Source organism: Capricornis sumatraensis, chromosome 1, assembly GCF_032405125.1.
Source record: "Capricornis sumatraensis isolate serow.1 chromosome 1, serow.2, whole genome shotgun sequence".
In the NCBI taxonomy this organism is placed as follows: domain Eukaryota; kingdom Metazoa; phylum Chordata; class Mammalia; order Artiodactyla; family Bovidae; genus Capricornis; species Capricornis sumatraensis.
The window spans coordinates 85,831,767-85,975,945 of record NC_091069.1 but is presented as its reverse complement, the minus strand read 5'-3'; the positions used below and the strand labels follow the sequence as shown (position 1 = coordinate 85,975,945).

General features: G+C 40.8%; 2 protein-coding genes and 1 pseudogene across 2 annotated transcripts; 2 read left to right on the top strand and 1 right to left on the bottom strand.

Moving 5' to 3' along the window:
- The first annotated feature begins 25,014 nt into the window (after positions 1-25,014).
- On the top strand, positions 25,015-89,547 carry RMDN2 (regulator of microtubule dynamics 2). The gene is made up of 11 exons (XM_068975529.1): positions 25,015-25,300; positions 30,348-30,815; positions 47,881-48,055; positions 49,792-49,894; positions 51,962-52,022; positions 58,302-58,377; positions 60,617-60,694; positions 69,623-69,721; positions 76,592-76,645; positions 76,730-76,810; positions 89,274-89,547. Exons 2-11 carry the CDS (start codon positions 30,364-30,366, stop codon positions 89,325-89,327), a joined length of 1,233 nt encoding a protein of 410 aa, XP_068831630.1. The 5' UTR covers positions 25,015-25,300; positions 30,348-30,363; the 3' UTR covers positions 89,328-89,547.
- LOC138090816 (large ribosomal subunit protein eL27-like) lies at positions 32,183-33,137 on the top strand (annotated as a pseudogene).
- Positions 89,548-132,982: 43,435 nt separating the features above from the next.
- Positions 132,983-137,425, bottom strand: CYP1B1 (cytochrome P450 family 1 subfamily B member 1). Its single transcript, XM_068987720.1, has 2 exons — positions 136,395-137,425; positions 132,983-133,571 (listed from the first exon to the last, which is right to left on the bottom strand). The coding sequence occupies exons 1-2, from the start codon at positions 137,423-137,425 to the stop codon at positions 132,983-132,985; spliced, it is 1,620 nt and encodes a 539-aa protein (XP_068843821.1).
- Positions 137,426-144,179: the final 6,754 nt, after the last annotated feature.

Below are 144,179 nucleotides of genomic sequence, written 5' to 3'. Positions count from 1 at the left end.
GAACATTGAGCTTTAAGCCAACTTTTTCACTCTCCTCTTTCACTTTCATCAAGAGGCTTTTTAGTTCCTCTTCACTTTCTGCCATAAGGGTGGTGTCATCTGCATATCTGAGTTTATTGATATTTCTCCCAACAATCTTGATTCCATATTGTTCTTCATCCAGCCCAGCATTTCACATAATGTACTCTGCATAGAAGTTAAATAAGCAGGGTGAGAATATATAGCCTTGATGTACTCCTTTCCCAATTTGGAACCAGTCTGTTGTTCCATGTCCAGTTCTAACTGTTGCTTCCTGACATGAATACAGATTTCTCAAGAGGCAGGTCAGGTGGTCTGGTATTCCCATCTCTTTCAGAATTATCCACAGTTTGTTGTGATCCACACAGTCAAAGGCTTTGGCATAGTCAATAAAGCAGATGTTTTTCTGGAGCTCTCTTGCTTTTTCAATGATCTAGCAGATGTTGGCAATTTGATCTGTTGTTCCTCTGCTCGAACCAGAGATGAATCCAGCTTGAACATCTGGAAGTTCACGGTTCACATACTGTTGAAGCTTGGCTTGGAGAATTTTGAGCATCACTTTGCTAGCATGTGAGATGAGTGCAATTGTGTGGTAGTTTGAACATTCATTGGCATTGTCTTTCTTTGGGATTGGAATGAAAACTGACCTTTTCCAGTCCTGTGGCCACTGCTGAGTCTTCCAAATGTGTTGGCATATTGAGTGCAGCACTTGCACAGCATCATCTTTTAGGATTTGAAACAGCTCCACTGGAATTCCATCACCTCCACTGGCTTTGTTCATAGTGATGCTTCCTAAGGCCCGCTTGACTTCGCATTCCAGGATGTCTGGCTCTGGGTAAGTGATCACACCATTGTGATTATCTGGATCATGAAGATTTTTTGTACAAATTCTTCTGTGTATTCTTGCTACCTCTTCCTAGTATCTTCTGCTTCTGTTAAGTCCATACCATTTATGTCCTTTATTGTGCCTATCTTTGCATGAAATGTTCCCTTGGCATCTCTAATATTCTAGTCTTTCCCATTCTATTTCTTTCCTCTATTTCTGTGCACTGATCACTGAGGAAGGCTTTCTTATCTCTCCTTGCTACTCTTTGGAACTCTGCATTCAAATGGGCATACCTTTCCTTTTCCCCTTTGCTTTTCACTTCACAGCCCCCATCATACTGCCCACCAGCCAGGTGCAGACCTGGAAGCAGCTGGGAACCTCACCTCCATCCCTGCTGTGGTCCCTGGAGTCCTCAGCAGCTGGAGGATATCACAGGCCCATTAAGATCAGGGAGGAGAGGAGCTACCCCACGCCCGAGGTCAGGGGCAGCGGCTGAGAGGAGCAACTCCACGTCAAGTAGTGGCGGCTGCATGGGCGCAGGAGGGCGGAGAGGAGCTGCCCCACATTCAAGGTCAGGAGGGGCAGCCGTGAGGAGATACCCCTCGTCCAAGGTAAGAGAAACCCAAGTAAGACAGTAGGTGTTGCAAGAGGGCATCAGAGGGGAGACACACTGAAACCATAATCACAGAAAACTAGTCAATCTAATCACACAGACCACATTCTTGTCTAACTCAATGAAACTAAGCCATGCCGTGTGGGGCCACCCAAGACGGGCAGGTCATGGTGGAGAGGTCTGACAGAATGTGGTCCACTGGAGAAGGGAATGGCAAACCACTTCAGGATTCTTGCCTTGAGAACCCCATGAACAGTATGAAAAGGCAAAATGATAGGATACTGAAAGAGGAACTCCCCAGGTCGGTAAGTGCTCAATATGCTACTGGACATCAGTGGAGAAATAACTCCAGAAAGAATGAAAGGATGGAGCCAAAGCAAAAACAATACCCAGCTGTGGATGTGACATGATAGAAGCAAGGTCCAATGCTGTAAATAGCAATATTGCATAGGAACCTGGAATGTTAGGTCCACGAATCAAGGTAAATTGGAAGTGGTCAAACAGCAGATGGCAAGAGTGAACATCGACATTCTAGGAATCAGCGAACTAAAATGGACTAGAATGGGTGAGTTTAACTCAGATGACCATTATATCTACTACTGTGGGCAGGAATCCCTTAGAAGAAATGGAATAGCCATCATAGTCCACAAAACAGGCCAAAATGCAGTACTTGGATGCAATCTCAAAAATGACAGAATGATCTCTATTCGTTTCCAAGGCAAACCATTCAATATCATGGTAACCCAAGCCTATGCCCCAGCCAGTAACATTGAAGAAGCTGAAGTTGAATGGTTCTATGAAGACCTACAAGACCTTTTAAAACTAACACCCATAAAAGATGTCCCTTTCATTATAGGGGACTAGAATGCAAAAGTAAGAAGTCAAGATACACCTGGAGTAACAGGCAAATTTGGCCTTGGAATACAGAATGAAGCAAGGCAAAGGCTAATAGAGTTTTGCCAAGAGAACGCACTGGTCATAGCAAACAACCTCTTCCAACAACACAAGAGAAGACTCTACACATGGACATCACCAGATGGTCAACCCTGAAATCAGATTGATTATACTCTTTGCAGCCAAAGATGGAGAAGCTCCATACAGTCAGCAAAAACAAGACTGGGAGCTGATTGTGGCTCAAAGCAAGAACTCCTTATTGCCAAATTCAGACTTAAATTGAAGAAAGTAGGGAAAACCACTAGACCATTCAGGTATGACCTAAATTATATCCCTTATGGTTATACAGTGGAAGTGAGAAATAGATTTAAGGGACTAGATCTGATAGAGTGCCTGATGAACTATGGATGGAGGTTCATGACATTGTACAGGAGACAGGGATCAAGACCATCCCCATGGAAAAGAAATGCAAAAAAGCAAAATGGCTGTCTGAGGAGGCCTTACAAATAGCTGTGAAAAGAAGGGAAGTGAAAATCAAAGGAGAAAAGGAAAGATATTCCCATTTGAATGCAGAGTTCCAAAGAACAGCAACAAGAGATAAGAAAGCCTTCCTTAGTGATTAATGCAAAGAAATAGAGGAAAACAACAGAATGGGAAAGACTAGAGCTCTCTTCAAGAAAATTAGAGATACCAAAGGAACATTTCATGCAAAGATGGGCTTGATAAAGGACAGAAACGGTATGGACCTAACAGAAGCAGATGACATTAAGAAGAGGTGGCAAGAATACACAGAAGGACTGTACAAAAAAGATCTTCACAACCAAGATAATCACGATGGTGTGATCACTCACCTAGAGCCAGACATCCTGGAATGTGAAGTCAAGTGGGCCTTAGAAAGCATCACTACGAACAAAGCTAGTGGAGGTGATGGAATCCTAGCTGAGCTATTTCAAATCCTGAAAGATGATGCTGTGCAAGTGCTGCACTCAATATGCCAGCACATTTGGAAAACTCAGCAGTGGCCACAGGACTGGAAAAGGTCAGTTTTCATTCCAATCCCAAAGAAAGGCAATGCCAAGGAATGCTCAAACTACTGCACAATTGCACTCATCTCACATGCTAGTAAAGTAATGCTCAAAATTCTCCAAGTCAGACTTCAGCAATACGTGAACCATGAACTTCCAGATGTTCAAGCTGGTTTTAGAAAAGGCAGAGGAACCAGAGATCAAAGTGCCGATATCTGCTGGATCATCGAAAAAGCAAGAGTGTTCCATAGTTCTATAGTTCAGAGTTCCATAGTTCAGAGTTCCATAGTTCATCAGGCACTCTATCAGATCTAATCCCTTAAATCTATTTCTCACTTCCACTGTATAATCATAAGGGATATAATTTAGATCATACCTGAATGGTCTAGTGGTTTTCCCTACTTTCTTCAATTAAAGGAAAACATCTGTTTCTGCTTTATTGACTATGCCAAAGCCTTTGACTTTGTGGATGACAATAAACTGTCAAAAATTCTGAAAGAGATGGGAATACCAGACCACCTGACCTGCCTCTTGAGAAACCTATATGCAGGTCAGGAAGCAACAGTTAGAACTGGACATGGAACAACAGACTGGTTCCAAATAGGAAAAGGAGTACGTCAAGGCTTATATTGTCACCTTGCTTATTTAACTTATATGCAGAGTACATCATGAGAAACGCTGGACTGGAAGAAGCCATGCTGGAATCAAGATTGCCGGGAGAAATATCAATAACCTCAGATATGCAGATGACACCACCCTTATGGCAGAAAGTGAAGAGGAACAAAAAAGCCTCTTGATGAAAGTGAAAGATGAGAGTGAAAAAGCTGGCTTAAAGCTCAACATTCAGAAAACGAAGATCATGTCATCTGGTCTCATCACTTCATGGGAAATAGATGGGGAAACGGTGGAAACAGTGTCAGGCTTCATTTTGGGGGGCTCCAAAATCACTGCAGATGGTGATTGCAGCCATGAAATTAAAAGACGCTTACTCCTGGGAAGGAAAGTTATGACCAAACTAGATAGTATATTCAAAAGCAGAGACATTACTTTGCCAACAAAGGTCCGTCTAGTCAAGGCTACAGTTTTTCCAGGGGTCATGTATGGATGTGAGAGTTGGACTGTGAAGAAAGCTGAGTGCCAAAGAATTGATGCTTTTAAACTGTGGTGTTGGAGAAGACTCTTGAGAGTCCCTTGGACTGCAAGGAGGTCCATCCAGTCCATTCTGAAGGAGATCAGTCCTGGGTGTTCATTGGAAGGAATGATGCTGAGGCTGAAACTCCAATACTTTGGCCACCTCATGCAAAGAGCTGACTCATTGAAAAGACTCTGATGCTGGGAGGGATTGGGGGCAGGAGGAGAAGGGGACGTCAGAGGATGAGATGGCTGGATGGCATCACCAACTCGATGGACATGAGTTTGAGTGAACTCCGGGAGCTGGTGATGGACAGGGAGGCCTGGCATGCTGCTATGCATGGGGTTGCAATGAATCAGACATGACTGAGCTACTGAACTGAAATGAACTGAATTGAACTCTTCTTTTCTCAGCTATTTGTAAGGCCTCCTCAGACAATCATTTTGCCTTTTTACATTTCTTTTTCTTGGGGGTGGTCTTGATTAGTGCCTTTTGTAAAATGTCACAACCTCTGTCCATTGTTCTTCAGGCACTCTATCAGATCTAACCCCTTGAATATATTTGTCATTTTCCACTGTATAACCATAAGGGATTTGATTTAGATCATGCCTGAATGGTCTAGTGGTTTTCCCTACTTTCTTCAATTTAAGTCTGAATTTGGCAATAAGGAGTTCTTGATCTGAGCCACAATCAGCTCCCAGTCTTGTTTTTGCTGACTGTATGGAGCTTCTCCATCTTTGGCTGCAAAGAGTATAATCAACCTGATCTTGGTGTTGACCATCTGGTGATGTCCATGTGTAGAGTCTTCTCTTGTGTTGTTGGAAGAGGTTGTTTGCTATGACCAGTGCTTTCTCTTGTCAAAACTCTGTTAGCCTTTGCCCTGCTTCATTCTGTACTCCAAGGCCAAATTTGCCTGTTACTCCAGGTATCTCTTGACCTCCTACTTTTGCATTCCAGTCCACTATAATGAAAAGGACATGGACATCTTTTTTGGTTGTTAGTTCTAGAAGGTTTCATAGGTCTTCATAGAACCATTCAACTTCAGCTTCTTCAGCATTACTGGTCAGGGGATAGACTTGGATTACTGTGATATTGAATGGTTTGCCCTGGAAACAGAGACCATTCTGTCGCTTTTGAGATTGCATCCAAGTACTGCATTTCACACTCTTTTGTTGACTATGATGGCTACTCCATTTCTTCTAAGGGATTCTTGCCCACAGTAGTAAATATGATAGCCATCTGAGTTAAATTCACCCATTCCAGTCCATTTTCATTCACTGATTCCTACAATGTTCATGTTCACTCTTGCCATCTCCTGTTTGACCACTTCCAATTTACTTTGATTCATGGACCTAACATTCCAGGTTCCTATGCAATATTGTTCCTTACAGCATCAGACTTTACTTCCATCACTAGTCACATCCACACCTGGGTATTGTTTTTGCTTTGGCTCCATCTCTTCATTCTTTCTGGAGTTATTTCTCCACTGATCTCCAGTAGCATATTGGGCACCTACTGACCTGGGGAGTTCCTCTTTCAGTGTCCTATCATTTTGCCTTTTCATATTGTTCATGGGGTTCTCAAGGCAAGAATAGTGAACTGGTTTGCCATTCCCTTCTCCAGTGGATGATTTTGTCCTTGACTCACTATGACAAAAATCCTTTGAAGTGACCTGCTTGAGGTCACAAAATATATAATTTCAGAGGTCAAAACAACAGCCCAGTTCTCCCTGGAAGGTTTATTTCATCAAGAGCCCAAGGCTAAAATCCCATCCACCACCACCCACAGAAAAAAATCCTTGATAGATTTATATCCGTGTGGAACTTCAGTTAAACGTTACCTTGCCAAATGGTATGTAGTGAAACATGTAGATTGTCATCATTCAAAACTCTTCCTTTAAACTGCACGTAACATTTAAAGATGGTGGTAAAACTACATCAGTCATCTCTTTCTTTCCACGTTTTCTTTAAAAAAAAAAAAAAAAAATGTCAGTTTCATTCCACAGCCCCCATGCCACTCAGATCCTGAGGCACTGATTCGGTACAGGAGTACTTAGCATTTCACAGTTTTTCATTCCAGAAGGTGAATACTTTATAAGGGAAGGTCACTGGCACAAAAGCCCACACAGTTCTGAGTTCTGAATCCCCAAATGCCAGTCAGGGTCCCAGGAGGGAAACCACTGAAAGCAAACATTTTTTTCCGAGGCAACACTATCTTATCTCTGACTTTGTTCCATTATTGAAGGAGAAAGGATTGAATTCTTCCTGTTTTCCCAGAGCAACTCTTGTGAAACAATGCTTATTTCTTATTTTCCTCTATCATAATCGCAGCTTGCAAGCACATATGTAAAAGGAAACTAGAGATTTCGTAGAATCTCATGGTCAAGAAGTGTCTCTTTAGATATTGATGCTTAACTGTGTCACTATTATTTTTTTATGAATAGGCCAGTTTGTCTCCGAAAGTTCTGCTACCCAGCCCAGGTAGGAAAGCAGGCCAGGGTTTCTGAAACCCCGAGGGATGGAGTAGGAGGCGGGAGCTGAGTGCGGAGAGGGCCAGAGACCAGAAAATGCTTATGACCAAGCCACACGAGAAGCAAAATGCTAGACCTTGACACTGAAGGCCACGGACATGACTCAGCAGCTGAAGCCAGAGCATGAACCCAGAAAGAGAAAGTGAACGGGAACAGGGAGAATCCCAGGCTTAAAACCTGAAAATAACTGAGTTGCCTTGAATAGGCAATTTTGATTTCTCCTATCTCCTTGCTAGCCAGGATTAAGTGGTTAAAGATTCTTGACTTCCTATATTATCTGGGTCTCTGTTAATGATGCTTCTGGCAATGTAAAATGTTGCTGGAACACATCCTTATTTTTCATGCAGGCATTACTCCTCAAAGGGCATAAGCATTAACAGGGGGCTAGCTTAGGTTCATGATCAGCATTCTATTTTCTGAAGGTGGTTAATTAACTAGAATTATTCTCAGGAGATAGGAAACACTCAAGACTGAACTATTCTGATTTGAAGTCAGGTTTAAAATCGGACTCACTTTTATTGAAATGTCTTAGGAAAGATACCAAATCTGTTAATGAAGTATTTATCATTTTGTTTCCTTACTCACAAGGCTCCCTGCACAATAGCTATTCCCCTTCCTGTTCCTGTTGTTTGACAGAGACTACCTCCCACAAAAGGGGTGCAAGATAACAGTCACATACTTTTCTAAAACAGCTATGCACAGGGATGATCCGTTCAGGCCATTGAGACATAAGGAACACCTAGGGAAATCTTTTTCACTCTCAGAGAGAAAGCAATGCATGAGGAGAGCCTCTGTCTTCTTTCTTGTCTTTGGAAGAAGCTGTGAGAAGGCATGATTCCTAGAGATGCTCAGCCATCTTGCAGTCATGAGAATACAAGCCTTGACTGGAAGTCAATATGCTTTAGCTAGTAGCATGGACATAAGGAAAGTGTCTGGGCTTCTAACGACAGTGCTGAGATGCCAAAACAGTCTAACCTCTAGACTTTTTAAGATGTGGGATAAGAAAAATCTTGAGTGTTTAAGGCACTTCAAGTTGGTTTTTCATTACTTGCAACCAGAGATGTCCAAGCAGTATATTAAAAGTCACAGAAGGCAGAACTAATTCCCATAAGCTGTGAAGATGGAATTAAAATGTTTTAGTTTGTATTCTAATTTTCCTGCTGTGATTCTCTGGATCTAGAAAAATTAGACAGGGAAAATCAGGCAGATTAGAATCCAGACACTTTGATTGGACATTCATTTCAGTCATTTTAAACACTTAAAGATAAAAGATAAAAAATAAATTTTAGTTTACCTTTAATGATTCCTAATCCTTTAACTTTCTAGTTTTAAAATTTATATTTTGCCTCTTTTGCAAAAACCATACTTTCCAGGCCCAATGTCTTTCCTTACAGCTTTTTTATCGTAGCTACCTCTATAATATTCCTAAGACAACATTTTTGAGAACTCCCTTCTTTCAAAGTCCTCACCACCTGGTTACTATCTTCTGTTCTTTTTCTTCCAGTTCACTTTCTCCATTCTGCTGAAGGGATCTCAAACCATAGGCTCTTACATAGACCACTGAGTACATAAGAATTCTTATTTCAGAAAGAAATCTTGCCTGAGTCTGCCAGCAATTGGCAGTTTGTATAAAAATGTTCTTAGAATCCATAGTGTATGAAAATAGAGCATTGAATGGCAACTAAAAATTAGGTGATGAGACAATGAATTTGTTTAAAAGCTCTTCGGTGCAAGAGATCTCTCAATATTTGCATTAATATGTTACCACATGATGTTAAGTACTGAGACAGTATTGTATCAAGACAAGGGAGAGACTGAGAAGACAGCCAGTGTACACAGTAGGCTGAGATCCCCTGCTGTGTACTGCAGAGATCAGCCTCTGGATCTCAGTTACACGCTCCACCTCCGACTCGATCAGAATAGCAGACCCTGTTGGCTGATTAACCAAAAACCATTTGCAGTATCCTTTGCTCTTTCATTCTTCAAGTCTGGAGGTCAGAAAACCCCTTGCCCAGCTTCTCTTGCAACTAGAAATGGCTACATGTTCCATTTCTGGTCAAGGAGTTACAAGCATAAGTCTCCCAACGATTTCTGAGACAGCTTCTCTTTCCTGAAAACTGGTAACATGTCTCTCTCCCTCCATTCTTCCCACCATGAACAAGACAAGCCTTAGGACCAAGAGCCAGTGCTGTAGATGACTATGCAGAAAGATTGAGTCTGGCCTTTGATGGCATCATTGACTGGTGAATCAAAGCCAGAAAGCACTTGCCTTTTTTTAAGCTACTGTTAGTTGGATTATTTTGTAATTGTTACTTGTGGTTAAAAGCATTCCTGAGTGGGATTTCCCCACTGGCTCAGTGGTAAAGAATCCTCCTGCCAATGCAGGAGACATGGGTTCGATCCCTGATCCAGGAAGATCCCACATGCTGTGGAACAGCTAAGCCCACGCGCCACAACGATTGAGCCTGTGCTCTAGAGCCTCGGATCACAACTACTGAACCTATGTGCTGCAACTGCTGAAGCCTTATGCCCCAGAGTCCGTGCTTTGCAACAAGAGAAGCCTGAGCATTGCAACTAGAAAGCAGCCCCTGCTCTCCACAACTAGAGAAAAACCTGCGCAGCAACAAAGACCCAACACTGCCAAAAATAAATAAAATTAGTTTTTAAAAAAGCATTCCCGAGTGATATGTATTTTCCACTTTTCTCTCTTAGGCAGGAATTCTTGCTCGTCACATTTAGAGCATGTGGCCAATCAAACACACAAAAGTATCAAATATATTCCTTGCTTTCACTTTATGCACCCCTTCCTATTCTCCATTCCTAGTCTCATCATCCTTTATCTAGATATTTATAACTGCTAATGGTGAGTATGTGACTTTAACCAGTGATATTTTCTGCATACATAAAAACACATCATTATCTGAATTTTAAGACACTTGGGAGAGCTGGTTGCTCCATACAGACAATGAAGTAGATCTGTTGACTCAACCTAATAGCCTAAACATAACCCACATTTCACCCAGATGCCCCAGAGGGTGAGCATATGTAATATCACATTAATATTAGCTTGTATTTGATGACTCACTGTCCCTAATCACTGATAATAGTATCTTGATTCCCAAAAATTAGGATGCCTCGTGAATTTTAAAAGTCCCCAGCAAGCATCTTATATGTCCTCACAAACACATCAGTTCTGCTTTTAGAAAAATCCTCCTCTGTGTGTGACTGTATCCACTGGCCATCTGCTGTTTTCCAGTGGACACCATGGCTTCCCCAGGACTCAGCCCTGGTCTTTCAGACCTTACATTACATATATCAGAGTCTTCCCAGTGGCAAAGGAACCTTCAAACCCTTCTTCCTGTATCTTGCTTGTCAACCAGGACAAAAGAATGTGGCTTACACCTCTGATGTGAAGCCCTCCACTAGAGAGATCTTATTGGGACATTAGATCATGCTCTCCATCTCGTTTTCTTTCTCTAGGTCCCTAACCTCATCACTCCTACTTTATATGAACAGAATTTTATTATCAATATAAGTAAGCTATTCAGGACCTGCCCTATGAGTTCACAAAATGAGCCAAGCCACACCCAAATCCCAAGACCCTCTCTCTCCATGTCACCTGTTCTTTCCCCTGTCCACACCACCACGGCCTCTCCACTGGATGAACTAACGTCCCTCCCGGCTGGGCTCTCTGCTTCTACACTTGTCCTCTACTTCATGCTCAGAGTATCCAGGCCAATCCTTTAAAAATGAAAACCAAATCCTTACACCCTCCCGCTGCCTATTTTACTTAGAATGAAATCCACACTTCTTACATGGTGTCCGCCGTGTGGTCCTGCCTACACCTCCAATCTCATCCTGTACCCTCTGTCTCTCCATCACTATGGTGCAGCTATACCAGCCGTCTTCTCATTCATCTAGTGGCCAAGCTCACCCCTAGCTTAACGCTTTTGCCCAGCTCTTCCCTCTGTTTGTATTGTCCTTCACTTGAACCTCAGCTCAGAGGCTTAGAGCACCCTTCTCCACAAGATTTCCTCTGACTGTCCAGTCTAAACTTGCCCCTCTGTCATCTTCCCCTATTTCTTTCCTTTTTCCTTTTTGGCCACCAAAGGGCTTCCCAGGTGGCGCTAGTGGTAAAGAACCCGCCTGCCAATGCAGGAGACAGAAGAGACAGGGATTCCATCCCTGGGTGGAGAAGATCCTCTGGAGGAGGGCATGACAACCCACTCTAGTATTCTTGCCTGGAGAATCCCATGAACAGAGGAGCCTGGTGGGCTACAGCCCATAGGGTCGCAAAGAGTCGGACACGACTGAAGCAACTTAGTGAACGTGGCATGTGGGATCTTCCCCCGCTGGGGATCAAACTCAAGCTCCTCGCATTAAGAGCATGGAATCTTAAGCACTGCACAAGCAGGGAAGTCCACGTTCCCCCATTTCAGCTTACCATAGCCCTCAGCTCTGCCAGCATGCTTTAGAGTTGGTGATTTGTTTGTCGTCTCCCCCTACCCTGTGTCACCCTGAGTGTCTTGCTTGCTGCATTCTCAGGCTCCCGACCACGCCAGGCAGACAGCAGGTGCACGGTGGGCCCTTGGATATAGCCTGGGTTGTAAATATACAGCCTTAGTTATAGACTTGCAGCAAAACCTTTTTATTCCTATAGACCTTTTCCTTTCAAAGCTCCAAAATGCATACTATGAAATGTGTTGCAGTTCAGTTCAGTCACTCACCTTTGCGACCCCATAGACTGCAGCATGCCAGGCCTCCCTGTTCATCACCAACTCCCAGAGCTTACTCAAACTCATGTCCATTGAGTCAGTGATGCCATCCAACCATCTCATCCTCTGTCGTCCCCTTCAACCACTTTCAATCTTTCCCAGCATCAGGGTCTTTTCAAATTAGTAAGTTCTTCGCATCATGGGGCCAAAGTATTGGAGTTTCAGCTTCAAAATCAGTCCTTCCAATGAACACCCAGGACTGATCTCCTTTAGGATGGACTGGTTGGATCTCCTTGCAGTCCAAGGGACTCTCAAGAGTCTTCTCCAACATCACAGTTCAAAAGCATCAATTCTTTGGTACTCAGTTTTCTTTATAGCCCAACTCTCACATCCATACATGACTACTGGAAAAACCATAGCTTTAACTAGATTGACCTTTGTTGGCAAAATAATGTCTCTGCTTTTACGTGCTGTCTAGGTTGGTCATAAATTTTCTTCCAGTGTGTTTCAGTTCAGTTCAGTTCAGTTGCTCAGTCGTGTCTGACTCTTTGGGAGCCCATAAATCACAGCATGCCAGGCCTCCCTGTCCATTACCAACTCCCAGAGTTCACTCAGACTCACGTCCATCGAGTCAGTGATGCCATCCAGCCATCTCATCCTCTGTCATCCCCTTCTCCTCCTGCCCCCAATACCTCCCAGCATCAGAATCTTTTCCAATGAGTCAACTCTTCACATGAGGTGGCCAAAGTACTAGAGTTTCAGCTTTAGCATCAGTCCTTCCAAAGAAATCCCAGGGCTGATCTCCTTCAGAATGGACTGGTTGGATCTCCTTGCAGTCCAAGAGACTCTCAAGAGTCTTCTCCAACCCCAGTTCAAAAGCATCAATTCTTCAGCACTCAGCTTTCTTCACAGTCCAACTCTCACACCCATACATGACCACTGGAAAAACCATAGTCTTGACTAGATGGACCTTTGTTGGCAAAGTAATGTCTCTGCTTTTGAATATGCTATCTAGGTTGGTCATAACTTTCCTTCCAAGGAGTAAGTGTCTTTTATTTTCATGGCTGCAGTCACCATCTGCAGTGATTTTGGAGCCCCCAAAATAAAGTCTGACACTGTTTCCACTGTTTCCCCATCTACTTTCCATGAAGTGATGGGACCAGATGCCATGATCTTTGTTTTCTGAATGTTGAGCTTGAAGCCAACGTTTTCACTCTTAGATCTTCACAAAAAATCAGGAAATGATTTTCATGAAAAAGATCCAATAGTAAGTCACTCTAGAAGTAAAATTTTAAAAAAAATTTAAGGTGCCTAAATGATGTGATTTAAGGGGTTATGATACCACCTTCTACTCCAAAGTTCATCTCAGGCATAATTCCTGCCTCAGCACTACAACACTTGGAACTGATCCTTTTTCACTCTACAGGGCTGTCTTGGACATTGAAAGACATTTGACAGCTTCCCTGCCCTGTGTCCCCTAGATATTAATAGCTTCTCCCTGGTGGTGACAACCCAAGGGTCTCCAGAAACAGCCAAAGTTCCTCCAGAGGTCAAACTGTCACTAGGACTTATTAAGGTGAAAAGCCCACAGTCAGGACTAATTATGTTATTCCTGTACCAGTTCTGTGCTATAGTATCCATTTTATAGCAAATGTTAATAATTGGTAGAGCTGGTCTAATTTCATTATTATTGTTCAGAGTTGTTTTTTATTATTCATACAGTTTATTTTTCCAGTTGAACATTAAAATAATGCTTTTGTAAAGCACCCAGAATGGCCTGTTTTGAGATGAAATTGTGTGGATTGAAATGAGAACACATAACATTCTTAAAATAGTAAATCTTCAGGAATGTAGCATGGCTTTTCATTTATTCCAGCCTATTTTTATGTCTCTCCCTAGGGCTTTAACTTCTTCATGTGAGCACTGCTTACTTTCCACTGTTGCAATAAAGCACCATGTTATTGTGACTATAGGCAGAGGCTCTGGATCCAAATCCCAGCTCCAGCACTTCCCAGCCACGTGACCATGTACAAACTGCATAATCTCTAATTACTGCAGTTTTCTAATTTGTACGATGGGGATAATAGAACTTACATCACAGGTTTGGTATGAGGATTAACAAGAGTTTGTAGCATGGAAAACACTTAGAAAAGTGTTTGCTTTATTGTAACCGATGTTATCATTATAACAGAAAATCTTGCACAACCATAAGAAAAGACTAACAACCAATAGAAAAACTGCTGATGAGCATTTGAAACAAATATTATTTTGAGGGCAATTAGGCAATATTGATCACAGTTTCAAACATTAGTCCCTTTGATCTCAGAGTTCCAATTCAAAAAAATTTACCTACCTCTTTAAGGAATACTTTAACTGTCAATACTCTCCAGCCAAAGACCACCAGGAGCACACTTGCAATTGACAGCGAGATGTTTCATAAAAGAGTATTAAAATGCACCTACAGGATTTGAGTTTGGGTTGGGTAGTTTTGGGGAGGATATAAGGAATACTCTAAAGTGTGCATTGTCAGAAACAGGGAGCAATTCTAGGAAGTGAATGTGTTCAGTCGTGTCCGACTCTTTGTGACCCCATGGACTGTAGCCCACCAGGCTCCTCTGTCCATGGGCTTCTCCAGGCAAGAATACTAAAGTGGTTGCCCTTTCCTTCTCCAGGGGAGCTTCCTGAAGGGTATCAATAAATCTATGTATAAGGAAAGCAGACTAGAGGTAAGAAAAAACTGTAACCAGTGAAGAATTCGAAGTTACTCATTTTGCAAGTGGGGAATGTGTTTGGCCTTTTTGTTGTGTATCTTTGTCTGAGTTCGATGTTCCATGAGATGTTTACATCCAACAGGAGAAGGCTATGTCCTCTCGGAACCATCCTCTTAGTCCCTTGCTTCTAATTCTAGTTCTGCTCCTGATATGTGTTAGGTTAAGACGACCAGGACACCAAAAGAGTGTCAGGCTTTTTAATGGCGAAGCGCTACTGGGTGGGGTTCCCGGACCCTAAGGAGGCAGGTCGAGGAAGTCCGCGCCTGGATCATGTTGGGGGTGGTTTTTATACATTTGTTGGGAGGGATGGTCAGGCTAGATGGACGGGGGTTCGGATAGGTCGCCAGGCCCAGGCGTCGCGGGCTGACAGGTCCTTCTACGTGGCTGGGGTGGGGCGGCTTTAGCTGGCGAAGTGTGCTGTCATTGGTCCCCGGGATCTGGGAGGCTCCTTCAGTTAGGGACCTCCCCCGCCGGCGGGAGGGCGAGGAGGGGCGGCCCATCATGGCCCCCCGGGTCCGGCCTTACCCTATGGGTTTCTGTCTTCAGTGTTTTAGGTGGCTTTTGCATAATACGATGACAGATCAAATAAAAGACTTACTACCATGAATATTTAGATATTGTAAGTGAGTATACATGTGGACAGAGGATGTGGCCTCTGTACTGTGATTTTGTGACCCCATCTTCTAGATTTTCATTCTTTACATTTTCCCTCTTCCTACCACAACTGTTCATGAACTTATCCCCTGTTTACTTTCAGTGATCTAAGAGATGATCCCTAGAACTCAATCTAGTAAGTCTCATAAAAGCATAATGTTTAGGATTAACCAAAAGTACTGAGAGACACCATTTCCCTGGAATCACAAGAATGATTTTTCAGCAATTCATGTAATGAACTCGAGTCTGTGTTATCTTCGCTGGTTACTGCATGAGTTCAAAAGCTGCCAAATTTTATCACTCTTTTATTCCTGAGATATACTTCAGGAGGCTCTTACTTTTTGTGACGATGGTTGTTAGAAATTGAGGCACTATTTGGAAAAGTAAATTTCCAACTGCTCAAGTGTTTTGAACCTGCAGATTTAAGTTGTCCTTGTCAGTTATTCCAAGCTTTCATTTGAAAGTGTGTTTACTTGCTTACTCCTTCTGAGTAAAGTGCAACAGATTTTCCCCTATGCTGTACTAGTAAAGGTCACAAGAGCTTGTGTCATCCCCAACAAGGCCTCTGATTTTATATGTAGAACCCTAGAAATATTCCTTTAGATGTCGCCTAAGTGACCTCCCTGCTGCTGCTGCTGCTAAGTCGCTTCAGTCGTGTCCGACGCTGTGCAACCCCATACACTGCCTCCTACCAGGCTCCTCTGTCCCTGGGATTCTCTCCCTAAGTGCCTTCTAATTCTGGGTGTAGGAATTTACAAACACACTATGAAACCTTGTGGCAAAGATCTGAACAAGTTGTGTTTTCCACAAAAGCACTGGACTGGAAATAATCTTAAGGAATGGGAAATCAGTGCTAGACGAAGATAATGAAGATGCTTTATCATCTCTAAGATCAAGATTTGAAAGACATTTCATAAAAACTTTATGAAACAACGACTAGTATATTGCTAGTCTCTCAGCAATAAAGGGTATTATTTATACTCTTTAACACTTTAAAGTTTTCTTTTCCAGCTGATTAAAATAAGTAATGCACAAGTGGGAAACGTTAATGAACTTCAGATTTTGTGCATGAAAAATTAACTATCGCAGTTTTACCTTTCTGCTCACTCATCATCTGGGCCTAAACTTGCTCTCACAATTCAGCCAACAAGGAGCAGAAATGCACGCTAGCAGCTAGGCTTCAGCAGGAGAGGCAAGAAAGCACCCTTCATAGTAAGTCGAGAGTACTGAGCTTTTTAAATTTATGTGCATATAAATCAATGAGGTTACTTGCTGATTACATAGGTTCTCTGAGCGCCAAACCTTCAGATTCTTAGTTCTGAGATGGGGTCCAGGAGTTTGCATTTCAAAATAAGGTCATGAGTTGACATTGCATGGGCCACCCTTTGAGAAACATCATATGTAGCCAAATTTCTAAAGTAAAGATGAGATCAGGGCAGCCTTATTCTAGAGAAATGCCTATTGTTTTCCACTGTGTGACTTAATCGCTGAGAGGCTGATTCCTCATCTGTGAAGTGAAAATGAAAATCCCTGCTCCGTTGGGATAACCATCAAACACTAACATGTAGAAGCTTTGAATGCTCCCAAGTGCCCCACGACTGTGAAGTGTCCTGTGTCTGATAAAGGAGGCAGAAAGCATTCTCACACCTCTTGTATGAAATCTTTGACTGTGTTCACAGGTTATACACATTCTGGGAATTAAACGGTGGGAGCAAAGGAATTTGGGAGCAGAGGCCGATTGTGACATAAATGATTGATCTGGATGATAGCTCTAAACCTGCTGGCCAGGAATGAAAGAGCAGGTGCTGCTCACATGAGGGCTGCCGCATCTCACCTCCTGCAGGCATGCTAGGACACATGGCTGAGAGCCGCCCCACAGGCCCCGAGCCAGGGGTGTGCACCTGTCAGAAGAGGCTGGAGAAGCAGGGACCATTTAGTCTCCTGCTGAATGAAAAAGGACTATTTTCTTACCATTATCCCTCTGGTAGGAGAAAGAATAAAGAACACTCCTAATGAAATACTTAGTTTCCAAAACCAGAATTTCATTTGGTTCCTTTCAACATGGTCTTTGAACCCCTTTTTGCATAAAAGAACAAAAGTGAATGAAAACCAGATTCAACAGTTGTTCCTCTAGAATAAGGCTGCCTGATCCTGTTTTTACTTTAGAAATTCAGCTACATGCTGTTTCTTGAGGGGTGGTCTATGCATCATCAGCTCAGGATAATATTTTGAAATACAAATTCCTGGATCCCATCTTGGAAATAAGAATCGGGAGCTTTGGTCCTCAGAGACTGTACATAATCAGCAAGCAGTTCAGTTGTTGATTTGTATGCACTTACATATCCCAGTCTTTCAGTTTGTCTTCTTAGTTATAAATGCTAGCTAAAAGACTTAGTGCACTTTGCAAACCAGAAACCAGTGACGCTAAAACATTTCAAAGAGTACATATATTTTGAAAGAATTCCTAACTCTCTATAGTATAATTCTCACGAGAAAAGACTTTTTGATAAACAGAGCTGACTTTAGGCAAGATTTAGGTATCTGAGGTGAAATAAAAAATTTCTATTTAATTTTGGAAATTTCCTCTTTCAGCTTCCTTACACTTCCATATTCCATGGCTGAGGGGACTTTCTCCCTTTATATTACCTTACTTGGAATTAGCCAATTAAAATAATTTTTTAAAAGCAATCACATAGGCTGATCACAGAAGTTCAAACTTGCCAAAATTTCTGGTTGAAAAGTGAAAATTTTAGATACCTAGATATTTTCCTTTGCCCATCAATCTATTTATTCATTTGCAATCTATGTCACTGAACTTCAGGTACTGAGGGTAGAAAAACAAATAAGGCATGGTCCATGCTTTTAAGAAAAAGTTCTCCAAAACTTAGAAATTAAGAGTTTAGGGCATCCTCTTTCAATGTTGGGGCATTGCTTAGCAAGTTTTGTTTATTTCACTAGGAAAATGTACTTACTATATGGTAGCTTCCTAGGTGGTGCAGTGGTAAAGAACCCACCTGCCAATACAGGAGACGCAAGAGACATGGGTTTGATCCCTGGGTCAGGAAGATCCCCTGGAGGAGGAAATGGCAACCCAATTCAGTATACTTGCCTGGAAAATCCCATGGACAGAGGAGCCTGGTGGGGTGCAGCCTATGGGGTCACAAAGAGTCAGACATGACTGAGCACGATCATATTCTTACTAACTCATGGGTCAAGGCCAAGGATGCTGCTAAATATCCCCAAACAGAATTCTCCCTACAGCAAATAATTCTCCAGTCCAAAAACAACAACAGAAATCAATAGCGCTGAAGTTGAGAAACTCTCTAAAGAGACCAAAAGCCACTATCTGGGGGAAATGAGGAGAACTTGTCCTTCTTGTGAGAGCAGTATCAGTGCAGCCTTAGCGGTTTCTGCAGCAAGCTGATATGTGAGTAAGAAGCCAGGAAGTGAAGGCTGTGAGTGGAAATTTTTCTCTTGAAGTGTTTGATAGTGATAGCTGTGAGATATGGTACTGACACAGAGGAGAGGCAGGGTTTTAGGAAAGATAATAGGTGGTACCAAAATATTTAAAAGTATTCGGATCAACTGAAAATTTCATTTTTTATGTAGATGTTTGACGCCTTTAAAGCCATGACTTAAGCCACAGTGGCAGTAAATCATTTTGATGAAAGATCTTTATAGATTCTACCTCCTAAAAAGAGGAGAAAATCGTGGTACATAATTATGGTCACGTCTCCATAATAGCAAACACTTAGCAGAGGAAAATAAGGGAAATGCCTTTACATCTAAAGTTGGATTCTCATAATTAAATGGTTTATGAAAAGTTTTGAAGCTATTTTCACTCTGCAAAATGTCTGTATGCGAATAACTAAATTGTTCAAGTTAGTTTTGTCAGCAGTCTTTCATTTATGAAATATATAAATGAGTTGTGCCTTCTGAGCTGTGTCTCCTGTATGATGTCATTACATCTGGAAGAGAAGCTCCTCTTAGCACCCTTTGGTTTGTTTTGAGAAATGGGAGGTTTCCATTAGTAAGAGAGAGAGTAAATGTTATTACTGTCAGAATTTTTTGTTGTTGTTTTAGGGAGGATCAGAAGGGTTGCTTTGCTTCATGTGAGAAAGTCAAAGAGCCCCATTACTGAATAGGTAGTTCTTTCATTGCTAAAAACCTGGCAGAGGCTGACTGGCGGTAGGATGCATTAGCATTAGCTGGTAAGCAGACGTCATAGCTGGAGGATGGGTGTTTCTCTTTCATTGGACAGTTATTATCTGCTGCAGCTGGTAAAGTCAAGGGTACTTTTTTCTTTTAATGGAAGCAGCCAAGGCCATGGTACAGAAGACAACGTCCTGACATCAGCAGTTCTGTTAGAATTCAGCTGAAAACCACTGAGCATATTATCGTATGGATTAAAAGGATTTTATGGGGTTACTTAAGTAACAAACCACAATTTCTATAGCATGACTTTTACCGTATGGTTCCAGTTCTAAGCAGTCAAACTACAATTATTTTTGATTACAATACAAATGACTTGGTCACTTGCTTAATGAGACAAGCTTTCTTCTAAAAATCATTACAGTGGTGAATTTCCTTCTTTTTCTAGATTCACTTCTTTGAATGAGAGTCCAAATACACACCTTAATTATAAAGATAGGAACACAACTTTTATAAAATGGAAAAAGTTTTAAAAGCGGAAGACTAGTTAATGTGTCTCTATTGCATTAGGAGAGTAACTGTCTCTATACGCTGATTTGCACACCAAGAGGCTGCCTCTGTCTACTGAACGATTTCCTGAATGAGCTATTGTTCCTAAAGGGAAAATAAGTTTTCTTTGGATTGTCTGAGGACAGTAGGTCTGGAAAATTGCTAACCCCAATTTTTCCCAGGAGAACCATACACAAAATTGACTTGCTATCCATGTCCTAAATGAAATCGTTTGTTCTAGTTTTATATATAATTAAAACTATTCTGTTATTTTGCCTAATTTATACATACATATATTGTAACAATATTTTGTCTAATTGACGAACATTTGACTTCTTTGCAATCTGCCACAAACAATGAAACTTACCTTGACGTATAAAGTTGACGTACATACTGTCAAAGATGTCCCATAACACTTGCTCTCAAGATGAAGAAAGAATGCAGAAGGGAGGGACAAGTTGACTTTTTGCTCTGCATTGGTTGAATTCCATTTTAGAGTATATCCAAAGTGGTTGTTTGAACAGGCTGTACTCAGAAACTCAGTGTTAAGAACGTGACTTACAAAACTCCTGCAATATCTGAAGAATCTTCATCCCCATCTTTATCTGTCATGGAAAAACAGCTGATAATCATTGACCAAGGTTAGCATCAATCAGGCAACTTATATGGCACTGAACAAAAACTTAATTTTTCTAACACAACAAAACTTTTCTTATAAGAATTCTATACTTTAGTGAGGTGGTTATATTTTTCACAAATTGATTAATATTGAATTGCTACATTGTATTACGTAAATATTGTTGCTAGCTTCTTTTTTATACATGCCTTTTAAAAATACCATTTAATATTCATTCAGTACGAAAATATTGGGCTATTTTATTGTATGATGTGACTGATAATTTATTATACTAATTGCTTAGTCTTATGGAAATAGTTAATAAACTTAGCCTTATACCTTTCTCAATAAAAGCATTTTTCCCTTGGCAGGTCCAATTTAGTCATAGGTATTTTTCCAGAAATTTTGGGAATAATTTTCTTGTGTTCTATAGATCCCTGATATAATAATAATTTTTAAAAGCCCCAAACTGTTTATATTAGACACAGGATTATTTTCCCCAAAACTCTATTCCTAGCTTACACTGAATATGATAGACCTGCCATAACTTTAAACCCTATGATTTAGAGATAGTGGCAGAGCCCTAATGAGGAAGCCTTCCATGGGATAAATGCTCTGATCTGGAGGTTCAATCCCCATAGAGGGAGCAGAGAAGGCTGAACGCCAAGTAACTGAAGCAGGGCACGGAGACAGAACGGTATTACTTGAGAAGTGCTATGATGCACTTACCGAAGGTGTTATGAAGAGTCCCCTTCCAATGTTCCATCACAGGCAGCAAAGCCTCATCTGTAATATAACCTACCTCACAAGACTGTTGGGAAGGTGAACTAAGATGATTCATATACAGAATAAAGCAGGAACTGAGTGTAGGAGTCAATCAAACTTTCTGTTGTGGCTGTAGTTGCTATTAGATCTCCCTCCAGTTTACAGACCTAAGCTGGGGAACGTGGAGCTTCAGTTATGCCTGGATGGCTCCTTCATCCACCAACTTTGTCATTCAGTTTCTTCCTGGAAATAAAACCATGTAGGTAGAACTCAAGCAATAAAAATGTAACACTCCCCCCTGCACCACATACCCTTGACACTTCTCATGTTTCCACCATCCAAAGGACTACAAATTTCATAACTTTTCTCTTGAAAAGTCTTCCCTGGTGGCTCAGAGAGTAAAGCGTCTGCCTGCAATGCGGGAGACCCGGTTTCAATCCCCGGGTGGGGAAGATGCCCTGGAGAAGGAAATGGCAACACACTCCAGTATTCTTGCCTGGAAAATCCCATGGACGGAGGAGCCTGGTGGGCTACATTCCATGGGGTCGCAAAGAGTCGGACACGACTGAGCGATTTCACTTCACTTTCTCTGGAGAGTAAATAATATTTTCAAAGAAAGCTTTTCAAATATCAATATAGAATACGAGCACTGTGCCATGTGCTGGGGATACAAAGATGAATACATCCTTGCCTTGAATATGTTCGGACTCCAGGACGCAGCAGTGACTGAGCAAGCAATGATAATAATCCAGTGTACCTGAGAGCAGGGCGCAGAAAGTCAGCCAGGAGTGGGTTTGTGCTCACAGGAACGCCTCACCCTTCCACAGAGTTTTGGCAGGGCGTGGAGGAGTACTTCTTTGGGGGAGGAGGAGAATGTGTGAAATAGCTTCTCAAGGGAAGCAGATTAAATTAGATGAATTGGTTTTTGACAGGTGGCAAAGAGCAGAGTATTACAGACACAGAGAGCAGCCTAAAAAGGACACAGAGACTGGGGAAATATGTGATTGATGGAAAGAAAATAAGGTAGTTTGCCTATAGCTGAAGTGAAGAATTGATGTCTGGTGAAAATGGTAGAGAAAAGCTGGAAAAGTAGGTGGGGACAAATTGTGACGGCCCATACGGCAGAGGTGTTAGCTGGCTGTAACACCGGGCTAGTGGTGATGAATCAAAATGCCTTTAGTTTGGGCTGCTGTAACAAATTACCATAGACTGGGTGACTTAACTAGCCAAGATTTATTTCTCATGATTCTGGAGGTGGGATATCAGAGATCACAGCACCAGAAACATTGGTTTCTGGTGAAGGTCCTCTTCTGGGTTGCACATGGCTGGCTTCTCGTTGTATCCTCACATGGTAGAATAAGAAAGAGCCCCCGTGTCTCCTTATGAGGGCATTAATCACATTCTAGAGAGGTCCAGTCTCATAACCTAATTATTTCCAAAGGCCTCACCTCCAAATACCACCACATTGGGGATTAGCGTTAAATATAATGAATTTTGGAGGAAAATAAACATTCAGTTCATGACAAACAACGTCTCTGAGATTCCTTTGTTGTTGCGGTTCATTTGCTCAGTCCTGTTCCACTCCGTGACCCCACGGACTGTAGCACGGCAGGCTTCCCTGTCCTTCACTGTCTCCTACAGTTTGTTCAAACTCATGTCCACTGAGTCTACTGAGATTCCTAGTGATTTTTTTTTTTTTCCCATCAGACATTTCTTTTAGACCTCATTCCTAGTAGAGGCAGGTGGAGTCATTCCTTCTCTTTCACAGCATTCCTACAATGCCTGGCAAATACAGCTCCTCTTGTTTTACTTTTTGGTTTTAACTTTGCCAAAGATCAACGGCTACCACTGAGTTTCTACGTCTCAGATAATTTTTACTGCTCAAGAAACATAATCAAGGGGAAACAGGTGCCACACAGGCATATGAAAGAATCTGGCTATTTTACCCTACTCCCTGAATGTGAAGAACAAGTCAGCACTTTCTTTTGGAGCAGGGGGTTGGTAAGGCACTGTTCTCAGCCCGTATTCCACATTTTTGTTGCAGACCTCTTCTGTGATGTATGCTGGGGAAACAGTGGTGGACAAGTGAATGGACTCCTGGAAAAGCTTACATCTCAAGGCGCTTCCAAACATTTTCAGTGTTATCGAAGAGAGCTGAATTTCTTTAGGAAAAAAATCTTGTTAAAAGAGAAACCTATGTAAACCTGCTGGACAGGTTTACATTATATTGCATTCTGTTTACATAAAGCAAACATTAGCATCATATTGTAATATCCTTGCAAACCACAAGATGTGAACAAAAGTGGTTCTTAGAAGGGACTGCTTTGCAGTTTCAAATCTTAGATGCTAAGTATTAGTCTGCTGTCTTCCAAACTATAACATTGCTTTAATAAAATGACTTTGGGGCTTCCCAGGTGGCTCAGTGGTAAAGAATCCACTTGCCAATGCAGGAGACTCAAGAGGAGAGGCTGGTTCCATCCCTGGGTTGGGAAGATCCCGTGGAGGAGGAAATGGCAACCCACTCCTGTACTCATGCCTAGAATACCCCATGGAGAGTCCAGCGGGTTAGTCCCCGGGGTTACAGAGTCAGACACAACTTAGAGACTGAGCACACACACATTACTTTGCTGTCTTCCAAAATATAACTTAGTTTTAATAAAATGACTTGGCTAGGCTGCCGTCTATGGGGTTGCACAGAGTTGGACACGGCTGAAGTGACTTAGCAGCAGTAGCAGCAGGCTTACTTACTCTTAAATATAGCTTTCCTAAAGCTCAGAAAACATTTTATAGTCTTAAAGGTCCTATAGAAGCTCCTTTAGTAAATAGCTTCATATGGACTGTGAAATTAGTCTTCTGACTCTTCCCAGCAGCTTTTTGGTGGTTTTTGTGGGAGGAGGGGTTGATAAATGCATCCATTTTTAATTCCATTCAACACACTGGTAGGAAATCTACTACTCAAGACCAAGTTTCCTGCAAGCCTAAATTTAAAGCTCAAAGCAAGGACAATACAGAAAGAGTGAGTGTGCAGTTTTTTTTTAATAGTTCATTTGACAGAATCTTATTTTCCTTATGTTGACACAAACCACACAGGTGAAGCTGGATAAAATCTCTGTTGTTAAGCATCTGAGAAGAAAAAGGTTTTTACCTAAAGGCAACTCAGGACCATGGTGGGGGGTTGGGGGAAGGACAAAGGAGAGGGTAGGAATAACTGAGAAAATTAACTGGAAATATACAATTACCATATGTAAAATAGATAGCAAGAGGGAATTTTCTGTGTGACACAAGGAGCTCAACCCAGTGCTCTGTGACAACCTAGACAGGAAGGATGGGGAGGGAGATGGGTGGCGTGGGGCGGGGGGGGGTGGTGTTCAGGACCCAGAATATATATGCATACCTGTGACTGATTCATGGTGATGTATGGCAGAAATCAACACAGTACTGCAAAACAATTATCCCCCAATTAAAAATAAAGTGAGTTAAAGTTAGGATAACTTGATCAGTAATTCGTGCAAGACATCACGTTTGACTCTGTCATGTGGACGGTTCAAGATTATTATCTAGAAAACGGTAGAGAAAAAGAATGATACTAAGGCAAGGAGGTGAGTTTGGGGAGCCTCAGTGATGGACGATAGCGCGCCGGAGGCAGCAAGAACGCGCCGAACCTCCGCGGATGGCCCTGAGCCAGGGCGCGGTGGTCAGGGCGGGGAATTGAGCTTTGGGGGAGGCGACAACCCGGCGGCAAAGTCCGATGCGGGTCGAGGCGCCAGGTAGGGCGCACTCGTCTCCTTTTGTAAAAGATGCGCCGGGCCCCCGCCCCGGTGAGTTGACCGCCAGCGGGAAGAGGCGGGAGCCCGCGGGGCGAGCGGAGCCGGCCCCTCCCCCGGCGCCTCCGGTAGCTGGGTCAGGACGCCGCAACCGCGGCGCTGGACCTTGGGACTCGGAAGCTCCCGGACTACTGTCCGCCCGCCGCTTCGCTCCCGATCACCCCGCTGGCAGGTCCCAGGTCTCCGACGGCAGAGAGACCAGCGCCGCGAAAACAGGTGCGTGAGCGGGTTGGCAGTGTGCGTCTCTGCGGGCCGGGGTGGGACGCGGGCAAGGACCGAGAGCCGAAGGCCCAGGCGGCACTTCCGGCGGCGGCCACCGCACTTCCGGGTCGTGCAGGCGTCCTGTCGGCCGCCGCATTGCTAGTGGGCATCCTCCCGCTGGCCCGCGGTGCTGGGTATTTTGGGGGCCGCAGAGCGGCTTTACAGCGGCTTCCTCCAGCGCCGCCTTCGACCCCAGAGGTCGCCAGTATTTCCGCGCGTGCCCCCGACTTGGGGTGCGTGGGGAACGGGCAGCGTGTTGCCTCAGCCTGGCGGAGGCAGCAGACCCAGCTGAGTTTCCGCCGGAGACACTTGCCTTCCTCTCGCTTGAGCTCCCTGGGTCTTTCATACCTTCCAGCTTTCGGCAAACGTTTTTTGTTTTGTTTTGGCAAACTCGGATTCTCTACTTGTTTTACAGAGAATGAAGGCTAGATTTTTAGTTCGACAAACATTTGCAAATAAGGCAAACATCAGGGAGCCCGAAATAAAGAATTATTAAGTAGGAGGGGAAAAGTGAAAACCGAATGAAATAAGAGTATTATTAGAATTCACTTAGAAAGTATCGAGTTATCCAGGTCGCTGTGGGGAATCTAATCGCTAATTCAAGGTCTCCGGGAATTCCCTTATGCTCAAAACTCATGGTCACTTGTAACCCGTACTGTGTACTTTTACCTGATTTGCACAAGTTTTCATCCATCTTCCGAGTTTATCAGAGTTCTGTATTTTATGTATTTCCCTGCTACGAATCTGCTGATGAACTAAGTGAATGTATATGCTAAATACTGTTTGAAAGCACTGTAAATAACTTAGTAAAGCATACTTTCCATATCTGAAAATTAATTTTAATTGAAACTAGAACATGAAAATTAAATGTTTTCTGAAGTTAATTTTTTATGACATGTTCTACAAAGGAATTTTAATGTAGAAGTTTCTGTAGAATCAACATTTTGATATTTACTATTTCAACAGAATTCTTAATTCTTATCTCTGCAAATCTTTTAATTATGTATTACATATTAATTTTAGCTACCAATAATTTGTAATAGAATTATATCTTATTGTACATTATTATTAGCACCTTACAAATTGAAACATGTGGCAGAAATAATACTTAGCATCTGATTAATCTGGGCTTCCCTGGTGGCTCAGAGGTTAAAGCGACTGCCTGCAATGGCAGGAGACCTGGGTTGGATCCCTGGGTTGGGAAGATCCCCTGGAGGAGGGCATAGCAAGTTACTGTAGTATTCTTGCCTGGAGAACCCCATGGACAGAGGAACCTGACAGGCTACAGTCCATGGGTTCTCAAAGAGTCCAACACGACTGAGCGACAAAGCACAAGCGCAAACTATATCCTGAATTCAGGTAGGCCAGATTAAGCACACAGGCTTGCTACTGGAACCTTTGGCTTCAGGAGAAGGAATTCTTAAGTCTCTTGGATATAATATTCACCAATATGCAAGATAGTTTCTGGAAAATTATTATTTAAAAAGCATTAGTTCTTTTATATTTAAACCTGTGATGCAGTAATACATCCAAATAGGGTAATCCATGTGTTCAATGCTTGTAGTCTAGTATATTACGGAGGAATCTAAAGAGAGAGATTCCTGGGACTTCCTTGCCAGTCCAGTGGTTAGGACTCTATGGTTTCACTGCAGGGAGCACAGGTTTGATCCCTGGTCAGGAAACTAGGATTCTGTGTGCTGTGCAGCATAGCCAAATAAAATAAAAATAAATAATAAAGTTTCTTTTAGGAAGACTTCTTGGTAATAGAGTCTTAGTCTTTCTCTTCCATGGGGCATCATTGAAACATATTTATTTGACTGTTTAGAGTATAAGAGTAATGCCTTTTTTTTTTTTCAATTAAAACAATTTTTGGCCACACTGTATAATTTGTGGTATCTTAGTTACCCAGCCAGGGACTGAACCCAGACCACTGCAGTGGAAGCACCCAGTCCTAACCCACTGGACCGCCAGGTAATCCCAGTAATGCTTCGCTTCAGTATGTGAGATCATAGGCTATGAGCCATAGGGAGGCATATTTCAGGTATACAACTGAATTCAGAATTTGCATCTTTACCGTACTACTTCCTCCCATTCTCCCCCTCAGTGGTTTATTTTGTTCCCATTTCACTTAGAATAGTGAAGCAATCGAAGAGAACTTTCATAAGGTCCCACCATCACATCTACCCGCCTTCTTGAACCTGCTTACATAATCTGTCTTCTCTTTCATTACTCTAATGAATGGTTTGTGTTTCCATCAGAGGTCGGCCTCTGTACTTGTGCACTGGAGACCATCCATCCTCTTTGCCTTCTCATGTTAATTGCAGCGATTCTCTAATCTCTCTTTTACTGTCATTTATTTAATCTTCCTTTAAAAAAAACTGGATCTTTTCCATTGACAAACAAAAATGTTGTTTCTCCGTCTTTTGGTGCTGTTTTCCAGTATAGTCATGACATTTCTTTTCTTCTAGTTTTCTGGTTGCCCATTTGTTCTTTTCCCTCTTTTCCTGACTTCTTCTGGACTAATTGAAATAGCTTCAGTTTTCCCATTATTATTGCCACTTTTGGCTGATTATTTATATTTTTATGGAAGTTTTTGGGTTTTTTTGGTGTTGTTGTTTTTGTCTTTTGAGTGGTTGCCCTGGGGCTTACAACTGGGATCTTGAACTTACTATAACACTGCTTTATAACCCAGGACCCTTACAACAGCAGATTTTCTTTTTCCCTTATCCTTTGTGCTGTTGTTATCCTACTTTCTTACTTCTACATCTGATAAAAACCTCATGATGTTACTGTCATTTTTTGCTCTAATAAGCAAGTATTTAATGAATCGATCTTAAAATGAGAAAAAAATGACTTTCATATTTTGCTACATGTTGGCCACCACTGATGCTCTTCATCCTTTGCATAGATCCAAATTTCTATGGTTATCACTTTACTTCTGCCTGATGAACCCCATTAGCATTTTTTATCTTGAATGGCTGCTGGTAAAGGATTCTCTCAACTTTTGTTTGTTTAAAATAGTCTTTAAAATATTAAAATAGTTCAATATTTAAAATAAATAGTATTTTAAATGATATTTTAAATAGTATTTTAAATACTTCTTTGTTTAAAATACCCTCATTTTTGAAAAATATTTTACTGGGTATAGAAATGCAAGTTGAACGTTTCTTTCAGCCCTTTCAAGGTGTCACTTCATTGCTTTCTTGCTTGATTAGTTTCTAAGGTGACGTCTCTGAGACACTGTGTGCTGTAATCTTATCTTCTTTCTCTGTAAGTAGTGTCTTTTTTTCCCCCATCACTGGGTGCTTTTAAGATTTCCTACTAGCTTTCAGCATTTTAATAATGTGTGGCCTTGGTTTGATTTTATTTTTCTTGGATTATGTTGATCTTCTTGGATCTTTGGGTTTATAGGCTTTGTCCAGCTTGGAATTTTTTTGGCCATTTTTCCTTTTAAGGTGTTTTTTTTTTTTTTTGGTACCCCTACTTCCTTTTAGCTATATATGTTTTAGACTGCTTGATACTATCCTATAGGCTCTACTTGGTTTTTTTGTTTAGTCCTTTTTTTCAAAATCTGCCTGCTTTAGAGATGATGTCTTAGGCCATTTAGACTGCAATAACAAAATCCTGTAGATTGGGTGGCTTATATACAGCAAAAATTTATTTTTCGTTATTTTATAGTCTAAGAAATCCAAGATCAAGGCACTGGCAGATTCAGTATCTTGTGAGGGCCTGCTTTCTGGTTTAGAGATGACAGCTTCTTGCTGTAACTTTATGTGGCAGAAAGATTTATACTATTGTTTTCCTTTAGTGGCCTTCTGACTTTAAGAACAGTGATAAGCAATAAAACTAGTGAAGAAGGGATAAAGTAAAGAAAGATTATGGTGCATTTTGTCAAGGTAGCTGAGGTTATGTGAAATTAGATGAGCCAGAGCTTAGGTCTTTAATGCAAATGGTGAAAGTTCAGAAGGAGGAAGGAGTCAAAGAAATTAGTTTTTTGTTACTTTAAAAGTAAGTGAACATTTGAAAGAAAATAAAAGCATTAAGGCCTCAGACAGAAGTAGAACTATGACTAAGAAGCAGAAGAATTCCTGGTCAGAAGAAATGAGGTGAAGCCTGCACATACATTAGAGTTTCTGCTTTCCACATTGAATAAAGCAGAAGATGAAGTGGGTACAAGCAAGCCAAAACTTTCTCTATATTATATATCCCAAAGCCCATTTTAAAATGTTGTTGATCCCTCTAAATTGGAGTACGAAATGTGAACTAGATGCTAAGGAAAAGCTTTCTCTTGGGCTTTCCTGAAAGATAAAGTAAAACCCAGACATTAGCACACTAGCTACAGTCCATAGCGTCGCAAAGTTAATTTTATACAAATAAGAGGTTCAGATACAGTTAGGCATAATTTGAATTCAGAAAGTTTTTTTCAGAAATTTATAACGATGCTTTTACCTCTATCATACCCTTTAACAATACATGATAAAGAGTAAATTTCAGATCAGATGTATAGAATACAGATTCTGAATTAAAGGTGATACTTTACATTGGCTGTCAGTAATATCCTTAAAGGTAGTATTTCTATTCACCCACATACATTATAGAGGCAGTTTGGTTTTTTGTTGTCGTTTAGTCACTAAGTCGTGTCCACCTCTGTTGCGACCTGCCAGGCTTCTCTATCCATGGGAGTTTCCAGGCAGGAATACTAGAGTGAGTTGCCATTTCCTTTTCCAGGCGATCTTTCCGACCCAGGGATTGAACCCGTGGTTTCTGCCACATCTCCTGCATTATAAGTGGATTCTTTACTGCTGAGCCATTGGGGAAACTCAGATAGTAATTGCCATATAGAGGCAATTACTCATAATTTATTTTAGTTTGTGATTTATCAAGTGTTATTAAATTTTTGGTGATGATGCAGACTTGATTTTTGTTGGTGGGAAAGAAACTCCAGTATTTTCGTCCTGGGCAAAGACAGAAATAATGTTCATTTACTTTTTTTTTTTTTTAGAAACAAAACCTAAGAAATGCCTCATTCCACAAATAGAGAAATGATACTTGGCATTGTGGTGGGAACTGCCGGAATCAGCTTGCTGCTTTTGTGGTATCACAAGGTTCGTAAACCAAGGACAGCAATGGATTTGCCTAAATTTCTTTCTCTGGGTAATTCACTTGATTTGATGACTTTGCAAGATGAAGTGCCTAGTGGCCAAGGAACAACAGAGATCTTTCAAGGAAGGCAGCTTCAAATACTGGAGAAGTTAAACGAATTACTGACAAATATGGAAGAACTCAAAGAGGAAATCAGAGTTCTTAAAGAAGCCATTCCAAAGCTGGAGGAGTATATACAAGGTGAACTTGGAGGGAAGGTAACTGTTCACAAGATAAGTCCTCAGCACAGAGCTAGAAAAAGAAGGCTTGCCACAGTTCAAAGTTCAGCAACAAGTAATAGTTCAGAGGAAGCAGAAAGTGAGGGAGGGTAAGTTTCTTTAAGATGTTTTCTGTGTTAAATTGATTCTTTATTGCAGTATTGCTATTATTTAGGTATTTTCATTATACATTCCCAGTCATATATGCTGTTACTATTTAATAACAAGGCATTAAAAAGGAGTGATTGTTTTGGCTTATGTTATAATTAAAACCATATTCAGTGGAGGTCAGTATTTTCGTTTAGAGCTCATTGACAAAGAGAATATAAGTAACTTACTAGTGCTGGTGGTGTCACATGAGTATGAGGAAGACAGTGATCGTTTGCCAACACGTGCAACCTGTTTTTAAATGTGGCCAGTCTCTGACCCCTCATGTAATTAAGAACTGTCCAATAAGTGGTCCAATAAAACTTTCTGTGATCATAGAAATGATCTAAATCCGTCTGCCCAGTATGGTAGCCACAAGCCATGCGTAACTCTTAAGCACTTGAAGTGTAGCTTGTGCAGCTGAGGAACTGAAAAGTTTTAATCTCATTTTATTGTAATTAATTTAAAATTAAACAATCACATGGCAGCAGTGGCTACTGAATTGGGCAGTACAGACCTAAAAAGAGTCGAGAATGTACAAGTGACTCAGTTTCATCCTTACATGGGATAATTCATTGGATTCTAAAGTCAAGGCATGAATAATATCCTTTGGGGGAAAAACAAATGATTTATCAAAAAAAGGAATTGTGCCTGACTAGTGTTTCTAAGGAGTAAAATAGGAAAGTAAATAAGGATGCACTAGTGAATGTAACATAGCCTGAAATTCATCAGGGCAAGGATATTTTCATCATCGTATTCCTAACACCTGTTCTTATGCCTACCACCATGTGTATGTGCCAAGTCACTTCAGTCATGTCTGATTCTGTGACCCTATGGACTGCAGCCCATCACGCTCCTCTGTCCATTGGATTCTCCAGGCAAGAATACTGGAATGGATTGCCATTCTCTTCCCCAGGGAATCTTCCCAACCCAGGAATCAAACCCTCCGTCTTCTGTGGCTCCTGTATTACAGGCAGATGCTTTACTGCTGAGCTGCCAGGAAAGCCGAGTAGATGACAATAACTATTACTTAAATTAATAGGTGATCTGCTGAATACAGAATTGGGAGACGGAGGAGGGATCTAGAGAAAGGAAACAAAGAGAAGGGATTTAAAGGTGATTTCATACATGAAGAAATGCAAATGATTAATCAAGTCTTTTGAGGTCAATGCTTGTTGTTGTTCAATCCCCGAGTCACATCCGTCTCTTTGTGACCCCCTGGACTGCAATATGCCAGGCTGTCAATCTTTTACTTGTATTGCTCTATCAAACCATGGGTTTAAAATAATTATTTAGTTTTCTGCTGTCGTCCCGAGTGGTAGCTGCCGAAATGAGCAAGTTCATGAAACCCGGGAATGCGATGCTGGCCCTGGCCAGTCACTACTAAGGACACAAAGTGGTCATCGTGAAGAGCATTGAAGACGGCACCTCAGACACAGCCCACAGCCATGCCCCGGTGGCTGGAACTAATCACTCTCCCTGCAGAGTGACAGCTGCCATGGCCAAGAGGTCAAAGATCAAGTCTTTCGTGAAAGTTTATCATGATAATCACCTCAGGCCCACAACGTACTCTGTGGGTATCCCCTTGGACGAAACTGTTGCCAACAAGAATATCTTCAGAGACCCTGCTGTCAAATGCAAAGCCTGACGAGAAGCCAAGTTCAAGTTCGAGGAGAGATACAAGACCAGCAAGAACAAATAGTTTTTCCAGAAGCTTCAGTCTTGTCTGTCTTGTTCAGTCATTAAACCCCACCCCACCCCAGGCCAAAAAAATGGTGTTATTTGTATCACAGTGTTATATAAAGCTTTAGAAATCTCCCTTTCAAAAGTTAGATTTTATTTCAGTTTAGGTTAAAGTAATACCCCATAATAAAATTCATTGTTTGTCCAATTCATTTGGGCTTTAAGAGACTACATGGGCCATACAACCTTGCTCACTTAATAGAATTATCTAGTTTTCAAACTCATGTATTCTGGAAGAACCATTTGTTCTTGCTGGTCTTACACTGCCCTAAAAATCCTCTGTGCTCTGCCAGTTTATCCCTCTCTCCCCTTAAACCCTTGGCAACCTCTGATCTTTATACTTTCTCTACTGTTTTGCCTTTTCTAGAATGTCATATTGTTGGAATCATACAGTATGTAGTCAGTTTGACATCTTTTACTTAGTAATGTGTATTTAAGTTCCCTCTATACTTTTTCATAGTGCATTAATAGCACACTTCTTTTCAGCACTGAATAATGTTCCATTGTCTGGATATACCACAGTTTATCCATTCGCCTACTGAAGGACATCTTGGTCGGGTCCAAGTTTTAGTAATTATGAAAACTGCTGCAATAACCATTCATGTACAGGTTTTTGAGTAGACATAAATTTTCATTTCATTTGGGGAAACACCAAGGAGCATGTTTGCTGGATTGTATGGTAAGTATATGCTTAGTTATGTAGAAAACCTCCAGCTGTTTTCCAAAGTGGCTCTACCATTTTGAATTCCCATAAGCAATGGACTCCTGCTGCTGTACATCCTCAAGCATTTGGTGTTGTCAGTGTTGGATTTTGACCATTCTAATAGGTATGTAATAGCATCACATTGTTGCTTTAGTTTCTATTTCTCTAATGACATATCATGTGGAACATCGTTTCATATGCTTGTTTACCATTTGTGCATCCTTGGTGAGGTATCTGTTAAGGTTTTTGGCCCATTTTTTAAATGAGATTGTTCATTTTTATATTGTTGAGTTTTAAGAGGTCATTGTATATTTTGGATAACGGTCCCTTTTCAAGTCCCTATTCTTTGCAAGTATTTTGCAAATACTTTCTCTTAGTCTGTAGCTTCTCATTCTCTTGACATTATCTTTCTCAGAGCAGAAGCTTATCAGCTGTTTCTTTCATGGATCATGCCTTTGGTATTGTTATTTAAAAAGTCATTGCCAAATTTATCTAGGTTTTCTCCCATGTTATCTTCTAGGAGCTTCATAGTTTTACATATTATATTTAAGTTTGTGGCCCATTTTGAGTTCATTTTTGTGACAGGTGTAAGGTTGGTGCGGCCTCTGTCTCCAGGCCATTCTCTGGTTTGTGATGAGAAACTCTGAAGAATGAGGCAGTGTTTCCCTTCTGGACTAAAAACAGATTGAACAGATTTGGTTACTGCTTGCTCTAAAAGTGGGGGATTCCCTGAGCTTGGTGTGCCTTCTTTGAAACGCAGCTCACTTGATATTAAGAGTCTCTGGGCTCTCCGCATTGCCCTTGTGGGTCCTGAGGTCAAGGAAAACCAACATAAATAAGCGGGTGATCACACTGCTTAATTTGCTGTGAGTAGCAAAGTCCTCTGTCTCTTATGCAAGAATCATGTGTCTTCTGCCAGCAACCATGAAACAGGAACAGATTAATTCATTTGAATGTTGGATAAAATTAGACTATAAACTGACAATGGTACAGTGAGAATTAGAGAGCTTTGAAACGGATTTATTCAAGGGTTTCCCAAAGAAGGTTGTTAGAAAGGGAACAAAAGCATGATGTAGTATTACAGTATGCAGGATATGGAGAAGCTTGTTGAGGGAGTGTCTTATGTCATAGGTGGAAAAGGAAGAGGACGGTATTCTAATAGTTTTGTTAATCTTGCCTTTAAATGGGTTACAGTATAACAGTAGACCTCCATAATCTGTGCATGTGGCCCGTGTAATTGGATGCCATGCTTAATTGCCAAGATAAATTTAGCTTTGAAGTTAGAATACACATTCCACAGTCACATGAATTGCAGTTTTTCAGAAAGATGAGCCATAGAACAATTTTATTTTAAACTGATGTCATTAGATTCTAGAATCTGCTATCATCATATTCTATGTTATTGCCATGTTAATTCTATATGCAGCTTAAGCATTCAGCATCTAACCTGTTCCACCTACACAGGACATTTTTATGGCTAAGGATGATGGCTTAGAAAGGAAGGGAAAGATTTGCTTTGTATTAAATTCAATATGGGGAAATGCTTAAGGTAAGCCTTTAAAAAGAAAACAAAACACGTCTCCGTATGTTTCATGTGCTAAAAAACATTGAAATGTTCATAAACCAAGCTTTAAGGCTTCCTTTAGTTTCCCACAGTAACTGAATATCTGGATATTTATCTGAACTATTCTCTCCAGAGAGCTTCTGCTTTATCCATGATTAATATTTTAAAATAGCATTAGCCAGTGGGTTATACGTTTATTGTACTTATCAACGCCTTCAAATCTGTTAGTTCACTAGTCTGAAACAGATATCATGACTTAATTATTTTAAAAACAGGAAGTTCCCCCTTTACCTACAGGGAACCCGTTTGTTTTGGTGCCCTCTATTCTATTTTCCCCTGACCTTTCTTTCTGCCTACCACCCTGAGTCTTTCAATTTATCTCCCCAAGGTTTAGTAGAGTGGGCAGGTACTGTGTAGGTAGTTAGAAATAACCTTTTAGACTTAGGCATTCTTTGGGGGTACATCTGGGTAACCATCACCTTCACCTGTCTTAATTTCTTATTCCCTGTTTCCATATTGATAAGGTAGCTATTATTCTTCAGGACGCTTGGCAGGTTTCCACCTGTGCTCCCTGTTCTTTTTTCCTCATTTGACACTTTTCTCACTCCAGTTGCTGCAAAGAGGAGCAGAACTGCCAACCAAAATGTCCTGCAGATCAACTTACTTCAGACCTCCTGCATCGTGGAGCCTCTTCTGTTATTCAGCCAACAAAATTTCTCGATTTTAAAGCAGCTCATCCTTCTCCGATGCTTAAAGGCAGTTCACGTAATGGAAGTAAAATTTCCTCATCTTCATCAAGCATGTCTTTTTACTCATCTTTCCTTGAAAGAAGACATTCTTTATTTCCTAAATTTCAGAAAAGCAGTATGTCCCTTCATCGTGTACAAAGTAGAGCTAACTTTGATTCTGAAGAAAAAACAAGCTTCAGTGATTTAAAGTCGGCCTCAGAACATTTTCACTTTAGATCCAGAAGTGTTTTCTCTGCCCCGAAATTAAGTATAATTTCCTGTTATGAGACTGCTAGTACTTTTGATGCAAGTTGTTCATGCATATTTAATCCAAATGAAGTTGAAATCATTTCCAAAAACTCGAATATTACTGGTGCTGAAAAATACATACACTCTTATTCTCCTGAATATAACACTACATATTTTATGAGTTCTAAATCAAAAAGGAATTCCTCTGCCTATCCGGACACTGTTGCTACCTTGTGTCAAAGCACAGCAACCATGCTTACTCCTCCAAGTTTTATTTCCTGGTCCTCTGAACAACATGGAATTGACAATGATAATCAAGAAGGAGACCAGTTAAGAAGCAATTCTGTTTATCCCTCTTCTCAAAGTCACAGTAGAAACACTTCTCCAGCTATGGTTTAACAGCATCCCTCTCAAAGTGTAACTTTCCCTATTCTCCATAATGTTGAATTTACTTCATTTTGTAAAAATGCTAGTGGCTTTGCCTTACCTCAAAATGGTTACCTCAGATCCCTTTGAAGACAAAAACAATGCTCTCTCATTTAAAGATGAAGACAAATCTTCACTTAATGAAATTCCTAAAATAAGGTCAACCTTAGACTTTACCCTCTCTTGGAAGGGCAGCTCAAACAAGAAGCTCTCCCTGCAGGCATAGTATATAGGCTATAGAAATCACTGCTCAGGTTTCAAGAAGTCTCCGTTGCTGAGCTTGATTGCACTTTCTGAAAAAGATTTCTACATTACAGTCTAAATTTAATGTTAATTTCTGTATTTTTTAAAGATAGTTTATTAACATTGGAATATGGAAGTCAACGATTATTCATCTGTTTCTGGCTTTTAACAGATTTACTGCTTACCGATTGCCTAGTCCCAAATTTCTGAGTTGCTGTTGCAATGCTTTTGTGGTCTGAAAATAACATCAAATTTTGATAAATAGGTCTTCTAAATGTGTTACATTCTTAGAGAGTTTAACATCTGCTTTTACTCTAGTCATTAAAATAGTATTCCTATATAATCTATAGATCTATATTAGTTTACTAATTCCTATTTATATCAGCCTTGCTAGCCCTATTTCTCATGCCAGACATCCCACTGATAGACAATGTTTTTATACTACACAAGGATCAAATCATAAATAAAAACATACTGTCAGAAATAGAATATATTGAAACCAGATATAGTAATTAAATAGTTTTAATACACATTTGTGTATGTATATGGGAATTCAGAAAACTCTGAAATCAGAGATTTTTATGACTTTTTTAAAGTGGAAATTTTTAGATTTTTTCCAAAATTTTTATTTAAAAAAAAATTTTAATAAAATTTTTATTTTAAAACATGTCTCCAAAATTTTAATTTTGAAGTGAATATTTAGTTTTTTCCATTCTATTAATAAAGTTTATAAATATGTTTATCAGAATAACATGGAAAGTCATATAAGAAGTAAAAATATTTAGAAAATAATTGGTTTCTGTAGAGGGAACAAATCTGAATTATTTTCAATTATTTGTCATAATAAAATGCCCCCTAAGTTAATATCATTTGTACTAAGATAATTCTACTCTCATGTTTTTTTTCCTTTTAGTGTGTCATACTTCCTTTTCTATTTTACTTTTTTTGTTGTGTGAAATACACACACAAAAGTTCATTATTATAGCCACTTTTAAGGTTGGTGGCATTAAGTACCTTCATACTGTTGTGCAACCATCACTATCTGTCATGAGTCGGACATAGCCGATTGACTTCACTTTCACTTTTCACTTTCATGCATTGGAGAAGGAAATGGCACCCCACTCCAGTGTTCTTGCCTGGAGAATCCCAGGGACGGGGGAGCCTGGTGGGCTGCCGTCTATGGGGTCGCACAGAGTCGGACACGACTGAAGCGACGTAGCAGTAGCAGCAGTAGCATACCCAATAAGTAATAGCTCCCCAGTCCTCTCTTCCCCTAGCTTCTTGACAGCTGCTATTCTACTTGCTGTCTCTGTAAATTTGATTCCTCTAGGTACCTCCTATAAGTGGAGTTATACAGTATTTGTCTTTTTGTGATCGGCTTGTTTCACTTGGCATAGTGTTCCCAAGTTTCATCCATACTGTAGCATGTGTCAGCATTTCCCTTTTTAAGGCGGAATAGTATTCCATTGTATATATATACCACATTTTTCTCATTCACTCTCTGTTGATGTTTACTTTGGTTGCTTCTACCTTTTGAATAATGAATAATGCTGCTGTGAACATAGGTATATAAATTATCTCCTCTAGGCCCTACTTTCAGTTCTTTTGCTTTACACCTAGAAATGGAATTACTAGATCATATGATAAATCTATTTTAATTTTCTAAAGAACTGTCATATTTTTTCCATAGTAACTGCACCATTTTATATTCCTCTAAGAACACAAAAGGACTCAAGTTTCTTCACATCCCTGTCAATACTTGTTATTTTGGTTTTTTGATAATAGCTATCCTAATGAGGGTGAGGTGTATCTCTTTATGGTTTTGATTTGCATTTTCTCCCATTGTGTGGATTGCCTTTCACTATTGATTGTGTCCTTTGACACATTTTGAAGTTGTTTATCTATTTTTTATTTTGTTTGTGCTTTTGATGTCATATCCAAGAAGTCATTGCCAAATACAATGCCATGAAGCTTTTCCTCTGTTTTCTCTAAAGAGTTTTATATTTTTATGTTGCTATTTCTCGCTTCAATTATGCCAGTGTTTGCTTCATATATTTAGAAGCTCTAATGTTTATTATATATATGTTTACTATTGTTATATATGCTTGTTAAATTGAATCTTTTATAATTATAAAATGTTCTTCTTTATCTCATAAGTTTTAGACTTAGTTGATTTTATCTGATATTAATATAGCCACCCCTGTTCTCTTTTAGATATTATTTTACATTGAATATCTTTTTTCATCCTTTTACTTTCTACCTATGTGTGCTCAGTTCTAAAGTGAGTCTTTTATAGACTCCATACAGTTGATCCTGATATTTCATCCATACTACCAGCCTGAGTCTTTTGATTGGAGAATTTAATCCATTTACATTTAAATCCAATTACTAGTAGTTGCCTTTTTGTTATTTCTTTTCCATGTATCTTATACCCTGTTGTCCTTCATTCCCCCCTTTACTCTGTTCCTTTGTGTTGACTTAATTTTTTTATAGTGATACATTTTTTTATTCCTTTCTCATTTACTTTTGTGTATATTCTATAGATATTTTTGTGTGTTTAGCGTGGGCATTATGAATAACATCCTAAAGTAATAGCAATCTATTTTAAACTGATACCAACTTAACTTCAACTGTATATAAAAGCTTTCTCCTTTACAACTTTACTCCCCTATTTATGTTATTGATATCACATATTACATCTATATAGTTGTATAGCTGTTAGCTAGATTTATTATTATTTTTATACTCCTTTTTTTACATTAATACTTTTCTCTTTTAGATACTGTAAGAGAATAAAAATGGAATTATGAGCCAGAATTACAATAATGCTAATTTTGATATTTAACCACATTTTTATTTACTGTTACCAGAAAACTGTATTTTCATATGACTTCAAATTAGTACTGCCTAATAGCCTTTGTTTTAACTTGAAGAACTCCCTTTACCATTTCTTGTAAGGCAGCTCTAGAGGTAATGAGCACCCTCATTTTTTTGTTTCTTTGGGAATGCCTTAATTTCTCTATCATGTTTTCAAGAACAGTTTTCCTTTAAGGATATATACTTCTTGGCTGATAGTTTTTTTCTTTCAGCCCTTTAAATATATCATCCTGTTGTCTTTAGGTTTGCAAGGTTTCTTCTGAGAAGCCTGGTGGTGATTTTATTGAGGATCACTTTGGAAATGGCAACGCACTCCAGTACTCTTGCCTGGAAAATCCCATGGGAAGAGCCTGGTAGGCTACAGTCCATGGGGTCGCAAAGAGTCAGACACGACTGAGCGACTTTACTTCTTTACTTCACTTCTTTTGTAATGATTTGCTTTTCTTTTGCTGATTTCAAGATTTTTATGATTTGTCATAATGTCCCTCAGTTTGAGTATGTGTCTTGGTGTGAATCTCTTTGCGTTCATCCTATTTGGAGTTAATCGAACTTCTTGTATTTATATATCCGTGTCTTTCCTCAAATTTGGGGAGTTTTTGGCCGTTAGTCTTCAAAATAAGCTCTCTGCATCTTTCTTTCTTCTCCTTCTGTGACTCTTATAATATATATATTGGCCTGATTTATGATGTTCCATAAAGTCTCCTAGGCTCTATCTCTTCATTCTTTTTTGACTCTTCAGACTCAATAGTTTTAAGTGTTTTGTCTTCAGATTTCCTGCTTCTTTCTTCTGCTTGTTCAAGTATTTTCTTGATCCTTTCTAGTGGAGAATCCCAGGGACGGGGGAGCCTGGTGGGCTGCCGTCTATGGGGTCGCACAGAGTCGGACACAACTGAAGTGACTTAGCAGCAGCAGCAGCAGCAGTGGATTTCTCCACTTACTGCTTTTTATGTTCCAGAATTTCTGTTGGTCCTCTTTTTAATAATTTCTAGCTCTTTGTTTTCTCTTTTTGTTCATTTATTTTCCCAATTTCCTTTTGTTCTTTCTCCATTTTTTTCCTTTAACTCTTTGAACATATTTAAGGCTGTTGTTTTAAAAATTGTTGTCTCAATAAGCACAAAGGCTGTATTTCTTTAGAGTCAGGTTCTGGAAATTTATTTTGTTCATTTGAAGGGCAGTCTTTCCCTGAACTTTGTATTCTTTGTGATCTTTTGTTGAAAATTGTACATTTTGAAAAAATAGCCATCTATTCTAGATTTGCAGATTGGCTGTATACAGGGAAGACGCACTAATTAGCCCAATACAAAGGCTTATGGGCTTTTCAGGTCTTTCCTAGGCATTAGTTTTCTGTGGGCCTGGGTATGTGCTTTCCCCCAAATACATAACCATTTTAAAATATCTTTTCAATAAGAATCTCATTCTGTTCTTCTTGGCACCTTAGGTGTCTTATAATATTCCTCTCCCCATAATCTCTTGTGCCCAGGCATCCATTAGTCTATGGTTCCTCTGTAGCTCTCACATGTCACAGTAATTGCCACAGCTTTCGCTGGCCTCTAATATGATGCCCATATTATGCCTTCATTTCTGCCTGAACTCTAAGGAAAGCTAAACAGAAACTAGTTTTCTAGGAAGCCCCTCAACATGCTAGAACATTGCAAACCAGATGCACTCACTTCCTTCTGTCCTAAGGGAGGAGCTGAGAGTTGCATGACTCTTTCCCAGCCATGCTGTGCCATACCAGGGAAGGGTGAAGCAAGAGCGAGTGAAAACACTGTGAAGTGTTCTGCCGTTTGAATATGGGTTTTTCTTGATTGCTGCAAATCCTTGAGTACTTTTTAGATCTCCCACAAAGCTGTTTCAATCTGTCTGTCGTTGTTTAGTGTTTCCATGGAGGAATGAAGGCCTAGAGGTTCCTTGCTGACATCTGTCTCTAATGTAGGAGAAGTTAGATGTGTGTGGGTAAGGTTAGGCAAAAGGAACTAAATCAGAATGCCTGATATGGAGAGAGGCCACAGTACTGAAGGCAGACATGTTTTTGCATATTCTGATGCAACTCACTACTGATATATTTCTATAAATACACTATTTTCACAGCAAATAATGTCATTTTCTCTTTAAATAATAAAGCTATGCCTGCAAATATGCTACTGTTCTGTTAAAGCAAGGAATCAATTGTGCAACAATAAAGAGATACATAAAATGGCACAATTCTTAGTCAAATTTGGAGCAGAAAATAAGCCAGAAAAGTCCTATTAGAAGATGAGTGTTTGTAAGTGAATTTGACATTTGAGGGCAGACTTTTCCAGGCCTGCTGAAAGAGTGTTGGAAGGCTGTTAGATATTAGATAACCTATGAAATGCTGTTGTTGTTGTTGTTGTTTTGCCCCCAGTAGAAATCTAAGCTCTAACACAAAGTCAGTATGTATGTTGTATATTTTCCCAGGCATATTTATTTCCCAGGCCCTATTTTTAAAGTTTGCTTTTAAAACTTTCTTATAATTTTTAATAATGCCCAATTATAAGTAGAAGATTCCTTTTCACAATTTTTTTTACACTTGGGTGTTTTTTTAATGTGGAGAAGAGACCAGGCTAGTTGTTCTCTTTCTTAGTTTTCCTGGCCAGTTTGTCTATTGTCATGCCAATACCGCACTGATTTATCATTGCTTTATTCTCTATATTATAGTCCTGATATCTATTCTTTAAAACTGTCTTGGCTCTTCTTATTTTTTTCTCTTAAATTTTTTTTTGAGGTACAGTTAATTTACAATTTTGTGGTTGTTTCAAGTGTACAGTAAAATGATTTTTTGCTGTAGAGTTTTCTCTGGATATATGCTCAAGAGTGGGATTGCAGGATCATATGGTAACTCAATTTTTTATTTTTTAAGGACTTTCCATACTGTTCTCCATAGTGGTTGTACAAATTTACATTCCCACCAACAGTGTAGGAGGATTTATTTTTCTCCATACCATCTCCAGCACTTATTACTTATAGACTCTTTAATGATAGCTATTCTGACTGGTGTGAAGTGATATCCCATTGTAGTTTTGGTTTGCATTTCTCTAATAATTAGTGATATTGAGCATTTTTTCATGTGTCTGTTGGTCATCTCTATATCTTTTTTGGAGAAATGTCTACTTGTCTTCTGCCCATTTATTATTATTTTTTTATGTTAAGCTGTATGAGCTATTTATATATTTTGGAAATTAATCCCTTGTCAGTAGCACTGTTTGCAAACATTTTCTCACAGTATCAGTTGTCTTTTCATTTTTCTTTATGGTTTCCTTTGATGTGCAAATGCTTTTAAGTTTAATTAGGTTCCATTTGTTTGTTTTTGCTTTTATTTCCATTACTTTAGGAGATACATCCCCCCAAAAAATATTGCTGCAATTTATGTCAAAGAGTGTTCTGCCTATGTTTTCTTTTAGGAGTTTTATAGTATCTGGTTTTACATTTAGGTCTTACATCTGGTCTTCTTTAATCCATTCTGAGTTAATTTTTGTATATGGTGTTAGAGAATATTATAACTTCTTTCTTTTACATGTAACTGTCCAGTTTTCCTAGCACTACTTATTAAAGAGACTGGTTATTGTCCATTTTATATTATTGCCTCCATTGTAAATTAATTGCCCATAAGTGCGTGGCTTATTTCTGGGCTTTCTGTTCCGTTCCATTGATTTATATGTCTATTTTTGTGCCAGTAACACACTGTTTTGATTACTATAGCTTTGTAGTGTACTCTGAAGTCAGGACGCCTGATCCCTCTAGCTTCATTCTTCTTTCTCAAGATTGGTTGAGGTATTGGGAGTTTTTTCTGTTTATATGCAAATTTTATAATTTTAAGTTCTAGTTCTGTAAAAAATGTCATTGGTAATTTGATTGGGATTGCATTGAATCTGTCTTATTTCCTTGAGTAGTGGTTTGGTTCTTTTTACACTTGTGCTTCCATATTAAGTTTAGAGTCAGGTAAGTTCCATAGGAAAATTCCATTGTGGTTTTGACTGGAATTATGTTAAAACTATTAATTTGGTACCATAGGAAACTGGTTTAAAGTTAAGTTTTTCTGTCAGTGGATATGACATCTTTTCCTATCTATTTAAACATGTTTTAATGTTCTCTGATGATATTTTATAATTTTCTATAGAAAAATCTTACAAACTTCTTGTGGAATTTTTTCCTGGATACTGTGTATTTTTCCTGTATATAGTCCTATAGTAAAAGGCTATATTTTATAAAATTACATTTTGTAACTTGTTCTACAGATATAGGAACCTGTGTGCTAGTCACTCAGTCATGTCTGATACTTTGCTATCCCATAGACTGTAGCCTGCCAGGCTCCTCTGTCCATGGGGATAATTGATCATATATGTTAGTTTTATTTACTCATCTGTAAATTCTGTTAGATTTTCTTTCAGTTTAAATACTGAATACTGTCTGTCTGTTTGAGCTGCTACAAGTACCATAGAATGGGTAGCTTATAAACAACATAAATTTCTTTTTCACAGTTCTGGAGGCTGGGAAGCTCATGATCAAGGTTACAGCAGATTCAGTATCTGGTGACAACCTACTTTCTGGTTCACAGACAACTTCTTGAGGTGTTCTTGCTGGGTGAAGGGAGCTAGATTTTCTTTTTATTGAATAATCTTCAAATAATACCAGTTCTGTTTCTTATTTCCCAATTCTTATCTATTTTTTGTCTTTCTTTTAATATTGTGCTAACAGAACCTGCAGTGCTCTGTTAAATAGAAGCAACAATATTGGATATCCTTCTCTATTTCTGATTTTAAAGAGAATGCTTATAAAGTTTCATCATTATATGTGAACTGTATCATGGTTTGGGGTTTATATTCTATTATAAGAAGTTCTGTTCCTTGTTTATAGGTTTGGTATTTCTTTTGTCTTGAAATGGTATTGAATTCATTGAAAAAAAAATTTTGGTGACCACTATAAAGATCATATAGTTTTCCTCATTTTATCTCTTACACTAGAGAAATTTTCCAATGTTAACTGTGCTTGTAATTCATGAGATAAACTCAATTTGGTTATAATGCATTCTCTCATGTGTGTTGAAATTTTTTGGCTGATATTCTGGAGGATTTTTGTGTCAAAATTTATATGAGAAATTGGCCTATAATTTTTATTACTTATTTTACTATACTTATTTGGTTTTGGCATTAGTTTTACTAGCTTCATAAAATGATGTAAGTAATGTTTCCTCTTTTTTAATTCCTTAGAATTTGAATAAATGGAACTCTCTATATAGCTATTCTGTGTTTTCCCTCTCTCTATTAGAGTGGACATACAAGTTCTAGATATAATTGATTTAATGGCTATAGAATATTCAGTTTTTTCTTATGAAAAATAGCATCTCTATTGAGATATTATTTGTATAACATAAAATTCACCCTTCTAAAGTGTACTGTTTGGTGGGTTTTAGTTTAAGTAATAGTGTCTGATATTAAACTAGTTTCTTTCTTTTGGTTATTATTTTCTTACTGTATCTCAGGTGCATAGAATTGTACTAAAAACTGTCTTTAGTTTATGCAAACTCTGATTAATGGTCCATGCATGTGCCACTTTTACTCATTTACTTAGTTTGCTATTATAAACAATATAATAAGCATCTGTGAAACCACCTGCTAAAGCAAGACTAATCTGACATGCCATATCTGTCTTGTAGCATGCTTTTCATTTGCATATGAGGTTGTTTCTTGACTCTGTTCTGTTTTCAGTTACTCATCCATCCTTTTACCAGTTGCAGTCTGTCTTTAATTATTGTAGCTGCAAGATAGGTCTAATATCTGGTGAGGTAAGTCTTCTCTCCCTGTTCTCTTTCTTAACAGTGCTTTGACTATTCTAGGCTGTTTACCTTTTCATGTAACTTTTAGAATCATTTCATTAAATTGTATGAAATTTCTTAGGTTTATAAAATTGGAGTTACATTGAATCTGTAATCTAGAGAGAATTCATTCATTTATAATATCAGTTGTTTGTAGCCATGAACATGATATATTTTTTCATGAATTTAGGTTCTTTTATGAGCAGTTTTTAATATATCTTTTATATCTTCTCCATATAATTTCTACATGTTTTATTAAGTTTATTCCTGGGTGTCTGGCATTCTCTGAGATCATCATAAGTGAAATACTTTATTTAATTTTGTTTTTTAGGCTTTTGCTGCTAATATATTAGAAATGAAACTGACTCATATTTTAGTATTATATGCAGCCAACTTGCTAAACTCTGTTAGTCCCGCAATTTGTAGGTTCTAATGTATACTATGTAGGTAACCATAGCATCTGCCATAATATGAAGATTATGTTTGAATAAGGGTGTCAGACAGGTGTGGAGGTAAGTTAACATAGATACTCAGTGGAGAACATACCAGGCAGAAAGACCAGCAAACACGAAGATATTAAAGCAGGAAGGAAGCCAGTATTCCTGGAGTGCTGATCAAGCAGGAGAGTGATAGGAGATGAGGTCAGAGGTACTGGACTCAATTATAAAGGATCCTATAGATAACTCTAAGGACTTAACATTCTTACTATGCTTTTGTCACCCATTGGAGGGTTTTGAGCAAAGGGTTACATGATCTGATTCAGCTTTTTAGAGGACCATGGTGGCTCCTCTGTTGAGAATAAACTATAATGGTCAAGGACTAAAGCAGGGAGACATGACAGGATTGCATTAATACAGGTAACCTGGTGGTGGTCTAGACCAGGGGAGTAGTGGGTAAAGGCAGCTGGATCCTGGATATATTTTGAAGATAGAAACAACAGAGATTTCTGAACGTTGCTTAGGTTAGACAAAGCAGTCAAGGATGATTCTAAATTTTTGGTTTGAGCAATTAGAAGAATGAAGTTGCCATTAATAATGTTGTTACAGAAGTTGAGTATCATTTATATAGTGTTTTCTTTATAAGGACTTTGAAGAAAATTTATTTGAGTCAGTATTGAAAATAGGTGTACTTCTCTCGAGAACTTGCTTCCTTTCTCTTTGTTAGTATCTGCTGGAGACTGTGACTGCTTCAGCTATTTCAAGATGTGAAATCACATTTGTGTGCCTTTTAGCAAGGGTATAGGTATCTAAAGTATATGTACTTTTTTATTGGCCTTATTCACATTTGACTTTGTTTTTATCTTTTCTCACTGCTTCTAACTCATTCTCTTCTGTGTTATATATCCTTATATACTTCCTTAAGATCTTTTTTAGAACAAGGTAATGTGTGAATAAATGAAAATAAATTGTTGCATTATATGCCACCAAAAAGGAAATGTGAGAGGTAGCATGAATTTTTAACAACTAAGCTAAGGGTTAGAACATCATCTTGAACCACAAATTTATACATATATATGTGTGTGTGTGAATATATGTGTGTATATACATACGTATATATAAATACATGAATATATAAATATTTAATTTATATATATACCTGACTGCCTCTGAGTTCCTACAACTCTGTATCATTCATTCAGCAGTATCCAGTGAGTATCCCCTATGTGTCACGTGCTGTTCTAGGCACTTGATGACATCGATTAATAAAACAAAGAATTGTTTTAGGGATCATGTTGTGAGGGAGCATGCATTCTAGTGGGAGAGATCCTGACAAAAATAACACATGTAGTAGGTTAGTAGAATACACAGTGTATCAGAAGACAGTATGTACTACAGAAAATTAAAAAAAAGTCAAGCACGATAAGGGAGATTGGTGAAGGGAATGCGCATGGGTTGGGAAGTAGTGGTTGCAACATGAAATGAAGTGGTCTGGGTGGGCTATATTGAGATATGATGTTCAACAGAGACTTGAAGGAGGTGAAGGTGTGAGTTATGGCTCAGATGGTAAAGAATCCGCCTGCAATGCAGGAGACCTGGGTTTGATCCCTGGGTTAGGAAGATTCCCTGGAGAAGGGCATGCTAACCCACTCCAGTATTCTTGCCTGGAGAATCCCCTTGGACACAGGAGCCTGGTGGGCTACTGTCCATGGGGTTGCAAAGAGTTGGACGACTGAGCGACTAAGTGCAGCACAGCACTGAAGGAAGAGCCATCCCATCAGTGGGAACAGAAAGCAAAGGTCTTGATGTAGGAATGTCCTGGTTTGTTTAAGGAGTAGCTGGGCAGCCAGCATGCAATTGACTGAATGAGAAACAAGCTGGGAGATAAGGTCAGAGAGTCGATTGAGGTGGGAGGCAAATATCATCCAGTCTTGTAGATGGTTATTAGGAAACGTGATTAGTCGCTCAGTCGTGTCTGACTCTTTGTGACCCCACAGACTGTACAGGCTGCTGTGTCCATGGGGATTCTCCAGGCAAGAATACTGGGGTGGGTTGTCATGCCCTCCTCCAGAGATTAGTACATGAGCTTTCTCTGAGTGAAACGAGGTACCATTGCAGGATTTCAAGCCTAAGAGTAGAATGACTTGACTTACATTTTAAAAGGATCTCTCTGGCCATTAAAGTATAACTTTCCAGAGAGTTGATGATTATTTCTGCAATTTTAGGTATGTTACAGCTAATACTGACACCGAAGAACAGAGTTTTCCAGTCCCTAAGGCGTTTAACACTCATGTGGAGGAATTAAATTTAGATGCCCTTATTCAGATGGCTGATAATTTACGAGTGAATGAGGGCAAAAAAGTGGAGAGTTTTGAGCTGCTTTGTGACCACAAAGAAAAGGTGAGATATATGTGATAATAACTTGTTTGTATAGTTTTAATTTTTATTTAATTTACTTTTCCATTCATGTTATGACCACAGCAATTGTGTCACAGTTTACAAAAGCTAAATGACTGGTGTAAATTTTTTTAATAATATTACTAAAAATTTTTTTAAACTAAATAAAAAAGTTTATTCAAAAAACCAAGATCATGGCATTCAGTCCCATCCCTTCATAGCATATAGATGGGGAAAAAGTGGAAATAGTGACAGATTTTATTTTCTTGGGCTAAAAAATCACTGCAGATGGTGACTGCAGCCATGAAATTGAAAGACACTTGCTCCTTGGAAGAAAAGGTATGACAAACCTAGACAGCACATTAAAAAGCTGAGATATCACTTTGCTGACAAAAGTTCATATAGTCAAAGCTATAGTTTTTACAGTAGTCATGTATAGATGCGAGAGTTGGGCTGTAAAGAAAACTGAACATCGAGGAACTGATGTTTTAAAACTTGTGAAGAAAACTCTTGAGAGTCCCTTAGACAGCAAGGAGATCAAATCAGTCAATCCTAAAGTAAATCAGCCCTGAATATTCATTGGAAGGACTGATGCTGAAGCTGAAGCTCCAGTATGTATTTTGGCCACCTGGTGGGAAAAGCTGACTCATTGGAAAAAACCTTGATGTTGGAAAAGATTGAAGGAAGGAGGAGAAGAGGGCAACAGAGGATGAGATGGTTGGATGGCATCGTCGACACGATGGACATGAATTTGTGCAAACTCCTGGAGATAGTAGAGAACAGAGGAACCTGGCGTGCTGCAGTCCCATGGAGTAGCAAAGGGTTGGTCTCAACTTGGAGTCAGACACAACAACAACAAAGGGTTTATTAGGCTCAAAGGTCATAAAAATGAGAACCAGAGATCTGGTTGATTATACAGATTGACATTGATTTTATCAATTTGATATATTTCTTAAATATTTTATAACAGATAAAGAGCAAGAGGTACTGCTTCTCGAGGGAGGAAAAGCTACACTTTAAGCTCGCTATCTTTCAGTTATTAATGTAACAGCCATTAGTATCTCACTGTGTTTCTACTAGTAATCATTTTTCAGTGTTTAATGTTGGACTGAATTGACAAAGCTCGTCCTTCCCACCACCACCACCACCACCACCACCACCACCACCACCACCACCACCACCATCAAAGGGGAAAAAAGGATTTTGCAATATCACAAAGATCAATAAATCTTCTTTCCCATGAGAAATTTAAGGCTAACTTTTGAGGATTTAGAAACTCTAAATACATGAACTCAAAAGTTTTTAAATCTCTAGCATTGTTCTTTAGGTAATTTAGGTAAAAAAATGTGACTGCTCTTTTGAATATATATAATCTCTAATAACTTACAGATATTATGTGAAATGCCCATTGAGGCATCATATTGACAGTAGTTAAGTTAGAAAGGAAAGCAAGGGGAGGATACTACCACCCAGAGAGAATTCATAAATTCTAACACTTAGTTTTCTCTTCTTCATAGGTACGGAACTGGTGTCTGCATAATATTCATTGGTTTCTAAGACCCAAATGTAACACTACACTAGATCACACTTTATAGCCACGAATATTTGAATTTAAAGTGTGATATGCACATGAACGCAGTCATTTCTAAGTACCAGTTTACCTACCTAATTTTTTTAAAAGGTTGCAGTAATTTAGTCACATTACTAAGTTTATCTAATGGGCAGTTCTGTGTGTTCAGTTTAGAGATGAAATAGAGTTTATTTGGCGGTTTGCTCGTGCTTATGGAGACATGTATGAGCTATCTACAAATACACAAGAAAAGAAGCATTATGCTAATATTGGTAAGTATTTTGTGAATATTAATTATTCTCAGGTAGTAATCATTATTATAGTAAACCACAAATGAATTTTTAGATAAAAGTATATGGTCTTTAAAAATATTTGAGTATATTAAAATAGGCAACTGAAAAACTCAAATTCCAGCTTTCAAAATTTATAAAATCGTAGAAAGATGATACATTAAGTGGTAATAATTTGAGAAGTAATAATAATAGTAGTCTTTCACCAAAATTAAAATAACCCTTCTTACTTCCTATAACATAGAACTCCAGGTACCACAAAGAAATAGCTACTCAGACTTTAATGTTTTTTCAAAATTCATCTCAGTAAAACAAGGTAAGCCTTGAGTTGACAATTGTTTAAGCAGAGTGATGAGTCCATGATTGTTCATTATATCATCCTGTTTTCTAAAGTAACAACAAAAGAATAACAGCCAGAATGCTAAATGATCTGACAAGATCAGTACAGAGACAGGCAATTGTAATTCAGTGCACGGGTAATAAGTGCCTGGCAGAGAAGCCAGGAAATTGGAGACTGGAGCTGAAGGGCATGGGCACTCAGTATGAAGGAGGAAGAGTCTGCTGACTCTTGCTCCTCCTGACAGTATACTTGAACTTGTTATGTGGAGGGAAGATTGGATCCCTGGAGAGTATAAAATTCTTTCCTAACCTGCTAACTGTGGTGTCCCATTTTTGCAGTACATCTGTTGAAGTCCTATGACTGATCACACTTGTCTTGCAAATCAAATATGAATCATATCTAAAAGAACATATTTGTAACTTTCAAGATTAAATGATGGACACAAATAGACCACAGAATAAACATTTTTTTTTAGGGGAAATAGGTTTCTTTTCAGGCTGAAGCTGCATCAGTGAGGGTACAAAACCAGTATGTATACTACCTGGCTCCCTTTTATATTCTCAGAGTGATGGAATCGCCTCTATTTTAGGCAGTGCCCTCAAAGCTATTTTTGTTCACTTGGTAATGTAGGTAAGAAGTTGATGTAGTTTTAATGTTTATACATTAAAAATATTTATGTTTTTCAAGCACTCATTATCAGATTATTAACTCTTCTAATATATGCCCACAATGTAATATCAGTTGTCATTTTAAGAGACTGCTTTTTAATTTTTTTCCAGTTTGTGTAGATTTCTACACTGCGTAGTTCTCTTAATGGAGAGAGCTATAGAATACCACCTTAACAAATAGGAGAATGATTTTAGAATAAAAGATCTTTATTTATAAAGATCATCTAAACTACTTATTTAGAAGAGCATTTTTCAAATCATTGGATCACATCATTGCTGTTCAAGCCAAAGAAAAAGAGCAGAGAAAAGGAGAGTGTATGAAATAAAACAGCAGCTTTTTGAGAAAGATTTTGAGAATGTGGTTTAGACAAACCTCTATCCAGAAATTAACAGATTATTAAAAGTTATTCTAAAATGAAGTAAAATTATTTAGGGGAATTATTTATGCACTGAGTGTGTTCACTATCATGAATGGTTAGACAAGAGCTTCTCTGGGGCACCTTCCCTTACTCCTTTAGATAGAGTTGCTCTCTCCATTCTCTGCTATGCTCTTTTTAACCTTGTATTTATCTTTATACAGAATTCTTTTGTTTATATACCTGCCGCCTACTGAACAATGAATTCTTAGAGGTCAAGAATTGTGTTTTATTTGACTTTTTATTCCCAGGGGCTCACACAATATAACATTTAGAAAGTACTCAGTAAATGTTGGTTGAGTTAATTATAAAGCTGTATCTAGTAATAATGATCGAATGACTTTTGCATTTGGTTAAATCACTTAGTCCAATGAGTCTACACTTGAATTTGTATCAGAAATAAAGGCCATTAACCCGCTAAAGGCCAGTTAATGCAGATAGCTGTCTCAGAGGTTATGATCGAGTAAGTCTTCTATGTGGCCCCAAATTTGCTTTTATAACAAGATTCTAGGTAATGACTTCTGGTATTAGGACCATACTGTTGGGAACTACTGGCTTAATTCAATAATTTACCTCCTACCAACTCACATGAAGGTACCAAACTGTAAGTACATTTATCTTTCAGGAAAGACATTAGGTGAAAAAGCTATTATGAGAGCACCCAAGAATGGATATTGTCATCTATGGTGAGTACATAAAATTTATGCAATAATTGTTCTGTTTATTCTCATGTGTTTTTCAGTATGTATATTTTAAATGTTTTTAAGATAAACTTTCATTGAATATTTCATAACTGAATCTACCAAGTCCAGTAACTTTGAATATGATAAATTCTAATTAAATTATATTTGTAAAAGATTTTGTTTGGAAACAAATGCTAAAATGATGCCATGTTTCTAAATGTAGGGAGAATGCTTCAAAGAATAAAAGCACATCAGCCATTATACCTTGATGACAAGGTATACACACTCCATAAGTGAAAGAAAAGCCATTTCTAATATAAGAAAACTCAGACAAAGAAAATTTAATTAGTTGGATGGTTGTAGGTGGGTATCCTTGGGACAAGAAATTTATTCTTGAGAGTATTGTTTTGTTTTGGATCCTTTGTATATTTAGAATTATAAAACACAAGAATAAATATATTGTTTTTAATTAATATTTCATTTTACTCACAGTTGCATTTTTGCAACATTTCTCAGTTCCTTAATTATTTTTTTCCCCAGCAATATAGATATGTTAGGTGCTAGTAATAAATTTATCTATGACCCTTCTCTCAGACCTAGGTTTTCAGAAATCCACACCTCTTTGGGATTATTTTATTATTCAGAGATGCTTTAGGCAAAATCTCTCTTAAAATGGTTTTTTTTCCTGCAGGTTCACGTTTATTCTCCAGGAAATTCGTATTTCCTCCAATTCAAAATTGCAATCCATTTTCTCAAAGCAGACCTGTTTCTTTATATTGCTACCAGCAGGGGGAGCACCACTCACAAACTCTCATTTTAAAATTCCCTGGGCAGGAATCAGAACATTTTTTATATCCCCCAAACACTAAAGGACAGACTCTAAGGGACATACCAAAATAAGAGCAAATCTTTTGAAGCTGCCATCACATGGCTTAAAATGAGATACAAGCCTACCCCATTTCCTCTCCCATGAGAAGGTGGGACAAGACTCCAGGTACCCTAAGCAATTCTATTTGCAGAAATCCCCCCCTCCAGCTCTCTTCTGCTACAGAGAATTCTTTGCCTTCTCTTAGACAGCTTCCTCTTTCTCTGGTGTCCTCTGCCTTTTCCTATGTGCTGTGTGTGCTTATTCGCTCAGTCATGTCTGACTCTTTGCAACCCCATGGATTGTAGCCCACCAGGCTCCTCTGTCCATGGGGATTCTCCAGGCAAGAATACTAAAGTGGGTTGCCATGCCCTCCTCCAGAACATCTTCCCAACCCAGGGATTGAACCCAGGTCTCCCGCACTGGGGGTGGATTCTTTACTGTCTGGACCACCAGGAAAGCCCTCCTCCCATACATGCATCTGTGTCAGTGAAGAATCACATTACGAAAGGTACGTTTGATGTTAATCCTCAACTTGAGGACACTTATCAGTGTGAACTTCCAAATTTCCTTACAAGAACAATCCTAAATCTTCCCTGAAGGCATCATAAACACTTCAAAATTCACTGTGTGAGGACAGATTATGCTTAACTCTTCCTTAGTGTATTTCCCAGCCTGTCTTCCACTAATCTGGCTGCTTCTCCTTTGTTCATCTATTTTCACTTTTGTTGTGTGTGTGCCTGTGTGCAAAGTCTCTTCAGTCATGGCCAACTCTCTGCCACCCTATGGATTGTAGCCCACCAGGCTCCTCTGTCCATGCCCTGGAGGTAACTCACTCCAGTATTCTTGCCTGGAGAATCCCCACAGACAAAAGAGCCTGGCAGGCTACAGCCCATGGGGTCACAAAGAGATGAACAAGACTAAAGCAACTTAGCTGGCACACAACTACCTTATTTATAACCAGGGTATTTGACCATGCGGGAAATCTTGCCCGTATGCACACAGAAACACACAGGGCACTGATCCATTTGTGGTTCACGTTATTTTTTATTCAGTATAACTTTTTAATTAAAAAACATTAAAAATCTGGTAAGTTAATAAAATTTAATAAATTCAAAAGTCAATTTTATCTTAACTTTTAGAATTTATTATGATGTACCTACTAGATTTAAGAATCCTCATTCAATTAAATATAGTAATAGAGGTTTAGGCTGATGGGAAAGAAAAATTAAAACTTTGATTTGAGAAGCAATGGGTGAAATTTAGGTTGACTGATTCCATAGTCAATTGTAATAAAATATCATGAAAATGTCTTATTCTGCTGGAATTTTCCTCAATTTGTTAAGACTTTTTCTCATTCATTCAGCATAAATGACAAACCATGGCCGCCAGGCCAAATGCAACTGCCTGCTTTTGTAAATAAGATTTGATTGGAACACAGCCATCCCTGTGCATTTGTGCATAGCAATGATGTTGAATAGTTGTAACAGACTCTCTGATCCCACAACCTAAAATGTTTACCACCTAACCCTGAAGCATAAGTTTGTTGACTCACGGTTTACAGGGTGCTGTGATGGTTTATAAGCCTTTAATTTGAAATAAAAGAGCAATCATTAGAAATAATTTCATAAAGGTTTGATATCAAGGGAATAATTGAAAAACAAATGTTATTTAAAAACTTGTTTTTCATCTTCATATTTTCCAAGTTAAATTGCCTTGTAGCTTTAAAGCTACATAAGCTTTCTGTAAAATTCTGTTGTTTTTGTTGTACCAGTCTAAAATACCTTTCGAATCAAGAGAGCAAAATTACCAATGGATTCGCAGTTTGTTAGCTAATCAGGCCTGACCTTAATTATAAATAATGTCTTACATATTCATTGTGCTCTACTGTTCACAAATTATATCCACATGCATGTGTTTCACAGAACAACATGTTTCCATTTTATGGCAAGTGTAAGCAAGGCAGTCTGTGTGGATGGTGTTTGTGTGTGGGGGCTGGTATATATGTGTGTCGTGTAGTGTTGTGATTAGTAACCAAGGGTCACACAATAAGTGGGGAAAATAAAAGCCAGATCTTATATTTGTATATACTCAGTATTTCATCTTTTACATTACTCTTCCTCTGCTTTTTCACAGCATAAATAGCATTGGTACTAAATCAAAAGTGCTTCTTGGAGTTGATTTAAAAGTTGCTTACTAGTTGTTGAGACAGGGCTGCTTGACAATTATTAAAATATTTGCTATAGATGAAAACAAAATACAGAATTTTTGTTAAAGCAAATATAGTTAGAACAACCTCTAGATGGAGGTCATAGACCATATTGTATATAGTTTCCTACTTGTTCCCATCAACCTAAGAGTTTACAAAGTAAAATTTTAAATTACATTTTTCAAGACAAACAGTGTCAAAAAGAACAACCTATATACCACATACATGTAGATATAGGTGAGATCGATTGCCAGAAAAGAAATGATGATTCTTTTGTGAAAAGTGGTCAGGTGAACTTTGAATTTATGGTTTGTAAGAAGATAAATAATACTTTAGACTTTAAAGAAACAGACTTAAAAAAAAGTAAGACTCTGGTGACAGATTATTTATAAGGGAAAATGCACATATTTCATATTATGGTTTTCATAAGTCGTGTTTTTTCCTTTTTTTCCCCTTCACTTAGAGTAACTTGTAAGGAATGTGCTGAAAGAACTCTGTAAAGCTAGACCAGATGTACATAAGCTTTTCTGATTTTTCATAAAACAGAAGATTTATTCCACCACTATAGATCAGTGAACATCAAATCTTTTCCTTTGACTCCCGCACAAATAGTTGGTTGGGTTTTCTGTGAATGATGAAGTTCAAGTAGATCCAACATAGATTTTTCTAAAAATGTGACATGATCTGTTTTTTCTTTGCTAGTGGGTAGAGTAGAGAAATTAAGCTAATTATCTGGATTTAAGGAAAGCATGAAGACAAGTTCACCTGTAATCTTCTTGGAGATGATGTTAAAGTACAGGCAAGATTCTGGGTTACCTGTGCTGTGAGAATGGTTTGAGCCTCAATTATTCAACAGAATATCTGTTGACAATATCATTATTCTATCATTCCAGATCTGAATCTTAGACACTAGTGTGTTCAGTCATTTTTTCAGTGGGTGAAGATATGGAAGGTATTCTTATAAAGGTTGCAACTGGCACAAAATTAGGAGAAACAGGATGGATAATGGATGACAGGAGTAATTAAAAGATTTTCACATGGGAAAGAGATACTAAAAAAGATATGAATTAACAGGGATAAATATGAAAGGAGGGGTGGAGAGAAAAATGTCAAAATTTAAGGACATGAGGGAAAAACAGATGGAAATTAGAAGGAAGCATGAGCGTAGTTAACAATAATGTATTAATATTGGTTCATTATAAAATTTTTCAATATTGTATATCAATATTGCTACAGTTGTGATGGGCTTCCCAGGTGGCTTAGTGGTGAAGAATGTGCCTGCCAACGCAGGAGATTCAGGTTCAATCCCTGGGTTGCGAAGATCCCCTGGAGAAGGAAATGGTAACCCACTCCAGTGTTCTTGCCTGGGAAATCCCATGGACAGAGGAGCCATGGGGTCACAAAAGAGTCAGGCATGGCTGAGTGACTAAACAATAACAGTTATGATAAATGTATTATCGTAATTTAAGATAGTACTTAAATCTAGTAATTTAAGTAGTATCTCCTAATATAGGTCAGTTCTCAGCTCACCTTTAATAGGTTGCGTTTGTCATAATGCTTGCTTTTACTGTTAGGAGATTATTGATTTTCTAATGAAAATTAAGAGGTCAAAAAAGTTACAACTGAAAAGGGGTCATTTTATTGGTTGTGCAGAAGTTTTTGTGAATTGTGTGATCTTCTGTGTCCAGGAATGGGCTGAGTATTCCAAATTAAGAAAATTGTTCTCTTCAACTTCTTATTTGAACGTTCATATGTGTATCCACAGAAACAATCAAGATAAATAACACCCAAAATTGCATTTTCCTCTTCAGTTATGACAATGCAAGGGAAAATTAGGACCTACTTTTGAAATACTGATATTTGCATATAAGTTAAATAAGCAGGGTGACAATATACAGCCTCAGACAGAAAAACTCTAAATACTTTTGTACAGAAATAGTCTGAATATAAAAATATATGCCCAATTTTTAGAGGAAGCAGTTTGCTGAACAAATATTATATCCAATTTATAGTCAAGTAATTCAGTTCAGTTCAGTTTAGTCACTCAGTTGTGTCCGACTCTTTGTGACCCCATGAATCGCAGCATGCCAGGCCTCCCTGTCCATCACCAACTCCCGGAGTTCACTCAAACTCACGTCCATTGAGTCCGTGATGCCATCCAGCCATCTCATCCTCGGTTGTCCCCCTCTCCTCCTGCCCCCAATCCCTCCCAGCATCAGAGTCTTTTCCAATGAGTCAACTCTTCCTGGAGTTTCAGCTTTAGCATCATTCCTTCCAAAGAAATCTCAGGGCTGATCTCATTTAGAATGGACTGGTTGGATCTCCCTTCAGTCCAAGGGACTCTCAAGACTCTTCTCCAACACCACAGTTCAAAAGCATCAATTCTTCGGCAGTCAGCCTTCTTCACAGTCCAGCTCTCACATACATACATGACCACAGGAAAAACCATAGCCTTGACTAGACGGACCTTAGTCGGCAAAGTAATGTCTCTGCTTTTGAATATACTATCTAGGTTGGTCATAACTTTTCTTCCAAGGAGTAAGTGTCTTTTAATTTCATGGCTGCACTGATGTAAATTTTATATTCCTAATGGAAAAAAGGTAAAGAATTCATGAGATGCAATATTGCAGTAGTGTGTTTCCAGTGAAGGATTGAAGGGCCTGGGGAATTTTTGAAAAAACATAGTCTAAAATTATCTTTGATTTTAGTATTAAAAAAATTTTTTATTGGTTTTTGTTTTTAGTGATGATATTTATTTTAATTTTCAAATGACATTAAAGGGAACCGTGAACTTTTTATTTTATGAAAAAGAAACAGGAATCTGTTGATGCAGTATATTTTTCAGTTTAATACTTTTAATTTGATTAGACTTTCCTGAGAGTCTCTTAGTGACTTTGATGTTGATGATTGTGATAGCAGCATCTCATCTTTCATGAAACTCACTCATGCCAGGCACTATTCTAAGCAATTACATTTTAGATATTTTATCTCACAGCATATATACAAGATATAAGGTGTTAGTATCCTCAGTTATAGATGAGGAAACTGGCCTCATGTTTATGTCAAGTATTTATTATTTTTAGGGTCCTTGCATCTATATGAATACTTTTGTTAAATATTAATGAATAGTTTAGATGTTTTTTAAATGTTAAATTTCATGATATTTCATTAAAATTTACCCAGTGTCCACTGTTTTTATCCTTTTCAGGTATGCAGTTTTGTGTGGCTATGTATCTGAGTTTGAGGGCTTACAAAACAAAATTAACTACGGATATCGCTTCAAGGTATTTCTTGATATTAAGAATGTTTTAATGTAGCTTGTAATGTTCCATTAACAAGTATAAATCAAATTATTAAACCAACTTATCTCTAGGACTTCATCTTTTTTTACTTAAATGAAATGTCAGTCTTTAAAAGTACTGTGCCAAAAAGAATCAAGCTCTTTGGTTGATTAAAAATTATTATTATTATTATAGAACCTGAAAGAAGTCACAAAGTAAATGAGTATTGTTTTTCTAAAGACAGAGTCTTAGCCTTTTGGTCGTGAGTTCACCTACATCATAAGCATGGCTGGAATTAATTCATTAACATTTTCTACAAATTAATTTGTTAGGAGGAGTAGAATTCAATGCAGGGCTTAAATTTGCCATAATGGATGAGTAAAATGAGTACTGAACATACTCATTATTTATAATGTGCCTGTAGTTTTAGTCACAGTGGTTACCGGACTGGAAAAGATCAATTTTCATTCCAATCCAAGAAGTGCAATGGCAAAGAATGTTCAAGCTACCATACAGTTGCACTCACATGCTAGCAAAGTTATGTTTAGACTCCTTCAATTTAGGCTTCAGCAGTACATGAACCGAGAACTTCCAGATGTACAAGCTGGATTTCGAAGAGGCAGAGGAACTAAAGACCAAATTGCCAATGTTTGTTACGTCATGGAGAAAGCAAGGGAGATCCAGAAAAATATCTACTTCTGCTCCATTGACTATGCTAAAGCCTTTGACTGTGTGGTTCAGCAACTGGGGAAAATTTTCAAAGAGATGGGAGTACCAGACCACCTTACCTGTCTCCTGAGAAGCACCTGTTCGTGGGTCAAGAAGCAACAGTTAGAATTGGACATGGAACAACTGACTGGTTCAAAATTGGGAAAGGAGTACATCAAGACTGTATATTGTCACCCTGGTTATTTAACTTCTTTGTAAAGTACATCATGTGAAATACTGGACTGATTGAATCACCAGCTGGAATCAAGATTTCTGGGACAAATATCTACAAGCTCTGATATGATGATACTGCTCCAATGAAAGTGAAGAGAATCTAAAGAGCCTCTTGATAAGGGTGAAAGAGGAGAGTGAAAAAGCTGGCTTGAAACTCACCATTCAAAAAACTAAGATCATGGCACCCGATCTCATTACTTCATGGCAAATAGATGGGGAAAAAGTGGAAACAGTGACAGGTTTTATTTTCTTGGGCTCTAAATGCAGATGGGCTCTAAATGGGCTCACTGCAGATGGTGACTGCAGCCATGAAATAAAAAGATGCTTGCTTCTTGGAAGAAAAGCTAAGACAAACCTAGACAGCATATTAAAAAGCAGACACCACACTGCCAGCAAAGGTCTGTAAAGGCAAAGCTATGGTTTTTCCAGTAGTCATGTGTGGTTGTGAGAGTTGGACCATAAAGAAGGCTGAGTGCTGAAGAATTGATACTTTTGAATTGCGGTGTTGGAAAAGACTCTTGAGAGTCTCTTGGACTGCAAGGAGATCCAACCAGTCAATCCTAAATGAGATCAAACCTGAATATTCACTGGAAGGGCTGATGCTGGAGCTGAAGCTCCAATACTTTGGCCACCTGATGCAAAGAACTAACTCGTTGGAAAAGCCTCTGATGCCTGGCAAGATTGAAGGCAAAAGGGGAAGAGGGCAGCCCAGGATGAGTTGGTTAGATAGCATCTCTAACTCAATGGACATGAATTTGAGCAAACTCCAGGAGACAGTGTAGGACAAAGGAGCCCGGCATGCTATAGTCCATGGGGCCACAAAGCATAGATATGACTTAGCAACTGAACAGCAACAATAAACAGTTATAGTCACTCAGTAAATAACCCCTCGGGGTCAATAATTGTAAGGATGGGCAAAGAGTTCTTTGTTTTCCAGCTCCCTATAACCATTTGACAATGTCAGGTGGGTAGATTCCTCTATCACCTGGTTCTGCCCTTCTTTTTCTCCATTGTACCCACATCATTTGACAATCAGGAAGTATGAGGTCATGGGCAGACAAAAATGCGACTTGGATGTTTTCTCTTTTTAAAATGACATCCTCTGTAGCCTTATTAAATCATAATCATACTTCTAGTTGTGAGCATTTTGATGATTAGATTATTGATAAGCTTAATTGTATTAATGATAAAGAGAAGGAAGAAACAACATCATAAAGTCCCTTTGAAATTGCTAGGCAGAGTTCCATTCACCACTGCCTGAAACTTGGGAGATGACATTTTTTTTTGAATTGTCTTTCAGGAACATCTAGATAAAGCAATCGAATTTTTACCTGAAGAACCCTTTTTGTATTACCTCAAGGGAAGATACTGTTATTCTGTAAGTTGAATGCATCTATCTATAAATCTTATTTGAATATATTATGATTATATGATAGATTTTCAGTGGCTTACTCTTGTTTTACCTAGTGCCTGCTATAGAGAAAATTGTGAAATCAGTACATATTTTATGAGTTTATAAATTTAACATATTATATAAATATATGTTGCATTACATACAGTATGCTCAGTTGCTTTAGTTGTGTCTGACTCTTCGTGACACCACGCCCTGTAGTCCATCAGGCTCCTTTGTCCATGGGATTCTCAAGGCAAGAATACTGAAGTGGGTTGCCTTGCCCTCCTCCAGGAGATCTTCCTGACTCAGGAACTGAACCCACATCTCCTGAATCACCTGCATTGCTGGCGGATTTTTTACTGCTGAGCCAGTCGGAAGGGCCACATACGTTGTTTGATTTTATCAGTGTATACGTCCTTTTTCTTTACCGCCTTTCCCTTTTCCCTAGATGTAGTCACAGTGTTTCCCTTGATGTATCTTTTCTCAGATGGTGATCAGCCACCTACACCCGTATACCCTAGATTGATGCACTGCTCTCTGTTTTGTGAGAGGATTTTTTCATTTATCCGAGTTTACTGTGCTCACTGGCCAGAAGGTAAATAAAAAACCATCCTTATCATCAAGGAACTTAATTGTAGATGGGGACCTAAGATGTATAGAAATAAATAAAAGCAGCTGGTAAGTCTGAGACCCAGTGTGTTAAATGACACTCATTTACAGAAAGTTAACAGAATGTGAAAGTATGTCTTAACAGCTGCATGAAAAATTGCCCCAAAGAGAAATGCTATTTCTGAATGAGAAAACTGGGGTAGGCAGAAGATGAAGCTTTTTTTAATTGTGGCTTATAGAGGATTAGAGATAAAGCAGGAGGTTTTACTTTTAATGATCACCTGCTGTGTATGTCACGTGTGCATTTTATACTTTATATTTCTTATCACATTTCATCCTTTTATGAGTAAGCAGTTTTATTATGCCAGTTTTAAATATTTTTTAAAAAACAGTATCACGACAGTAAGGGACTCCCCTGATTTAAAAATTGTTGACCCAGACTCATAGGAGCCTGGACCTAGAATGTACACTATTGGATTAGGCTTAAAAAAGAAAACGAAAACCCAAGAAGGAAAATTTAATTCCAAATGGAACCTGATCTTCATGCCATAGGCAAATGGCAGAAGCTGATGCTGATCCTCCCTGGAGGACTGTACCTTCACACACAAGCCTTAGAACATTCTTACAGAGTTGAGCTCATATCATAGTCAAAAATAACAGAATACATACAAGGAAACATCATAAATGGCAGTCAGTAGAACAAACAAACAGAAAGAATAGAAGTACATCTGAAAGGACTTCAGATTTTGCAAACAGGGAATACAGAGTATTAAACAGAGTTTTAAACAGCTATCTATGTATTGTGTTCCTAAAAATAAAATGAATTAGGGGAAAATGGATAAGGAGCATGAGACTACAAAAATGATCAGATCAATATGAAAAAGATAGAACAATTTCTGATAGATCTATGTATATCAAAAATACTAGAGTGAGTAGCTATTCCCTTCTCCAGGGGATCTTCCCAACCCAGGGATCGGACCCAGGTCTCTCACATTGCAGGTGGATTCCTTACCATCTGAGCCACCAGGGAAGCCCAAGAATACTGGAGTGGGTAGCCTACCCTTTCTCCAGAGGATCTTCCCAACCCAGGAGTCAAACCGGGGTCTCCTGCATTGCAGGCGGATTCTTTACCAGCTGAGCTACCAGGGAAGCCCCGTATAATGTGTTCCTAAAAATAAAATGAATCAGGGGAAAATGGATAAAGAACATGAGACTACAAAAATGATCAGGTAGATATGAAAAAAAATAAACAATTTTAATGTATATTTTTGCATATAACATTTTTATATACAATTGTATATACAGTTTTTAATATACATTGCCATATGTAAAATAGATAGCTAGTGGGAAATTGCTGTATAACACAGGCAGCTCAACCCAGTGCTCTGTGACAGCCAGAGGGGTGGGAGGGAGGTTCAAGAGGGAGTGGATACATGTGTACATATGGCTGATCCACACTATTGTACAGCAATAGCCAATACAACATTGTAAAGCAATTATCCTCCAATTAAAAATAGATTTTAAAAAGAAGTAGATTATTTGTGATTAAAAGAAAATTCAGTGGAAGGATTTAGTAGTAGATAGGCACTGCTAACGAGCGAATTAACGACCTTTAGGATAAATCTGATGGAGAAGGCAATGGCACCCCAGTCCAGTACTCTTGACTGGAAAATCCCATGGACGGAGGAGCCTGGTGGGCTGCAGTCCATGGGATCGCGAAGAGTCAGACATGACTGAGCGACTTCACTTTCACTTTTTCACTTTCATGCATTAGAGAAGGAAATGGCAACCCACTCCAGTGTTCTTGCCTGGAGGATCCCAGGGACGGGGGAGCCTGGTGGGCTGCCGTCTATGGGGTCGCACAGAGTTGGACACGACTGAAGCGACTTAGCAGCAGCAGCAGCAGGATAAATCTGAAAGCGTTGCCAGGAACCAGCACAGAGGAACAGACAAAATATGAAGGGAAGATCAAAAGACACAGAAAGGAAGTAAGGATACTACATAGTGGTGGATTTTCACCCCCTCCTTTGATAATTAATAAGAACAAGAGACAAAAAAGTGCTAGTATCTAAAACACTGATTGGAGCCTCACATTTAATAATTTTGATCTAATAAACATAGTTGAAAACATGTAGCTAGCCAAAGAGGACATACATTTTTCAAGCATGTGCAGAATGTTTACAAAATTGACCATACATGAGATCGTGAAGCAAGTCAGAATTGATATCATACGGGTTTTCTGATCATAAAGCAATTATATCAGTATTAGAAATTCAGAAACAAAACAGCTTAAAAACCATAAATCTTGAATTAGAAATAATAGGAAATGATAATTAAATAAGGAGATGCCATTTTATTCCCATTTGATAAAAGTTTAAATTATTAATATGAGATGTTTCAAAAATATGGAATAACAGAAATTCTTACATTGTTGTGGGAGTACAGATTGATGTAACCATCTTAGAAACAATTGGGTATTATCTCTTGAATTTGATTGTTTGTTTACTGTATGACACTGGTACCTACCCTATAGAAACTCTTGCAAATGTGCGTTAGAAGGATATATAAGAATGGCTGTAGCAGCCTTGTTTCTAAGAGCAAAAAAATGGAAAAAGACCCAAATGTCCACTGAAAAAAAGAGTGGATGAAAAATCACTGCTATATGTTTAAATGATGGATGTCTCAGAGCTGTTTAAATGACTGAACTTCAGTTACTCTAGATGAACTCTTAAAACCTATAATGTTAAGAGAAAACAAGTCAAAGAAGGAGATGAACAAGATATCTTCTTTTTCTAGTTCAAAAAAGAAAAAATAAGCATAGCAATAAAGTAACATTATGTAGAAAAGCCAGAGGATAATTTTGGGGGGATACCGACTCTGGAGAATCCCAGGGACAGGGGAGCCTGGTGGGCTGCCGTCTCTGGGGTCACGCAGAGTCAGACACAACTGAAGCGACGTAGCAGCAGCAGTATTCTTTTTGAAGTATGGTTGACTTACGGTTATCATCTTAGTTTCAGGTGTAGAACGTGGTGAATGTAGTTTTTACAGATTGTGCGTGTGTGTTCAGTTGGTTCATGTCAGACTCCTTGTGATGCCAGGGACTTTGGCCCACCAGGATCTTCTGTCCATAGGATTTCCCAGGCAAGAATACTGGAGTGGGTTGTCATGCCCTCCTCCAGGGGATCTTCCTGACCCAGGAATTTAACCAGAGTCTCTTACGTCTCCTGCATTGGTAGACAAGTTCTTTACCATTAGGGCCACCTGGGAAGCCGCTTGTATAGATTATACTACATTTAAAGTTATCATAAAATGTTGGTTATATTCCCTGTGCTATACGGTGTATCCTTATAGCTTACATATGTTAGTAGTTGCTGCTGCTGCTGCTGCTAAGTCGCTTCAATCGTGTCCAACTCTGTGTGACCTCATAGACGGCAGCCCACCAGGCTCCCCCGTCCCTGGGATTCTATAGGCAAGAACACTGGAGTGGGTTGCCATTTCCTTCTCCAATGCATGAACGTGAAAAGTGAAAGTGAATTCACTCAGTCATGCCTGACCCTTAGCGACCCCATAGACTGCAGCCTACCAGGCTCCTCCATCCATGGGATTTTCCAGGCAAGAGTATTGGAGTGGGGTGCCATTGCCTTCTCCGATGTTAATAGTTACATAATATCAATAGTTAGTACCTCTTTTTTTTAACTGAGCTATAGTTGACGTACAATATTATGTAAGTTTCAGGTGTACACCATAGTAATTCACACTTCTTAAAGGTTGCAGTCCATTTGAAGTTATTATAAAATATTTATAGAATAATTTTTTAAAAATAGGGGTTAATGGCTACCTTCTTAAAGGAAGTCAGTCCTGAATATTCTTTGGAAGGACTGATGCTGAAGCTGAAACTCCAATACTTTGGCCACCTGATGCAAAGAACTGACTCTTTGAAAAGACCCTGATGCTGGGAAGATTGGAGGCAGGAGGAGAAGGGGCTGACAGGGGATGAGATGGCTGGATGGCATTACTGACTCAATGGACATGAGTTTGAGTAAACTCCGGGAGTTGGTGATGGACAGGGAGGCCTGGTGTGCTGCAGACTGTGGGGTTGCAAAGAGTCAGACACAACTGAGTGACTGAACTGAACTGAATTGAATGGCTACCTCAGAGGGCTAGCATGCTGCATTCTATAGGGTCGCAAAGAGCTGGACACAATTGGGCAACTGAACAACAAAAGAATGGCTACCTAGAACCCTTGAAAATGGCATTGAGAAGGGAGACATTTGATGGGGTTGTGGAGAGCATAGTTCCCCTTTTAAGTACTCATTTCTGAATCCCTTTAATCTTTTATATTATATATTTACTATTCATATTTGTTAAAAGTGAAAAAATTTAAAAAGAAGGCAAAAAACAAATGACAATATGAGATTTAATTTTGGTGGTTGTTGCTTTTTAAAAATTTCCCCTGAATTATAAATACATACACCGGGCCCTCATGGCACACTCCTTCTGGATTGAGGAACCTTGGCCTGTTTATGTTTCTGAGCTGCTGCATTCTGGTCAGGTTGGGAACATGGCAAAGGCAGAGTCCTGTAGCTACTGTATTCTGTACAAGGAAATACTATTCACCATCTCACAGTCAAGAATCACGTGAACAAACAGAATCAGCATCATTCCCCACCCCCAACCCCTTTCTTTGGACACAAGCCTGCTCAAGAGTATTTTAGATTGGTTTGGTAACCAGTGCTTTTAGAGCTCATGGTTTGTTAGAATTATGAAAAAGGAAGGCAAGAAATAATACCATAAAGGTTATATTTCTAGTGTATATAACATGGATATATATTTATATATATTGTATTGTATGCATTTCGGACTCTTTCGTTGACTATGAGGGCTACTCCATTTCTTCTAAGGGATTCTTGCCCACAGTAGTAGATATAATGGTCATCTGAATTAAATTCGCCATTCCAGTCCATTTTAGTTCACTGATTCCTAAAATGTTGATGTTCACTCTTGCCATCTGCTGCTTGACCACTTCCAATTTACCTTGATTCATGATGAGAATAGAACAGAATGATCTCTATTCATTTCCAAGGCAAACCATTCAATATCACAGTAATCCAAGTCTATGCCCTAACTAGTAATGCTGAAGAAGCTGAAGTTGAATGGTTCTATGAAGACCTATAAGACCTTCTAGAACACCCAAAAGAGATGTCCTTTCACTATAGGGGACAGGAATGCAAAAGTAGGAAGTCAAGAGATACCTGGAGTAATAGGCAAATTTGGCCTTGGAGTACAAAATGAAGAAGGGCAAAGGCCAACAGAGTTTTGCCAATAGATCAAACTGGTCATAGCAAACACCTTCCAACAACACAAGAGAAGACTCTACACATGGACATCACCAGATAGTCAATACCGAAATCAGATTGATTATATTCTTTGCAGCCAAAGATGGAGAAGCTCCATACAGTCAGCAAAAACAATACTGGGAGCTGATTGTGGCTCAGATCATGAACTCCTTCTTGCCAAAATCAGACTTAAATTGAAGAAAGTAGGGAAAACCACCAGACCATTCAGGCATAATCGGAATCAAATCCCTTATGATTATACAATGGAAGTGACAAATAGATTCAAGAGATTAGATCTGATAGACAGAGTGCCTGAAGAACTATGGACAGGTGTTCATGACATTGTACAGGAGGCAGTGATCAAGACCATCCCCAAGAAGAAGAAATGCAAAAAGGCAAAATGATTGTCTGAGGAGGCCTTACAAATAGCTGAGAAAAGGGAAGTGAAAGGAAAAGGAGAAAAGGAAAGATATACCCCTTTGAATGCAAAGTTCCAAAGAATAGCAAGAAGAGATTAAAAAAAGCCTTCTCCAGTGACCAGTGCAAAGAAATAGAGGAAAACACTAGAAGGGGAAAGACTAGAGATCTCTTAAAGAAAATTAGAGATACTAAGGGAACATTTCATGCAAAGATGGGCTCAATAAAGGACAGAAATGGTATAGACCTCAGCAGATGAATGGATAAGAAAGCTGTGGTACATATACAAAATGGAGTATTACTCAGCCATTAAAAAGAATACATCTGAATCAGTTCTAATGAGGTGGATGAAACTGGAGCCGATTTTACAGAGTGAAGTAAGCCAGAAATAAAAACACCAATACAGTATACTAACACATATATAAGGAGTTTAGAAAGATGGTAACAATAACCCTGTATACGAGACAGCAAAAGAGACACAGATGTATAGAACAGACGTTTGGACTCTCTGGGAGAGGGAGAAGGTGGGATGATTTGGGAGAATGGCATGGAAACATTTATAATATCATGTAAGAAACAAATTGCCAGTCTAGGTTCAATGCAGGATACAGGATGCTTTGGGCTGGTGCACTGGGATGACCCAGAGGGATGGTATGGGGAGGGAGGTGGGAGGAGGATTCAGGATTGGGAACTCCTGTACACCCGTGGCAGATTCACGTTGACGTATGGCAAAACCAATACAGTATTGTAAAGTAACATAAAGTAAAAAAAAAAAAAAAAGGAAAGGAAAGAAATGGTATGGACCTAACAGAAGCAGAAGATATTAAGAAGAGGTGGCAAGAATACACAGAAGAACTGTACAAAAAACATCTTCACGACCCAGATAATCACGATGGTGTGATCACTCACCTAGAGCCAGACATCCTGGAATGTGAAGTCAAGTGGGCCTTAGGAAGCATCACTACGAACAAAGCTAGTGGAGGTGATGGAATTCCAGTTGAGCTATTTCAAATCCTAAAAGATGATGCTGTGAAAGGGCTGCACTCAGTATGCCAGCACATTTGGAAAACTCAGCAGTGGCCACAGGACTGGAAAAGGTCAATTTTCATTCCAATCCCAAAGAAAGGCAATGCCAAGGAATGCTCAAATTACTGCACAATTGCACTCATCTCACACACTAGTAAAGTAATGCTCAAAATTCTCCAAGCCAGGCTTCAACAGTACGTGAACTGTGAACTTCCAGATGTTCAAGCTGGATTTAAAGAAGGCAGAGGAACCAGAGATCAAATTGCTAACATCTGCTGGATCACTGAAAAAGAAAGAGAGTTCCAGAAAAGCATCTATTTCTGCTTTATTGACTATGCCAAAGCCTTTGACTGTGTGGATCACAACCAACTGTGGAAAATTCTGAGAGAGATGAGAATACCAGACCACCTGACCTGCCTCCTGAGAAATCTGTATGCAGGTTAGTAAGCAACAGTTAGAACTGGACATGGAGCAACAGACTGGTTCCAAATCGGGAAAGGAGTCTGTCAAGGCTGTATATTGTCACCCTGCTCATTTAACTTACATGCAGAATATATCATGTGAAATGCCAGACTGAATGAAGCACAAGCTGGAATCAAGATTGCTGGGAGAAATATCAATATCTCAGATATGCAGATGACACCACCCTTATTGCAGAAAGTGAAGAAGAACTAAAGAGCCTCTTGATGAAAGTCAAAAAGGAGAGTGAAGAAGTTGATTTAAAACTCAGCATTCAAAAATCTAAGATCATGGCATCTGGTCCCATCACTTCTTGGCAAATAGATGGGGAAACAATGCAAACAGTAAGAGACTTTATTTTGGGGGGATCTCCAAAATCACTGCAGATGGTGACTTCAGCCATGAAATTAAAAGATGCTTGCTCCTTGGAAGAAAGGCTATTGGCCAACCTAGACAGCATATTAAAAAGCAGAGACAGTACTTTGCCAACAAGGGTTTGTCTAGTCAAAGCGATGGTTTTTCCAGTAGTCGTACATGGATTTGAGAACTGGACTATAAAGAAAGCTGGGAGCCAAAGAATTGATGCTTTTGAACTGTGGTGTTGGAGAAGTCTCTTGAGAGTCCCTTGGACAGCAAGGAGATCCAACCAATCCATCCTAAAGGAAATCAGTCCTGAATATTCATTGGAAGGACTGATGCTGAAGCTGAAACTCCAATACTTTGGCTACCTGATGCGAAAAACGGACTCATCTGAAAAGACTCTGATGCTGGGCAAGATTGAAGGCAGGAGAAGGGGACAACAAAGGATAAGATGTTTGGATGGCATCACCAACTCTATGGACATGAGTTTGAGCAAGCACCAGGAGGTGGTGAAGGACAGGGAAGCCTGGCATGCTGCAGTCCATGGGGTCACAAAGGGTCAGACACGACTGAATGACTAAGCTGAAACAGACAGCCTGATATTGTGTGCATCCCCTACATATGTGCATACATGCGTGCATCTGAGGAGAGATTGTTCATTCAAAAGGTGGTCAGCTGTCTGAGTGATGTTGCTGTATATTTGCAGGTCTCAAAACTGAGCTGGATTGAGAGAAAAATGGCTGCTACTCTGTTTGGAAATATACCGTCCTCAACTGTACAAGAAGCTTTGCAAAATTTCCTTAAGGTATGTTTTGCCTATCCATTATTTCAATGTCAGTCTGGCTCCTGTCTTCATCAGGCCCACCTACCATTGCTGTCAAGGAAATCTTTCTCTTGTCCATGTGTAGGCCTCTAACTGAAGCCCCAGATTGTGTCCTCATTTTGGCATGTTCAAACTACTTCTTAGAGGATAGTTCTGTGCTAAGTCCTAGGTGTGGCAGCCCTTACTGCCAAATCCAGTATAGCTCTCCAGACTGTTTATGTACAAAAGCATTCACGTCCTAATTTTTAGAAAGCGTGCATGCTCAGTTGCTCAGTCATGTCCAACTCTTTGGCACCCCATGGTCTGTAGCCTGCCAGGCTCCTCTGTCCATGGGATTTTCCCATCAAGAATGCTGGCATAGGTTTCCATTTCCTCCTCCAGGGGATCTTCCCGTCCGCGGGATCGAACCCGTGTCTCCTGCTTCTCCTGCATTGGCAGATGGATTCTTTACCACTGGGCCCACCTGGGAAACCCTCCTGATTATTAGACTTGGTCCAAAATACTCCTGATTATCCTAACATAGAACCAGTTTGATCTTAAATATAAAAGTTGCCAAGAAGATGAGTTATTTTAAAAGTTACTCTTTGAATTGCAGACAGTTCTATGGATTCCTGGGGCATCAGACCAAACCAGGATTTTCATTTCCATCCTAAAATGTACAATTGCTCTGCTGATAAACTCTAAATAGTAATATGTGTGTGTGCACACATGAGAATGTGTAATACATCCACACATTTAACCAACTTGCTGTTGGGCTAATCTCTTCATTTTTCTCTGGAACCAATTATGGAATCTTACAGATACTGATTTTTCTTTTCCCTCCTGCCTACTTCAGATTTGTAACAATATAGAGAAAATCAGGCTCTGAACAGTATTGTCAAATATATTTTAAAGGCTAGTATTTTTTGGTATATTTTAGGGCTCGATTTTGTAGAACCTAGAGGGAGTTTAAAAATCATATTCTAAGATAGCAAATATACTTCACTTCTCTGAACAATGGCTAGTAGCTTTTTGAAGAAATAAGTATTCTGAAATCAAGCCTGTACCCAGTGGGATAAAGTATGGATATATAAGTACAAGGGCTGTATGTTTCTTCTTTTTTATTTAGTGTGATGTTTTTTGTTTTGTAAGAAAGGGAATCAAGACATCAGGAATGTAACTTTTTCCAGTGTCACACAATAGCAGGTCAAAGACATGAGTGAAGTCTGATACTGTATTATCCCTTCAGCTTCTTTCTAACATCAAGAATTAGTTTTCCCTTGTTAAATTTTATAAGGATATAGATCATTGTGCATTTAAAATGATTTATAAAAGTTGCTGTGTTCATGGGGCTTCCCTGGTAGCCCAGCTGGTAAAGAATCAGCCTGCAATGCAGGTGACCTTGGTTCAATTGCTGGGTTGGGAAGTTTCCCTGGAGAAGGGATAGGCTACCCACTCCAGTGTTCTTGGGCTTCCCTGGTGGCCCAGCTGGTAAAGAATCTGCCTGCAGTGTGGGAGACCTGGGTACAATCCCTGGGTTGGGAAGATTCCCTGGAGAAGGTAACAGCTACCCACTCCAGTATTCTTGCCTGGAGAATCCCCATAGACTGAGGAGCCTGGCGGGCTACACTCCATGGGGTCACAAAGACTCGGACACAACTAAGTGACTAATCACATGTTCATTAGCAAAAATCTCATTTGAGATTTAAACCCATTTTTGATGGTATCAGAGTTATAATTAGAGGGTCAGGTTTTCAGGACATGGAACAAAAGTTCTTAAGGTGCTTCTGCACCTGAAATATTACACAGATAAAATCAAAAGTAAGTAAGAAGCACAGTGATATAGAGGTACAAACTCTGAAACCAGACCACCTGGTTAAATCTCAGTTCTGCTTTTTACTGGCTGACTGACAGTGGGCGAGTTGCTTAATATCTTTCTGTCTCAGTTTAATCAATAACATGGAGGTGATAGTATTGTTGTGAAGGTTAAATAAGTTAATCCAAGCAAATTGCTTAGAGAGTGCCCAGGACCTCATAAGTGTTCAATAAAGGCTCAAAGAATTTTAACTTCATTAAAATGTAAAAGAAAAGAAAGAAAGTTAGTCACTCAGCTGTGTCTGTCTGTCTGAGAGCCCATGGACTCTAGCCCACCAGGCTCCTCTGACCATGGAATTCTCCAGGAAGGAATACTGGGGTGGGTAGCCATTCCCTTCTCCAGGGGATCTTCCCCAGCCAGGGATTGAACCTGAGTCTCCTGCATTGCAGGCAGATTCTTCACTGTCTGAGCCAGCAGGGAAACCCTCATTGTAAACACCTCGTCGAACCATCTTGAGGACCTCACCGTTCCGTTATGACTTAGATATTGTCTGAAATGCGTTCCACAGTGTTTGTCAAGAGGGTGAGAAGGCATCAGGAGTGCTTCACCCCATATTTACTGCAGCACACGAGGGTACCGAGCAGCCTAGAGTGCTGAGGGCTGAGGGCTGTGGAGGAACTGAGAAGCCTGGGGGGACAAGCAAGGAAAAAGAAACAGCACATACCGTGGCTCCCACACTCCATGTTTCTGCACCCCCGCTGGTCCCAACAGGAAATCATGTTGTCAGAACCCAGACTGTGGAAGTCCTGCCCCACTCCATTGTCTCCAAAGAGGTTCACAGGAATACAGCTCCAGAGCCATGCCGTTCTCTCCTGTAGAGAGAGAGCTCTAGTTTTAGAATCAGACAGTTTAAGAGCTGAGACTTTTACTGTTAATATGACATGGACCTGTTTGTTTATTTCTCCTAACCTTAAATTCTTTATCAGTAAGGTAGGCATAATAATACCTAATTTTGTTTTTGTGAAAATTACATGAAATAATTCATGTAGTTTTCTTGGCCCATGGTCTCACACACTAAGGGCTCTAACTAAAAGAAACATTGCTGATATTGCTGTTATTTTTTTTATATAACCAGTGAAATCTAGTTCTCCACAGCCTCAAAACATCTAGGGAGGTGGTTTGAGACCAAGACATCTGCAAATGGGATTCTTTTAAGATATAGCATGCTTCCCACTTCATCCAAAATTATGGCCTGATTCCCTCAGTCAGTGGTTTTTAACCTTGTCTATGCGAACTGAACAGAACTGATACATTTGAATTGTCTGGAGAGCTTTAAAAAATGCTAACCCAGGCTACAACCCAGACTAATTACTTCAGAATATCTGAATATATTAAGATATAGTTTATGTACAGTTATATACACCCATTTTATGTGTACAGTTCTGTGCAATTTGACAAGTTGGTATACTTATGTAACTACCACCACTTGGCCTATTTTAAAGTTTTGTATAAATGGAATCATAGCTTTGATACTTTGTATATCTGGCTTCCTTTGCTCTGCATGTTTTGAGAGGCAGTCAATTTATTGAATGTATTTGTGATTGCCTCATAATATTCCATCACATGGATTTACAACAATTTACTTATGCATTTACCAATTGATGGACATTTGAGTTGTTCCCAGCTTGGAGCTGTTATGAATAAAGTGTTTATGATCATTCATAGGCAAGCTTTCATGTAGACATGTTTTAAATTTTCTTAGGTAAATACCTATGATTGGAATTGTGGTACAACGCGGTTTTAAAGCTTGACCTGTTTTTATAGATCTCGAGGTCCTTCATGTGCAGCCCGTGACATGTTGGAGCACTCCTGGATGGGTGTGTGTAGTAGAAGACAGGTGTGGCAATTTTGGCCATCCTGATGTCACTCACTGTTAGCAGTCACAAGATCCCCGAATCTTCCTTAGTGGTTTCACCAGCTGCTAAGCTGTCTTCTGTGACTTGATATGACAGAGATGAGTTCATGAGATGTTTTAAAACCAAGCTAATTTATTCAGTAGTGTTTTTTAAGCATACACCTAATACCAAATGAAGGGAACACAGAAATGACCGTAATAGCTCCTGCCTTTGGGGAACTTGGATGACCAAGATGAAGTAAGCAAGTACAGTATATTCTACCAGATGTTATGGTATAGTTTGAAGAACATCATAGAAACTGCCTGTTAATTAAAACATTCTATTGAATAGCCCAACCTTCCTTGTTATGCAGCTAATGCCTTTGGCAAAGGTCAGAATCTGCTCCATTTTACTATGTAAGTGTTGTTAGCAGCCTGCCTCTGTTCCTTTGTTGTTGTTCAGTCACTAAGTCATGTCCAGCTCTTCTTTGGCACCCCATGGCTGCAGCAGACCAGGCTTCCCTCTCCTGCACCCTCTCATCCTGCTTTCGATCTTTCCCAGCATCAGGGTCTTTTCAATGAGTCGGCTCTTCCCTTCAGATGGCCGGAGTATTGGAGCTTCAGCTTCAGCATCAGTCCTTCCAATGAATATTCAGGCTTGATTTCCTTTGGGATTGACTGGTTTGATCTCCTTACTGCCCAAGAGACTCTCAAGAGTCTTCTCCAATACTACAATTCAAAAACATCAATTCTTTAACGCTCAGCCTTCCCTGTGGTCCACCTCTCACATCCATGCATGACTACTGGAAAAACCATAGCTTTTAAAGATATTTATTTATTTATTTATTAACTGAAGGATAAATGCTTTACATAATTTTGTTGTTTTCTGCTAAACATCGACATGAATCAGCCATAGGGTGGCTCAGATGGCAAAACCAAAAAACTTTGACTCTACGGACCTTTGTCAGCAGTGATGTCTCTGCTTTTTAATACACTGTCTAGGTTTGTCAGGGTTTTCCTTCTGAGTAGTAAGCATCTTTTAATTTCACGGCTGCACTGTCCTCAGTGATTTTGTTCCTTTGGATTTCTTTTTTTTTAACCATAAGCACAAAAAGAGGTGCTCTGACTTATGATCTTTCTGGTTAATTAGATGTAAGTATTAAAGTATATATGTGAAATTAAAATGCCAACATTAAAGAATTAAGCTGCTGATGTGCCTCTGTTGGGACAAGTTATCTAGATAGGATTTGGACAGAATGAGGGCAACTACTGGACATCAATCAAATAAAGTTTAATCCAGGTCCTTTTTTTTTCTTCTGCTTTTATTGAAGTATAATGGACATGTAGCACTGTATAAGTTTAAAGTGTACAGAATAACGATTTGACTTATATGCATCACGAAATGATTATCACAATGTTTAGTGAGCATTCATCATCTCCATGGGGGAACAACATTAAAGAAATTTAAAATTTTTTAACTCAAAGAGTTAAAATGGAAATAATTGGACAAGAGAGAAGAAGCGGGAGAACCAGAACCCACTGGCACCATGGATGGCTCTGTTGGACTTTCAAGGCTTTGGCCAGGACTGAACAGCAACTTCCTTCAGTCTGTCGGCAGCTCCGGTGTTTCGCTAACAGGTTCTAGGCCAGATCCACACGCTGTGCATTCACTCAGTCTTAAAGAGTTACACCTAGTCTGGCTTCCTAGCCCAAGAGACTTTGTCCTCCTCCTCCTCCTCCTCCCAGGACCCTTCTCTTGGATTCTGCAGAGAATAAGTGGCCTTTACAAGGGATGTGCTCTCATAAGGCGTTGGAACATTCCTCAGAACCCTAGCTCTTGCTTTCCCCTCTGTTCATCCTTAAAATGTAGGTATCTTTTGACACCGAAATCCAAATTCTGGGAATCTCTCCTGCACACATCACACGGGCATGTAGGAGCAAGGGTGTACATTGATCATTGTTAGTAATAGTGAAAAATAAGTCTAAATGTCTAACGGCAATGCTTAATTTAATCATAGTGTATATGTAGTATGAAATACAGCTCCTAGAAACAATGAGGTAGATTTGTGTTCGTGTCTGTGATACGTTGAGGGGAAAAAAGAGTGTGGGACCAATAAGTAGGAAATGCTCCAATTTAAATTTTTTTTCAGAAATGAGTCATCTTGAGTAGTGGGGAGGTAGGAAGTGGGAGGCAGGGAGTTCCTCTGCTTAAAGGTCTATAGGATGCATTTGTCAAACTGTTAAGAGTGGTTGCCCCTGGGGAAATAGATCATAATTGAGAATAAAATTGAGACAGAGAAGCTTTCACTTTTTAATTTTGAATATGTCTGATAAGTTGTAAAACAAGCATATATTTGTAAATTTTTTTAAAGCATCCTCCTTTTGGCTTCTGCCTCCTTCTGTGTTGGGGATCGGGGTCCCAACCTGGGAGCTTCAAAATCTGGCTCCAATGCAAAGACAGACTTAGGTTCTAAGAAGAGTTCTCTAGTAGCAACACCACATATCTGGCGAAATTCCTATTTACCAGAGGTAAAGAAAAGGAACCGGTACATGAGACACTAGCAGATGAGGCGTAAAGAACTTTATCATACCCACTAACTAAAATCTGCAAGGTAGTTTGCCACTTTGACTAGTTATTTTAAGCATCTGCCTTTTATTTAAAAGAACTTGACATCATGGGCCTCAGTTATTATTCAGCTCGTACAGAATGTGTTGAAATCATCAGAAATCAAATATTAATGCAGTGGAAGATGCTTGCCGTGGAATGCAAGTCACACTCCACTCCTGCTTCCTAAGGAGATTGTAGGGACTTGTCCTGAGGGGCCTGTACCACCAGTTGTTTTGTCCCTGGAAGAAAAAAAAGAAAGGATAGAGAAGGGGAAGTGAGGAAGATGGTTATACAAGGTGATCCCCAAATCTTAAAAGTATCTCATTGCTCTGTAAGCTTTATGACCACAGTAACAATCCCATTTTAATGGGTAAGCTCAAAAGCTGTATTTCCACCCAAAAGATACTTGAGCTGATAAAATGATTCCAATGTGACACAACCAACCTAAATTCTTAGGGTAACTTGGTTCATGTCTGATTTATTGAAATATACCTCCTTTACTTGGTGTTCTCATATTTCCCTGATAGTCTCTTTTCTGTTTTCTCTTAAAATCAGGTTGAAGAACTACAGCCTGGGTTTTCTAAGTCCAATTACATGTTCATGGCCAAGGTAATGAAGACCACTTTTCTAAGATCACTTTGAGTCCATTGCACAAAAATGCGCTGCCCTTCATATTATTGTTTTCATTTCTAGTGTTATGCCGATCTTAATCAAATTGACAATGCTGTGAAGTTCTGTAATTTGGTGATGTTGCTTCCTTGTATTACCAAAGAGGTAAGTCCACACAGTAACAAGGAGCACTATTTACTTCATTAGCACAATTCCAGCCTCAACTACGAGCAAGTGGCTTAGATACATCTGGAGTTTTTCCTCTATCCTAAAAGATTCTAACTTGGATTTAACATGTACTATGAAGTTTTAAAAGCTGCTATAGATAACCCCTCACCAGGAGACCCCTTGTATCTTTAATAGCCATGAAAATCAGTTGTGAGCTAGCAGTTAAGATATGGTGATGCTCGTTGGGTGTTACACAGCAGGGAGTAAGGCAAGTCCCAGAGGAAGGATGGAGGAAGGTGTAATTCTGCAGAGCTGGTGATTACACTGGGCGAGGCAGCCAGCAAGCTAGACAGGCACCCCCCCGACAGCAGGAGGAGGGTCCGTGCAGTGGCCACCATCAGTCCCCAGTGCACAGCAGGCTGTGACTGTCCAAGGCCGTGGAGAGGACTGAAAATACGTACTAACATTTTCTCGGTCTTTGAACCCCGTTAATGAAAAAGAAGCAGTCGTATTACTTCTTGCCTCTTTTCCCACTAATTCAGAATTCTGGATGTGCTCTAAGTTTTCAGAATTTCACAGTGTTAACAGCTCAGTCTGTGTTCCTGTATACAGGTATTGTGGGAACAAAAAGAAATAGATAAATGTTTTCCTGTTCCCATCTCATGTGCTGTGCTGGGCTCATTGAACTCTTTGTGACCCTTCGGCCAGGCTTCTCTGTCCGTGGGATTTTTCAGGCAAGAATACTGGCGTGGGTTGCCATTTCCTTCTCTAGGGATCAAACTTGTGCCTTTTGTGTCTCCTGCATGGGCAGGCGAATTCTTTACCACTGAGCCACCTGGAAAGGAAACAGCCCTCCTCCTCCAGAAGACAGGTTGTGTAACTTTTTCAGCAGAAAACGGGTTTTGTACCCCCAGGTTGCCTGCTCCTTTTTAGTGGTCGGGACCCTATTGTCTTTCACATCTCTCCTGAGCAATGCCAGTTTGGGTTACATGCAGTCATTTTAAACTAAGTGTCTATGCATTCTTATTAGAAAGTTAAAATGAAAGTTGCTCAGTCATGTCCGACTCTTTGCAACCCCATGGATTATACAGTCCATGGAATTCTCCTGGCCAGAATACTAGAGTGGGTAGCCATTCCCTTCTCCAGGGGAATCTTCCCAACCCAGGGATCAAACCCAAGTCCCCCACATTGCAGGCGATTCTTTACCAACTAAGCCACCAGGGAAGCCTATGCATTCTTATTAGAGTACAAGATTAAAATGCAGTATGGTAATTTAATATGATAATACCTGGTGTGAAATGCAAGTATCTATGCATGACATTTAGGGCTCTCACAAGAGGGCCAAATTGATGAGCTTTAGGGTTTGATCCTTGGTTGCTAAGTCTTATCTCCCTTTCCTTCTCCCTGCCAGCCAAACCTACCCTCCATGGCTTCAAATGCTACATACCTACCAGGGATCCTCAAATGTGTGTCTCTAGACCTCTCCTCTGGGTCTAGACCTGATTATCCAATGTCCTGCTTGACATCTCCGTTTGGATGACTCACAGACATCTCAGACTCAACTCATCGTTAGGCCTTTGCATCCACTCTTCCTCCATCTGCCCCTCTTAGTAAATGGCACCTCCATCCCCATAACTAGGAAAGGTGGGAATGCTCTTTGACTCTTCCTTGTCTCTCAGCACCCCCAAACCAGATGTCTCCCCAGTCACCAAGTTCTCAGAGGTGTTCTAAAACATGCCTTGAGTCATCCAGGCATGCGTGCGTGCTCCCTCTCTCTCTCCCCATCTCACTCTCCAGCCAGCCCTCCGAGCAGGGCACCATCCTCTTTCGCCCGAGCTACAATCATGTAAACCTCCCAGCTGGTCTCTTAGCCTCTTGCCCCTGCTCAGTCATTGCTGGCTCTCAGTGTCAGCCAAAGCCACAGATTAAGCATAAGCCTCACATGTCACTTCCTTGCTTGAACACACTTTGCTTTTAGGATGTAGTTCAGAATTTTTAGCACGCCTTTCAGGGCTGGCGCCGCCCAGCCTCTCAGGCTTCATAGTTCCCGTCTCTCCTCCTCTGCGCTGTGCTCCTCCCGCCTTGCGCCCTTGTCATATGGTGTTCCCTCTTTCTGAAACACTCCCTTACGAACCACCCCCCCACTCCCTTCATCCTTCAAGCCTCACCGTAAACGGCATTTCTTCAGGCAAGATTCCCCTGGCACTCTCAGGCAAGAAGGTACCTCATGCTTTTCCTTCTTGTCATTTGGCACAGTTGCGATTCTATAGTTATTTGCATGGTTGTTCCATGAAAGTAGCAACTAGGTGGTTTTCATTCATCACTCTCTTCCTGGTGCCAAATATAGCGCCCGGCATATAACAAGGACTCCATAAGTATTGGTAGGAAGCCTCCAAAGACTAATACCATATAAAAGAAAAAGAATAGTGCTAATAAGTAATACTAAATAGCTACGCTGTGCTGAGTCACTCAGTTTTGTCCGACTCTTTGCGACCCCATGGACTGTAGCCTCCCAGGCTTCTCTGTCCATGGGGATTCTCCAGGCAAGAACACTGGAATGGGTTGCCATGCCCTCCTCCAGAGGATCTTCCCAACCCAGGAATCGAACCCAAGTCTTTCACATTACAGGTGGATTCTTTCCTTTCTGAGCCACCAGAGAAGTCCAAGAATACTGGAATGGGTAGCCTATCCCTTCTCCAGGAGAGCTTCCCTACCCAGGAATCGAACCCAGGTCTTCCACATTGCAGGCAGATTCTTTACCATCTAAGCCACCAGGGAAGCCTAAGAGTACTGGAGTGGGTGGCCTATTCCTTCTCCAGGGAATCTTCTCCATCCAGGAATCAAACCAGGGTCTCCTGCATTGCAGGTAGATTCTTTACCAGCTGAGCTAGTAATAAATGTAGCTAAGAAAGCTGGGCCATGTGGAACTATTTATGTAATAAGCAAAACAGTATTAGCAGATATTTCCCACATTACTTATTTTTTCTAATAATTTATATTCCTAGTTTGTTTTTTTTTAACGTTGTTCAGATACTGTCAGGAATATCTCAATTTCTTTTTCAGTTAGAAACTCGAATGAGGCAAGTTATCTGTAGTATCCACTTTCTGTAAAGGTTTTCTAAGTTGAAGTATATCACATCAGTGATTTTGCTGACCCAGTTATTTCCTTCCAACATATCTAGCTTTGGCACTCGTTACAACAAAGGCAGCTCAGCCGTTGGTTTTCTCTCCCTTTTGTGAACTTGCATAGCATCTGTGCTTCTTTCCATGGCACTCGTACCCTCTTCTTGGCATCACAGTTATTTGTGAAATGACTTCTGTCCTTATCAAGGAGCCTGGAGCTCGTCACACAGCACTTAATATTGGGACTGTCAGCCCTTGGGCCTCTAGAGCCCAGATTCGTGCATGTAAGCTGCTTTATGTTTCCAGAATCTGAAATTACGATATTTTATTATTCATGTGGACTTTTCTTGACCCTAGAAAGGTAATGTCAGGTCCTGGGAAGCATTCCTTCTTTTAAAATAGAAGTGATTCCTGTGTCTGAGACAATGTGAGAATGATCACTGAGTGAAATAATGATGACCTCAGTGGCCTGAAAGTTGTTTGCCCAGAGGAAGTGTCCAAGTTATTGGCTCAGAGCAACCTGAGAAAGCTCAAATGTGAAAAAACATTGTGTAAGATTTTGTGTTTCAGTGAGGGCTGTGCTAATTCAGTAAAGAAAAAAAAACTACTTTACAAATGTTATAAAACTTTGAAATGACATTCATTGCTCCTCTAAGACAAACTCTCTTTGGACAATAAATACAATGTACCAGAAACAACCACAGAAAGAATATGCCTCTGGGAGTGTAGAAATCAAAGCAAGTGATATTGTTGTCTTTGAAATTACTTGTAGTTTAAAGTCCTGGGCTTTATTTACAACCTGTTCTACAGATTGATAATCATCACTTTCCTTGGTAACCACTCTTAGTAAAACAAAATCCTAAATTTATTTTGTTTTTGGCTGCACCACTCGGCTTGTGGGATCTTAGTTCCCCAACCAGGGATTGAACCCAGAGCCCTGGCAGTGGAAGAATTGATTCTCACCACTGGGCCATCAGAGACTTCCCTAAAATCCTAATTCTACTTTAAATATCTTCAGTTCTAAGTTCTGTTTTAATTAAGATCTTGTATTTGATTGTCCTAGTTAAGACTATCCATTTTTCAGATAAGTCTAGAAAGTATAGTCAGTCCCCAGCTCTTAACCTATCTTCCTGTTGTAGGGAATCCAGCAATGTTGTCCAGGGTCTCATTTGTTAGAAATTTGTATTTGCCTATCTTTTTCTCATTTAAATGTACTTCTTGTACATTACCTTCTGTGCTGTTCTTGCCTGGAGAATATATTCTTCCTGTACACTAAGAAATTTTTTTTGATAAAGCCATTTTGGAGTGGATACTTTCCCACTCTCTGAACAGACATTTCCTGAATTGTAGGTAGGAAGTGTCACTCTGTTTACATACTCCAATTTGCACTGCTTGTCTCTTACCTTCTGTTTATCTGCGTTCAAAATATATTATTTCTAAAATATACATATATATATTATTTCTTACGCTTTCTCAGTATCTAATGGCCTTAGCTATATAAAAAACACCTTAAAGAAGTTTTTTAGCCTTCCTTGTAATTAATTTTTTTTAATATGATGTCTAAAAAAAAAAAAAAAAGAAACTCATGACTCGATGGACATGAGTTTGAGTAAGCTCCAGGAGTTGGTGATGGACAAGGAAGCCTGGTGTGCTGCCGTCCATGGGGTCACAAAGAGTCAGACACAACTGAGCAACTGAACTTAACTGTAATTAACTTAATTTTCTTAAAATAACTGTATATAGCATATAGCATCAGTTGGGATCAGTCATTTTTAACCAGTATGCAGTCTAGTAAAGTTGATGTCTGATAAATCATTATTCAAATGCCCAGAGTATAATGGCTTGATATAAGTCTCTCTCTTATTTATCTGAAGTCTTTAGTGGACAGTATTGATGTATTTTCTCAAAATGTAATATTTTCCGACACTTTCAGATCAAATAAATCTGTATTTTTAAATGTGTGTGCTTGAGTAAGTGAAAAAAATTACCTTTAGTCATTTATATTGCAAATATGGTGCTGCTCTGTCAGAGGCTTGGGATACAGTGAGAAATAAAGCAGATCCTGTCTTTGCCACCGTGAATTCTATAGTCTGAAGGCAGGCACTGACCAAGTAATAGCAATAAAGTATGATGAGGGTAATGGAGATGAAAGCACAGAGTTTATGAGAAAATAAAACTGGGACTGCAACCCGAACCAGGGGCTAAGAAAAGCCTTCTTGAGGTTCTGATGGGTAACTGAGATTCTGAGGAAATTAGAATTTAAACCCAGTCGTTTAAATCTTTAAAACTTTCTTGGATGTGGGAGGCTTGTTAAAAATATGAATTCCTGGCCTTTTAATAGAGAGAAAAAAGTGCCGAGCTGCAGAGGGTGGTGACAACAACCTCGCTATCAGTGTGACTCACTCTGTCCACTAGGGTCTGCTCTGTGGGCCTAGCGCTCCGATGGTCCCTGGATGAGAGAACAGAGGAAGGCACGTGGTGGCTTTGCAGCCACAGGAGATGAGGACCTTTGAGGACATGACTGTGGACTTAGGGAGAGTGGGCCTGCTGGACCCATCTCAGAGGAAACCATACAGAGACAAGACTGACGGAAAACATCAGTCGTAGGATCTGCCTGGGGGTTGAGCTCTGAAAATCAGATGTGCCTGCCCACTTGGTTCAAGGGGAAGAGCTAGGGCTGGGGAGGGAGAGGACTTGCCCAAGGCCAGAGTCTAGGCTGAAAAGTCATAAAAGCTAGGACCTAACTTCCATGCAGAATATCTGTAGGAAGGAGCCACCTAGTGTCAGGGTTCAGTTCAGTTCAGTCGCTCAGTTGTATCCGACTCTTTGCCACCCCATGGACTGCAGCACGCCAGGCCTCCCTGTCCATCACCAACTCCCGGAGTTTACATAAACTCATGTCCGTTGAGTCAGTGATGCCATCCAACCATCTCATCCTCTGTTGTCCCCTTCTCCTCCCACCTTCAATCTTTCCCAACATCAGGGTCTTTTCAAATGAGTCATTTCTTTGCATCAGGTGGCCAAAGTATTAAAGTTTCAGCTTCAACATCATGCCTTCCAATGAACACTCAGGACTGATCTCCTTCAGGATGGACTGGTTGGAACTCCTTGCAGCCCAAAGGACTCTCAAGAGTCTTCTCCAACACCACAGTTCAAAAGCATCAAATTCTTCAGCACTCAGCTTTCTTTATAGTCCAACTCTCACATCCATACATGACTGATGGAAAAACCATAGCCTTGACTAGACGGGCCTTTGTTGGCAAAATAATGTCTCTGCTTTTGAATATGCTGTCTGGGTTGGTCATAACTTTCCTTCCAAGGAGCAAGCGTCTTCTAATTTCATGGCTGCAATCACCATCTGTAGTGATTTTGGAGCTCCCCCCCCAAATAAAGTCTGCCACTGTTTCCGCATCTATTTGCCATAAAGGGATGGGACCAGATGCCATGATCTTTGTTTTCTGAATGTTGAGTTTAAGCCAACTTTTTCACTCTCCTCTTTCACTTTCATCAAGAGGGGCTTTAGTTCTTCTTCACTTTCTGCCATAAAGGTGATGTCAATTGCATATCTGAGGTTATTGATATTTCTCCCAGCAATCTTAATTCCAGCTTGTGCTTCCTCCAGCCCAGCATTTCTCATGATGTATTCTGCATATAAGTTAAATAAGCATGGTGACAATATACAAGTTTGACGTACTCCTTTTCCTATTTGGAACCAGTCTATTGTTCCATGTCCAGTTCTAACTGTTGCTTCCTGACTTACGTACAGATTTCTCAAGAGGCAGGTCAGGTGTGCTGGTATTCCCATCTCTTTCAGAATTTTCCACAGTTTATTATAATCCACACAGTCAAATGCTTTGGCATAGTCAATAAAGCAGAAATAGATGTTTTTCTGGAACTCTCTTGCTTTTTTGACGATCCAGCGGATGTTGGCAATTTGATCTCTGGCTCCCCTGCCTTTTCTAAAACCAGCTTGAACGTGTGGAAGTTCACAGTTCATGTACTGCTGAAGCTTGGCTTGGAGAATTTTGAACATTACTTTGCTAGTGTGTGAGATGAGTGCAATTGTCTGGTAGTTTGAGCATTCTTTGGCATTGCCTTTCTTTGGGATTGGAATGAAAACAGACCTTTTCCAGTCCTGTGGCCACTGCTGAGTTTTCCAGATTTGCTGGCATACTGAGTGCAGCACTTTCACAGCATCATCTTTCAGGATTTGAAATAGCTCAGCTGGGATTCCATCACCTCCACTAGCTTTGTTTGTAGAGGTGCTCCCTAAGGCCCACTTGACTTCACATTCCAGGATGTCTGGCTCTAGGTGAGTGATCACACCATCATGATTATCTGGGTCGTGAAGACCTTTTTTGTACAGTTTTTCCATTTATTCTTGCCACCTCTTCTTAATATCTTCTACTTAAGTTAGGTCCATACCATTTCTGTCCTTTATTGAGCCCATCTTTGCATGAAATGTTCCCTTGGTATCTCTAATTTTCTTGAAGAGATCTCTGGTCTTTCCCCATCTATTGTTTTTCCCTATTTCTTTGCACTGATCGCTGAAGAAGGCTATCTTATCTTTCCTTGCTATTGTTTGGAACTCTGCATTCAAATGGATATATCTTTCCTTTTCTCCTTTGCTTTTCGCTTCTCTTCTTTTCTCAGCTATTTGTAAGGCCTCCTCAGACAGCCATTTTCCTTTTTTGTATTTCTTTTTCTTGGGGATGGTCTTGATCCCTGTCTCCTGTACAATGCCAGGAATCTGTCCTTAGTTCTTCAGGCACTCTATCAGATCTAGTCCCTTAAAGATATTTTTCACCTCCACTGTCAGAGTAAATAGTTTGAATTTGAGGAAGAAAGGAGTAACCTGAACTCAAAACAATAACCTGGGTTCTTATAAGAGGACATTTGCATAAACATGGGCAAATATCAAGTGCTTGAAGCATAATGAAGGCCTCAGAATTAATCAGGTAGCTGTGCAGTGAACATGCTTCAATACAAAGGAGGAGACGTGTGTACCTGCAGGAGAATAACACACCTTTTGAATGTAACCAGTGTGGCAAAGACTTTTAACTAAAGGTTATCACTGAATGATCAGCATAGAATTCATATGTAAATCAATGAGTTGATGAATGGATGTGGGCCAACCTTTTACAGCCTCTCATCAGTAGCAGAAATTTCACACTGGAAAGGAGTTCTTTGAACATAATGAGAATGGGGAAGTATTCACTCACAGCTCAGCAATAACTTAACACATGTTAGCTCACACTGAGGAGAAACCCTATAACAAACGTGGGGAACACTTTGGCCAGAGAGTTACGTTTTCTTCATACCAGAGAACTCACACCAGAGAGAATCCCTTTGTGATCATTATGGAAACGCCTCCAGTAATAAGTCTGTCTTTGAAATGATATGAGTGAATTCACATTGCAGAGAAACTAAGAATATCTATGTGGTAACGCCTTTAGTTGATGCTCTAACCTTAGCTATCATAAAACAACATACACCGGAGAGGAACCCTAGAGAGTGTGGAGGAATCTTCAGTCTCAGCACCAACGTTTATAAACAGCAGAGAGCTCATAGAGGGGAGAAACCCTGCAGACGTCAGCCAGCGCTCAAGCCTTACAGAAAACTCAGAGTCAAACAGGAAGGGAAGCAGCAAGTCTTTACCAGGAGGAGAAAGCCATTTGGAAACTACAAGACAGTTCATGTTGGAGAAGCAATTAAGTGAAATAAACATGGGAAACCCATTGCTCATAAAGCAACGCTCCAGGACATGCAAAGATTTTCACTGTATCAGACACTCTAGTGTTATGAATGAAGTGATCATGCTTTGGTCAGCCTTCAAGTTCTTACACTTCAGAATTCCTCAGGCCTCAAGTCAATGTAGAAATGCCTTCATCTGGATTTTATATAAGAAAATTCATACTTGGGGTTGGGGGGGGAACCTATCAAGAACCCTTTAGTGCAAAATTCAACATATAATTAGACTTTTGCCAAATATATTACTGAAAATAATGCCATGTAAAAATGTAAAACTATGATGCATTCTTAGAAATGCTGAATACAGATTTTGGTGAGATGTAATAAACAATGAGATTAATAAGAGTTGTTGATGAAAAATCTAATACATGGGTATTTGTCTTTTAAAAATCATGAAATGGGGGCTTCCCTGGTGGCTCAGTGGTAAAGAATCTGCCTGCCAGTACAGGAGACATCGGTTTGATCCCTGGTTGGGGAAAATCTCACATGCCATGGAACAGTTAATCCTGTGCTCCGCAATTACTGAGCCTGTGCTCCTGAATCCTGGAGCCTCAACTACTGAAGTCCCTGGGCCCTAGAACCCAAGCTTTCCAACAAGAGACGCCACTGCAATGAGAAGACCGTGCACCACAGCTAGAGAGCAGCCCCCGCTCTCTGCGATTAGACAAAGGCTGTGCAGCAACGAAGAGACCAGCACAGCCAAGAAATAAAGAATACATTTTTAAAAGGTCACGAAACATTATGCTGAGTAATTGAGGTGTTTTCCTTTATTACATCACTGTTAATCGATTAATCAGTTTCCATTTTTTATACAGCTCTAAACATATTTACAAAGACTGCTTAATCAGACAACACCTTTTAATGTGACTGAAAAAGTGAAACATATAAAAAATGTGTTCTCATTACTCTATTGTTGAAATACATACCTACTTGGCAAGGGTGAATGAAAACATGGACAAATATGCATACTTTATAAGTAATTCAAATATCCCAGGTGATACCAATGTGGGTGGTATACACACCGTATTTTATGAAATACTAGAGAACTAACAAAGGCTTGGAACTGGTAAATATGATGTGAAAAACCACTATACAAGTGTATTGTTGTTTTCCAGTCGCTCATTCGTGTCTGACTCTTTGCGATCCCATGGACTGCAGCACACCAGGTTTCCCTGTCCTTCCTTCACCATCTCCCAGAGTCTGCTCAAACTCATGTCCATTGAGTCGGTGATACCATCCAACCATCTCATCCTCTGTCATGCCCTTCTCCTCCTGTCCTCAGTCTTTCCCAGCATTAGGGTCTTTTTCAGTGAGTCGGTTCTTCACATCAAAGTACTGGAACTTCAGCTTCAGCAAGTATAGTATGGCTGAAATGTTGAATTCTTGAGAGAGAGAAGAGATGGATAGGTAAATGACTCTCAAGGATAAGCAGTGTTTAGAGAACAAGATCCCTGTCTCAGAGATGGAGCAGTTTTAGGTCTGACACATCCCAGGGTGTGCTCATGGGGGAGGAAGGAAAGATGAAGAGGCACCCTTCTGCAAGGCTGGGATACACAGACCATGGGAACAGTGAAGTCTCCAACAGTGGTGGTAGAACTCGGAGAGAGTGACCAAGGTGCCAAAGTCATCAAAAATAAAAGAGAGTGATCAGGAGTTTGTTAACAAATATGAGGAACGGTCGAGCGCAATTACCCTCTGCCATTGGCCCTAACCACTCCCTCATTCTCTTCCTGAGCCCGCCTCAGAAATATTCTCTTAGCAAGTACCTTGCTGGTTATGCAAATATGACTTCAAAACAAGTCTCCTAACAGGAGTTCCAGGGATCTTTGTTTGGGAAAAGGGGGAGAAGTGAGAGGTTGAGTCAGGGAAGATAGAGCAGAGAAGAGCAGTATTGGGGTGAGTACCAAAGAGGATTAGTGGTCTGAATGGGGTGCATTTTAGGCAGTGACAAGCATGACTGGAGGTGGTGGTTTTAGCCGGTGTTTTGTTTTGTTGTTTGTTTTAGCTGAAAGGCACTGCCAGTGTCCTCTATCCATTAAAAAAAAAAGGTAAATTAATTAAAGACTGGGGTGGAAGCCCTGGGAAGAAGGTAAAAAAAGGAAGGTGTGTGTGTGGTGTTACCAGTTGGATTGGGTAGGAATTAGAGGAATTCTTTGTGGTGCCTCCAGAGGGCAGATATTGCTAAGCCATGCTCTTAATTTTAAACCTTTTATTGTAGTTTGAGTATATTTATTTCTTTAGGCATTTAATTGAAACAGTTCTTTCATCTCCATCATTTGTCTGTAAGAAATTGGTTCCTAGATTTGAGAAAATGTTACTGAGCTCTGGTAGCCAACTGCCTATTTAATAGGCACTTATTTAGAATCTTCTAGGTGCCAGGCACTGAGCTAGCCCTAGGATTACAAAGTTAACCTTGAATTGTGGCTTTTCTGTAAGTTCTTTTTAATAATGCATCACTCACCTAGATTCATTAGCCATATTTTCTCACAGTCTTCAAAAATACTGATTTGATAGAAGGTAGACTTCATCAGTCACTGCAGTAGAATCACTGTATTAAAGCTTGTGATTAAAACTATTGAAGAACTTCCAGTTTGTTAAAAAAAAATATAGCCAACAGCTGCTTCCAAAAACTGTCCAGTTTTTCCTCCTCTGTTTTCTTTAAATATGTTAAACACCTTAAACCCTTTCTGATAGGTGGTTAGTAAGTGTCTGTCAAACACAAAAAATGCATAGGAGCACCCTACCATCTGAATTTATTTCCACTCTTCATAACTTCCACACTTGTTTTAAGGAAATAATAACACACATAGAGTCCTATAAAACACATTCAGTTCAGTTCAGTCGCTCAGTCATGTCCAACTCTTTGTGACCCCATGAATCACAGCACGCCAGGCCTCCCGGTCCATCACCAACCCCCGGAGTTCACTCAAACTCATGTCCATCGAGTAGGTGATGCCATCCAGCCATTTCATCCTCTGTCGTCCCCTTCTCCTCCTGCCCCCAATCCCTCCCAGCATTAGGGTCTTTTCCAATGAGTCAACTCTTCGCATGAGGTGGCCAAAGTACTGGAGTTTCAGCTTCAGCATCAGTCCTTCCAATGAACACCCAGGACTGGTCTCCTTTAGGATGGACTAGTTGGATCTCCAGATTTTAAATCTTAAATTACCTGATAAAAAATAGGTAGTTTGGATCTTACCATGGAATCTTGCCTGGATCTTACAGAGGAATCACAGAGTTGTTCAAATTCTGCTGCTAGGTAGGACTCAGACCTTTTCCACATGTTATAGTTGAAGAAGGAAAAAATGTTAACGTTAACACCGTGATGGATCCAGTGTGTCAGCTTATGCAGAAGGGGCTCTGCTTCCTGTATCTACCACCCCAGACCGCCTGGAGAAAGAGCCTGGAAATAGCTCTCTGTATCACTTACATTCTCAGAGATCCAAATCATGCCTGGTGCTAAGACATGCACAGTTCCTTTGTGATGGTCTTTCAAAAAGTATCCCTTGTTCAACAAGTCTGTTTCAAAGTACCTAGAGTATCAGGGTGAAGTGTGAAATTTTATTGTGTATTTGTATTTTCTTTAAAGGATGAAGATGCTCAGAAAGAGGTGAAAAAAATAAGCACTTCCTTGAAGAGGTAAATAAAAGAACTTGCTCTTCAACAAATCAGATGTGGTCTACTAAAAATTTAGTCAAAGTTGTGTTTTTTTTGTTATCCTGTTTTCCTTTTTGATGTAAGGGCAGTGTGCTCAGATCTGAAGGTAAAACCATGTTTCTGCAGGATGCATTCCGCTGGTAGCACTACAAAACTAATTATGTTATTTGGAGAAATCTATTTCCTATAATGTCACTACAAAATGATCTTTAAACATGTATGCTTTGTATTTTTCCTATAATGAACTATAGTCTTCAGAATATTTCCTTAAATAAAATATTAAAATCAATTCAATAAAATGAACTCTAGTGAGTGTTTTATTGCTGTGTTAATGGAGACTTTACAAAACAAAATAATTTTATTAATGTGGTAGAAAAAGGGGGGAAAGGCAAAGGACATAAACAAGTTGTTGATAAGAGAAAACAAAAGGGGAACTATAACTAGTAATTTTTTAAATGTGAAGAAAATTAGAATACTGTTTTACCATCAAAATAGCAAGGACTTTTTCCTTTAAAGAAACATTCAGTACTGACAATGATGCCGCAAGGTGGACCGTTATCATACACTGCTGCTGGGAGAGCATTTTGACCAAATATTTGGTAAAATTTAACCAGAGCCTTAAAAATATATAAACTCTTTATCTCATCATTTTATTTTACAGAAAAAATCTTAAAGTGAAAAAGTACACTTATGCACAAATGTTCATAATAGCATTCTTTTTTACAGTAAAACCCTATGTGTAACAGTAATAATCCAGTCAATCCTAAAGGAAATCAGTCCTGAATATTCATTGAAGGACTGATGCTGAAGCTGAAACTCCAATACTTTCGCCATCTGATGTGAAGAACTGACTCCTTGGAAAAGACTGATGCTGGGAAGGATTGAAAGCAAGAGGAGAAGGGGATGACAGAGAATGAGATGATTGGATGGCATCACCAACTTGATGAACATGAGTTTGAGCAAGCTCCAAGGGTTGGTGATGGACAAGGAAACCTGGCGTGCTGCAGTCCATGGAGTCACAAAGAGTTGGACACAACTGAGCAACTGAACTGAACAGTAATAAAGCAGTTAACCATATTAGAATATAACTACAATAGAATATTTTTGAGATTAAAAATAATTTCAAAGATGACATATAGGGAAATGCACAGAGCATCTTAAGTTCAAGTACAAGACAATATGTACACATGATCTCAACTCTATGAAAATGTGCATAGAAATTCATCTATTGAAAATGTTGATATTTCTGTGGAGTTGTTTTTTGTTTCTAATATTCCCCAATTTTTAATAGTTAAAAGGATTTTTCAGTTGAACTTAACTAGCAGTGATCTATAGATTCCCCACTACCCTTTAACCAGCTTTATCCTGGAAATCAGGTAAAAAATTGCTGGTTTGCTATCCCAAATGCATGGACACACATGCACACTTGTACACAAAATTTCAAGCCTTGTTCTAGTGATACCAGTTCATCAAACTGAGCTAGTTTCTCCCTTTCATCTTTTATAACAGCCCATCAAGATACCTAAATCAGTCCCACTGATTCGTGCCCAAACTCTGACAACTAGTTTAACACTGAAAGTACTAGGTGAAGAGACAAGAGCTTTGCAGGTACACTTATGTCCACAAAGCCTACCTCTGGCTGTCCCTATACAGCTATGAGAATGCACAAGTTGAGACAGGTGATTGATTCTAGCAGCAGAAAATAATGTAGAATCAGTCACATTGTAAGCTTTGCCGGAGCAGCTCATTCAAGCAGTGCGTGCAAGTTGCTTTAGTCGTGTCCAACTCTGCGACCCTATGGACTGTAGCCTGCCAGGCTCCTCGGTCCATGGGATTTCCCAGGCAAGAATACTGGAGTGGGTTGCCATGCCCTCCTCCAGGGGCTCTTTCCAACCCAGGGATTGAACCTGTGTCTCTTATGTCTCCTGCATTGGCAGGTGGGATCTTTACCACTAGCGCCACCTGGGAAGCTAGCAGAAAGTGGTACAGAGACTTTGGCTAAGAATTATGAGAAACTACAAGAACACTCTTTAGTAATGGTAGGACTTGGGATCATAATTGAAACATAAAGCCTCACTTGTTTTAACAAAAGTCCTATTTGGTCCCTGTAGTCTATAATGCCCTCATTGGACAAATTGGTGTCTCAATTGAGTAATGTTTCTGAATGAGGACTTGACCCAACAGGAGTGTAACTTCTCTGAAAGTTATTTGAATCTTGAAAATATTGTGAATTTCTGCCACATTTGACAGATTTCTCAGTAGGATGTTGATGGAGGAAATCTCTGTCCTTATTGTGATAATACCATATCCTCTTCCAATTAACATCAGAGCCCTGCTGCCTGATCACGGCTAGTCTTCATCAGGTTTATAATCAAAGCATGTATGTGTGAAACCAGCTAAGGACAATTTCCACATTAAATCTACCCTCCCCCCACTTTTAAAAGCTGAGTGGTATTTTTGGATGGCGGCATTATATGTAGATTATTACACTTAAACTCCAGTGAATTTCATACAAAGTGAACCATTATCAACTGTCCTCTCTGTAGTTGCTCACCACTCATTCTACTGACCTTGGAGTAGACAGACTAGCTGCAGAGAGTTTTTGAAATGATTTCTCCTGGTGGGTCACTAAGGCCAAGGCCTTGGTATACCCTCCACCACGAAGTGCACGAACTCCTATACTTTCAAGAGACTTCATGTACAGCTTTGGAAAGGGGGAGTTCCAATCCAGAAATTTGAATGTGTTCAATTTCTGCATATAATAAGAGGCATAATTTCTCATAAAACATTCATGTAACTCAGTGTTCTGCTAAAATTTTAACAATTGTCATGTCTGGGTAATCTGCCACATTATCTTTCTTACTAAGTACTAAATAAATACCCTTCATGGTAAATGAAAATCTTTGTTGTGCCTGAAAGTTGTCAAAAAGGTTTTCACTTCATCTTTTCATACTTTTAAATTATAAAAAGCTGTGTTAGGTGGATGGGACCATAGATCTTCTGGACCTGCTTTTTCATTTTACCAGTACACAGTTTTAGCTCTGATGCATAAGCAACACGGACAGGGTCAGAAAATTGGCGAGTGGCTGAGTCAGGACCAGGTTCCAGGTCTCGGAATCTCATGCCTTCTGCACACTTCTTTGAGCTCAGGGCCTTTTCCATTGAACTGAGTGGAGTCCAGTGTGTTTGGTGTTGATGGTGGGAAGAGGGAAGTGGGAGGGAGGGAAAGAGTTCTGAAAATGGTAACATTTGCATGGTTTTACCTGTTCTGAGTGTTTTCCCTGTGTTAGTTTATTTCATCCTCACAGCAGCCCTACTAAAAACAGTTTTAAACACAGCCCATTTACAGATGGGGGATCTGAAGCATGGGGTATTATTTTTATTGAAGGATAATTGCTTTACAGTGTTGTGTTGGTTTCTGCTTTGCAACAACGTGAATCAGCTGTAAGGTTACATATATAGCCTCCCTCTTGGGCCTCTCTCCCACTCTCTACGTCATCACAGAGCCCCGAGCTGAGCTCCTGTGCCATACAGTTGCTTCCTGTTAGCGATCTATTCTACACAAGGTAGCGTATATATGTTAATGCTACTCTCTCAGTTCGCCCCACCGTCTCCTTCCCCCACTGTGTCCACAAGTCTGGGTCTCTATTCCTGCCCTACAGATAGCTTCATCACTACCGTTTTTCTAGATACCATGCCTGACACAGTACTAGATCCAAACTGGGCAGCCAGCTCCAGAGTCCGAGCAGTGGTCTGAACCACTGAACTGAACTGACTAGATGGACCTTTGTTGGCAAAGTAATGTCTCTTCTTTTTAATATGCTGTCTAGGTGTGTGTTCAGTTCAGTTCAGTTCAGTCGCTCAGTCATGTCCGACCCTTTGCGACACCATGAATCGCAGCACGCCAGGCCTCCCTGTCCATCACCAACTCCCGAAGTTTACTCAGACTCACATCCATCGAGTCAGTGATGCCATCCAGCCATCTCATCCTCTGTTGTCCCCTTCTCCTCCTGCCTCCAATCCCTCCCAGCATCAGAGTCTTTTCCAATGAGTCAACTCTTCGCATGAGGTGGCCAAAGTACCGGAATTTCAGCTTCAGCATCAGTCCTTCCAAAGAACACCCAGGGCTGATCTCCTTTAGTATGGACTGGTTGGATCTCCTTTCAGTCCAAGGGACTCTCAAGAGTCTTCTCCAGTACCAGGTGTGTGTAACAGTAGTTTATCCCTTTTTATTCCTGACTGGCGTTTGGTTACGTATGCCACAGTACTGTTGTTGTTTTTCTCCATTCACCTGTTAATGAACATATGGGCAGTTGCCAGTATTTGATTATTAGAAATATATCTGCAAATCTTCATATAAATTATTAAAATGGACATATGCTTTTGTTTCTCTTGGATAAATATTTAGGCAGAGAGTGGCTGAATTAGATGGTAGATTTATATCTAGCATTTTTAAAACTGTCAAACTGTTTTCCAAAGTATCATTTTACAGTCTCACCAGCAGTGTATGAAAGTTCCACTTTCTCTAGCTTCTTGACAACACTTAGTATGGTCAGTCTTTTTTTTTTTTACTGAAGTATAGTTGATTTACAATATTATATTAGTTTCAGGTATTCAACAGTAATTCAGTTACATAGTTTCCATTATAGATTATTACAGGATATTGAATACAGTTCCCTGTGTTGTACAATAGAGTCAGTCTTTTGCATTTTAGCTGCTACTCTGGGTACATAGTAACCTCTACTTGGGATTTTAATTTCCATTTCCCTAATGACAAATTATACTGAGCTCTTTTTCACGTGCTTATTTGCCATTCATATATCTTCTTTGGTGAAGTATCATTCAATTTTTTTTGCCCATTATTTTAACTGAGTTGCTGGTTTTCTTTTTTGTTGAATTTTGAGAGTTTTTTAGGATTAGATACAGATTTTGCCAATGTTTTCTCTCCCTGTGGCTTGTCTTCCCTAATAGTGTCTTTCACAAGACAAATGTGTTTCATTTTGATAAAACAATTTATATGTTAATGTTTCTTGTTCTTGGTGCTGTATCTAAATATTTTGCCTAATCCAAGGTCATAAAGATTTTCTCCTACATTTTCTTCTAAAAGTTTTTTAATATTTGGTTTTACATTTAAATCTGTGACCTATTCTAGGTTAATTTTTGTATACGATCTGAGTTATGGATTGAAGTTCATTTGTTGTGTGAATGGATTTGCAATTGTTCCATCACCATCTGCTAAGAAAGTTACTGTTTCTCCACTGAATTGCTTTTGCTCCTTTGTCAAAAATCAGTTTTTCGTATATATGTGGGTCTATTTATGTACTTCCCATTTTGTTCCAGTGATCTAGTATCAGTAATAATGCCAATAGCACCCTCAGTTAGTTACTTTCGTTTTCTACTGTCTTGAAATCAGATATTCCTCCAAGCCTGTTCCTTTGCTAACTCTTTTTGACTACTCTAAGTTCTTTACATTTACATATGAATTTTAGAATTTTTTTTTTTTTTAGTTTCTACAAAAAAATCTACCTTAGATTTTGATTAACATTGTGTCAATTAATTTGTCTCCTCAACTCAAGGAGATGTACCCACTATGCACCATTGCCTGGAAACTCTCTCCAGACAGTGACCTGGGGCAATTGTAGGGCTTAACTTTGTTTATTACCTGTGTCTCGGGAACCACTGTCCTTTTTTTCCTGCTGACCAATATCTTGAAAACAACTGATTCATATCCATTGTCCATGTTTTGGATTTTGAAAGACAGAAATTGTTAATTTGGCAAGTTGTAACTGTGGCACTTTCCAGACTCTAACATATTGACCTTATTTTTTTAAAGAAGTTTCTATAACATTCGATGAAATAAAGCAAATTGAGCAATTGCACTATGAAATTTATTAATTGGACTTTGGTTAGAACCCTGAGATAATTTTTTTGTTTTTATATAGCATTCTTAAATTTTGGTCATAAAGTTTGCATATGAAGAATTAAATTGTCTCTTTCCTCCTTCTTAAATACTTTATATTTATATTTTCTAATTTAAATTGGGAAACCTGATTGGGAAAACAGTCTGCTGAAACGGCAGGTAGAAACGGCATTCATTAGAAATTATTAATGCCACATAACTCTGCCTCTGGCAGAGCCCTCATTGGACAACCAGCGCCTTCCAATCTGGCAGAGAGTGCTGTAGTGTGAAAATCATCTGGTGCCTAACACAGTCTGTTCTCATTTTTAAAAGGTACCAGTATGAAGATAGTGATTTTCAAGCCAACCTACCATTTAGTTGTTTATTTTGTCTCTTTGAAATGCATTTATTTCCTTAACGTTTTTCAGCCCTAGGAGCTCAAGGTACCCAAATAATCGTAATCAATCACATGTATATTGAACTAACATGGAATTATCCAAGGGCTGATCCAAGTTTGTGTGCCTCAAGTTTACACAATGTGGAGTCTACCTCTAATGCTACCTGGGAAGCCCGAGAAAAAGAATCGAAAACTACAAAATTAGGTATGAAAGTAACTTTATTTAGAATGAAAGAGACATCACAACAAATGTGAAGTTTTAAAAGCTGATAAATGCCACAAATATAAAAAAACAGAAAAATAACATGTCATTATTATTTATTAACTCTGGGATATTGTTTCCTGTACTTTGTCACGTACTCTGTTCTTTTCGTCATGTTAATTTTTAATGTCATTGTCTATAAAAAGGATATAAGGATAGTGACACTGGTCTCTCGCCTAGCATGAGTGATTGGCATGTATGAATATTTTTCATTTTGGATGGTTTAGAAATGCCCCTCTCAGCCTCCTTTCTTGTTGCAAACGGCATGCGATGACTTCCTCCGCGGCACAGCTTCCCCAGGGTGAGTGAGCCTTGGGAGGACTCCCCCCCCCCCCGGAGCACTGTGAGCTGGCCTGGGGGGCCCTGTGGCAGTGGTTGGTCCATCTCCGCCCAGCCTCAGTGCCTCCAGATCCCAGTCCCATGACACCCCAGCCATGAGGGGGGTCCCAGGAAGCCTTGAAACCCAGATCATGGTGGGCCCTAAGCAGGAGATCAAGGAGTACCTTGTTCACATCCTTCTCCTTGGAGTCCAAGTCAGGGTCTAAAGCTCAGTGCAGGTCCCAGGAGCGAGCTGTCACTGAGGCCACTGACGTGCAGGCTGGAAGTTGCCCATTGACCCTCCCGCCCACCACATCCATCACAGTGTTCTCATGCCTAATATTTCAATGAAAGCTTTTTACTTGCTGAGATGGGTTAAGAAAGTGCTCCCAAAAGAGAAGAAATTTCTGCCTTCAGATATGAAGTGACAGAGAGAGAGCAGGGAAAGAGAGAAGAAGCCAGCAAAGAGAGGAGGCAGGTCAAGGACCAGACAAGAGGCAGCAAGCCTGAGGCAACGCCAAGACCACCCTTTCTGCTGCAAATTTAAGGTGCTCTCTTACTTCCCTAAAGGCAATACAGAATTTTTTTTAATTTTAGTGCTTTTTTTTTTGGTTGCCATAACAACCTTCATTCAATGAAATACAGACCGCATACTAGGATTTAGGCACTGTGGCATTTCTATGACCCAATTATTTTTTTTATTTTAATTTGATTTCTAGACTTCAGTTTCTGGTCTGTTGTTTTAGCAATCAAGTGACTCCTGCAGTACCCCCAGTGTGAAGCTTAAAATGATTTAAAGGACCATCCGGACAGCAGGGCAGAAGTACCTATTGTTTTGCAGGCTGTTTGGCCCCTGGGCTCATTGCTAATGGGTTGGAAAAATAAAAAGATGACCTATTATTTTTATTGCTTGAGAGACCTGGTCTTATATATGTATAATGATAGCACACGTATCATGTTTATAACATTTTAAAAGTTTTCTTTTAAATGCAAAACAAGCCATGCTTTATAGTCATATTAAACTTTTAATTTTTCTAAGTGTTCTCATGCCTAATATTTCAATGAAAGCTTTTTACTTGTTGAGAAAATGCTGCCATCCTCCTCTGACCATAGAAGAAACTGGAACAAAGGTTAGATTTGCTGGAGGTCACATACCAAGTTCAAGAGTGAGCAGTGGCCAGAACCCTATGTCCTGACTCTCAGCCTGGGTCTGTGCAGCGATGAAAGACATCATAATTGGAGCCATACAATCCATCTTAAACCACGTAAGATTTAACATCCTTCAGGAACTAACTCTATTTCCTTTTGTTTGCACTTACCAACCAAGTGATTAAAGCAGCTAAAAAGATAGATGTCTACAAAGATAGACTTCTTAAAATTTGTATAATTGCTAACTTGCCAAAAATGTACACGAATTTCCCACAGTGAAGGAGATGGTTCATTGGATGGGAAAACAGTTATTTAAGATGGGCTTTGGATAGGGAGTTTAGGGAATGTCTAAGATAAATTCGTGGCAGTGGCCTGGAAAGATGCCTTCTTTTCCTTAGGGTATAATTTACTTACATCTGGTTGTGGTCATTTCTCCAAAAGACGATGCTCATAGTCATACTTTGTTTCCCTTTTAATTTTGATGTCAATATGTGATTTTTCACTGTTCCGTAACTGTAATTTACATTTCATAGCTTACTTAATGGAGATTATGACCTTTCTCACAGTTGCAAACCACCCCCTAAACATGGACTGCTTTATTTGGCTCACTGAGATGGCCAAGAAATCTCAATGTGAGGGGTAAGTTTATTTGGATTTTTCCCAAACTCGGCTAGATACCATTAACACTGGGTTCCTTTATAAAGAGACCAGCTCGCTGGGATGTGGAAGAGACAGCGGGCACATCCACCCTGACCTTCCCCCTCCTTCTCGGGCTAGGTGTGCTCTCAGAGCAGGGACCCTCTTGGGGACGTACAGGCCCTGGGAGAGAATGCTCTTCTGAACTTGATTAGCTAGACCACACCTGAAGTTTGGAGTCAGGTCTCAACAGAATCATCTAACCAAGCTCACAGTGACCTGCTGCTGCCAGCCTCTGACTCAGCCGCAGTCCTTTATTGAGGTGTAATTTACATACAACCAGATGCAATCATTTCGAGTGCACAGTTTGCTGAGTTTAGACAAAGTGTCATTCCTACCACAAGCAAGGTATAAAATATGTGCATCGCTCCAGAAAGTTCCCTTGTGTCCCATCCCACTCAATCTCACCTGCCCCAGAACTAGGGAACCTCAAATCTGCTTCCTGTCACTACAGGTTACTTATTCTTAACAATGAATGAATAAATGAGCTCATTCTTTCATCGAGCACATTTTTGAGATTCATCTATAATATTTTGGGGGGTGAATATATCAGTAGTTCATTCCATTTTGTTGCTGTAATATTGCATAGCTTGAATGTGCAGCAAATTGTTTATCAATTCACCGGTCTGAAAGTGAAAGTCACTCCACTGTGTCTGACTCTTTGTGACCCCATGGACTATATGGTCCATGGAATTCTCCAGGCCTGAATACTAGAATGGGTTGCCTTTCCCTTCTCCAGGGGATCTTCCCAACCCAGGGATGGAACCCAGGTCTCCTACATTGCAAGCAGATTCTTTACCAGGTGAGCCACAAGGGAAACCCAAGAGTACTGGAGTGGGTAGCCTGTCTGGGGTTGTTTGTAGTTTGGGGTTATTATGAATGAACCTGATCTGAATGTTCATGTAGAAGTCCTTCTAAGGATGTGTTTTTATTTGGAAAGTGAAGTCGCTCAGTCGTGTCCGACTCTTTGCAACCCCAGGAACTACAGCCTACCAGGCTCCTCCGTCCATGGGATTCTCCAGGCAAGAGTACTGGAGTGGGTTGCCATTTCCTTCTCCAGGGGATCTTCCCGACCCAGGGATAGAAACTGGGCCTCCCGCATCGTAGGCAGATGTTTTACTGCCTGAGCCACCAGAGAAGTTTTATTGGAGGGTGGGGGTAAAAGCCTAGAATAGGAATCATTGTGTTAGCTTTAAAGGAAACTGCTGTGCTGTTTTTCAGACACTTGCACCATTTTGCATTCCCCATTGAAATGTCTGAAAGTTCCAGTTATCTACATCCTCACCAATACTTGGCATTTTAGCCGTTCTAATGGATGTGTGGCAACATCTCATTGTGGTTTTAATTATGACTAGGGAGTTGAGCAGCAATTCTGTGCTCACTGGGTATCTCCTTCTGTGACTCAATCACTCTGACTAGCTCCATGATACTAAATTCAATAATACCATAGCCAAAAGCATCCTTGTAAGGTGCTGGCAGGTTGTTACTTTTTCTTTCTTGCCTTAATGCTGGCAATACATAATAAATCTGACAGAAGCTGTGATTTCCCTCTTGTCCCAGGGTGAGACCATTCAAGCAGACTTTCAGAAATCCCCTGCATTGAACATGGAGCAGGTAGACTGAGCCTATGGCATTGAAACATCGCTGGGAAAAGGGAAATATAAACCATGTGTTCGTCCCTCTTCCTCCACTGCTCTTCTCTGCTTCTAGGAACCACTGTTGATACAAGCTCGTGACTACTCCTGATTTCTGTGACCTCTCACAATACACTCTATGCCACTTATAGTGTTATTCAATTTTAAATTTTTTTGAATTGTTACCTATTCCATATGCACATGTATTCATTCCCTAAATAAATTAAAATATACCTCATCTTATTTTTTGTGTGTTCTTGCCACCTCTTCTTAATATCTTCTGCTTCTGTTAGGTCCATACCGTCTCTGTCCATTATTGAGCCCATCTTTGCATGAAATGTTCCCTTGGTATCTCTAATTTTCTTGAAGAGATCTCTAGTCTTTCCCATTCTATTATTTTCTCTATTTCTTTGCATTGATCACTGAGAAAGGCTTTCTTATCTCTCCTTGCTATTCTTTCAAACTCTGCATTCAAATGGGTATATCTTCCTTTTCTTCTTTGCCTTTAGTTTCTCTTCTTTTCTCAGCTATTTGTAAGGCCTCCTCAGACAATCAGTTTGCCTTTTTGCATTTTTTCTTGGTGATGGTCTTGATCACTGCCTCTTGTACAATGTCACGAACCTCTATCCATAGTTCTTTAGGCACTCTCTCTATCAGAGCTAATCCATTGAATCTGTCACTTCCACTTTATATAATCATAAGGGATTTGATTTAGTCATACCTGAATGGTCTAGTGGTTTTCCCTACTTTCTTAAATTTAAGTCTGAATTTGGCAATAAGGAGTTTGGCCAGACATCCTGGAATGTGAAGTCAAGAGGGCCTTAGGAATCATCACTACAAACAAAGCTAGTGGAGGTAATGGAATTCCTGTTGAGCTAGTTCAAATCCTAAAAGATGGTGCTGTGAAAGTGCTACACTCAATATGCCAGCAAATTTGGAAAACTCAGCAGTGGCCACAGGACTGGAAAAGGTCAATTTTCATTCCAATCCCAAAAAAGGCAATGCCAAAGAATGTTCAAACGACCACACAATTACACTCATCTCACATGCTAGCAGAGTAATGCTCAAAATTCTCCAAGCCAGGCTTCAACAGTGCATGAACCATAAACTTTTAGATGTTCAAGCTGGATTTAAAAAAGGCAGGGGAACCAGAGATAAAATTTCCAACATCTGTGGGGTCATTAAAAAAGCAAGAGAGTTCCAGAAAAATATCTATTTCTGCTTTATTGACTATGCCAAAGCCTTTGACTGTGTAGATCACAACAAACTGTGGAAAATTCTGAAACAGATGGGAATACCAGACCATCTGACTTGCCTCCTCAGAAATCTGTATGCAGGTCAAGAACCAACAGTTAGAACTGGAAATGGAACAACAGATTGGTTCCAAATTGGGAAAGGAGTATGTCAAGGCTATATAGTGTCACCCTGCTTATTTAACTTAAATGCAGAGTACATCATGCAAAATGCCAGGCTGGATGAAACACAAGCTGGAATCCAGATTGCTGGGAGAAGTATCAATATCCTCAGATATGCAGATGACACCACCCTTATGGCAGAAAGTGAAGAAGAACTAAAGAGCCTCTCGATGAAAGTGAAAAAGTTGGCTTAAAACTCAACATTCAAAAAACTAAGATCATGGCATCCGGTCCCATCACTTCATGGCAAATAGATGGAGAAACAGTGGAAACAGTGAGATACTTTATTTTCTTGGGCTCCAAAATCACTACAGATGGTGACTGCAGCCATGAAATTAAAAGATGCTTGCTTCTTGGAAGAAAAGCTATGATCAAACCGAGACAGGATACTAAGAAGCAGAGACATTACTTTGCCAACAAAGGTCCGTATAGTCAAAGCTATAGTTTTTCCAGTAGTCATGTATGGATGTGAAAGTTGGACTATAAAGAAAGCTGAGCACCAAAGAATTGATGCTTTTGAACTTCGGTGTTGGAGAAGACTCTTGAGAGTCCCTTGGACTGCAAGGAGATCCAACCATTCAATCCTGAAGGAAATCAGTCCTGAATATGCATTGGAAGGACTAATGTTAAAGCTGAAACTCCAATACTTTGGCCTCCTAATATGAAGAGCTGACTCCTTAGAAAAGACCCTGATGCTGGGAAAGATTGAAAGCAGAAGGAGAATGGGACAACAGAGGATGAGATGGTTGGATGGCATCACTGACTGAATGGACATGAGTTTGAGCAAACTCTGGGAGCTGGTGATGGACAAGGAGGCTTGGCATGCTGCAGTCCATGGGGTCACAAAGATTCAGACACAACTGAACTACTGAACTGAAATGAACATCTTATCTTGCTTCTGTGTTTCCATGGTGGTGGTTTAGTCGGTAAGTCGTGTCCGACCCTCGTAACCCCATGGACTATAGCCTGCCAGGCTCCTCTGTCCATGGGATTCTCCAGGCAAGAATACTGGAGTGAGTTGCCATTTCCTTCTCCTAGGAATCTTCCCAATCCAGGAATCAAGCCCATTGCAGGCAGATTTTTTACCGACTGAGCTACAAGGGAAGCCCTTGTGTTTCCATGGTGCTCAATAAATACTTTCAAAAGTAAACTAGATTTTCATGGGGCTTCCCTGGTGGCTTAGATGGTAAAGAATCTACCTACAGTGCAAGAGACTCAGGTTCAATCCCTGGGTCGGGAGGATCCCCTGGAGATTTTCATTAGAGAGTGAGACAGAGAGACAGAGATTGAACTTACTCTAGATTTCATGTGAACCCAAGTTTTTTATCTCCAGCACTTTATGAGATTCCTCCCCACCCACTCCCTTCCCTTGTTGACAGTTTAAAACAAACCAGTTAGCCTGGAAATTATCTTTGTGAAATAAATCAGCATATTGTTTTGCGTTTTTGCCCCACATGTATTAATTCAAAAAGAACATATGTCTTGGTTCAGTAACAATTTGCAGAAAGCCAGACATCCCATAAAAAAGAATTTGTTAGTTGAGATGTTTATCTCTCCAGCTATCTTTTTCCTTTTTATGACCACAGAGAACACTAGTGTTTCTTTACTTTTCAGAATCATCTGTTCAGGAAGACTTCTGGCAGTGGCTCCGACAGGAAGTCCTGCTGTGCTAAAGCTGTGGGTCATTCTGAGACCTGATTCCTTCCCACTCTTCAGTCTGCACATAGGTGTATCAGCTCCCACCCAGATGCTGCCAGAAAGACCATCTTTCAGCTGGAACATTACTGTGTCCATCGTGAGCCAGAGAGGCTGGGCCTAGACACAGCTCACCCTCTAAACTGGCCTCTGTCATTCTGTGGTGCCTACACAATGGGGGCTGTGGGTCCGGGGGGCCCAGTGTGCTGCTGCTTCACGACCACCATCTGACATTTTGTTGTCGTTGTTTAGTCACTAAGTCACGTCTGACCTTTTGTGACCCCATGGACTGCAGCACCCCAGGCTCCTCTGTCCTCCACTATCTCCTGGAGTTTGCTCAAATTCATGTCCATTGAGTCGGTGATGCCATTTAACCATCTCGTCCTCTGTCGCCCCCTTCTCCTCTTGCCCTCGATCTTACCCAACATCAGGGTCTTTTCCAAGGAGCTGGCTCTTCGCATCAGATGGCCAAAGTATTGGAGTTTCAGCTTCAGCATCAGTCCTTCCAATGAATATTCAGGACTGATTTCTTTTAGGATTGACTGGATTGATCTCCTTGCTGTCCAGGGGACTCTCAAGAGTCTTCTCCAGCACTACAGTTCAAAAGCATCCATTCTTTGGCCCTCAGCCTTCTTTATGGTCCAACTCTCAACAACCATAGGTGACCACTGGAAAAACCATAGCTTTGACTGTATGGACCTTTGTCGGCAGAGTGATGTCTCTGCTTTTTAATAAGCTGTCTAGGTTTGTCAGCTTTCCTTCCAAGGAGCAAGTATCTTTCAATTTCATGGCTGCAGTCATGGTCTGCAGTGATTTCAAAGCCCAAGAAAATCCAATCTGTCACTGTTTCCACTTTTTCCCCTTCTATTTGCCATGAAGCAATGGGACTGGATGCCATGATCTTCGTTTGTTGAATGTTGAATTTTAAGCCAGCTTTTTCACTCTCCTCTTTCACCTTCATCAAGAAGCTCTTTAGTTCCTCTTCACTTTCTACCATTAGAGGGGTATCATCTACAAATAGAAGATTGTTGCTATTTCCCCGGGTGATATTGATTCCGGCTCATGATTCACCTAGCTCAGCATTTCACATGATGTACTCTGCATAGAAGTGAAATAAACAGAGTGAAAATATACAGCTTTTTTGTACTCCTTTCCCAATTTTGAACCAGTCTGTTGTTACATGTCCAGTTCTAACTGTTACTTCTTGACCCACATATAGGTTTCTCAAGAGACAGGAAAGGTGGTCTGGTATTCCCATCTCTTTAAGAATTTTCCACAGTTTGTTGTGATCCACACAGTCAAAAGCTTTAGCATAGTTTCATAGTTTAATGAAACAGAAGTGGATATTTTTCTGAAATTCCCTTGCTTTCTCTATGATCCAACAAATGCTGGCAATTTGATCTCTGGTTCCTCTGCCTTTCCTAAACCCAGCTTGTACATCTGGAATTTCTTGGTTCACATACCACTGAAGCCTAGCTTGAAGGATTTTGGGCATAGTGTTACTGTCTGACATAGAGGAGGACATTGAGAGGGCCACAAAAATCAGACTTTTTCACAGGAGAACTAAGGCTTTTCAAACACTGAGCCTCAGTTAACTGATTTTCCATCAACCAATAAGGTAATCAATATCCAAGCTGCTAAGTCACTTCAGTCGTGTCCGACTCTGTGTGATCCCATAGACAGCAGCCCAGCAGGCTCCCCCGTCCCTGGGATTCTCCAGGCAAGAACGCTGGAGTGGGTTGCCATTTCCTTCTCCAGTGCATGAAAGTGAAGCATGAAAGGGAAGTCGCTCAGTCGTGTCTGACTCTTCTCGACCCCATGGACTGCAGCCTACCAGGCTCCTCCATCCATGGGATTCTCCAGGCAAGAGTACTGGAGTGGGGTGCCATCGCCTTCTCCATAATGATCCAAAAAGCCTTCAAGATCTTGAAGTGCCTTCTGCATTTAAAAGGAAAAAGTAGTCCAGTGAGGACTCTGAGCTTTCACTGCTGAGGGTCCAAGTTCAATCCCCAGTCAGAGAACTAAGATCTCACAATTTGTGTGCTGAGGCAAAAAAAAAAAAAAGAGAGAAAAGAGTAAATAAAAGAGTAAATTATATATGCTAAATGTTAATATTTTATTCTCTGGCAGTCCAGTGATTAGAACTCGAGTTTTCATTGCTGAAGGTCCAAATTCAATCCCTGGTCAGGGAACTAAGATCCCACAAATTGTGTGGTGAGACTGAAAAAAAAAGGGAAAGAGTAAATAAAAGAGTAAATCATATGTGTTAAATGTTAATATTTTAATATAAAAGCTTGCATAATGAGAATCATGTTTGAAACATTTTTAAAAATTGACATCTCCCAATATACTTGCATTTATTTATACCATACATAAAATACGTAAATATAATTTCTAATGTATACTTATATAAATCATAATTTAAAATTACATTAATTCTCCAAGAATTACATTAATTCTCCAAGCTAGGTTTCAACAGTATGTGAACCATGAACTTTCAGATGTTCAAGCTGGATTTAGAAAAGGCAGAGGGACCAGAGATCAAATTGCTGACATCCTCTGGATCATCGAAAAAGCAAGAGAGTTCCAGAAAAACATCCATTTCTGCTTTATTGACTATGCCAAAGCCTTTGACTGTGTAGATCACAATGAACTGTGGAAAATTCTGAAAGAGATGGGAATACCAGACCACCTGACTTGCCTCCTCAGAAATCGGTATGCAGGTCAAGAAGCAACAGTTAGGACTGGACATGGAACAACAGATTGGTTCCAAATTGGGAAAGGAATATGTCAAGGCTGTATAGTGTCACCCTGCTTATTTAACTTATATGCAGAGTACATCATGTGAAATACTGGACTGGATGAAGCACAAGCTGGAATCAAGATTGCTGGGAGAAATATCAGTAACCTTAGATATGCAGATGACACCACCTTTATGGCAGAAAGTGAAGAACTAAAGAATCTCTTGATGAAACTGAAAGAGGAGAGTGAAAAAGTTGGCTTAAAACTCGACATTCAGAAAACTAAGATCATGGCATCTGGTCCCATCACTTTATGGGAAATAGATGGGGAAACAGTGGAAATAGTGACGGACTTTATTTTGAGGGGCTCTAAAATCACTGCAGATGGTGACTGCAGCCGTGAAATTAAAAGACGCTTGCTCCTTGGAAGAAAAGCTATGACCAACCTAGACAACATATTAAAAAGCAGAGACATTACTTTGCCAACAAAGGCCCGTCTAATCAGAGCTATGGTTTTGCCAGTAGTCATGTATGGATGTGAGAGTTGGACTCTAAAGAAAGCTGAGCACTGAAGAATTGATGCTTTTGAACTGTGGTACTGGAGAAGACTCTTGAGAGTCTCTTGAACTGCAAAGAGATCCAACCAATCCATCCTAAAGGAAATCAGTCCTGAATATGCATTGGAAGGACTGATGCTGAAGCTGAAACTCCAATACTTTCGCGATCTGATGTGAAGAACTGACTCCTTGGAAAAGACCCTGATGCTGGGAAAGATTGAAGGTGGGAGGAGAAGGGGACAACAGAGGATGAGATGGCTGAATGACATCACCGACTCGATGGACATGAGTTTGAGCAAGCTCTGGGAGTTGGTGATGGACAGGGAAGCATAGTGTGCTGCAGCCCATGGAGTCACAAAGAGTCAGACATGACTAAGCGACTGAACTGAACTGAATTATGTAATTAATTAATTATGTAATATATACTCTACTGAAATGTTCATGATAAGGCACATAGCATACAGGGCATTTTAAAGGGTAAGATTACCTCCTTTCTTGATTAAAAGAGAAATTCTTAGCAAAGCATAAATAAAGGAATACTTTCTTAGCAGGATGAAAGATATTTATCTCAGCACATTGTGCTTATGAACACAGAATTTAGAAGCATTTGTACAGAAGCCACAACCAAAATAAGGGTGACATTATCACTACGTTATTTAATATTGTTTTGGAAGTACTATCACTAATTAGAAAAGATACTTTAATTATAATACAACATTTGAAATTAATATATTAACAAGGAATAATAAATATCCTTTATGTAGGTAAATAAACTTTTGTGCATGAGAAATGTGAGAAAATGAAGTTCAAAAGTATTTTCGGTAATAAGAGAATTTACTGAGCTAGTGCAGTAAAACATTAAGGTATAGAAGGCAATAGCCATTACCAATACAAATAACAAGCAGCTAGAAGATGGAATAAAAGGTAAAATCTCATTTACCAGTACCACAGTAAATCAAATAACTAGGAATAAATAAGTTTCATACCTGATACATAAGCAAAGAATCCACCTGCAGTGTGGGAGACCTGGATTTGATCCCTGGGTTGGGAAGATCTCCTGGAGAAGGGACCACCTATCCACCCACTCCAGTATACTGTCCTGGAAAATTCTATGGCCTGTAGAGTTCATGGGGTCACAAAGAGTCGGACATGACTGAGTGACTTTCACTTTCACATAAGCAAAAGTCTAAGCATTCCAAGGGTTTGAATGTATTTTGACTAAGGAGACAGCATCCTAAGAGTTAACAAAGGTTCCTCAGTAAATCTACAAATTTAGTGTAATTCCAATTAAAGCACCAACAAGACTCTTTTTTGTGTTCTAAGAGTCAAATGGAAAAACAAATAGCAAGCATCTTTGTGCAAATTCTGAAACAGTCAAGGAAAGGCAACCATACCGTGCAGATGTGAAAAATGTACTATAAATCTATGATAATTAATGCAGTATTGTGAATGAATAGGTAAACAGATCAGTGAAACAGAAGTGAAAGGTCATAAATACATCCAAATACACATTCAAATTTAACATGTGATAAAAGTGGTGTGTAAAATGGATCATTCAAAAATGACCACCAGGCCGTCAGCAGATGAGTGGATAAAGAAGCTGGAATACTGCTCAGCCATAACAATGACTCAGTCTTGCATTCACGACAGCACAGATGGGCCTTAAAGATGTTATGCTAAGTGAAACCAGTCAGATGGAGAAAGACCACCTGATCTCACTAATATGCTGACTATTTAAAAACTAATAAATAAAAGACATGAACAAGCCGAACAGAAACGTGTCGACCCAGAGAACAGAGCGATGGTGACCAGAGGGGAAGGGACAAGGGAAGGGAGAGCAAATTGAGTAAAAAGGGTCAACTGCATGGTGATGGATGGAAAATAAACACTGGGTGGTAAGCACGTGGTAGGGTATACAGAAGTAGAAATATTATGTTATTAATCAATGTTACCTCAATTAAAAAAAAAAAAAAAGAGTCCCCAGAAGAAAAGGGAGGATGTGAAGATAGACTGTAAAATTAAGCAGCTGGTTTAGAACTCGTTTAACCTGCAGGAGACAGCAGCATCTTGAGATCTGCCCTTGCGCAGCAGCATGATACTCAGAGCCTCTTCAGGGTACCAGCTGTGTTATACAGAGGCTTACCTTCCAAGTGTGCACAGCGGCATCTGCAGCTACCTACTGTAACTCTTCGTGAAAAGTCCACATGCTCTTTAGCTCTGAATACCACAGCTGGGAAAGATATACCAACCAGGAAGGAAACCGAGGCTCTGAATTGAAAAGGACAGGTAGAAAATGACAGGAAAAGGGAGGCAAAGAATAGCCTAGCAGGGCACATACCCAGGGGACCCTTGTTGATGGACACCCAACTTGAAGATAAAGCGGTGTCTATGCTAAAGGACGGTGGAGATCTCATCACGGAGAGATCTGCTATGTCATCCGGCACCACTCGTCTCCTTTAGGGCCTCCATGCCAGGAGCCCAGTGTGACTCCCACCTGACCTTGATTAAGCCAAGTATCTGTTGCAGGGGACACTTGTGCCTGCTGTCCCCAGCTCATAGGGTTCACATAAGAAGGAGGTAAAATGGCAAGTGTGGGTACAGTTTGCAAACTTTGATGGGAGGTAATCGTTCACGTTGGTACTTGTGATGATTGTCACCTTTTATTTCCAAAGGAGCCGCAGACTATCAGACCCAGCAAGAATTCACATACCCTCTCCCAAAGGAAGTGAGGGATAAGGGCCATGGAATAATCAGCATCTTTTGCTGCTGTCCAAATTCAGGTCCTGGAAAGGAGCCTGCTTCATTTGCCTTGATCTTGGAAGGCAGCGAGGTGTCCTGCGGAACTTGATGAAGGACATAAAGCTCAAGCCAGAACAGGGCAGCAGAGAGGGCTTTCCTGGAAGCCGAGCTCACATCACACGCTCTTCTTCTCTGCTGACATATGTAACTCTTTAGCGGTCTGATAACACACACAGAGATAGAATCTCAGGTTCCTGTGGGGAGAAAACAGAGCCTGAGAGATGTTTTGTACTGAGCTGTCAGATGCAGGCTCTTTCTGGAAAAAGCGTGATGGGAAAGCAGCTCAGCCAAAAATCCACTGTGCTGACCCAAGTGCAAGGGTGACAAGGGCTGCCTCTAGGATCCTGGTGGCCTTGTTATCTATTTCTAGAGAAAAAGGAGGAAGAGGTCATGCACAAACAAAACAAAACAAAACATGGGGAAAGTGCTGCCTTATCCCTGGAGTTCATTTATTTCCCAGAAATACAGGCTTCTTGGGAAAGGTAGCAAGAGAGAGAAAAAAGTCCTGTGTTCAGACTCAGATTCAAATCCAGGCTTTGGCAAGTGACTTAAGCTCTTTGAGCCTTAGTTTCTTTGTTGTAAAATGGTGATAAAAATTCCTACTATGCAGGATTTTGTTAGGAAGATTAAATAAATGTGCATAAAATAACAAGCATGTAGAAATGGAGAATATCTCTCAGCTTCCCTCCTGGGGGGAATCTTCCAGCTCTCTATATCTTCCCTAGATATTTCCACATTGATTTTTATCCCTGCATCCCTGTTACACCACTGATACTGCCCACAGATAAGAATTTGGTTAAGTGCTGGCTGAAGATTCTGGTTGTTTAATGACTGTCTCCAGAAACAGGCCCAGCCCTGAGCTCACTGCCCGGAATCCCCAGAGAAGTGCATGGCAGCATGCAGGGGACGTTTTGTGAGTCCTGGGAGAAGAGCTGTTTTCCATTTCTTCACATGTTCTATTGGCCCAGGACTGTGCTGCACACACACTGGATGGTGAACCCATGCCAGTTGTCTTGGTTTCACTGGATCTTAAAAGATCGTTCCAAACCCAAGTGAGATGTTCCTGAATTCACATTGTTTTATCTGATAGTGTTTTCCATTTCCTGTTGGGTCTGGAGAGCTTGGCAGAAACTCAAGGAAGTTTCTGGGAGAAGATGCTGGGTGAAATGCTTTCCAGCCCTTGGCTTGTATCATCCTCGCATGGGGTCACTATGCCCATTTTATAGGTGATGAGACTCGAGTGCCCTGAAGGTCAATAACCCAGGCAGTCTGACGGCTATAGGAACTGCCCAAGCTGAGAGTCACATCCGGCACTTTCAGGAGATGATGAGAGAAGGGGAATTTTAAGAAAAGTTAAAAATGTATTGTCTTCAGGTGTTTGTAAGCTTCAGAAGCCCCTGAAACCTGGCAGCTGTTGCCTTTACTTGCATGTCCGAGTAAAGTATAGCCCAGGACTCTCTTTGCCTCCCTGCCCTCCTTCCCATCTCTGCTCTCCCTCAACCCCTGCCCCCAAGCCCAGAGGAGGACCCTAGGGACTTGCCTCAGCCGGGTCTGCCTTAGTGGTGGGCACCCTTCAGCAGCCCCAGGAACATCAGGCAAGGCAGGGCGGTTGCTAATTCGAGTCTTTCTTTGCACGAGGCTCTCTGCCCCTCTCTCCTTCAGGATGTTTTTGGTTTCTCCCAACAATCAAGTAAGCCCAGTTCAGTGTTACCGGTTCAGTGGTCTCGGTACCTAGGGTAAAGAGCCGAGAAGAAAACTGATGTCCGCATTGTGTACACTGTTTTCTGGAAAGTTCGGGGTTGTCTCCTGCATGGCTCAGGGCTGCTCACCACTGTCTGTGCTGCAGGGCCGCCTGCGCCTTTAGTGCCAGAGCCTCAGCGTTTGGGAGCAGGGTCTGTGTCCACCTTTCATCTTCCTGAGCTGTGGTGCTGCCAAGCAGAAGCCACACGTCTTTGTACCCACAGCCTCTAGAATTAAACCTGCCATATAGCAGGCGCCTCAAGTCCTCTAGAATCGGTACGGAGGGGCAGTTCATTACACGTGGGATTCTCATAAGCCCACAGGGTTGGTACCAGTAGGTACACTATAAACAGGTGGAAGCAGAGGCACCTTGGTCTCGCTTAATCAGATTCTGGAGTCCATATCTGAGGACATTCCTTGGCATCTCGTGTACCCACCCTGCCCTTCTCAGCACTAGGATGGCCAGGCCCATGGGTCCCATTGAGGTAAGCCCCTGGATGCCAAACAGAACATGGACTTCCTCTGAGCTCAGCTTGACTTCAGTTTCATAAGTTATAGGGTAAGGGAGTTAGAGAAGGCGAGGTTCAGAAAAAGAACAAGACTTTACAGGAACAGATGACCTTTAATGAGGTGAGAAGGGGCAGCAGTTAGTGAGCTGCTGCACTAACAAGAAAATAGTATGTATATATAGGCATATATGTGGAAATCTACTGTCTTAAGGGGGCCTGTTCTTCTCCAAGGTAATTCGGAGTAGTTATCTCTTAAATGGCTGGGGCAAGGAATTCGGGAAATTGGCCAGAGGCTGGGAATGGCTGGGAGCTGGGTGTAATCAACCTTAATGTCCATTTTTTATCTTCGGGTGAGAGAGTTCTTTGTTTTGCAAAAAATGGTGGGGAGGCCCTGGTGGGGAGTTTTAACTCCAGGCTATTTTGAGCCGCGTAACTTTCCTTCGTAAGTGATGATGAAATAATTATATTTTTTCTGCAATGGTTAAAAGCCAGATGCTATTCAATGTTTTATATATATCACTTTAATCCTGCAAAGGACAGTCTTCATTTTAGAGTTGCCTTATAGAATTTTAGTCATTTGAGATTGTCCTCATCATACAAATGAGAAAACTATTGCCTAGAGTGGATAGTTAACTGACCTAATGTCACACAGCAAGAGAATCACAGAAATGCGATTCTTATTCAGATCTGTCTGGTTCCAAAGTCCATTGACTGGCCATATATGGAGGCTGGCATGAGGTCTTTTAAGTTGTTCTTGAGCACCCCTGGGGGCACTGTGTGTTCTCACTTCTTCGATGGAAGCCCTGACATCTTCCTTTACTAAGAGACACCGTCCCTCCTATCTACATGCTCTGCTCCTCTGATATATCATTACTATTTCCGTTTTGATGGAAGCATCCACCCTCCCTTTTACTCTTGTTGTTAACTAAAAGGCCTGGCCTCCACGCAGGGAGGACAGGGAAGTTTGAGGACAGATTAGGGAAGACTTCCTCTTCCTCCATTGCCAGAAAATCATCCTGTGTCTGAGGCAGACCTGTAGGTTCCCTGAGGGGTCAGGAAAGACAGCAAGAAAGGATGCTGGACTGGTCCTATTCTCCCACAGACCTAACATCTCCAGTGTCACCATGCGCCCCAGGATGTCAAAGGTCAGGCCTTGTTATGAGGAGTAAATGGAACAGGAGGGTGCCCCGCACAGTGCCTGATCACACAGACTGCAATCCCCATGTGTCCCCTCTTTCAGTTTCTTAGCATCTGTCTCTCTCTGCTGGACCTTCCCGCCGTTCTCCCCATCAGGCTCCCTTCCCTTCACTGCAGAATTATGTTCCAGACAGCAGGAAGACTCCTGCCCTCCGGCACCCAGTGGACAAAGAGCAAGAAGCAGTTTCAAGTTGGGGGAAAGGCAATGTGGGCTGGGAAGACAAAGAAGGCCAGCCCTAAAGCCCAGGGATAGGAAGGCAAGCTGGTAGGAAGAGTGAGGATCTAGTTTTTCCCCGCACGTGAATAACTCTGTGTGTGTGTGTGTGTGTGTGTGTATGATTCCGGTGGGTGAGTGGGAAGAGACAGAGAGAGAAATAATAGCTATAATTAACAGTCATCATGTTTTGAACACTTATAATCTAAGTCTGGGCTTGAGTTCTGGCCCGTTAATAACCATCTGTGTGACCTTGAACCATTCATTTAAACTCACTAGGCCTGTATGATCTTATGCTTTACAGTTGTGAGAGAGGTATTATTATTCTCATTTTGTTAATGAACAGATTGGCTGAAGTCACACAGCTAGTGTAACCATTATGATTGCATACTATGTCAAAAGCTTCATAATGAGCATGTTTTATGTACTACACTATTTAATTTTCACAAAAATGTAAGAAAATGTTATATATTAACTTGTTAGCACCAAATCCATCGCAACTTAAGATTCAAGGGCAAGTACAAAGCTATGAGTTGGGAGCCTGAGATCAATTTGCAGTGCAATGGTAGATTTTAATATATGGCCTTAAACCCAGACACCGTATTAAAAAGCAGAGACATTACTTTGCCAACAAAGGTCCATCTAGTCAAAGCTATAGTTTTTCCAGTAGTCATGTATGGATGTGAGAGTTGGACCATAAGGAAGGCTGAATGCCGAAGAACTGATGCTTTTGAACTGTGGAGAAGACTCTTGAGAGTCCCTTGGACAGCAAGGAGATCCAACCAGTCAATCCTAAAGGAAATCAGTCCTGAGTATTCATTGGAAGGACTGATGCTGAAGCTGAAGCTCTAATACTTTGGCCACCTGATGCAAAGAGCCAGCTCATTAGAAAAGGCCCTGATGCTGGGAAAGATTGAGGGCAGGAGGAGAAGGGGACAACAGAAGATGAAACGGCTGAATGGCATCACTGACTCAATGGACATGAGTTTGAGCAGGCTCTGAGAGATAGTGAAGGACAGGGAAACCTGGCGTGCTGCAGTCCGTGGAGTCAGAGAGTCAGACATGACTCAGCTACTGAACACAAAGATTAATTAACTCATTCTGATTAAACAGGTAGTGAGGACCTGCTTCCTCTCAGGCATGAGGATAGAAGAAAGTGAAAGTCGCTCAGTTGTGTCCAACTCTATGCAACCCCATGGACTGTGCAGTCCATGGAATTCTCCAGGCCAGAATACTGGAATGGGTAGCCGTTCCCTTCTCCAGGGGATCTTCCCAACCCAGGGATCAAACCCAGGTCTCCCACATTGCAAGCAGATTCTTTACCAGATGAGCTGCAAGGGATGCCTAAGAATACTGGGGTGGGTAGCCTACCCCTTCTCCAGCAGCTCTTCCTGACCCAGGAATCAAACTGAGGTCTCCTGCATTGCAGGCGGATTCTTTACCAGCTGAGCTATCAGGGAAGTCTGATGTTAGGTGAGGAGGATATAAAATAAATAAAATTTAGCTGATGATCTTGAGTAGCTTGCTTGTTGACATTGAGTACCTTGCGGGTATTTTGTTTTTTTCCCCTAGACTGTGGAATATAGAGAACACAGACTCATCTTCTTATCCAGAAACCTGCTTATCAAACGGAGCCAGTTCCTTCACAGCAGGAAGGGTTGTTGCTTATGACTTGGTGCCCTGGGCTTGAGCAAATCAGACCTGGAAAGTCAGCCTCTTAGGAGCAGCTGCCCTCTCCCTCTGTGGGGAAGGAAGCAGAGAGTAGTGGAAAGAAGGGTTGGGAGAGGGTGAGGGAGGGTCATAGGCTAGAGGCTGGTGAGAGCCATGAAGCCCGAACAGTGGACCAACCCCTCCTGCTGCAAAGGAGAGGAGAGGAATAACAAGTGGGCACCTAAGGACTCAGTCCTGGGTCCTCAGGAATGACACCCAGCCCTCTACACAGTCCTCCCTGGCCCCCGCATCCCTGATGAGAGCAAAATGTGAGGGCTGTGGCAACAATGACTTAATTCTGCTCTGTATTACCGTGGTGTGTATATTTTTCTCACTACTCTCACAACATTTTAATTCCTTGTGGCAGACACCATGATTTATACATCTTGCTGTCTTGCTTCCCCAGCCTCATATTAGCAACAATAATAGCTACTCTTCCTATTGGAGCTAACATCTACACATGGTACCTTATTCCAAAGACTGTGCTATACTGGTTGCCTGCATTATTTACTTGAACATTCACAATCATTGAATTTGAAAGCTTATTCCTTCCGTCTTACACATGTGGGAACAGCCACTGACAAATGTTAACTTGCATTGATTCCACACATTTCTACAAACTGGTAGAGAAAAGATTTGAAGAAACCTCTTCACCTCACACGCACTTTGTGTACTTAGCACAGCATCCCTGGTCCCGTGCACCCTAACCCCCAGTGCCTTCTCAGGGAGTGACTCCTACACCAGCTTCTTTCTGCCTTGCTTCACACTCTCCTCACTCCCTGTTGGACCCCTGCGTCCTGCAAACACACATCCCTAAGAATCACCTGCTTTGAAAAAATGTCTCCCTCGACTGTACACCTCCTAAAATGTATCCACTCACATAGCCCAAATCTCTGTGATTCCCCTCGAATGTTCCTGAAAAAGCCAGCAATGTAACCCACCCAGCACATTATTTTCAGATCTCAGATGTCTTTGTGGAATCTTAAAAAGTCCATAGTGCTTATGCCTTGCCTGCCTGAAATGCAAGCTAGTTTTCAGTTGGGCAACAAGCTGACCAGGATATCCTACCACGGATCAATTTCTAAAAATTGATCATCTCCTGATCATCTCATTAAGAACTTGGGATCAAAAGAAAACATGATTCTGTATGAAATCCACATTTATTTCTTAATGTTAGAACGAAGAATCATTTCACAGTACAGCTCTGAATGATTGCTTCCACCTCTGCATCTATCCAGTTGGTATAATAACGTGTTATTTTGTTGGATTAGGATGATTAATGTTATTATCTGTCTGGAGGAAGGCATGGCAATCCACTCCAGTATTCTTGCCTGGAGACTCCAGTGGACAGAGGAGCATGGTGGGCTACAGTCCATAGGGTCGCAAAGAGTTGGACGCAACTGAAGCAACTTAGCATGCACGCATACATGTTATTATCTGTAGGATCTACATAAATAGAAAACCAGGCAATAAAAGTAAAAAGACCCTAAAAATCTGGGAGCACTCTATGAAGGCAAGATACTACTTAAAAGACATGTGCTTAAGAAACTTAAATAAGTTCTTATTTCATGTGGGATGATTATTCCTCTGATTTTTATTTATGAGCTGCTCCTCATGTGCTTTAAGAGAAGCATCGTGATTTGAAATTCATTAGTAATTCTTTTTTTTCCCATTTTTAAAAATTGGAGGATAACTGCTTTACAATGATATATTGGCTTCTGCTGTACAACAACATGAATTAGCCACATGTCTACGTATATCCATCCCCTCCTTCTTGAGTCTCCCACACCCCCACCCCTATTTGGAGAAATCCAAATTGTAGGCAAGTGCTGAAGATAGAGCCAACCCATCCTACCCCTCTAGGTCATCACAGAGCACTGAGCTGAGCTTCTTGTGTTGTACAGCAGCTTCCCATTAACTGTCTCTTTTACACATGGTAGTGTATATATATGTCAATAATATTCTCTCAATTTGTCCCACCCTCTCCTTCCCCCATTGTGTCCGCAAGTCCAGTCTCTGTATCTGCGGGAATAGAGATTCCTTTCCTGCAAACAGCTTCATCAGTACTATTTTTCTAGATTCCATATATATGTGTTAATATCTGGTATTTGTTTTTCTCTTTCTGGCTTTCTTCAGTCTGTATGGTGACAGACTCTAGGTTCATCCACCTCACTACAACGAACTCAATGAAATTGATTAGTAATTCTTATATGCATCTAGTTTCCTGGCTATGAGAGAGATTCACTGAGTTTGGAAACTCAAGTTGGGCTCCCCCTCCATCTCCTCGCCCCATGTGGTTGATGCCTGAGAACCAGAAGGAAATGAGAAAGGGAAGCACCAATCAGAGAAGGCTCGTGAGTAATCCTTTGCTTTCAAGAACCTTCCACCTGAAAAAATTACCTAGAAAGTATCAAGAAGCGCACATGAAAAAAAAATAATAATAAAAAAAAAAGAAGGGCACATGATTTCTAAGTGCCGGGATCAGAGTTGTGGAGAGGGGAGAAGCTATTATAACGTGGCCTCATGCGGCTGGCTTGGCCCCAGGAGCAAGTCTCTTCAGGGAAGACATCAGCAGCGCTGGTGACAAGGATTAAGACTTACTTGAGGGCATGAAACCTCATTAGCTCAGGCTTCATTAACCTGGAATTTATGCCATGAGACTGAGTCTAGTTTGATATTTATCTTGGATTTGCCAGTCCTTTTTTCTGGGCCATGCAAATTCACAGGAGAAATCCAAACTGTAGGAGTGCTCAAGACAGAGTCAACCCTGCATAGACAACAGGGATATGTCCGCGGGGGCTTGTGAATGCTGATGAGACTGTGAATTCCCCCTTTTCAAGGCAGTCAAGTGGAGATGAAAGATTTCAGGGATCTCCATATTCCTAATGATCCCACAGGCATCTCCGAGCCTGCCTAAGGTCCTTCTTTCTGAAACGACTCCTTTCTTTTTACGGTCATGGCCAGCGGTTGCTTTTTTCACCCTGTGACCATTTTCTACACACTTTTTAAAAACTAGTGCTTAAGAATTACCGGGTCTCTGAAGTCAAGTAGAAAACTTTAACTCTGCCTTGGATGCCTTCCCGTGCTCTGGCTTGGTTATCTACAGGATTCAAATTTGTGCCTCAGTGATTTACTGTGTGGGTGGATCCCAAGTCACTAACCCAGCGGTTGTCAAATCTGCAAATGTCAAGGTGTTTTAGTTCAAAGCAGTGCTTCTGTTTTTGAACTTTTTATTTTATATTGGAATATAGTTGATTAACAACATTATATTAGTTTCAAGTATACAGCACAGTAATTCAGTTATACACATACGTGTATCTATTCTTTTTCAAATTCTTTTCCCTTTTAGGTTGTTACATAGTATTTAGCAGACTTCTCTGTGCTATACAATAGGTCCTTGTTAGTTATCCACCCGTCGACAGAGGAGTGGATAAAGAAGGTGTGGTACAAATGTATAATGGAAACTACTCAGCCATTAAAATGAATTAAATAACGCCACTTGCAGCAACGTGGATGGACCTAGAAATTGCCATGCTGAGTAAGGTCAATCCTACAGAGAAAGGGAAATATTGTATGATATCACTTATATGTGGAGTCTTTAAAAAAAGAGATACAAATGAACTTATTTATAAAACAGAATCAAAGCAGTGTTTTTAAACCCCAGTTCTTATATTTTAATTAATTGTGAGACTGAAAGTCATTTGCTACCAAAAATAAAGAACTAACAAGTGCAAATAATGTACCTTAAAAATAAATGAGAGTGACTGATTTAAGGTGATCCCATGAATTGATATATACCTTTTTTGAGTGTGAGAAAAAGTCATGCCTTCCAACTGCCAAAGGCCCATAGCCTGTCTTACCTAAGACCAAACATTCAACAGCAAATGGCTACTATGGCGTATCATTAACAGTTGGGAACTTCAACTGTGAGTTGAAATTTCCTGGTAAGTTTTCAGAGGTTTCACAAGAATGTCAAACATGTGCACATTGTCTACCAGAGCAGGAGAGAGCTTCAGAAATGCTGCTAAGAAAGACTACAAGCTATTTCCAGGGGCTCCAAGAAATGCCATTTATATGCCCACAGATACATGAAATATTAAAAGTCAATCTCGCCTAGTCCCTGAAATGGTTCCCCAATAGCATGTTAGTGAGTATACAGAGTATACATACACATACTCCCTCAACTCTACCTCAGTGATCACCAAACACATCACAGTCATTCTTTTTTTTTTTTGAGTTAATTTTCTTAAATTTATTTAAATTTTATTTTTTTACTTTACAATACTGTATTGGTTTTGCCATACATTGACATGAATCCACCACAGGTGTACATGAGTTCCCAACCCTGAACCCTCCTCCCCACCGCCCTCCCCATATCATCTCTCTGGGTCATCCCCGTGCACCAGCCCCAAGCATCCTGTATCCTGTATCAAACCTAGACTGGCGATTCGTTTCTTACATGATAGTATACATGTTTCAATGCCATTCTCCCAAATCATCCCACCCTCTCCCTCTCCCTCTGAGTCCAAAAGTCTGTTCTTTACATCTGCATCACAGTCATTCATTATCTGAAATCTATGGAAGAAGCATAAGATGGACCATGCGTGGGTTTCCAGCAGGAACAAAGCAGATGGCCACACCTTTCTGTACCTCAGGGCCTTCTCTGGGATCCTCTCATCCCCTCTTGCAGGTCTCTGTCTCTCTGATCAATGCCTAATCACCTGCCTAGGCTCAGCTCACATGGCTTCTCCTCTGAGGAGCCTTTCCTGATCCTCATCTCCTCACATTCCCTAGAAGAATCAGGGGTTTCCTAATCTTTATTCCCATAGCACTTGACAGGTATCTCTGTTACAGCGTCTGTCACATGGGGTCAGGGGAGTTAAGTGTTTTTCCTCAAATGAACACCTCTGAATCAGGAAATGTGTCTGTTTTTATAACAGTTTTATTTTATAACAACCTAACAGTGCTTAACGGTGTTTAAGAAACATAAATCAGATGCTGAATAAATGATGATCTGGCTGATCTGAATGATATAAAATTATACTTGATTTATGGTGTCCTGCATTTGATAACATATAAGAACTCTTCAAAAACACATTTCAGAGTGTTCCCTGTGACTATCTGAGAGGATGAATTTGTTTATTTGATTGTTGCATTATCTTAGGCTGTGCAGAAGAATTGTGACCCTATGGCACACTCTCAAACAATATAAAATTACAGAGACCCAATAGTTCAGGAAGAAGAAAATAACTGAGTCAAGACTTCAACACTTGAAGCCACAACCTGTTTTTTTATTTTGTTATAGTGTCTCTAGTCTATGAGAAAATGCTTCCATTTCCAAACAATCTGGAATATTGCCTTCGTGAAAGATGCCTCTGACCTGTTTCTACCCCCTAATGACTTCACTTGAGGTTTCAGTTTTGTGAGTTCATGTCTCTCTGTGAGGCAGGATCAGCCTGCCAGGAGTTTATTATCACTATTAGTTGATGCTTGAGAAGCTGAGGGTATAGACCAAAGTTAGCCAACTTTTCTTGTAAAAGGCCAGAGAGTAAATATTTTTCGCTTTGCAAGCCCTGTAGTCTCTGTCACAACTGCTCAGCTTTGCCATTGCAGCAGGAAACCCCATAGACAATCAGTAAATAAACATGGCTGTGCTCCTACGTAACTTTATTTCTGGATCCTGAACTTTGAATACCATGTTCATGTATCACAAAATATCAGTCTTCTGATTTTTGCCAACAATTTAAAAAATGTAGAAACTATTCATAGCTCACTGCTGCTACTGCTGCTGCTGCTGCTGCTGCTGCTGCTGCTGCTGCTGCGCCACTTCAGTCGTGTCCAACTCTGTGCGATCCCACAGACGGCAGCCTACCAGGCTCCCCTGTCCCTGGGATTCTCCAGGCAAGAACACTGGAGTGGGTTTCCATTTCCTTCTCCAATGCATGAAAGTGAAAAGTGAAAGTGAAGTCGCTCAGTCGTGTCCGACTCTTAGCGACCCCATGGACTGCAGCCCACCAGGCTCCTCCGTCCGTGGGATTTTCCAGGCAAGAGTACTGGAGTGGGGTGCCATTGCCTTCTCACACAGCTGCACAAAAACAGGCAGGGGGCCAGATTTGGCTTATGGGCCATAGTTCGCAGCCTGTGCTGTGAACCACGAAAGAGTTATTACCAAGATGGCCAGTGGCCAATGGAGGGGCTATCTGAGCAGTCAGAACAAACATTCAAGAGATCCTAAACTTTTATTAGTGGCACTGGAGAGCCTCACAGCTCTCAGGAACACAGTGTCTTTTTACAGAAATAATTGTGCTTTTCACATGCCTTGTTTCCTTGACCTGAGTTTATTTTCCACTGGGAGTATTGGGTTCTCTAACTATGGGTGAAGGTCAAGTTAAGACAAGTCAGCTCCTATGGGTTCAAAGAGAGGGATACATGAGCCCTAGTGGAGAATCTCAGGTATGTGAAAATCACATCTACCATTCATTGCCTCTTAATATAGCTCTTTAGATCAAGATGTCGAGCTTCATCCTACAAGGAGAAGCAGCTTAAGGAGAGTCTCTTTGGATTGGAATGACCAGACAGAAGGGAAAATTAGAGAAGCAACCACCCAAATTGTTTTAGTTCTCACCAGCTAGTGTCAGCTCTGCACAAGCAGAGGACATCAGGACCAGAAGTCGAGGTTTCTGTAAATGTGCGGGCTTGTTGTTCCAAGGTGAAGGTGAGGGAGAAGTAAAAATGGAGTTCCAAAGTCTTGGAGCCATAGTCATTCATCTTGTTTGGGACTTCCCTGGTGGTCCAGCAGTTAAGAATCTGCCTGCCACTGCAAGGAACACGGGTTCAACCCCTGGTGTGGGAAGATTCCACATGCTTTGGGGTGACTAAGTCCATGTGTCACAGCTACTAAGCCGTGCTGTAAAGCCTGAGGGCTGCAGCTACTGCGCCCACGTGCTGCAACGACGGAAGCCTCTGCACCATCAGAGAAGTCTCCACAATGAGAAGACCATACACCAGTGTTAGAGAAAGCCTATGCCCAGCAACAAAAACCCAGTGCAGGCAATAAATACAATAAATAAATAAAACTTAAAAAAAAAATCTCATTGTTTGGTGTTAACTTTTCCACCAGAACATTCCTGGTTACGAGTTCTCTTCTCTAGCTGTTTTGCGGTGTTGAGCGTGCTGTGCTTCAGGACTAAGGCAATGGGCACTTTTCTGTTTCAGACCCACTTCCTCCAAGAAGCTTTCCTTGATTTTCTACCCTCAGCTGGAAAATACAGGTCTCTCCCTCCTTTGAATTTATGCAGCACTTCATCTGTGTCTTCTCAAGGCTCTTGATATGTATCTTTATATTATATTTATCTTCAGACTCACTTGCTGAAAGAAGCAAGGTCTCTGAATCGTTCCTATGCAGTTATCATGGTGCCTTACTCAGTGGAGATATTAAATATATAGTTACAAACTACGTGAAAGTAAGAATCAAATAAGTTGGCAAATTGATTCCTCCACAGCACTGCTATAGAGGAGTAGAAAGTCCAATAGAACTTTCTGCTGATGGACCTGTTTTTCATCTGTGCTGTCCACAAGTAGCCACTAGCTACATGTGACTACTGAGCTCCAGAAATATGGCTGCTGAAAACGAGGAACTGAACTTTTAATTTTATTTAATCTTAATTTAAATTGCCAGATGTGACTAATGGCTACCTAATTGGGTAGGACAGGTCTATACAACAAAAAGTAATTTCTTTTTGTGAGTGGATTATTTAGGCAGTGATCACACCATCTGAATTTAAAATATAATGCAAATCATTCATTGGGAATATTGTATAAGAAATGCAGCAGAATGATTGAATATCCCACTTTTCAAACAACATAAAGATGCCCAGCTCTGTGGCATTTATGTCCTGGAGAGTGGGGTCTGGTGAAGAGAGACAATAAACCATGAACCAGGAAAGAAATTAAAAGACTAATTTTATGTTCTGTTAACAGGAAATAAGTCCTATGAGAAAGAAAAGCAGAAAAAAAGCAGAACAAAGTCAGGGAATTGAGTGCCTGGGCCAGACTGAGTTTTAAACAGAGAGATCCAGACAGGCTTCATTAAGATGAAATCTGAGCTCTGACTACAGGGAGATGATGGGAGGTTCGAGTGCAAAAAAAAAAAAAAGTGAAAAAGGTACTAAACTCTGCAGAGCAAACAGTGGATCTATATTATGAACTGAACACGTTGTCACAAAGAAAATGAGCCTAGTGGGCCAAAGAGGAAGGAAAACAAGTGTTTTTGTTGTTGGTTTGTATTAACCAAGCCTCCATAGAAGTTTCCAGAACCAAAGGAATTAAAACTAAGTGGCAGGCAGGCTCATTCTGCTCTTCATTGCAATAGGTTTCTGGAAACCATGTTGGAAAATGCAGCAGTAAAAATTCAGCCTTGTTCTTTCACCTCTTTGTCCAGCCTGTGTTTTCCTACTTTTACCCTCAATGTCAAGGTCAAGTGCTAGGAAACCAGAGTGCCAACTGGATCTGCTTGGGGGCTGTGGAAACGGCAGAGGCTTAAGACTGAAGTAGTGATTGCCGGGAAGGGAAGTGGGAGCCCGAGGTCCCTACAGAAGGGGCGCAGCAGTGAAATGCGAACAGCGAGGTGAGCACCAGCGGAGACATTGACAGGGCCAGTGCAGAGCCTGCCAGACCCAGGGAACACTGGCTGCTTTCTCCAAGTGTGGGGAGGGAACCGCACGGAACGCTCACAGCAGGGTGTGACCTGAGCCCTGGTGTTCCTGGGCCTTAGACATGAGCCAGGGTTGTTAAACAGTGAAGCCAGGCATAGCAGAGAAAGCACCACCTGGCAAGCCGAACAACATCAGATTGTGAGATCCTGGAAAACGTAACCTGAGGCTTCTCACTTTTCTCAGCAAGTCCACTGAGATTAGGGTGGAAATCCTCCTCGACCAGATATAATAGAAATTTCACTCAAAGGTCAAAGGTAGAAATATCCCAGAAGAAGATCCATTAAGTGCTCCAAAGAATCAATTGGAAGTCCTTTGGTGACCATCAAGTTGAAGAATCAGCAGGCCATTATAACTTGTATTGTTCAAAGCATCACTGGCAAGTCTGTGAGTTCCAACATACTTACATACACAGAGAGCCTGCTCTCTGGTAAATTCTGCAGGAATTGTTTTAGTGCTTCCAGGGGAACATGATTGAGCGTGAGCTTGAGAGTCCGAGGCAGGAAATAGTCTATACCACACTCAGGCCCCCCCCCCCTTTTTTTTTTTTAATTGGCATATAGGGTGCTTGACCAAAATGCCTACCCCTTCATGGTACCGCCTTCAAAAAGGCTTCCCTAACTATTCATTCTAAAGTGTTTCCCCAACACACACACACTCTCTCTCTCTCTCTTCTATTGTTTACAGCAATAAACAATAAACTCAATTGTATATCTTTATTTCCCCTCCACTCACCCTTCTAGGGGCTTCCCTGCTGGCTCAGTGGTGAAGAATCCACCTGCCAATGCAGAAGGCTCGGTTTCGATCCCTGGGTCAGGAAGATCCCCCAGAGAAGGAAATGGCAACTCACTCCAGTATTTTTACCTCGATAATCCCATGAACAGAAGAGGACATGACTTAGCAACTAAAATAAAACACCACCTTACTAGAATATCAGCTCCAAGAGCTCAGGGACTGGGTGTCTTTATTGGCATATCCCCAGTGCTAATTACAGTGCCTTCCATCTAGGAGGTGCTCAACTAACACTTGTGGCATTGAATTAAAATTCCCCTTTTGCTGTGTTATCCCATAGGCTGGTATTCTACTTTCCTGTCCTGCCCTGAGAACCTGGTGCCATCCTTCTCTCCCAGCCTACAGGAACTCAACCTCAGCCATCATCCTGGCTCACACATCTGGTCTTGAGCTGATTGGTTCAGTACTTCTTTGTCTGCCAGCAGTTTCGGTGCGATTTGTCAACCTCAACAACTTCATTTAAGCTCACTTGCGCCAACTATCCTTTAAAAGTATTTTTTCGATCTATTTTAACAAAAGGTTTTATAAATATTAACTCAGTATACATCCCTCTAACCACCATCACAATCAGAAAACCCCCCAAAATTCCATCATGCTTCCCTCCTCCCACCCTTAACCCTTGGCAACCAGTGATCTGCCTTTAATCTTGACTTTTTGCTCTAACTGCTTTAATCTTGACTTTCTGAGATTGTCATATAACTGAACTCGTATAGCATGTAACTGTTCAAGGTTGGTTTTTGTTTTTTGCTTTTTCACTCAGTATCACTCTCCTGAGATTCATCTAAGTTGCTACATGGATCAACATGTCATTCCTTTTATTGCTGAGTATCATTCCATTGCATGGATATGCATGTTTTTAGCCAATCATGCAAGATATTCGTGATGTGTTTAGCCAATCACTTGTTGAAGAACATTAGGTTGCTTCCTGTTTTTGGTGATTATGAATAGAATTGCTACAAATATTTATGTAAAGCTTTTATGTGAACAAGTTTTCATTTCCCTGGGATGACTATCTAAGACTGGTATTGTTGGGTCATTCTGTACTGTTTTGTATTCCCCACCCTTACTAATCCCAGCAATGTTTGAAAGTTCCAGTAGCTACACATTTTCTCTAGCACTTATTATTATCGGGTGTTTTTTTTATTTTTTTATTTTTAATTTAGCCACTCCAGTACTCTTGCCTGGAAAATCCCACGGATGGAGGAGCCTGGTGGGCTGCAGTCCATGGGGTTGCTAAGAGTTGGGCACGACTGAGTGACTTCACTTTCATTTTTCACTTTCATGCATTGGAGAAGGGAATGGCAACCCACTCCAGTGTTCTTGCCTGGAGAATCCCAGGGACGGGAGAGCCTGGTGGGCTGCCATCTATGGGGTCACACAGAGTCGGACACGACTGAAGTGACTTAGCAGCAGCAGCAGCAGCCACTCTAATAGGTTTATAGTGGCATCTCACTGCGGTGCATTTTTTAAGGAAAAATAATAAAATAGATTTGAAAATAGACTGCATCACAGCAAGCAGTGTTAGAAACTGATCTTATATAAGTATGCATGCATGCTAAGTTGCTTCAGTCATGTCTGACTCCGTGCGACCCTATGGACTACAACCTGCCAGGCTCCTCTGTCCATGGGATTCTCCAGGCAAGAATACTGGAATGGGTTGTCATGTCTGATCTCCAGGAGATCTTCCCAGCCCAGGGATCGAACTTGCATCTCTTACGTCTACCTGCACTGGCAGGGTGGTTCTCTACCACTAGTACCACCTGAGAAGCCCTATATGCTGTACTTATTCACTCAGCTGTATCCAACTCTTTGCGATCCCATGGACTGTAGCCCACCAGACTCCTCTATCCATGGGGATTCTTCAGGCAAAAATACTGAAATGAGTTGCCATGCCTTCTTCCAGGGGATCTTCCCAACACAGGGATCGAACCCAGGTCTCCCACAATGCAGGTGGGTTCTTTACCATTTGAGCCACAGGGAAGCCCCTATATAAGTATGCGGCTGCTGCTGCTGCTGCTAAGTCACTTCAGTCATGTCCGACTCTGTGTGACCCCATGGATGGCAGCCCATCAGGCTTCACTGTCCCTGGGATTCTCTAAGCAAGAACACTGGAGTGGGTTGCCATTTCCTCCTCCAATGCATGCATGCATGCTAACTCACTTTAGTCGTGTCCGACTCTGTGTGACTCCATAGGCGGCAGCCCACCAGGCTCCTTTGTCCACAGGATTCTCCAGGCAAGAACACTGGAGCGGGTTGCCATTTCCTTCTCCACACCTTTCACTAACTCATCCCTTGAAGCTTTAGTTGGGGATGCAATGGCACCCCACTCCAGTACTCCTGCCTGGAGAATCCCATGGACAGAGGAGCCTGGTGGGCTGCAGTCCATGGGGTCGCAAAGAGTCGGACATGACTGAGCGACTTCACTTTCACTTTTCCCTTTCACGCATTGGAGAAGAAAATGGCAACCCACTCCAGTGTTCTTGCCTGGAGAATCCCAGGGACGGAGGAGCCTGGTGGGCTGCTGTCTATGGGGTCGCACAGAGCCGGACATGACTGAAGCAACTTAGCAGCAGCAGCATGGGTTTGGGGGCCATCTAGGTGCCCATTCTCAAGAAAGTGGCTAGAGAAAACGTGATGGATGAATACCACGGAATCTTAGGTAGCAGTTAAACCATGAGATCAGAGATGGGTCTTTAAAATGATGTGCTAAGAGAAGAGTGAGCAACAGGATAAGATAGGAACAGCATTCACACAAAACATGTATACCTTAAAAACACATGTATACTTCTCAGGTGGCACTAGTGGTAAAGAACCTGCCTGCCAATGCAGGAGACTTAAAAGACTCGAGTTCGACCCCTGGATCAGGAAGCGTCCCTGAAATTACTCCAGTACTCTTGCCTGGGAAATTCCATGGGCGGAGGAGTCTGGCGAGCTACAGTCCATAGGGTCGCAGAGTTGGACACTACTGAAGCGACTTAGCATGCACACATGTACACAAAGCAATCACACACTTTGTTGGAACACATACAAACAAAAAGATGCATATTAAACAGTATTGAGATGGAAAGGGAAAGAAACAAATGTGGCACCTAGGAACAGAAGCAGAATAACACATTTTTTAAAGAAGCTGGAAGATTTTTCAGTCTGGTGTAGAGACTCTGAGCCCTGACCAGCAGGCCTCTCAGGGGCTGTTAAGTATGTGTGTGAATATTGCATAATTTGTATAACGTCGTGTTGTTTATTTAGCATAATATGTTTAATTCGTTTATTTAGCCTTTTTATCACTTAAAGGGATCTCAAGCAGTTCAAAACCAATTCCATTCGCTCCAGCCACACTCTTCAAAAGCAGGCTTCCTGTTAACATGCCTGTCTCAATCATGCCTCGGTTTTGCACACTTTCTCTGGCTGGAGAGTCTTGCTATCCTCTTGAATCCTATCCAATGTCTCTGAGAGCAGGAAAGGTTCTGATCGGTCATAAGAGCCAATGTGGAGTGTGGTGCACCCTTCCACTCCTATCAGGGAGAGTTCTCAAATCAGGCCACTTCACAGTCCAACCTATGGATGAACTTCAGGCAAAAATTCCTGACCACAGATTATGGGAAAGAAGTTTTAATATTAGAAAACAAAATATGACCTCCCCCTTCGCCTTTTTAAAGTTTTCTTGCTTGAGGAAGCTTCTCTTAGAAGGGAGGATTGTTGTGAGTCTTCTTGGCACAGGATACTGTCAGCGTGGCATGAGGCTGAGACAAAGGAGGAACAGCGCTGGTGAAAACCCAGGATCACAGGGACAGAAAAATGAATAGACTGGCTTGTATGCCCAAACATGGGGGAGCTGGAAAGTGACAAGCACGCCTGTTGAAAGACAGTGAGCTCCTGGGTCAGTTCATCTCCAGGGCACATCTGCACACTGACACTTTTCAACATAGAATTTTGGCCCATGACATTACCGTTTCCCTCACACCATATTTTAGTTTCATTTTTTTCTCCTTATACTTGGCTCTGGTTGAAAAGTGTTACTGAAGACCACATAGCCTGTGTGTGAGTAAATCAAGGCTCAACAAACAAAGCTGCTATTTACCTACAGCTTGTGTCTACCTGTTTAAGCTAGATTATTTTCCTCTGATCATTCCCATGAAAAATAACTGCTTCCAGGGGCTTCCCTAGTGGACCAGTGGTTATGAACCCACCTTCCAATGCAAGGGACGCTGGTTCAATCCCTGGTTGGGGAACTAAGACTCTACGTGCTGCAGGGCAACTAAGCCGGTGTACCAAGACAAGAGAAGCCCGTGCACCTCAACTAGAGAGAGTCCATGCACCTCTATGGAGACCCAGTGCAGCCAAAGAAAAAACCCATTAAAAATAATTGCTTCCAAATATTTTTGAATTATTAATTTCTTTGCTTTCTCTTTCCTTCTCTGAGAATTATAATAGATTAAAACTTGAAAGCAGAGAGTATATGAGTCACTAAACCAAAATAAGGGCAAGGTAACAGCCAAAACTTCTGTAGCACTTGTGCAGAAAAACTGACTTTGAAGTCATAGAAACAATCTCTATGAGTTTGCAAGAACCATGCCTGCTTTATGTCCAAAACTGTATTCATTTCCCACCCTGCATTCTAGTCTTATATTCTACCAGATTGATTAGGTGGAATACAACTCTGCTTGACATTGCTGCAAACACCTGACCCCATTTACAACGTTGTTAAAGACTTTTTTTTCCTATGAAAATATTTATTTCACTTGTCCTGAACCTTTAGGACAATTTCCATGATCTTAGATTAATACATCTGGAAAACAAGCGAGTATTCTCTTAAACCAACTTCTAACCATATCTTTGGGCTGCTAAAGTGATGTTCTCAAGTCAAAGGTTCAATGACATTGTGTGCAATTATACCTCATAATTAATTTTCCTGATTTCACAATAATGGGAATTAAGTCTGAAAGAAATAAGGGGCCTTGGCATTGCATGACCCTGCCATCTGTGAGGGTGGGGTAGGGAAAGCCTGGAGAACTCCAGCAGGGCCCTAGGAAGTCAAATCTTTACCAGGTAAAAAAGTTGGCAGAAAAATATTTCCACATAGTATATTACAGAAAACTCTCATCTGTTCCATTTTATTGGACATTAATTGCATATATTAAATAATGCACATGTCCCTTACAAAATGAATGAATGAATGTTTACCATCTAAATTAAAAACAAAAGTTTTCATGACAAAAGAAAACAAAATGAATGAATGAAATACTCAAGGAAAAGGACCAGTGTGCTGTTGAAGGGGAAAAATGTCCTATATTTTTTAGATGAAGCAGAAATACAAGGTCAGAGTCTTAAAATCTCAATCTATTCAACCTCTCAAAATCAGAAATTAATTCCTAATTTGCCAAGTGCTTGCCATAATTTAACTGCTGAGCTGGTTCTTCTAAATTCAAAATTTGTGTCATATATGTAGGATTTAAAAAAATAAAACAAGTGAATATTGTAACAAAATAGAAACAGACTGATAGATACAGAGAACAAACTAGTGGTTACCAGTGGGAAGTGGGAAAGGGGTCCAAAATAGGGGTTGGAGATTAAGAGGTACAAATTACTCCGTATAAAATAAATAAGCTACAAGGATATATTGTACAACACAGGGAATATAGCTATTATTTTGTAATAACTTAAAATGGAGCAGAATCTATAAGAACAATGAATCTATGAACTATGCTATATTCCTGAAACTTACATAATATTGTAAATCGACTGTATTTCAACTAAAAAATAGAGACAGAACAAAAATTTGGTAGGGAACTGGATGTTGAAAACCTATTAAAAAGAAAAAGGCAAGCCGCCTAAAATGTAAAAAGGCCAAAGAAAACATTTACAATGCAATATTTTAAGTCAAGCACTTATAAATAGTAGTTAAAATGAATAAACACATTAGATTGTATTTGCTATAACATAAAGTAAAACTTCCCGACAAGATTATGAAAGTGATTTTTATTATTTTGGCAGTGGTGTCCTATTATAGGTAATTACAGATATAGAATTTTAAAAATTTGGCATAGCAAACAAATGTTATGTCCCCACAAATCTATTTCGTTACAACCAAGTATCATAGTTGCTGTGTACCGATGGAAAGCATACATGATAAAATATAAAAGCAAGAAAAGGTTAAATGAGAGGTTATCCTTGAATTATAACATCTACTAAAGTATATCTTTGTATTATACAGTTGTGTCAAAGCTAAAAAGCATACAAATCCATACATAATGCTATGCAACTATTTGATCTAATATAGATCTAACATGAAAGTGTTAAGGCAGTAATAGCATTTCACAGATAAAGGCTAAGTTCTGAGACATGAAAGCTTTTAGATAATCCATAAAACAAACCTGAGACATCTTCCTCTTGTTTTGGAAAAAAAAAGAAAAGCAATTTTCTTACTGAGTCAAAGCTTTAATATATAAATGAAGCATTTAATAAACAGTATATTAAACTATTGCAATAACCTGGAGTAGACGTTCTGACTGAAATGGTGACCAGCAAATACATTCTTTCTCTGGCAGAAATAAAATTAGATTTTCTGATTGAGCCTGTCACCTAATTACGGCAGCCCTCAAATTTGGTTATTTTTATTTGTCTGTTTTTGGTTTTGCTTTCCTTCCTTGAACTGGGTTACAAACATATTAAATAAACCAGGAAATCTCCCAGCACTCACCTCACTGTCTTCTTCATAAACCTGGCTCTCTCATCGCTGAAAGCGCCAGATGAATTGAGCCTACGTACATAAAAACAGATTACAGAGCTTCTGGATCTGGTTGACTTAATGAGGCATCCAGATTGGTACACGATTACTTTTGCTGCCACAAGTCTCTCAGAGTAAGTAAGCTAGGGCAGCCCCAAATTACAGTCTCAGCCCTGCTCAGGGCACAGAAAAGGGTAGATAACAATGTTTTGGAATAGCCAGTGCCAAAAAAATTGAAACGTATTGGGTAAGCCTGATTTCTACTGTTGACTTTGGGGCCTTTAAAAATACTGGCACAGATTTTTTCATATTCAAGAGGTACATCTGTGAGATTTTATTAATTGAAATTATATAAAATGTTTATTAATAAGAATTCCAAATTATAATAGCACTACTATGCTGTGGATTTTTTTAAAAATCTACCTGGGATCCAACACTATCCCATGAAACACTTTTTTTTTCTAAATATTCATACTACAAATTAATTAATTCTGAGTGAGTGGGAGAATGTTTAGCCATCTTTCTTCCTTTTCGTATTTTTCACGCCTTTCTCTTACCCCGGCACCGCCCCCCCCACACACACATACAACGATCATACACTCTTTCTTTTATAATTTTGATAAAAAGATTCCAAAAAGCTTAATGAAATGTAACAAGCAGTAAGCTTTTAGGACACTTCACAACTTCCTTTGTACATTTATGAGCAATGAAAGTTAAAACTCTAAACTTCACTTTGTACTTTTGCGACCTTCCATCACTTTTTGAAAAAAGGTTTTCAGGTTATTTACATAAACTGAACATATATATTTTGTTCAAGCTTTAGGTCTTCACAGTTACCAAAGTGACCTCCTGCTTAAGATCACTAGGCTGGCTTAAACAGCACAGCCGATCTGATTGCCACCACTGAAATCCAATGCAATCCTCAAAACAACCTCCCAAGACTAATTCTGACTTTCCAAAACACAAACACTGCTGCCATCTAAAAAATTATTTAAAAATAAAACTAGGTCCATTATAATGGGACTTCCCCACGATGTTATTTAATAAAGACCATCAAGATATTTCGTGGCATTTTTCACTGTTCACCAGGCAGACACAGATTCAGTCTCCCTGCCTTCCACAGGCTAATGGCCAGATTTCCAATAACTTCCTGGAACTCAATAATCAAAATGGCTTTAAAATTAAACTAAAATTTTAAGCACAACAAGAGTTTAGAAGTATAACATATGAACTAAATCAGTTTGGAAAAAATATTCTGTACTGTGAATATAAGTTTAATAAACATGCTATAAAGTGAAAAGGAACACATCTTTCAGATCCAATTTTGAGATTTTTCAATTCAAATTTCCAATGAGAGAGGAGACTTTGCTTCAAATTGGTTTTCATGATGTCAAAAACACGAAGTTGATTTAATTAAGCTCATACTATGTATTTGGATCAAAATTGGTTAAATTGGTTGTACTTTTCTATCTGCTGTGACATTATAAAAGACATTGTGAACCTTTCCTTGACCAAAATAACTAATACCATTTAGTGATAAAATAACTAATACATATTGGTACTGAATAATTATGTAATATATATATACATCTTGAACACTATTTGGTGATTTTTTTTAACCTATGAGATTTATTGAAGTAAGTATGTTATAATCACAAAACTTTAAGTTCAGCTGAGCTGATAAATTTTTTTTCTTCATAATTGAAATTCTGTACTTTAGTAACCAAACAAGGTATGTCTTCAGCTTGGAATTTTTTACAATTTAACAATTTATAGTTTTAAATTCATGAAATCACTGAACCCCACTAAATCAACTACAGTTGATTTCCTTCTGAGCAAATAACTTTATGACTCATCCCATAAAGTAAGAGGAAGCACATCAGTGGGCAAAAAAAGATAAATCCACCCATAGATATTAGAGCCTAACTAAGCTATTTTATTGAAAAAGTGAGAAGAGAATTTCTGGTCTTTATTTTTTCCCTTATGACCCCAGATCACATCCGATCTTACACTGAAATTATTCATCTTTGCATATGCAACAATATTTCCTAAAACTGCTTAATACAATTTTCTATAGAGCATACAGAACATAACCTTGGATCCCACCCAGCAAGGCATGGTTACTGAAATGCCTCTTTATTAGGTAGTTCTGTGTATATGTACATGCGTGTTTTAACTCCAAAGAAAGCTCCCTCAAGAAATTATTATTGGCAACATTCAATATATGTAAAAAAATTATTTGGGCCCTTTAGCTCTTTCACTCAAAACATCTCCTGGAGCCCCTACACAGCCCAGGGCTCATGAGGTACTATTCTGAAGACACGTGTGCAAAGCACATCATCTGTGGGTCAGTTGGTTTACGCTCATTTTAGAGACTAATTGAGAAAGTGGTGCGGAGGATCGGGGCGGGGGAGGGGGACTGTAATTTTACTCCCATCCCCCGACTTGCATAATTATAAAATTTCTGCTTGCCTCTGGCTTCTCACTGGCACTCTTTCTCCGCTTGTAACTTTTGGACAGCACTATCAAGGAGCTCCATAGACTCTCTGAGAGTCACATTGATTTTAAATGACTTGGGTTTAATGGTTAGGCCGTAATTAAAATCCATTTTCGAAGGCTCGTCTGGATTGGCCTTGAAATTGCATTGGTGAGCCAGGATGGAGATGAAGAGAAACAGCTGCATCTTAGAAATCTCTTCCCCGATGCACCGCCGTTTGCCCACAGAAAAAATCATCACGCTGCTCGCCAAGTCCTTGTTGATGAGGCCATCCTTGTCCAAGAATCGGGTTGGGTCAAAGTCCTCTGGGTTCGACCACTTTACCGGGTCATGATTCACGGACCACTGGTTAACAAACACCACCGTGTCCTTGGGGATGTGGTAGCCCAAGACGGAAGCGCTGGCCGTGGTGGCGTGCGGAATGGTGAGGGGCACAAAGCTGGAGAACCGCATGGCTTCATAAAGGAAGGCCATGACGTAGGGCAAGCGGGGCTGGTCCTCCAGGGTGGGCAGCCGGTGCCTACCCACCACTTGATCCAGTTCTGCCTGTACCCGTGCCTGCACTTCCGAATACCTGTTTGGTATTGATGGCAGAGAGAGAAAATCGGTGAGGAACACTGATCCTTCTTTCATCTGGAAAGCCCATTACAATTTATTTTTATACCACCGTTCTTTAAACTGGCTACCTGAATCAGTAATTGAATTAACATTTCCAGAAAAAAAAAATCTAAAAGTTTCCTAATTTATCACTGTATTACAAGATGGAGTATAACAGTTATATTTCCTATAATAAGTCTCACACAGCTCAAACTCTCTTCCCCATCATAAGTCAAGAAAAGGGTCTAAGTTTTCTCAGACTGAAAAAGCACGACAAGGGTAAGGACGACTTCTCTCCACTGGATACAGCAGAAAGTGCCAGGGACATACAATACTTTTTAGGAACTCATGAAAACTCATTTCTTTTAAAATCAGAAGAATAAAAGCTTTTAGGCCAATGAAAATGTTTTATAATTTTAACATGCTAATCTTTATACCAATATAGTCATAAAGGTTAATTTAAAAAAATTTTATGGAGTAAGGTGTCTACAAAGGCAAAAGCACTTGGGGCCCACAAAAATTAAAATGTAACCCTGAAAGTGAATTCTTTTTTTCTTCATCTCCCTAGAAAATTCCAGAGAACACAATGTTCTCATTTTATGCAAAGATCATTGGTATCCTGATAGATAAAGGTACATATCTTCTAACTTTAAAAGCAAATCCCTAATGTTCATGAGATTATGGTACAGACTGCAATATTTATTCACTGTTGCCGATAAAACTAGTACAATCCTTTTGGAAAACAAAATCTTATTACAAAACAAGATCTATAAGGGTAATTCCTCCCCACTCTTTTAAAAGCCAGTGATCTATGTCTGGAAATTTATTTTCAGGAAATAACTTAGCAGGTATAAAAAAAGTAACCATAATAGATAAAATTTTAAATATAGCTGAAACATTAAAATATAGCAGAAACATTTAAAATAGTTCAGTCTTTAAAGAAATGTTTAAACAAACATGAGAAATGACTGTATATAATGATCTGTTACTATAGCAAAATATTATATAGCCATAAAAATTACTAAAATTATGTAGTAAAAATTACAAAAATAGTTTAAAAGACAGGGAAATGGCCATTATAGTAAGTGGAAATGTCAGAAGTAAAAAAATATGTAATTATTGCAACTTTGAAAAAAAAATTTAAGTGTGCCTGTGATGACATTATTGGTAATTTTTCAGAGATTTGCAAACTTTTTTCATAAAGGGCTAGATAGTAAATATTTTAGGCTTTGTGGATCAAGCTCTCTTACCTCCCAGCTTGTGCTATGGGGTGGAAGCAGCTATAGACAATACATAAATGAATGGGTGTACCTGTATTTCCATATGTTACATAAAAAGTAGGAAATGCAATTTGTCAACCCCATCATATTGTCTTTTCACTAAAAAGAAGAACTTTTCATCAGCTATAGTGAATTGAAAGTGACCCCCAAATTGTTTTATTCCCTTTTGCTGCCCAGTTGGAGTACACGGAAAGTTCAGCTCAGTTTATTGCCAACAAAGGAGTACACGGAAAACGATTTACAATTCTGTTTCTGGTGAAAAAAAGAAAGGCAGTTTCAAAAGATAACATGCTCATCTGGGGAAGCAAAGGATTTATTGATTCCATTTTGGAATTGTCTTCCTCCTGATCTATTATTGACTCTCATTATGCGATTTCTGCCCCTCCTCCATATGTGTTTCCATGATATTAATACTGAAAAGTGATTTTAAAAATACACCCCCCCAATTGTGAAAGCAGTATCTAAGGAAATACAGGATTCTGATGCAGTGGATTCTAACAAAAGAAGTTTTTACTTTCCAGCTTCCCCTACCTGTGCGCCAGATTGCATAACCAGGATTTCTGGTCTCTCAAAGCAATCAAGACTAGCCTTGAATGAGACATTTGCCCCTGGGGTAAGGATGCCAGATAAAATACCGGCCGCCCGTGTAAATCAACGGCTTGTCTTTCAATATAACTATGACCTATGTAAAATTTATGTTATATTTGCTTAATCTGGGGATACCGAGACATGTTCAATTCGTGCGTATACAAATTTAGCAGAGGTCCGCGGCTGAGGATCAACTAACCCAGCCGAGCCCAGGGATCCGAGAGGTTAGCAGGTGCCTCGCAGATACTCAGCTTCCCTTTCTATAACAGACGCAGCTCAGCATTTGCTAAAGTTACGGCTTCTCCTATTCTTTACGCCGACACCTCTACGCCTAGAGCGGCGGTTTTATACGCCCAGCACAATCCGCTGGTTTCTGGTCGCTTTGCTAAAGCTTTGGATTACGGTCCTTGAGGCTCCGCCGCGAACACTAGCTATGTCGCGATACAAAGCCTCGAAGGGCGCGCTTTTGGCTCCGGGGCCAGGCGGCCTCCAGTCAGCGCTGAAGACCAGCCGAGCCGATTAGGCGTGCTTACTTAACATAGTTTTTACTACGCTGACCTTTCCTTCGTACCGTTTCCAATTTTGCTTTTCCGTGCCAATGTGGGAGATCGGGGGATGATCTTGGGTACTTAATCTTGCTATTGCAAGTGGTTTCACACAAATTTATACCCCCTCGGAGCGGTGAGCTCCAAGATCAGCGATGCCGGCCGTCCCGGCGCGGTCGGGTTGAGAGTGCACAACGCATCCCAGCCAGCACGGTGCCTTCCAGAGACGCGCTTTCTGGACTCGGTCTCAGCTTTGGCAGGTAGGGACCTGCAGCGAAACCCCAAACCCTCCTTGAGCGCTAGTCGCGACCTCAGCATATTCTAATTCCATTCCACCTTTTGCAGAGGGAGGGAGGAAGGCCGACCCAAGCCTCCTGGAGGCTTTACCTGGTGAAGAGAACGAGCAGCCACTGCAGCGCGGTGGAGAGAGTATCCTGGCTGGCGCCGAAGATGTCTGTGATCGTGGCCGGCACGTAGTCTACGTCCAGGCGCGGGCCACCATCGCCCGAGTCAGCCCCCGCCGAGTGGATGAAAGCGTCCATCATGTCGCGGGGGGCGGCCCCGGGCCGGAGGCTTTCGCGGTGCCTCAGGAACTTGTCTAGGACGAAGTTGCTGAAGTTGCGATTGAGCTGCTCGAATTCACGGAAGGCAGTGCGCACGGGGTTAGGAAAGCGCTGCAGCCAGGGTAGCACGTCCACCAGGCTGCCCGAGCCCACAGTGCGCCCAAACTTCTCGTTGTGGCTGAGCAGTTCGAGGAACTCGGCGTCGTCGTGGCTGTAGCGGCAGCCGAAGCACACAGCGCTCATGACGTTGGCCACGGCCACCAGGGTCAGCGGCCGCGGGTCTAGGAAGGCGCCGCCCGCGCTGCGGCGCACCAGCAGCTCTACCAACTCCCGCACCTCGCCTACCACGTGGCCCTCGAGGACCTGGCGGCCGCGCTGCTGGCGCGTGGAGAAGGTTCGCATCGTGCTGTGCGCCGCGCGCCGCTGCGCCTTCCAGCTCTCCGAGTACTGGCCGAAAGCCATGCTGCGGCCACCGGACACCACGCGGAAAGAGGCGAAGGGCGGCCGGTCGGCGAAGGCCGCGCTCTGGTGCACCAGCGCCTGGCGGATGGCGCGCTCGCCGTTCAGCACCACCACCCGGCAGCTGCCGAGACGGATCTGGAAGACGTCGCCGTAGCGCTGCGCCAGGCGTGCGAACAAGAGGTGCGGCGCCGAGCCCATTGATGCCGCATTTCCGATGAGCGGCCAAGCAAAGGGACCCGGGGGCGCGGAGCCCGGCTGCCGCCGCCGCTGCCTCAACAGCCATTGGCCCACGTGCACTGCGGCCAGCACCGAGAGCAGCAGCAGAAGCATGGTCTGCTGGGCTGACAGAAAGGTCGGCGACAGATGATCGTCCGGGCTGAGGCCGGTGGCCATGCTGGGGAGAAAAGGGCGAAGGCGTGACACTCGGGTAGGCAGAGAAAGACGAGGGCGCCCCAAGCTCCTACCCACCTGCCTCGGGCTACTACTGTTGGGCAGGCAGGAAGTAGCGCGTAGGTCAGATCAGGGCTAGCTCATTGAAGAAGCAGTTGAACACGCCTCTTGCCATCCCAAACCCATTCCCCAAAAGTGAGGGGAAGGGACTTGTTTCCGCCTCTCTATGACCCGATTCCCCCGACCCCGCCCCAGCCGCGTAACGGTTCCTGCAATTCAAGGACAACACAGCGGGCATCAAGGAGTGGCGCTCAGTTCCCTCTAAATGCCTACCACCCCGGCCCCTGCGACCCCCGCCACTTCTGACCTGCGAGAACCCACGCATCACAAGAGGCCGCAGGAAGGCGGCTCAGCTGACACACTGACCTGCCAGGAGGCGCGGTTTCCAGCAGCGCCAGACGGCCGGCTGGGAGAACGGACTGGGACCCTTGTGGGGTTCAAGACCGCAATCTCAGTGTCTCCAGAAAATCGGAAGCCGGCCCTGGACACCTGTTGCCAGCTCTGGGAACTTCAGCGCCCACTCTGGAGTCTCTAGGGGTCGTCAGAGCCGGGGACGCTCGGTCTGGGATAGGGACGCAGGAAGGAGTTTTCTTTGCCGAGCCTCGCTGCACCTGAGCCTCGGCAAAGTCAGGGTTTTCTCACCGCGTGAGAGTTGCTATTGAGGGTCGATGAATGGAGTCAACTGCCAGCCCTCACGCCCCCCCGCAAGGCTCTGACAGCTGGCGTCGCAGAGGCGTGGTCGGTTTGCACAGTCACTCTGGAAAGTAAAGCGCGCCATCCCGCCTCTCTTTTTTAAGGTCTGTAAGTGGGGAGGAGGCAACCGGACCTGGCGGGGGCGGGGCGCCCTGGAACAGGCCTCTCGGACTACGACTGGGGTCACCGCGCGCTGGTGGTCACGCGAGGCAGTCCCTGCGCGCACCGACGGCCTTGGAGCAGTCGCTGGTGGCTTTCCTGGAAGCGGCGGCGAGAACTTTTCGTTTCCCCCAAATCACCCTTCCTCACAGCCACTCCCGATCGACGCCGCAGTTTCTCTGGACGCGCGTTCGGGACACCACCTGAGCACCACTCCTGCGCTTTCGGTGGGAGCGCGCTCCACGCCGCGAGAACACAACCTCTCTACCCTCTCTGCGGCCTGGGCTTCCTTCCCCGAGAGAAAAGCGCTTGAGATCCTCGGGCGCCCTAACTGGGAAAGGAAACCTGTCAGCTTGGAAAAGAAAACTCGGTTGTGGTGAAGGTTTGCCTTTACTGCATCCCGAGTTGCTTTATTTGTATTTTAACGTTCTCGCAAGCATGTTGACCCATCAGGTCAGGCCCTTTGGCGCGCAAAGTTCTCCTTCCACCTTGGGCGGCGAGATCAAGAAGCCCTGAAGGACACAGCTCCCCCGCCCCGGAACCCCGACTTCCTTGGCATACAAAGGCCAGCGCTGGTGGGCCGCAGCTGCCTGGAGGTTTCCCGCGTAGAAACTCCTCCAGGTGGCGCCGCCCACTGGAGAACGCGGGGCAAAACTGGCCGCGTCGGAGAGCCGAGCTGGGACGAACCCTGCGGAGAGCAGGGGAGGGAGGGCGCTCTGAAGATTCCTGGAGCGGGGAGGGGGGGTGGGTGGAGAAGGAGGAGGCCAATCTCCGAGAGCCTGCGAACTTTATTGGGTTGAAAAGTTTCTTCTGCTGTCGCCTCCCCCTTGCGTGCGGAGCTGTGCCTTGCGTGCGCTGCTTCTGGAAAGTCGGCTCTAGTCATGTCCCTCGGCGCTTCTCACGGCACCTGACACGCCGAGGCGGCGGCGGGGGCGGCGGCCGAGGGCGAGATGCCGACCGCCGCCACCCTCCGCGGCGCACGCACAACCGCGCCCTCCCGGGCCACCACTTTAAGGCCGGGTCCGGGCGCGCGCGCGCGCGCTCTGAACGGGGACTCTCCTACCCAGGGGGAAGCCCTAAGGCGCAGCACCCTTTCCTGCCGGCTGGTACAAAGCATTTTAAAGACCCTGGAGAGAAAAGATCTTTTCCGAAAGGTTGGGGAAAGGGCGAGCCCGGGGGATGAATGGTAGTTATTCAGGTAGGAAGTGTGCTTCCGAGCCTCGAGGGTTATCAGGAATAAGTAAAGAAGTTGGGCGCTTACCAAGTAACAGCCGTGTGCTTTGAGGTTTACCGGCGCGGCAAATCTCTACTGTGTGCCAGTTTACAGATGAGGAAACGGGTTCAGAAAGGTTATATGATTTACCCAAGTTCACACGCATACATTTACAATCATACGATATAACCTTAAATAATTTCTTTCTCCAAGTAAATGATTGAAATGCTTCCCTGGTCAAAGTGAGGTGGTTCTCTACTCCCCCATTCTCCCTCTTATTAGCTAATAAGAGGTGGACCCAGGATTGAAACCCGCAAAGTTGCACTCCAGCTCCATCATACTCATTTACGCTGAAGAAAAGCCTCAGATAAAAGGCACAAATGCATTCTTTCCTGCTTGCCTTAAAAAAAAATCAGCTGGAAGAATTTTTAAAAGTAATTTCTGGGGTTTTTGGCGTGGGTAGGGCAGGGAGATTTGTTTTAGAGAACTGAATCTTGAGGATTCTAAAGAAATAGTATGCTCATCTTTTGCAGGTAAATTGGTTTTGAATGAAGGATGCCTGTGGACTGTGCTTCATAGCTGACTTTGAAATAACTGGTTAAATTCTAAAGAAAAATAAAGAGACTTCCTAAGAGTTTGACTTTTTGAAAGGTTGAAACCAACATTAAAATATCTTACTTGATAAGAAAATGCCTTTTTGTAAAATTCTCCATTCAGTAGCTTTTGAGAGGTTCTCTGGAAATGAATTCACACTTTATTATGGGGTACTCATTTCTGTAATAAAATTAGTTTTTGAGCAACTGAGTAAATAGGATGGTTTCCCAGGGCTCTGCTGGCATATATATCATTTGAAATGAATTTCGTAGCAACCTTATAATATCTAGGTTTAGCAAGACCCTTGTCTAATGATTGAAGACTGCTGCAGGTATCAGTCTCTCATCAGACTTGAATTTAGTAGACAAGAATTGTGTTTGGGCTACTACCAATTTTGAGCTGGCAACGTTCCTGAAAGCTTTTATCACAGTACTTCTACCAGAATCAGAGGAATGGAGGTGCTTTTAAACCAATTAAATACCTATCTTAAAAACTACAAAACAGAGCTGTTTCTAAGACCTCCTATATAGCTTTTAGATAAACTAGATACATACCTGCCTGCCACAGAATATAGTTCAACGTACCCTTCAAGCCATGATGCCCTGGACTCAGCTCTTATTGCAGGACAAGGCTTTAAAAGGCAGAGGAACCAGCTGGGTAAATGCTGTCCGAAAGATAGGCTTTATCAGTTAGGACAAGCCAAAAAGACTGGCTGTGGCAACACTGGGCTTTGGCTTCTCCCAGGCTTTTGGGTGTAGACCTCTGTTGGAAGGCCCATCAAATACCTGATGAAGACTCAGGGTAAATCCAGAGAAGCCTGCGGGTACCCTTGACGCAGCTCATGGTGGAGCCCTCACTCTAGTGAATATCCATACCAAACTCTTAAGTTATCAGTTTCTTAAAGCCAGTGTCTAAGGCCCAGGGATCTCCTTTCAGTCAATGACACACAATATGGGGATTTGAATTGTTTGGTACAGATAACTTTCAAAAGAACAACGAAGCTAGAGAGATAGTTCAAAGAAGAGATTTAAAATGCCTTGTATTGTATTGATTCCATAGAAGAGAAATCCAGCTTAAGTTTGTTTAAGCAGGACAGAAAGGCACTGGCTTACATGAAGGAAAGGATAAAGGTGATACCTCACAGGATGGAAGGACCTGGGGCTGCTCTCCCGCTGTCTAGTATGCTAGTCTCTGCTTGGGCTTCGTCCCATATACTCTGTTCATGTAGCAGGAAAGCTGGCCATGGGCAGCCTCAAATTAACTACCACCCCCCAAAAAAGAGAACATGTCCTTTTCAGGGTCAGTATTCAGGCCCCTGGAAGGACTCCATTGTGCCAGCTTGGCATCAGGCCACCCCTGTGGCCAAAGGGGTAAGTCTCTTTTCAGAAAAAGAGAGATGGGGGTAGGGAGAACCTGCTGGGAAACAAAAGGTAAGGGGCCCTTCTGTCCTCAGGTATCCTGCTTTTGTCCTTCACTTCATTTTGGGTTGAAGGATAACCCAAAATAATAATAATAATAAATCAGCAACTGAGAGAGATGCTTTTTAAAAAAAATTATTTATCTTTTGCAGTGCTGGGTCTTCATTGCTACATGCGTTTTCTCTAGTTGGAACAAGTAGGGGCGACTCTCTACTTGCAATGCACAGGCTTCTCATTGCTGTGGATTCTCTTATTGCAGAGCCCTGGTTCTAGACTTGTTGCAGAACACTGGCTCCAGGCTTCAGTAGTTACAGCACGTGGGTTCAGAAGTTGCGGCTGGTGCACGGGCTTAGTTGCTCCAAGGCATGTGGGATCTTCCTGGGTTAGGGATCAAACCTGTGTCTCCTGCACTGGCAGGCAGATTCTTTACCACTGAGCCACCAGGGAAGCCCCCAGATACATGCTTCTTGTCTGGAACCCATAGCCAAGAATGCTCAGCCCTTATGTCATCAGTATAGAAGCTGGTTTTCTTCCTGGGATTTTGCTTTAGTAGCTCTTCAATATGGCTAGGTATGTACTTAAACGAAACACAATACCCCAAAGATGAGATCTTGTCCAACCCTGAGAGCTGTGGTTACTTCCCACCAATCATGCAGTGTTTCTTTTTAATGCAAACTAAGTTTTAGGGCTATTTTAAAGTATCTAAGCTTGTGATAAATTAAGGTCTTTATCTTTTATCTTAAGACAATACCATTCTGAGTCTTTCATTGCACTTGTGCAATTGATTAAAAAAAAATATGAGATTTTACATTTATTTCCATTAAATACATTTTGAAGCTTCCAGCCCATGGAGGCCATGTTGATACTCTTATGGCATCTGAGGCCCAGAGATCAGAACAAAAGCTGGAAAGTAATATGGGGAAAGCAAGTCTAGTGGCCAGGTGACCCCTGGCCCACTCTGGACTACTTCTATGACAAAAATCTTTGGACTTTGGTTTATATTATATATTTACATTATTATGTATACACAATATTATATATATACATATAAATATTTAATATATCATGTTACAATATTAAGGCTTCCCAACTGGCACTATTGGTAAAGAACCCACCTGCCAATGTAGGAGACTTAAGAGATGCAGGTTCAATCTCTGGGTTGGGAAGATGTCCTGGAGTAGGAAATGGCAACCCATTCCAGTATTCTTGCCTGGAATATTCCATGGACAGAGGAGCCTGGCCCAGTGCAGTCCATAGGGTCACACAGAGCCAGACACGACTGAAGCGACTTAGCACTCATGCATGTTATAATATTATACAATTTGTATATATTATTTTTCAGTTTTGACCAGATATAAATTCTTAAAACACACACACGCATAGTATATAAATAGGCTCTTGTTGCAAAAGATTCAATCAGTATATAAGAATATGCAGAGAAATCGGAAAGCCCATACTACCCCTTCTCAGATGCAGCCACAAGAATCGTGTGTCTTCCACTTATGTATAGCATATGCTTGTACATATGTATGTATTTTTAATACAAATGAGATCATACTAAAATTACTGTTCAGTGATTTTTTTCAACTTAGCAATTGTCTTGGCAACTTCAACAGAAGGTATAGATCTACCTACCACATGCTTCTAAACTGCTGTGTAACATGACTGTAACATAATTTATTTAGCCATTTCTCTTTGAAGACCGTTTGTGTTCTTTCCAACTTATTTGAGACTCCATTGCGGTGACTTCACTTTTCTGTGCAATTCTCTATACATTCACAAATGTTTTCCCAGTGGAGAATCTTGAACCAAAGGGATATGCATTTTAAAGGGTCTTGCTACCACCTCCTTGTCTTCCACAAAGACAGCCAGTTTGCATCTGGAACCTGGGATTTTGTACCCAGTTCAGTTCAGTTCAGTCGCTCAGTCATGTCCGACTCTTTGCAACCCCATGAATCGCAGCACGCCAGGCCTCCCTGTCCATCACCAACTCCTGGAGTTCACTCAAACTCACGTCCGTCAAGTCGGTGATGCCATCCAGCCAACTTATCCTCTGTCGTCCCCTTCTCCTCCTGCCCCCAATCCCTCCCAGCATCAGGGTCTTTTCCATCAGCTTTAGCATCATTCCTTCCAAAGAAATCCCAGGGCTGATCTCCTTTAGAATGGACTGGTTGGATCTCCTTGCAGTCCAAGGGACTCTCAAGAGTCTTCTCCAACACCACAGTTCAAAAGTATCAATTCTTCGGCGCTCAGCTTTCTTCACAGTCCAATTCTCACATCCATACATGACCACTGGAAAAACCATAACCTTGACTAGATGGACCTTTGTTGGCAAAGTAATATCTCTGCTTTTTAATATGCTATCTAGGTTGGTCATAACTTTTCTTCCAAGGAGTAAGCGTCTTTTAATTTCATGGCTGCAAGCACCATCTGCAGTGATTTTGGAGCCCAAAAAAATGAAGTCTGCCACTGTTTCCACTGTTTCCCCATCTATTTCCCATGAAGTGATGGGACCAGATGCCATGATCTTAGTTTTCTGAAAGCCAACTTTTTCACTCTGGTCTTTCACTTTCATCAAGAGGCTCTTTTGTACCCAGTAGCATGTGCCAAAAAACTTTTC

Coding starts and splice junctions, on each gene's coding strand:
- CYP1B1 (XM_068987720.1), bottom strand. CDS start 137,425: ATGGCCACCGGCCTCAGCCCGGACGATCATCTGTCGCCGACCTTTCTG. Junction 133,572..136,394: donor CTGCTCGTTCTCTTCACCAG/GTAAAGCCTCCA, acceptor AATACCAAACAG/GTATTCGGAAGTGCAGGCAC.
- RMDN2 (XM_068975529.1), top strand. CDS start 30,364: ATGCCTCATTCCACAAATAGAGAAATGATACTTGGCATTGTGGTGGGA. Junction 30,816..47,880: donor GAAGCAGAAAGTGAGGGAGG/GTAAGTTTCTTT, acceptor CTGCAATTTTAG/GTATGTTACAGCTAATACTG. Junction 48,056..49,791: donor TTTGTGACCACAAAGAAAAG/GTGAGATATATG, acceptor CTGTGTGTTCAG/TTTAGAGATGAAATAGAGTT.